This window comes from Musca domestica, unplaced genomic scaffold (genome assembly GCF_030504385.1).
Source record: "Musca domestica strain aabys unplaced genomic scaffold, Musca_domestica.polishedcontigs.V.1.1 3, whole genome shotgun sequence".
Lineage (NCBI taxonomy): Eukaryota > Metazoa > Arthropoda > Insecta > Diptera > Muscidae > Musca > Musca domestica.
This window is the reverse complement of record NW_026712299.1, coordinates 25,734,556-25,855,569: the sequence shown is the minus strand read 5'-3', so window position 1 is coordinate 25,855,569 and position 121,014 is coordinate 25,734,556. Positions and strand designations below refer to the sequence as shown.

Genomic DNA, 121,014 nt, shown 5'->3' with positions numbered 1-121,014 from the left:
TTTCTGTGCAGTAAAATAGCTTTTTGGAAATTTCCGGATGGAGTATACCGATATTGCCCATCTCCGAACTCGATATAATTTTGATAACAATATTACGATGTACCAAGTGTTGACCAAATCGGATACTCCCTTCGAGAGTTATCGTGCGCACCAGCCAGCCAGATAGACGGTCGGACATCGCTAGATAAACACCAAATGTCCTGAAATGGATTTGGTCTAAAGGGACCTAGGGTATAAAACCGTTATTTCGACTAGGCACGTTTTAGCCGTATCGAATGATATATGCCCCCTGTAGCCATATGGTTGAGGGTATAATTAATATTGCTGCTTTTTATACCTTACAACACTTTGTGTTGATTGGGCCAAAATGTATGAATAGCGCTGAGCAGAGTCGATCTGTCAGTCCGTGCATCTGTCAATTTGTAATCACAGTTGCAATTTTGGCCGATCCTCACTAAATTTTGCATGGGGATAGAGCCTGTTTACTTTTTGCAGTTTTCTTGCAAAACTTAGTAATGAAATGTTGCAAGAAAAGTAACCAGATAAACCTAATACAAAGAAGATATTTTTCAGTTTATGTGAGACCATGTTCTTTGTTTTTCACATGGAATTTATTTAAAACTGCAAATAAAATGAGGATGTTGTATTTATTATTTCTTAATAGTATTTTCTTTCGAAGAATACATAAAAGTCTTTTTAATCCTACAAAAGAAATATAAATTTGGGAAAATTTAAGAACATTTTCTGGACGTATACATATATGTGCAATTCCAATCCGTTAATATATGTCTATATATAAATCTGATGCAAACGAGAACAAACCAAGTAACAACAACAATAACACATTAACCGAAATCATTTCAACTAATCTTCCCATGGCGTTATTGCATCAGAACATGATGCAACGCATTGCTAACATTGCAGCATTTTGGCTGGAGTTCAATGTACAACAAACTTGCAACAGAAAAGTCGTTGTTGCACTTGTGACGATCACCGCTGCTGCAGCTGCTACTGCTGTCGTTGAACCAAAAAATTTAAAGCGTAAATAAACAATTCACTGAAATTAATGATGTAATTCTTCTCGGGCCATGCATTGGTCATACTATCAGATGTTTAAAGGAGTGATTTCTTGTAAAGATAATTTGCAGAGTATTTTTATCACTACTCTTTTAGTGATAAAAACAAGTAGAACAAGTAAAAAACATTAAGTTCGCTCGGGCCAAACTTTTAATACCCTCCACCTTAGGGTAAAGGAAACATTAGAAGAAATGTGGTAAAAACCATTAAAATGCCGAATATCGGGAGGTATCGTTATTAGGGGGCTATACCAAAACGTGGACCTATAATTACAATGACTCGCCACACGAATTGGGACCCATTATGATCTACAACTACTAATTTACAGAGAAATTCTTGAAAAAAATGTGTCAAAAATCATCAAAACACCGACTATTGGGAGGTACCGTTATATGGGGACAATATCAAAACCTGGACCTATACATACAATGTTTCGCCACACGAATTGGGACCCATTATGATCTACAACTACTAATTTTTTAGACAAATCAGTGAAAAATGTGGCAAAAACCATCAAAATACCGAATATCAAGAGGTACCGTTATATGGGGGCTATACCAAATCATGGAGCCACACATGCAATGTTTCGCCTCCGGAGCTGGAACCCATTATGACCAACAAATACCAATTTTTAGACAAATCCGTGAAAAAATGTGCCGGGAGGTGCCTTTATATGGGGGCTATACCAAAACTTGGACCTATACATGCAATGTTTTGCCACACGTACAGGGACCCGTTATGACCTACAAATACCAATTTTCAGACAAATCCGTTAAAAAATGTGGCATAAATCAACAAAATACCGAATATCGGGAGGTACCGTTATATGGGGACTACCAGAACGTGGACCGATATATCTCATTTTCAATACCAACCATCCTAGACACAATACAAATTGCTCTGCTAAATTTTGGCGCTCTACTCAACAGACAGACGGACACCGTTAAATCGACTTAGAATTTTATGCTGATTATGAATATATATACTTTATGGGGTCTTCGACGAATATTTAAGGATGTTACAAACGGAATGACAAAGTTAACATACCCTCCTTTCCAAGGTGGAGTGTATAAAAATATCGGTCGGTCTTGCTGACAGATGTATACCCTCAGCCAATGTCCGATTATTTAAAAATATTTTGTCTTCTGTTATGATTTTTCAAACTCTTGACCCTCTATGGAGTGGATTTCAAAAGAATGGGCCAATATTGTCCCATTCGGACCTAAATAAATATGATATAAATTTAGCTGTGCGCCAAGTTTGTACTATATTGGCAACTTCCTTAACTTTACATGACATATGCCAACATACCAAAATAGCTTGAGAATAATATTACAATAAGCCTTAAGCTTGAGAAAACATTGAAAAATGTTTGTATAACAAGTATAGAATAATTGAAATGGAACCCTTATTTATAAGCTTACTAGCTGAACCCGGTGCGCTTCGCTACCCCTTTTGATTTTATATGCATTCAAAATTTTATTTACGAATATATGTTGGTTAAAAAAAAAACAAATTTAAAAAGTAAAAAAAAAAATTATTGCACTACTTTAATGCGTAAATAACCAAAATGACATACATACACGAAGGGTTTGTCCTTCGGATTTATTTATTTCATAGCAAATACCAATCTGCAATCCACACATTCTGAATTTCATTGGTATCGGTCATATATATCATGTTTGGTGCATAATATATATGAAATCGGCCGAAATATATGTGTTAGCTATACCCAAACCTCAACTGATTTCAATATAATTTGGCAATTTTTTTTTTGGTGAAATCCGCTGAGTATATATATTTGAGCTATAATCAAATCTGAACCGATTTTAATATAACTTGACTAATTTATTTTCTAATCAAAATCCCGTTACATATTCCAAATTTCTTTGGAATCGAACATACATATCGTATATGGTGCATAAAATACATGAAATCGGTCGAAAATATATATGAGAGCTATATCCAAATCTGAACCGATTTTAACATAATTTGACAAATATATATTTGTTTTAATTTCCGCTACACATTCCTAATTTCATTGAAATTAGAGATACATAGCGTGTTTGGTACATCAAATACATGAAATCGGTCGAAAATATATATGGGAGCTATATCCAAATCTGAACCGATTTCAATTTAATTTGACAAATTCATTTTGGCTCCCAATTCCGTTACTTATTTTAAATTTCATTACAATTGGAAATACATATCGTGTTTGGTCCACCAAATACATGAAATCGGCCGAAAATGTATGTGGGAGCTATATCCAAATCTGAACCGATTTCAATATAATTTGGGAAATCAATTTTTTAGATAAAATCTATCACACGTTTCAAATTTCATTGAAATTGGGAATACATAGCGTGTTTGGTGCATCAAATGCTTGAAATCGGCCGAAAATATATATGGAAGCTATATCCAAAACTGAACCGATTTCAATATAATTTGACAAATTTATTTTCGGACCAAATCCCGTCACACATTCCAAATTTCATTGGAATCGAACATTCATATTGTGTTTGAGGCATCAAATGAAAGAAATCGGCCGAAAATATATATGGGAGCTATATCCAAATCTGAACCGATTACAATATAATTTGGCAAACTTATTTTTGTTCCAAATTCCGTTACGTATTCCAAATTTGGAGACTGTATCTTCAACCAATCAATAGATATGTGCATATAAAATCTAAATTTTTGGGAGGTACCTCCGATTCTGATGCTATATCTCCAGTTCCAAGTGGAAATTCAAAAATGGATATAGCCTATGTTACTTTCAGGCAATGTTGCAGTATATATGGACATTTTCAGGAAAATCTATTTAGCGATTTTCGAGTCCATAAATTACAAACAAACAAACATACAAACATTTTTCTCTTTTATAGATATGGAAAATTTATGGAAAATCATAAATTCCATATTCATCTCAGATTTCTGGTTGAGTACTGTAAAGAATCGCTGAGTTGTTTCGTAATTTATGGCAAATAAAAGTATTGAAAATTGGGACCCTTTGTGGGTAAGTTACCAGAAGGGGTTCGCACATATATATCATCTTCACAACATATCTTGTGTTAGCAAAAATGTTTGTATGTGTGAAATGCAAAGAGAACCTGATGCTTATTTCGGATTTTATAAACGTTTTGGTTATTCAAAACTTTGACAATTTGCAGGGGAGGTACCAGAAGGAATGGTCCGATTTCTACCATCTTTATAACAGATCCTGTGTTGATAGAAATATTCAGACATGCCAAGTCTAAATGGAATCGGTTATCTATTTCGCGTTTTATGAGCTTAATGGATATTCAAAATTTCGACGTTTTGTGGGGGAGGTAATAGAAGGATATATTCCCTCTTAATACCAGATCTTGGGTTCATAAAAATATTAGGATGTGTGAAATTTGATGACAATCGGACTCTTACATAATATTTTATAAGAGTTGTAATTATTCAAAAATTTTACCCTTTGTGGGGGAGGTACCCGATAGAGTGGACCGATATTGTCCATATTCGCATCTGACCTAGCACTGATGCAAATATTAGGAAAAGTTGGGGAAAAATCGGATTATCGTTTCTCTTTCTGTGCAAAAAATATATATTTTTGAAAATTTCGGCCATTTGTGGGGGAGGTACTAGAAGGAGTGGACCGATATATTTCATCTTAACACCAGACCTTGGGTTAATATAAATATTGGGATGTGTGAAATTTAAAGACAATTTGACTCTCACATTTTATAAGAGTTGTAATAGTTTAAAATTTTGAGACTTTGTGGGGGAGGTACTTGATATAGTGGACCAATATTGTCCATGTTCGCATCTGACCTAGCACTGACGCAAATATTAGAATTTGCAAAGTTGGGGCAAAATCGGATTACTCTTTCTGTGCAAAAAATATATATATTTGAAAACTTCGACCTTTTGTGGGGGAGGACCGATATTGCATTTCTCCGAACTCGATCTCAGTTTGAAATAAAGATTACGATGTACCAAATTTGGACCAAATCGGATACTCCCTTCGAGAGTTATCGTGCGCACCAGCTAGCCAGACAGACAGGTTTTGTCCAAAGAGACCTAGAAACGAATTTTTTCCAAAGATACCTAGGTTCTAAAACCGTTATTTCCACTAGGCACGTTTTGACCGTATTAAATAATATATACCCTCTCTCGCCATATGGCTGAGGGTATAACTAGCCATATGGCAGAGTGTATAACAAGTAGAAGAAAAAAAATATACACTCGCTCTGAGATAACTCCTTTGCCCAGAAAGTATCTGAACGGAAAACTAGTAAAAATGTCAAAAAAAAGCCAAGTAGAAGCTACCCTATAGGGAGACTAGGGTTATGTGTCTCCATCTCACCATTTTGGTCTACTCTACAACTAATGAGACCATTTCTGCATGTTTAATTCCTGTTTAAGACGCACAAATTGTTTTAACAAATCAGCTGGCTGCAACTTGCAAAAGATAATAAAACTGCCTTACTCTCTCCGAAAGAAGTTACTGAACAATTATTGCAGGAAAAGTAACCAGACACACCTACTGGCAATTTTCGGTGACAGTCTGTAAAACCCATTAGGCACTTCAAATACGAAATTGGAAACAGTTCCGGTGAATAATGTAGCTAAAATCCTCCAAATATCGAATGTAGTGAGGTACCATTATATGGGACCTATAGGCAGACGTGGACCTGCAAAAGACAATTTTCAGTGACAGGTACCCATTAGAAACTTCAAATAATAAATTTGAAACAATTCCGGTGGATAACGTCGCCAAAATGATCAAAAAACCGAATATGGAGAGGTACTATTATATTGGGGCTATACGAAGACCTAGACCTACATGGCCAATTTTATGTCACAGGCTGTAGTACCCATTACGAACTTTTGTTACGAAATTTGAAACAATTCCCCTGAACAATGTCGCTAAAATGATCATTATACCTAATATAGAGAGGTACAGTCATATGAGGGCTATACCTAAACGGACCTATATAGCCCATTTTCAATACCAAAAGTCCTGCAGACCAAACACATATTTGAGTAAAATTTTATCAACCTATTTCAATTCGTAGAGTGATTTCCACAAACGGGCAGACAGGCGAACTAAATCGACATAGAATTTTATTATCTCCGCTCCGCAGTATGTTCTGGCATCTTATAACGGCCTGAGGTTTCGTCAAATCTGCCAAAACAATTGTAAACATTTGCGAAAAATGCACTCTTTTAACTAACTCCCATTTGCTTTTGCCAAGAAACTTGTTAAATCAACGCATAACTGGCTTTTAAAATTGTTCACAAGTCCACAAAAACAACTAACGCACACAAACATCGAATCACTTACTAACATTGTAAGTATCTAATAACGAAATTTCATTCATGTTTTCCATCACCGCTCAGATAGATGCTGCTAGGCTGGCTGACAATAAATAAATCTTCGTTGATGCAAATCGAAGGTAAACTGCATTGAAGACGAAGATGAAAAGAAAAAAAAGACATTGTGGTTATTCCACCGGATCTTCTTTGCGTGTTTCCCATGTCTGCAACTTGTAATCGCTGATTGGCACACATTAATATTTTATAATAAGCTTCTTATGCAAATTATTATCGTTAAATAAGAAGATGCAACAAATGAAAATAATTGGGATAGTTAATAAATTATTTTTGATTAACTAATAGGGATTTAGAATTGCAATAGTGGATCAAGAGGGTCCATGTACATGGAGCTCATTATAACAATAGATAAGAATATTTATATCAGTGTTGTCACCAAAGAAAACCGCAAATTGCACGCGAAGGATAGACATATTACACAATTGGAGAAAAACAAGTTAAAAAGTATCAGTCGGTATTGCCGCCAGATATATACCCTCAGCCTATGTTCGGTTATCTAAATATATTTTGAATAGTGTTAAAATTACTAAAACGTTTGACCCTCTATGGAGCAGATCCCGAGGGATGGACCAATATTGCCCATTTCCTATCGGACCCAAAAATATGATATAAATATTTCGACAGATGTGCCAAGTCTAATTGGAATCGGATGTTACTTTGGCGTTTTATGAGCTTCATGGGTACTCAACATTTCAATATTTTATGGGGGAGGTACCAGAAGGAGTAGACCGATGTATTCCCGCTTCACACCAGACCATGGGTTAATACAAATATTAGGATGTGTGAAATGTGAAATGAAGACAATCGGCCTTTTACATCACATTTAATGAGATTGTAAATATTCAAAATTTTTACCATTTGTGGGCGAGGTACTTGATGGAGTGGACCGATATTGTCCATTTCCACACCTGATGTAGTACTGACGCACATTTTAGGATATGCAAAGTTGGAGCAGAATCGGATTATCCTTTCTCCTTCTGTGCAAAAAATATATTTTTTGAACATTTCGACCTTTTGTGGGCGAGGTACCAGAAGGAGTGGACCGATATTGTTCATCTTAACACCAGACCTTGGGTTAATATAAATATTGGGATGTGTGAAATTTGAAGACAATCGGACTCTTACATCACATTTTATGAGAATTGTAATTTTTCAAAATTTTGACGATTTGTGGGGGAGGTACTTGATGGAGTGGACCGATATTGTCCATTTCCACACCTGATCTAGTACTGACGCAAATATTAGGATTTGCAAAGTTGGAGCAAATTCGGATTATCCTTTCCAGAAGGAGTGGATCGATATTGCCCATCTCCGAACTCGATCTAAGTTTGACAAAAATATTACGATGTACCAAGTTTGGGTCAAATCAGATACTCCCTTCGAGAGTTATCGTGCGCACCAGCCAGACAGACGGACGGACGGACGGACATCGGTAGATCGATTCCAAATGTTCTGAAACGGATTTGGTCCAAGGAGACCTTGGGTCTAAAACCGTTATTTCGACTAGGCACGTTTTGACCGTATCAAATGATATATACCCTCTGTAGCCATATGGCTGAGGGTATAATTACACATACACCATTTTATTTATACCCTCCACCATACATATTATGGAGGATATATTAAGTTCGTCATTCCGTTTGTAACTCATCGAAATAATCATTTTAGACCCAACAAAGTATATATATTCTTGATCAGCGTAAAATTCTAAAACGATTTAGCCCTGTCCTTCCGTCCGTCTGTCCGACTGTTGTAATCACGCTACAGGCTAAACAAATTAAGATAGAAAGCTAACATTTTGCCCAGATCTCTCTTTTGTCTGCAGGCAGGTCAAGTTCGAAGATGGGTCCACGATATCGTATAGCCCCCATAAAACGGTACCCCCGATATCCGATATTTTGATGATTGTATCCACATTTTTCAATGGAATTGTATGAAAATCCACACAAACAGTTCTCTAAGAGCATTTTATCTCTTGTCAGACAATTATCTATATAGGTCCACGATATCGTATAGCCCCCATATAACGGTACCCCCCATATAACGGTACCCCCCCCCCCCAATATTATGTATTTTGATGATTTTAGTCGCATTTTCTAATGGAATTGTATAAAAATCTACACAAGGAATTCTTTGTGAGTACTTTATCCCTTGCCTGAGAATTATCTATCTAGGTCCAAAATATCATATAGCCCCCATATAACGGTACCACCCCCCCCCATATTCTGTATTTTGATGATTTTATCCACATTTTCTAATAGAATAGTCTGAAAACCACACGTTGAGTTCTTTCTGGGCACTTTACCCCCTGAAAGAGAATTGTCTATATAGGTCCACAATATCGTATATCCCCCATATAACGGTACCCCCCGATAATCGGTATTTTGATGATTTTAGCCTCATTTTTCGACGGAATTGTCTGAAATTCTACACAGGGAATTGTCTATATAGGTCCAAAATATCGTATAAACCCCATATAACGGTATCCGCCGATATTAAAAAATATTAAACGGAATTGTCTTAAATTCTATACAAGGAGTTATTTGTGAGTATTTTATCCCTAGACATAGATTTGTCTATATAGGTTCACAATATCGTTTATCCCCCCATATATTGGCACCTTCCGAGATTTTAACAGAATTTTTAATGGATTTTATTTATATTTTTTGAACATGTCCTAATTCGTTCCAAATGGTGGAGGGTATTCAAAGTTCGGCCCGCCCGAACTTACTGCTTTTTTGCTTGTTTATACCCTCCACCATACATAGTATGGTAGTATCGACATACTAATTTTAGACCTTACAAAGTATATATATTCTTGACCAGCGTAAAATTCTAAGACCAGTCCATCCGTCCGTCTGTTGTAATAACGCTAGAGTCAATACGAATTAAGATAGGAAGCTAAAATTTTGCACAGATCGGTCTTTTGTGTGCAGGGAGGTCAAGTTCGAAGATGGGCTATATCGGCCCATGATATCGTATGGCTCTCATATGAACCCCCGATATTCGGTATTTTGATGATTTTAGGCACATTTTCAATGGAATTATCTCAAAATCCACACAAGGAGTTCCTTCTGAGAAGTTTACCCCCTGGAAGCGAATTGTCTATATAGGTCCACGATATCGTATAGCCCCCATATTACGGTTCCCCCGATATTCGGTATTTTGATGATTTTAGCGACAGTTTTGACTGGATTTGTTTTATATTTCGTATTTAAAGTTTGAAGACCATAATGAGTACTACAACCTATGCCAGAAAATTGTCTATGCAGGTTCACGTCTTCGTATAGCCCACATATAGCGGTACCTATATATATCCGGTATTTTGAGGAAATTGGCAACATTATTCAACGAAATTGTTTCAAATTTCGTATTTGAAGTTTGGCATCGATACTTCAGCCTATCACAAAAAATTACTTATACAGGTCCACGTCTTCGTACATTCCCCATGTAAAGATTACTTATACATTTAAGTGGTATTTTTTGACGGAACTTTTTGAAATTATTCAAGATCCTTCTGAACGGTGGAGGGTATTAAAAGTTCGGCCTTGTTTTAATTGTTTTTAATAAAAAAGAATATTTGAAATAATAGTAGCTATATAGCACAAAAATAAACTTAAGCCATTAAAGAACGTCTTAAAGTCCGACGGGGCCGACTGATACCATACACTACTTTGCAAATTTACCAACTACAATTATATTTATAATTTAAAGTTCACAGCAACTACTCGTAATATATGAGAGGAATATCCTTCTCGGAAAAAATTTCTACCAAATTTGTCTAGTAATTTGTGCCTTTTTTATTCGGGCTTGTATTACCCATTTAGTGCACAATTAACTTGATATCGGATAAAGATATATATATAGGAGCTATATTCAAATTTGAACCGATCTCGATAAAATTTAGCAAAGGTATTTATTTCTGAGCTGCATTTGATATATTTCCCCCAAATATCGTTGTTACAGAATGTATATTACGGCTGCGGAGGACAAAAAATTAAATCGGATGAATAATATATATGGGAGCTATACCTATATCTGAACCGATCAAATTTGGCATACTTTATTTCAGACCTAATCTAGTCGTATGTTCAAAATTCCATACTATTTGGGCTGATATTACACGTTTGGGGCACAATAAAAGGCAAATTGGACGAAAATAAATGGTGAGATAAAAAAACTGCAACAAAGTCAAACGCCCTAATTTTTAATTTTTTTTTTTAATTTTATTGAATGAAAAAAATTCGGAGGTATCATCAAATTTTAGAATAAGTTTAGATTTATTCGAATTGGTCACCTTTGGCACGAATTATGACCTTTAAACGGCCAATGAAAACGTAACACGCTGCCCGAATGTTTCTCTGCTGTATTTTGGCCCATTTCCGGCGAAGCGCTTGTTTAAGGTGCTCGATACATTGGTATTTTTATACCCTCCACCTTGGAAAGGAGGGTATATTAACTTTGTCATACCGTTTGTAACATCCTTAAATATTCGTCTTAGACCCCATAAAGTATATATATTCATAATCAGCATAAAATTCTAAGTCGATTTAACGATGTCCGTCTGTCTGTCTGTCCGTTGAAATCACGATACAGCCCACATTATTTGACGTAGAGCGCCAAAATTTAGCAGAGCTATTTGCATTGTGTCTAGGATGGTTGGTATTGAAAATGAGATATATCGGTCCACGTTCTGGTACAGTCCCCATATAACGGTACCTCCCGATATTCGGTATTTTGATGATTTATGCCACATTTTTTCACGAATTTGTCTGGAAATTGGTATAAGTAGGTCATAACGGGTCCCTGAGCGTGTGGCAAAACATTTCATGTATAGGTCCACGTTGTGGTATAGCCCCCATATAAAGGTACCTCCCGATATTCGGTATTTTAGTTTTTTTTTTTTTTTGCCACATTTTTTCAAGGATTTGTCTAAAAATTGGTATTTGTAGGTCATAATAGTTTCCAGCTCCAGTGGCAAAACACTGCATGTATAGGTCCATGTTTTGGTATAGCCCCCATTTAAAGGTACCTCCCGATATTCGGTAATTTGATGATTATTGCTACATTTTTTCACGGATTTGTCTAAAAATTGATATTTGTTGGTCATAATGGGTTCCAGCTCCGGTGGCGAAACATTACATGTATGGGTCCATGATTTGGTATAGCCCCCATATAACAGTACTTCCCGATATTCGATATTTTGATGGTTTTTACACTATATGGGGAAGCTATATCTAAATTTTGACAGCTTATGTCCTTTGTATCAAGATGTAATCGTCTTTATATCCGTATAGGAAGGGTCAATGAATTTTTCCTCTTACTTTTTGACGTTGGGGAGTTGAATCCATCTCTAAAACCTAAATATAGTAGCATAATTTTAACTAATTAATGAATGTTTATAAAGGTATACTAAGTATGTAATTGCAATTCATTTGCGGACAAGTGAAGAAATTTCACGCTCCACCCTACTACTTAACATCATGCTACTTAAACCCAATTGTTTTTTTTGTAGAACATTACTTTAAATCACGCTTTCAAGTTGATAGCTACAATAAGTTTGTCGTACTTATTATTTATAGTGTATGTTTCTGCTAATCAAGATTAAAACATTTCCAGAGAATCAATTTTGTACCCCAACACAAAATTCCCAGAATTCAAGCAATAAAATTATATTCATGAGAATCTGTCGCACTTATCAATTAAACTCACACAAAAACATTTGAAACCAAAATATTTATTTGGACGAAAGGTCATATTTTGCTAAAAAAAAAGTGATTATATTTAGGCTATATGATTAAGAATCCCAAATGAGAATGACTGGCGACTAATATCAATGTCAAATGTTTTAGACCACTATGAGGAGGGGGAGTTCTAAACTTGTTCTGACCGTGAAGTTTATAACTTCTCCCGGGTTCAATTTTTGAACCGGCTTTCATGAAATTTTGTATGGAATTCGTAGTCTAACCGCAATACTCTCCTATAATGGTGATCGAAAAATATTTATGAAACGAACTGTATACCCTGATTTTGAATCTCTCTGCAAGTCACCATTTTGGACCGATAGGTATTAGGACAAAATACAATTACAAGGTATTTGGATAATATTTACCGGATAAATTGAACCATAACCTATGTGCGAAAAAGAGACTAAAATTGTACATGCGTAAATTATTACGATTATAATTGAATTGTTGATATCTAAAATTTAAAATTTTACTTTCTTGACAGGATTTACACAATACAATGTTATATTTACCCAATTATCTGAATTAAAAAGCATACTAGCACCCGAGAACACCTTTAGAAAAGAAGTCGCGCAATTCTCCTAATTGACCATGACTTTGTCATAATCTAAACATATCAATTACAAAGATGTACACTGAGCAAAATTCGAACAGTAGAAAGAGAAAGTAGAGCTAAACAAGTAAAAAAACATCTAAGTTCGGTCGGGCCGAACTTTTAATAACCTCCACCCTTTGGAAGAAACTTGACAAATTTCAACAAATTCCGAAAAATGCAGCATAAATGAAAACTTTTTTATAGGGGAGCTATACGAAGACCTGCGTAAACAATCTTCTGTAATTTGTTGTAGAACCTATTACGAACTTAGAATACGACATTTCAAACAATTCTGGTCTATGATGTCTCTAAAATCATAAAAATTCCGAATGTTGGGAGGTATGGGGGATATACGAAGAAGTAGACCGACAGGGTCCATTTACGAACTTAACCTGCCTACTGGCAAAATATACAGATGTGTAAAATTTTAGCGTGATTACAACAGACAGACAGACATCGCCAAATCGACTTAGAATTTTACACTGATCCGGAATATATATACTTTGTGGGGTCTATCATAAGCATTTCGGGGAGTTACCGACGGAATAACAAAGTTAACATACCCTCTATAGAATGGTGGAGGGCGTTTTGGAAGTTTAGTAACTAAATAGAGGGTACAAGTTCCCGCATCTTCCACACTTTTGGAAATTTCAGATTTAGTACGTGCATTTTTATACCCTCAACCATACATAGTATGGAGGGTATATTAAGTTCGTCATTCCGTTTGTAACTCATCGAAATAATCATTTTAGACCCAACAAAGTATATATATTCTTGATCAGCGTAAAATTCTAAGACGATCCGTCTGTCCGCCTCTTGTAATCACGCTACAGTCAAAACGAATTAAGATAGGAAGCTAAAATTTTGTACAGATGTCTCTTTTGTCTGCAGGCAGGTCAAGTTCGAAGTGATTCAAGTCTTTTATACCTCTTTAAAAAAATTTAGATAACAACTTTCTCTTAACGGAATTCTAGTAAGTCAAAATATTCTACGAAATTATTAGTCATAAAATTAGAGGTCCAAGAAGACGGCAATAGTCTAAATCTTACTTAAACACCAAAATAAATTACTATTTGTGATTTTGGAAAATCTCCAACAAAGCATCATTTTAGGAGGATGACGTTAAAGACAGAAGTATTCTTCATCAAATGTTACTATAAGTCACTAAAGCAAAAAATGTTCTCTTTAGTGACTTATAGTAAAACAACATTTCCAAAAAATCCGAAAATTATTCCAATTTTTTTTTTCATCTATATTTCCACGGATTTTTATACCCTCCACCATACTGTGGAGGGTCAATTAACTTTGTTATTCCGTTTGTAACTCCTCGAAATACTTATATCAGACCCAACAAAATATATATTCTTGATCAGTCGATTTAGCGACGTCCGTCTGTCTGTCTGTCCGTCTGTCTGTTGAATTGAGATAGAAGGCTAAAATTTTGCACACATGTCTATTTTTCCAGTATTTTTCCAGTAGGTTAAGTTTGTATATGGGCCATGAAGGTCCACGTTTTCATTTAGCCCCCATATAACGGTACCTCCGCATATGCGGTATTTTGATGATTTTAGCGACATTATTCACCGGAATTGTTTCAAATTTGGTATTTGAAGTTCGAAATGGATACTACAGCCTAAGACAGAAAATTATCTGTGCAGATTCTCGTCTTCGTATAGCCTCCATATAACGGTACCTCCCTATATTCGGTATTTTGATGATTTTAGCGACTTTATTCACCGGAATTATTTCAAATTTGGTATTTGAAGTTCGTAATGGGAACTACAGTCTGTGACAGAAAATTGTCTATGCCGGTCGAGGTCTTCGTTTAGGCCCCATATATCAGTACCTCCCTATATTCGGTATTTTGACGATTTTAGGTACAAAACACACCGAAATTGTTTGAGATGTCGTATTTGAAGTTCGTAATGGATGCTACATCCTGTGACAGAAAGTTGTTTATGCAGGCCCAGGTCTTCGCACAGCTCCGATATAACGGTACCTCCCTATATACGATATTTTGATGATTTTAGCTACATTATTCACTGTTTATTTCAAGTTTCTAATTTGAATGTGGTAATGGCTTATGACAAACAATGCCTATGTAGGTCCACATCGTATAGACCCCAATATAACGGCTATATTCGGTATTTTTAAAATGTTTACAGAATTTCTTAAGGATTTTATTTTTTGAAAATTTTCAAATTCGTTCCAAATAGTGGAGGGTTCAAAGTTCGGCCAGGCCGAACCTACTGGTGTTTAACTTGTTTTTTTGACGCCTGAAATTTCATTAATTTGTATTTTAGGTGAAAGGTTATTGTTTTAGGTTTTTTACTGTCAATTTAACGCGTATCCAATCTGAATGTAAATCTCCCTTTATACTTCATTTTTTTGGGAAGTGTCAAAGAAAGGTCTTCGCATGGCACAATTACACAAGGAAGAACAAAGCGACCCCCTAAATACCTTTTTTTTTAAACTTTATTATAGCTCTTAAGGATGGGATATATCGGTCCATTCCTTCTGGTACCACAAAGGGTAAAAATGTGGAATGTTCATGAAGCTCATAAAACGCTGAATTAACATCCGATTCCATTCAGATTTGGTACATCTCAATATTTACATCAACACAAGATCTGTTGTAAAGATGGTAGGGATCGGACCATTCCTTCTGGTACCTACCACACAAAGGGTCAAAGTTTTGAATAACCAAAACTATCATGAAATCTGAAATAAGCATTTGCTTCTCTTCATATTTCATACATCTCAAAATTTTCGACAACACAAGATTATTTTTACTACCACAAGATCTGCTGAGAAAAATGGATATATAGGTCCACTCCTTCGTGTTCCTACAAAGCTGAAACGCCGCAATATGTATATCATATTTATTTAGGTCCGATACGAAATATTGGGCCATTCCTTCGGAACCTATTCCATAGGGGGTCGACAATTCGAATAATCGTAACAGAAGTCAAAATATATCCAAACAATCGAATATTGGCTGAGGGTATACATCTGTCAGCAATACCGACTGATACCTTATAAATTGTTTTTTTTTTATACCCTCCACCATAGTATGGAGGGTAGATTAAGCTTATCATTCCGTTTGTAACATATTTTATATATTTTAGACCCCACAAAGTATATATATTCTTCATCAGCATAAAATTCTATGTCGATTTAGCGAAGTCCGGGCGTCTATCCGTCTTTGGAAATCACTTTAGCTTCCGAACGAAATGAAGTAGGTTGAGAAAATTTTACTCAAATGTACATTATGTCTGCAGGACTTTTGGTATTGAAAATGGGCCATGTAGGTTCACGGTTTGGTATAGCCCCCATATAACGGTACCCCCCGATAATCGGTATTTTGATGATTTTAGCGACATTATTCACCATAATTGTTTCAAATTTGGTATTTGAAGTACGCCATGAATACTACAGCCTAAGACAGGAGATTGTCTGTGCAGGTCCACGTCTTCGTATAGCCCCCATATAACGGTACCTCCCGATATTCGGTATTTTGATGATTTTAGCGACATTATTCACCGGAATTCTTTAAAATTTGGTATTTGAAGTTCGTAATGGATACTACAGCCTAAGACAGAAAATTATCCGCGCAGGCCAACGTCTTCGCATAGTTCCCATATAACGACACCTCCCAATTTTGTTTATTTGATTTCTATGAAATTTGGAATGTGTGACGGGATTTGATCCGAAAATAAATTTGTCCAATTATATTGAAATCGGTTCAGATTTGGATGTAGCTCCCATATATATTTTCGGCCGATTTCAAGCATTTGATGCACCAAACACGCTATGTATCCCCAATTTCAATGAAATTTGAAACGTTTGATAGATTTTATTATGTCCAAATGTAATGAAATTTGAAATAAGTAATGGAATTGGGAACAAAAATGAATTTGTCAAATTATATTGAAATCAGTTCAGATTTGGATATAGTTACCATATATTTTCGCCCGATCTCATATATTTGATGCACCAACACCATACATATGTCCGATTCAAATGAAATTCGGACAGACGAAATTTGAGACCAAAACAAAAAAAATTCCCAAATTATATTTAAATTGGTTGAGGTTTGGGTGTAGCTCCCATACATATATTTCGGCCGATTTCATATATTTGATGCATCAAACATGCTGTGTAATCGAATAACATTGAAATTCAGAATGTGTGATTTAATTTGGTCTAACGATTTATGCATCAAATTATATCTAAATCGGTTCAGATTTAGATATAGCCTTTGAAATGGTATAAGGCTAACAGTAAAAAACGAGACAACAATTTTATTAAGGAACGAATTATTACGGGGAAGAATATTGCTTCCTCGAAATCCCTGATTGCAACAGAAATGCCACTTAACTTCAAAAGATTGGAGTTTCCAGCACGCTTGGCATTTGCTATAAAATTAATCAATCCCAAGGACAAACCCTTCGTGTATGCGGACTAAATTTGGCATGTTCCTTCTTTTCTCATGGTCCTGTTGTTCCTGGCATATTCACGCGTTGGTAGACTGAGGTATTTGTTTGTGTACACATAAATATATTACAATAATTACGTTTTTTTATATTTTTGAATTTATCTTTTATAACCAAAAAATATTCGAATATAAAATTTTCAATGCCTATAAAATCACCGGGTTCAGCTAGTAAATTATAAAATTGAACAACCACAGTAGTTTATAATCATGGTGGTTTTATATTTTTTTATTTTATTTTACTTTATCAAGTTATCAACTATAAATAAATTTACACACCAATATATTGTTTTCAATTCAAACATACTCTTAATTTCGAAGTCACCATTACATTTCTCACTGTGTGCTTGGATTTGGTTATCAATGTCTTTCCAGCTTCACATCTTCATCAAATACCTTGATCCGAGCATTGTCACCCTGGTAATTGAAACTGACAAGATTTTAAAGTACATTATCGTTCAATACGTTGTAAAAAGGGATAAGTGAGTTTGAAAATAATACAAACTTCCGTAGAATATAATAAAAGCACTTCTGGATGTCTTTCTTATATAGAAGGCTTTTAATGGGTCTTTCTATATTATAGAAATATTTTCAGAGAAGACCTTGAAAGCGTCTTTCAGAAAAAAACTCTTCAAAATAAATGCGTTCTTTGGGCAAAAATATTCTGGAGAGTTATTTGAATAAAAAACCAGTAAGGAAAGCTCAAAAGTCGGGCGGGGCCGACTATATGATACCCTACACCACTATGCATATTTAGTAGAGCTCTCGTAAAAAGGTTTATACAGGGCATTTCAGAGCTCTATGAGATATTTGGTACAAAATCAAAATCTATCTAATTCTATCGTGCATTTTACGAACTATAGCTATCTCTGAACCGGGTTTCACCAAATTTGACGTATTAGCTTCTAGACTGAATTCGGTCTTATGTACGAAAATTCAGGTGATTTGGGCTGATATTGGCCATTTGATGCACAATTAACACGAAATCGGATGAAGATATATATGGGAGGCATATCCAAATCGGAACAGATTTTAATAAAATTAAAATCAACTATTTTTGGGCTTTATCTGATATCTGGTACCAAATATCATTCCTGTGGAGTGCATATTACGAATGTGGGGGACTTAAAGACCAAATCGGATGAAAGATATATATGGGAGCTATAGCTATATCTGAACCGATTTTTACTAAAATTGGTGTACTTGCTTCTAAGCTGGTTTCGGTCGGATTTACCAAAATTGATGCTATTACGGCCATTTGGTGGGAGCTATATCCAAATCTGAACCGATTTCGATAAAATTACAAACAGCTATTTCTGTGCTCCATCTAATACCTGGTACCAAATATCACGGTTGTGGAGTGCATAGTAGGAATGTGAGGGACTTAAAGGTCAAATCGGATAAAACATATATATGGGAGCTATAGCTGTTTCTGAACCGATTTTCTCCAAATTTGTTGTATTTGCTCGGTTACATGTGCCAAAATTCCGGCCATTTGGGCTGATATTGGCCATTTGGTGGTCAATTAACCCGAAATCGGATGAAGATATATATGGGAGCTATATCCAAATCTGAACCGATTTCGATAAAATTGAAAACAGCTATTTCTGTGCTCCATCTAATACCTGGTACCAAATATCACGGTTGTGGAGTGCATAGTAGGAATGTGAGGGACTTAAAGATCAAATCGGATGAAAGATATATATGGGAGCTATAGCTATATCTGAACCGATTTTCTCCAAATTTGATATACTTGCTTCTAGGCCGTGTGCCAAAATTCAGGTAATTTGGACTGATAGTGGATATTTGGTGAACATTTAACCCGAAATCGGATGAAGATATATATGGGAGCTATATCTAAATTTGATCCGATTCTCACCAACTTCAATAGGGTTCGTCCTTGAGCCAAAAAAATATTGTTTGGAAAATTTCATCTCAATCGGATTAACGGACGGACAGACGGACTGACATGCATGAATCGACTCAGAAAGTGATTCTATGAAGGTTCTCAAAAGTAACTATGGGTCTATCTCGTTTCCTTCTCCATGTTACAAACAAATGCACAAAGACATAATACCCTTACCACTATGTGGTGTAGGGTATAATGAGAATTTTCAAATTCTAATTTCCTACTTTTAAAGGTAAATTTTTGAAAGGACTAATCGTGGGTTTTTTTCAAACAAAATATTTAAAGAACTAACGTAGATTTTTTAAAGGACTAATTGTTGTTCCTCCTTTTGAAGATAGTCAATAAAATTGAAGACTTAAATAGATCATCTTCCATAGAGAAGGAGGACGTCAGAGACTTTCTATAAAGTGTAAGGATTTAGAGGTCAAAACAGACAATCAACAGACCCTTATGTAGACTTCTAAAGAACTGTGAGTGCTTTCAGATGACTTCTACGGAAAAAAGTCTTTCAAAACGCGACATACAAAATCCGGCCTTTGATTTATTTTATTATAAAAATAGCTTTTATGTTTCTTCTGTTGAAGGAATTCCTTTGACAGATCTCCCATAAATTGGAAATTGCAAGTTGGACTAATTTTTATCAAAGTTACTTAGTCATTTTTGTAAATCATCAGCTACCACACACACGGACGAACACTCACTGATAATTACTTGAACAGACTGCTGATGCCTCCCAGCGTTGAAGATGTCTGTGGTCTTGTTTCATCTTCTATGTTTTTTTTCTTTAAAAGTGATCTCTCACAGATGACAATGTAGAATTATCATCCAGATCTAAAAATTCTTTGAGCTTAGCTTTTTGTCTGAGTGTCACATTGATGGTCAGTTCGAAATAGTTCCTTCAACAAAGCAGACGTTTTGCGAAATCGAAAGCACAATGAACCGTATCCAATGGTTTTTAAGTGTACTTTTGGTTACGGCCTTGTTTATGGGTGCGCGTGCCGATAGTGACAGCGACAGTGACAGTGGTAGCGGCAGTGATAGCAATGAAAGTCGTGGCAAGCACCACAAAAACAAGGGAAAATCTCCGGCACCATTGCCCTACTATCCCCATCCGGGATATCATTACAATAATCCTGTTTATGTTCCACAACCTGCCCCGGCACCCTATCCCTACTATCAACAACCACCACCAATGCCCTACTATTATGGTTACCAACAACCGCCACCACCACAACCCATTCCCTATGGTAATCCTTATCCTTATGGCGGTTATTACAATCAACCTCCACCACAGGGTGCCGCAGCACCACCACCACCCAGCGGACCTGCTCCCGGCCAATTACCCCCCGCCACCCAAGGACCTCAAGGATATCCTGGCATTCCCGGTGGCACCAGCACAATTAATCATTCGTTGAAGGTTAACAAGGAATACAAGGAAGATGGTCATCACTACAGTCCCGATGCTCCCAGACCTCAATAAATAATGTTTTTAGAAGACCGGACATTTTTAAAATAATTTAATAAAGTGATTTTTTGAACAGCAGATGCAAAGCCCAAAAAAATTAGTTCAAAATCTGTCACTCTGAGGGTCAATAGAGATTATTAGAGATGCAGTCCTGAATTTTTTTCAAAGAATATTTTTAAGAATATGTTGAAGAACATTTTAAAGGACTAATTGAGGATTTTTTAAGTTTTAGAGTATATTTTTACAGGTGGTCGTGGATTTTAAGAGCATAAATTAAAACGACTAACTGCGGATTTTTTTGAAAATATGATTAAAGAACTAATCGTGGATTTTTAAATATTTTAAAAACTTATTGTTGGAGTTTTGGAGAATATTTTTACTGGATAATAGCGGATTTTCAGAAAATATTTTTAAGGGACTATTCGTGGATTATTTAGGAACATTTTAAAAAGACTAATTTTTAAAGAAATAATCGTGATTTTTTTAAAAATATTCTTTTTAAAAAAATATTTTCAAATATTTTTTACATACAATTCATTTATATTTAAATATATTTTAAAAAAATTTCAAATCTGTAAACATGGATTTTTAAGAAAATATTTTCAAATCTATAGACATGGATTTTTAAGAAAATATTTTCAAATCTATAAACTTGTATTAAAAAAATATTTTCAAATCTATAAACGTAGATGTTTTAAAAATATATTTACAAATCTATAAAAAACATTTTCAAATCCATAAACGTGGATTTTTTTAAAACATATTTTCAAATCTATAACTAATATTCTCAAATCTAAAAACGTAAATTTTTTTTAAAAACATTTTGAAATCTATGAAAAATATATAAACGTTGATTTTTTAAAAACATATTTTCAAATCTATAAAAAATATTTTCAAATCTATAAAAAATATTTTCAAAGCTATAAAAAATATTTTCAATATAAGTCGAATTTTTACAAAAATATTTTCTATAAATATGGATTTTTTTTTAAATATTTTCTATTAACGTGAAATTTTCTATATTAACAAAGAACATTTTCAAAAAATCAAATTAAAACCAGTAAAGAAAGTCTTAAAGTCACTTTGCTAATTTAGTAGAGCTCCACATAACAATTAAAAGTTTTTATGGGAGAATTCAATCATACAAGCTATGATTATAATTATAATTTGAAGTTCAACGGACTAAATATGCCGAAGCATTTGTATCTTTTAAATTCGGACTTGTGTTGCCCATTTGGTGCACAGATAATTTAAAATCGGATAAAAATATATATGGGAGCTATATCCAAATCTGAACCGATCTTTATAAAATTTTGCAAAGATATTTCTGAGTTGTATTTGATATATTTCCCTGAATATCGTTGTTACGGAAATATAACAAATATAACAAATCGGATGAACAATATGTATGGAAACTATAGCTATATCTGAACCGATCTTCACCAAATTTGACATACTACCTTCTAGACTCAATTCGGTCGTATGTGCCAAATTCCATCCCATTAAGACAAATATTAGACGTTTGGTGCACACTAAAAGGTAAATCGGACGAATTTATATATGGGAGCTATATCCAAAACAGAACCGATCTCGATAAAATTTGGCAAATGTTTTTCTGGGCTGTATTTGATATATTTCCCCAAATATTGTTGTTGCAGAGCGCATATTACGGCTGCGGAGGACAATAATAACAAATCGGATGAACAATATATATGGGAGCTATAGCTATATCTGAACCGATTTTGATCAAATTTGGCATACTTATTTTCAGGCCTAATTTGGGTGTATATGCAAAATTCCATACAATTCGGGCTGATATTACACGTTTGGCGCACAATAAAAGCAAATCGAAGATATATATGGGAGCTATATCTAAATTTTGACCGATTATCTCGAATTTCAATAGGGTTCATCCTTGGGCCAAACAAATGATCTGTGCAAAATTTCATCTGGATCGGGCAATAAATGCGACCTGCACTTTATATGGACAGACGGACGGGCGGACATGCATAAATCGACTCAGAATGTGATTCTATGCAGATCATCAAAAGGAACTATGGGTCTATCTCGTTTCTCGTGTAGGGTATAAATACGACTAAAATCACAAAAATACCAAATATTCGGAGGTACCGCTATGTGGCAATTATGGGCCTATTCCAGCCCAATTATGGGTCTATTACAGCCGTCTTCTGCTACATAAACGATTCCCCTGAAAATTGTGGCTAAAATAATCAAAATGTATAATATAGGTCTTTAGAAAAACAATGATCTGCCACAGGATGTAGAAGCCAAATTTAATAATCTGCCACAGGATGCAGAAGCCAAATTTGATGTACTTGCTTCTAGACTGAATTCTGTCGGATGTTTGGCCTGATATTTGTCATTTTGTGCACAATTAACACGAAATCGGTTGAGGATATATATGGGAACTTTATCTTTAAAAAGATTCTCACCACTTTCATAGGGTTTCGTCCTTGGGACAAACAAATATTGTTTGGAAAATTTCATCTCAATCGTATAATAAATGCGACCTGCATTTTGTTCACTAAAATATACGGACGGACGGATAGACATGCATAGATCGACTCAGAAAGTGATTCTATGAAGATCCTCAAAAGCAACAATGAGTGTATCTTGCATCCTTCTCCATGTGGTGGAGGGTATAATGAGACCTATATCTTCAAAATAACGAATATTTGAAAATTTACGCTCATCAAAAATATATACACTTTGTTGGAACTACGACGAGTATTTCGAGGAGTTACAAACGGAATACCAAAGTTCATATACCCTCCATAGTATGGTGAAGGGTATAAAAATTGTGGTGTCCCCTTAACACAAAAAATGGTGTTATTTAAATTCCAAATAAGTTTTATAGATCATCCTTTTTAAAATAACCAGAAATCCTTATTAGGTAAATGCCTCTCTTTAAAGAAATCCAGAAATCCCATTCTTTTTAACAAAAAAAAAATACATATCCATTTTTTATTTATATATCAATATGATTCATTTATTAAATTTGATTTGTTGTTGTTTTTTTTGTATTAATATTGTAAACTTCTTAAATTAAATTGATGTCTTTTTTTAATCTTTTCATTATTTTGTTGCCTCTTTGCATTCATCATTTATTCATTGTGGTTGATTTCTTTAGATTTAATAGTGTAAACAAATTGTGTGTTGTTGTTTTTTTTTTTATTTTTCTTATATTCATATATAATAAATATTGTTTTTATTTTTTAAATATATGTTATTATTTTGTTTCGCTTTGCTATTTAGCAATTAGCATAAATAAGGAACAAATGAAGACAAACGAAACACAAGCCTTCAGGTTTTTATCTTTGTTATCTTTGTTTACTTGTAAAAAATAGGACACACTAAATAAAAAGACTTGGAAATTCAATTCGATGAATAGGTTTTTTTATTTATTTATTTAAAAATAATAAATAATAGTTTTATACACAGACACAAAACAAATTCTTATAATAATAAAAAAACAAACAAATAAACATAGGACATACACAAAAAAAGTTTATATATATATATAGGTATTAACTTATTTTCATACAAAAAGAATATATCAATATATTTGATTGATAGAGTTTATATTGTTTTTGTTTTTTCTTCTATGAGGATTTTGTGTAACCTACACCACTACATTCGGGGCTGGGGGGGAGAACATATGGGGTTTTATTCGAAATGCATTTAGCCATAATTTTAGATTTTTCTGCCTTCTTTCAAAATATAACATAATTGTAATAGTTTTAGTGGAGCCTTGAGTGTTTTTTTAAGTTATTTTGAGCCCTTTGTGGTTTAGCAACTTTCTATGATAACCGTCATTTGTAGTAACACCCTACATCGTGAAAAGAATGTCCAATTGATTTTATCAATTTGTTTGCAAAGTCTTATAATTACCAAGTAGAAAATTTTATGAAATATTAACAACTAAGTTCGGCCGCGCTGAACTCTTAATACCCTCCACTACTTGGAAAGAACTTCAACAATTTTTAAAAAATCCGAAAAATACAGTTTTAATTATGACCTTTATACGGGGGCTCTACGAGGACGGGAACCTGCATAAGTAATTTTTGGCTTTTAAAATCTTCAAATGCGAAATTTGAATCAATTCCGGCGAATAATGTTGCTAAAATCATCAAGATACCGAATAAAGTAAGGTTCCGTCATGTGGGGGCTATACGAAGAAGTGTAACTGCATACTATATTTTTTGTCATAGGCTGTACTACGCGTTACGAACTTTGAATACGAAATTTGAAAAAACTACGGTGAATAAAGTCCCTAAAATAATCAGTATATCGAATATCGGGACGTATAAAGACAATTCTCTTTTAGGGGGTAAAGTACTCACAGAAAACTCCTGGTGTAGAATTTCAGACAATTCCATTGAAAATGTGGTTAAAATCATCAAAATACCGAATATCGGGGGGTACCGTTATATGGGGGCTATACGATATCGTGGACCAACATACCATCGTCGAACTTGGCCTGCCTACAGACAAAAGACAGATAAGTGCAAAATTTTAGCTTCCACTACCAACACTATAATGCATTGGTAAATCCCCTTAGGTTAATACACATTTTAGTAAATATTTTGAAAAAATACCGTACAGTCCTTTGAAAATATTACCTATGGTTTCTGACCAATGGCATTTGTGCTATATTTTCGCCCCATGTCATGCTGATAGGTATCCAAAACAAATTCACACACAATGTGTAGGTCATTTAACCCGCTAATTGTTATCCGATGACCATCCAAAGTGGTAGGCTTCTGCCCTGTGCTTAACTCTAACCTCATACGAAATCCGGATGGATTAATCTTTATTTGTAACCTTTAGAGCGAATAGGAACATTTCGGTCCCTTTAAACACGTTAATATTTGTTGCCTTAACAATTTGCCTTCAAACCCAATTTGAATCTTAGACTTCCGACACTAACCCAAACCTCGTGAGGTTCGGCCGATAATTGATATAACGTATAGTTATCGCGATGTTCCAAAATAAGAAGGGAAAGAGAATAAAGTCAAGGATCTGAGTAAGCTTACCGATGTAGAATTTGACTGTAATATTAATTGTAACTGTCCGATTTCTACTACGTCATGGCCTTAGTCAGTCATTGTGTTGCAAATAGCTACAGAAAACTATATCCTAAATTCGCTCAGGAAGACAGTGTGAACTTTTCCTTTTACAACCTGTCCTGACAAACGGGCTGTTTCTTATACGAACAAACAATATTCATGATACAACAACTGAATAAGTTATTTAAATTGAATTTTTACCAGAATCATATAACTAATCTAATCTTGCAAAGCAGATACGGAGATGGGAGCATTGAATTGCAACACCATAATTCACTCATTGGAAGACACATATGAAGAAGATCTTAAAACCAAATCCATAATACGGTTAGGCTTAATTGAATTGAAGAATGATTTCCGCTTAAGGCCTTTCATCATAGCATATTTTTAAGCTCTCCCATAAGATTTTAAAATAAAGGCTTTAGTACAAATATATTATTTTAACTGTAAAGCGTTTCTTTAGCGTTTAGACAAATGTTAAAATATGATTTAACATGAGGTATAAACTAGCATTTATATATCTAGGACTACGATTGGCGAATATACCTACATCGACGGCCAACGAAGATTCAGCTAAGAAATGCTGTTGAAATTATATGGAAGTTGCCTATTACTACCTACCTTTTCCACTACAAAGAAATGAGTAAGTTTCTAAGTTTCTTCTATGCACTTTCTTCTTTCGTTTCGTTTTTTTTTTGCGTTCACAATTTATCATTATTGTCTGATATTCTTGTTTTACTTTCGTTCTCCACTTCTTAATTAGCAAAATGTTGTGATGTATGTTCATTGTTTCAGCAGATTTACTATACTCGCTCAATTTATTTGTCATTTATTTTCATTTTAGCAAAGAAAGGGAGGCAAGGGAAAGAAGTTTTCTAAGCATCATTAGTGGTTTCTTGCGTATCGTTTCCCAAGCATTGTAAAACGTTTTAAAGTTATAAATGAGTTATTTTATCTTTCTTTTTATTCCATTCCTTTTCTTTATATATTTTAGAAAGTGCCAAAATGTTCTCAAAAGAAGTTTAAAATAACTTTTTTGCGTTTAATTTTTACTGATTTAATATTGCTTGAACAGAATTGACAGTTTGATAGAAACAATTGTTGAAAATCATTCATATATGTAAGTCTGTTTGTTGATGATTAACCCATAATGGAAAATAAGAGACATCAAAGCTAGCGTGCACACCTGTCCATCAATGCATTAATGGTGAGTATTTTTATTCACAAATTCTACGTTTTAATTTCAATTTTTCACCCCACTGAGGAGCTCAGGACATGTCTGTGCATATTACATTTCTATCCAATTATCAGGAATATGCATCTGAATTTCCTTCTATTTTTCATTGGTCGCTCAAAGCACAAAAGTTCTGGGGCACATTTGTCGCATTCGATATCGAATACCTTTCAATGCAAATGAATTTGTGTAGGCGCATTTTGATAGAAATAACTGGGGTTTGACTTTCACATTCGATATCCAATAGTTTCTTTCGAAATTTTCTACATAGTTAATCAAAATGCGAGAAATTGCCCCCTGCTCTAAAATATTTAAAATATATATATATTGGGTAATCTTCAGATGAGATCAGACAGAGCCTATTTATGAGTCGTAAATATTTGCAGGATCTGTGAGTGTGATACCCAGAAAATATGGTATGGTCTAATTCTCACCAGCCTTTCTTCATTGCATTCTGCGATTCGGAGATTCTGTTCTCAGCGGTCGAAAACATCACTGCAAGGAACTGTTTACATTGTGATATAGACCGCATATAATGGCACCTTCCGATAAACGGTATTTGAACGGATTTTTTTCTGAGTTGGTATTTGGAGTTCGAAATATGTACCTCTTCCTCGCAAATTGTCTCTACAGATCCACGCTCTCGTACCTACATATATTTAACATTTTGATTATGTTAGCCATATTTCCAATATAATTAATTGAAATTTGTAATGGGCCTATAAAGGACCATGTGTTTGAAAAGCCCTCATAGAACGATACTTTCGCTATTATTTAACATTAAGAACAGATTTCTATTGGAATTTGGTGTCGCAAGTTCCTATTAAAAGGGTGGATGGTTTTAATACCCCTCTTCGGCTTAACTACTTTTTACATCTTTGATAAGAACTGGAGTGGATTGTTAGGAAGTGTGGTAAAAATAAATGTTTTACTTTTCTTTACATTCAGGGAGAAGATTCTGCTTGGATCAAAACAAATAACGGTCAGAAGGGATAAGGCCTGGGTTACGAAGTGGACGAGCAAGTTCTCTCAAAATCCTGATCATGGTGGAAGATGGGAAACAACCACTCCCCTCGGAGACCTGCCGGACCATTGTTTTCATCCTAAAGTTAAAATAAAAGAGAAAGAGGAATTCTGGAACGTTTTCGTTAGTTTATCACCCTTAATAGTTGTTCTCATGACTTTCTGAGCCCATTTCAATAATACCGTGTTCCTCTACACAATACAGATGGCCCCATGAATATTCGGTTTCGATCTTAGCTCAACTATTTGATCGTCCTATACATACGTTGTTCAGAGCTTGAGGTTGTTGTTATGTTTCCAGATAACAATTCAATGCAGCAATGACTCATCAAAATACCTTGGAGATTGCAACTTTACATTGCTATAGCGATTTTAAAAAATATATTATGACCGAAAGAAAGATGAAAGACTTTACCACAAAATAACCTTGGTACTGAATTCGACATTATTGTAGCGATTGAAAATTGCGTTGGCATTTGTTTCATTATGTAATACGATTCCAAATTCACATCATACACAACCCATCCTCTATATAACAAAATGCCCATCGGTAAATGCATAATTTCTTTCAAACTTATATCATATTTATGGGTATTATTTAAAGAAATGATGAAATAACCAGTCATAAAAATAGCAATGTAACTTTTCGCCTGGTACGTAAATTCCGGACATCGAGAAAACCCACGACAATCATTATTTATATGTTATCCGAAATAGATTTTTTTTTACTTCAACATATATCTATGAGACCCTCCAATAACTTTATTAACGAACAAGGATGCAAAAGCTTTATAAAAAGATCGAAGTTAATCGAAATCAAAACCAAATAATCGCGAGTGTTATAAAATTTCGTTCTTTAGGAAGACATCTATATTTTCACAGGGTTAGGGACAATATCCAAATTCCTAATTGGCTCAAAAACGTTTCAACTCATTTCACTCCTTGATAACAGTACTGTATGTAGTTCCATATCCCTCAATTAAAAACTCCTGGCTAAATGTTACTACGAAAATACACATTCCGAACAAAATCATCTCTATCTATTTGGAGCTAGATGAAATGTCTGAAAAAGGGGTTGATCTAGAGCAACTCATAACGCATGTAACCTAACCTAATTTTATATTATGAGTTTAATTTTTCATATGTTGATTTGATGTAGATGATGTTCTCCCATTTGCACGCACATGCAATTTGTGTTTTGATGTCAAGTAATTTTTTGTTGTTATATTTCATTTAGAATATAATAAGTTATTTATTGTTTATTATTATTGTTGTGGTTGTTGTTGATTTATATATATTTTTAATAAAAAAAATTAACCATTTTTTACTTAAATTGTTCTTGTTGTGTTTTTAATATATATATATATGTACAGAGAGTTATATTAATTATAATAATTATCATATTCTTTTTTATCGTTAATTGTTTTATTATCATTATTTTAATATTGTTGGTAATGGAAATCAATAGTGGATCGTTTATAAGGATCAAGTACATACGTTATATTTTTTGTGCAAAACCACAGCATAGGGCAGTTTTGCATCCCAATAACATATTCGTTTATCAAAAATCCTTATAAAAGAGCACTACCATTTTTTTTTCATTTTTAGCTTAACATTTGTTTCCTCTTAACTTTTGTGTTTCTTAAAGAATGCAATTATTTTGTTTTTTGAGCGAAAACATAAAATATCAAAATTGTTTTTTTTGTTTATAAAGTGGTGTGGCAATTTTTGCACATTTAGTTTTTTTTAATTGTTTATTATATCGTTTTATCTTTATTGTATAGAAAATGACTTGACCTTTAATATTTGTGTTTTCTTTTTTTTCATAATAATAATGTATATATAAAGAGCGGGGTATAATGCATATAGGAAGGAATAGATAGAGAGAAAGTGTGTATGTAGTGAGTGCACTGACTGAAATCTTTTTCGTTTCGCTTTCGATTATTTTCTCTTTGTTTCTTTTTGCTACTTTATAAAGCCCATCATTATTTTAACATCAAAACTATTATTTTTAATTATTTCGTTTACTTTTTCTTTTTGATTTTTTCAGGTATTAAAGAAGACATAAGGGATCAAGCAGAAGTCTCGTTTGGTTCCATCCAACCTTCACTGTCATCATCCGATTCCGATTCTTCCGATTCGGATAGTTCAATTGCAACACGTCGGGCCAATATGGAGGCAACATCATGTAGACCGGTGCTACGTTCAATTTCTTTTTGTTCCGATTTCTCAACTTTACGCAGTGTAATGCCTGTAAAGAAAATTATAAATTATTTTAATGGAACAAAAATAATTTAAAATTTATCTGTTGAAACTCACCATCACGTATAGATTTCATTAGATCCGATCGCGTATCATGGAATGGTGGTAATATTTTCTTGGGTATATGTTTAAGACCATTCGATTGTATATCACCATTAGGCAAAGGTTTTGGCATAATTTGATGTGGTGCTTGGGTCTGTATGGGTGATGTACCATTTTCATCTAGTGGAGGTGGTGGAGGCGGCGGTGGTGGCGCAGAATTAGGTGGTGATAACTTTGGTTCATGCTAGGGGGTAAACAAGACAAGTGTTATTAATATATATGGTTTGAAACACTATGAGAGCACAAAAAGATCGAAATAAAAAGATAACTAAGGAACTTAAATAAATTATGAAAATACTAAGTACTAACACAAAAATGTTGAACGTCTAATGTTTAAACTTCATATATACTTAAAAAGTCCATATAAAATTTTTACTGAGAAAAATTCTTTACGTTGAAGATAGTATGCAGAATTAGACAAGGGATAATGTGAAAAAGAGGGATAAAGTTTGAAATTAAAATCGTCGGCATACTTGGAAGTGCTCTGAGGAATTTTCCACGAATATTTCAAACGAAAGTATAATAAGTATAATTGTTGAAAGTATAATTGTACGAAAAGTATTAAATAGTATTAAATTTGGTATTGGGTGAAGAGATAAAATTCTGTGTTTGAGATTTGGCGGTGGTTTGGAAATGCGTATTATATTTGTACGAAAAGTACTAAATGGTCGCCTTAAAACCCGTAATATGGGGGCTATACGAAAACGTAAACCTGCAGACGCGATTTTTTTTTTTGTCATAGGCTGTAGTACTCACTACGAACTTTAAATACGACATTTGAAATAATAATAAATATGTCGCAAAAAATATCAAAATATCTAATATTGGGAGGCGCCGTTATATGGGGGCTATACGAAAGCGTAGACCGACATGTCTTATTTACAAACATAACCTACAAAATAAGCATGTGTGCAAAATTTTAACCTTTTATCTCAAATTGTTCCAAAGACAGTGTGAATTACAACAGGCAGACAGACAGACTGACATCTATGTTGGGTCTAACATGAGTATTTCGAGGACTTACAAACGGAATGAAAAAGTTATGGAGTGTTATTCTGTGAAGGGAATAAAAAGACTTAACACAAATTGGTGAAACGAATATGAAATTTTAAGGCGGACTTTTCACTGACGAAGTAGAGGGCACTTGGTAGTTACCCATATACTCTCCAGAAATTTTAAGACATTTTTTTTTTTCAAATATGTAACGAATAAAAATTGAAAATTTTATTACTGTGAAAAAAAAAACTGTATTTGATCTATGAGAACAGAAAAAATACTACTCAAAACTACTACCAATAAAATAAAGACCAACAAATGAATTTTAAGCTATACAAAAACAAATCGTTTCTACTAAAAATAAAAAATCCAGAAATACCTTTGATACACCATAGTAGCCCTGGAGACATAAAGAAACAGCCATGAAAGAAATTGCAATATTAATAAAATATATTTATAAATTTAAAAAAGAAGAGTATGAAAATAGTCTGAATTTGAATCATCTATTTATGGTCTTAATATATAGAGAAGACCTCAAAGGTATTCAACCTTTAGAAGGGCAGAGGGCTTCTATCTAGGAGGGGACAAAATATTTTTATATTTATAGAAGATTCTTAAGGCCCATTATCTATTTGACTAAAACTCAAAATTCTGATGTTTATAGAAGACTTCGAATGACATAACAGGTATTCTATTTGTAATGGATCTCAAAGATCTTATACGTATATACGACTTCAAAACGTATTTATTTGTAGAAGGTCTAAAAAGTTTTTACAGGGTGAGATGAAAAAACTGCAACCAAATTCAGACTGCTGTCATTTCAAAGCCACTTGTCCGACAGCTGTTAAAATTATTCCAGTGACAATTCATTATATTGTTTACAAAAGCTTTTTGGTGAGAATTTTTCAGAAAAAAAGTTATTCGCGATGGAATTCAAGCGTGATAGTGCGATTTCTTTATATTTGGCTGGAAAACCACAAGTGGCTATCGTTAGAGTACTCCAGCATTTAAATGTGAATAAATATTTTTTGGCTCGTACCATCGCTCGTTACCCTGATACTGGTAGCGTAGCCGGACGTCAAGGTAAGGGAAGAAAACAGCTAGAACAGCAGAAATGGTTCGAAAAGTAAGGAAGCGACTTGATCGAAACCCACGTCGCAGTGGCCGAAAAATGGCTCGTGAGCTGAACATATCGCAATATTCCATTCGGCAAATATTGAAAAATGAGCTTCGGGTAAAGGCATTGATATTCCAAAAAGTTCAAGAACTTACACCGCAACAGAAAGAAAATACACTCAAAAGAGCTAGAGTTGCTTCCCTTGCCCGAAAGAGGTGAACTGTCGAATTTGGTATTTTGCCATGAGAAAACATTCGTTGTCCAGCAGTTTGTAAACAAACAAAATGATCGTGTTTACTTGCCAAAGAGGTCAGCTGAAAATGTGCACCTTCGGATGGCCACCAGAACTCAAGCGCCGGTCATGGTGATGGTGTGGGCCGCCATAACAGCCAAGGTTCGCTCTCCGCTCGTATTAATCGACCGTGGCATAATAATATATGCCGAATATTATCGCAAAAATATTCTGGAGGGTTTATTAAAGCCTAGGGCACGCAAACTAACTGGACTCATTGGCCGTTTAAAGGCCATAATTCGTGCTAAAGGTGGTCAATTCGAACAAATCTAAACTTATTCTAAAATTTGATGAATTTCCGAAATTTTTTTGCTTTCATTCAATAAAATTTAAAAAAGGTAAAAATTATGGCGTTTGACTTTGTTGCAGTTTTTTGTATATTAAAGACCTCAAAGGAATGTCAACCGATGAAGACCTAATGACTTCTATGTATGTGGGGCCAAAATATTTTTCTATTTATAAGACTTCTTAAAGTCAGATTTCGATAGGAAAACTCAAACTGGTCATATACCTACAGAAGACCTAAAAGGTATTCTATTCATGAAATATTCGATTTATAGATCTCCTGATTTTAAAGGGTATTCTACCTATAAAAGACGTCAAAATTAGTCTATTTATAGAAGACCTCAAACGTAACCTGTTTATAGAAGACTTCAAAGCTATCTATCTATTAGACCCCTCGACATTGTAATTTTTATAGATCTCAAGTTTTTTCTGTTTTTACCAATGGTCTTCTATCTAAAGGAGATTCCAGACATATTTTATGTATGCTTCGAATTGTTCTATCTATTAAAATTTTTCTCTTTAAGAGTTTAGTTAAATTTAATATTGCTATAGAAGACATTGAAGGTTTGTATATGAAAGACCTTAACGATCTATTTTGAGAATATTTTTCAATGAATATCTGATCACATTAGTTGTGCCCTGTCTTATAAATCTCTTGCCTTGAGTCAATTATCATTAATTATGTATACTTAAGTGCAAACACACTCTTACCTGATCTGGCACCGGCGGTGGTGGAGGCAAATCGTTCAGTGAATTCATTTGACCACCACCACCCAAACTCATTGTATTGAAACTGTTAATTGTGTTATTTAATTGAGCCATGACCATGGCATTAGCATCTTGCACACTATTGTTTGGTGCCAATTGAGGAGAGCCAGCTCTCGAAGTGCTATTGGTACGTGCCAATATTTTCGCTGCAATATGACCACTGGCACCGGGAACAGCGCCGTTCATGGCCGCCAACATTTGTGACGGTGAGTTCGTGTTGACCATACCGTCGGGTATGGGTGGTGGCGGCGGTAGAGCATCACGGCTTGTTGACATACTGCGACCCCTTGTTGGTGTATTGGCATTCGATGCTGTTGGTGTGCCACCATTACTGCCAGGTGGTGCTGGCGGTGGTACCGATGGTCGTGGTTTAGTGCGTGATGGTGTACCGGGCGCGTAGATTGGTTCGGGTGACATCGGTCCGCCGCCCTGTCCTGTCTGGCCATATAAACCTTGTGACTGATGGTATAAGGCATCTTCATACATTTGCTGGGCATGGGCATGCTGTTGCTGCATACCAGCCTGTTGTTGGTGTAGCATTTGTTGTGACGGATGCATACCGTTGGCGGCATATCCTGTGGTGGCATACTGACTACCACCACCCTGGGCATTTGCCATCATCTGGCCAGCCGTCTGTGGTGACAGGGGACCGTAAACACCATCAATTTGCTCCGATTGATAACTGCGTCGTAATTCGATAGAGTTTGGCCTTGGAGGTCGTGTATCGTAAATGCCCATACCTGCTTGAAGAAGAAAAAAAAAAACGAGGATGGAAAGAGAAGAGAAATGGCAATTAATGTTTGAGTAAATGAACGTCACAGGAAGGTATCTACAACATTAAATATGATGGAACACACATACAGAAATAGTAAGTTTTTTTAACTGCTGCAATCGAAGATAGGAACAATGGAGTATGATTTTATGCAAACATAAAAACGCATCCAGGAAAGGGGACATTTTACCATCTCAAGATATAAGTCCCCGGTCCTGGGCATTTATGATATTCTCAAATCTTCGACTGCTGTAGTTTTTAATTCTTTCAAGGCGGCATGTAAATTTCAATAAAATAACAAAAACAATAAAAAAATTCGAACGTGAACAAAGTTTGGAAAATAATGAATAGAGAAACAACAAACAAGAGACGACTCTGACTATTCACAAGAAATATGAAAGAGATTTAAAGACAATAAACAAAATTCGAAAGTACAAAAATAAAAACAAAACAAAACAAACGAAGGAACAAATATTTTGTAACATTAAACAAGGACTGTAGCGGAAAGAAACTGCAGAGTAATCATTCTAACATAATGATGCTTTTAAAAATTGTCCCTACAAAGCTGAGACTTTTCCAAGGGCAGCGATATTGACACGAAATATTCAATTTGAGCATTAATTGCAAAATTTAATAAAATATTTCTAGCTCCAGAATCTAAAACCGGAGTAAAACTCTATACCATTTTCCTCCCTTTGAAATAATTTACCAGCCTTGCAGTTTCTTTCACGCTACCGACCTTAACAACATCAAATACTTTATGGTTTTCAGTATTACAGCATTGCATTGAAGATCGATTTGAAAAATAAAAAACAGGTGGCATTTAGCATGGACTGTACGACAGTTTTCGAATGCTTGTATGTATTTTCATATGTGTGATCACAGATAGGTTTAAGCCAATATTAGTAGGTAGATGGATTTTAAGCCAATTGATTGATAGTTTTTGTTAAAACTTGAAAAGCCAGCAATAATAGCAACAACACACAATATATGATATGAATTTATTTTTGGAATAGATTTCTGTTTTTTGGTGATTTACATTAACGACGTACAGAACATTTATTTCATTTTATATGAAAGAAGATTAGAGACACGCACAAAAAATGGATTTAAATGATTCAGAAGATTTTTAAAATGGGGCTGTGTTTAAAGGGGCTTTTAAGGGTTCGAGAGATAGAAAGATAGATGGAAAAAAGTAGCATAGAGTATTTTCTATATGTGTAAGAAGATGTTACATACAAAAGTGTATTTTTTATGAAAAAAAGATGTATGCTATAAAATATATTAAAAAAAATATATATATATATATATTAAGGAATACAAAAACCAAAACAATGAAACTATTTTCCGTTCCGTCGATCATTGTCGACTCTATATGATTATGATATAAATCCACAAAGATAAGTAAGTCAGGATTTTGGAGCAGATTTTTTATGTTTCCTCAAATACAGAAAAAATGAACTCAGAATATTTACAAGTCCAAGGGACCTTACAGAAACTAGCATATTGACATGTTAAAATAGATACATGTTTACATTTAAAATGCACTATATGTTGCTGGATAGTTATGACATTCAATAACGAGGAAAACTGAAATTCAAACCAAAGCCGTTGAAAGACCTTAAGACTGGGAGTACTGAGAAACCTAAATATTCAATTAAATCTCGTTGGATAAAAACTGTGGCAGAAATATTTACAATAAAGAAAATCAGAGGTACCGAGATGGTTAATTCGACAAATTTTACGGTGATGGGATTCGGCGACGATTATTTTGAATGAAAAAATAGTTGGTAAAATATACAAATTAGAATATATGCTCTTAACGAGAAAAGTATGGATTAATCAAGCCTGTTAGTGAATATTGTGAGGGGATGAGCGACAGACTTCATATTTTGAAGGAAACATGTATTTTCAAATTTCCAGTATATATTAAAATTAAATCATACTTTTAGGCGGCAAATCATTGAAAATGTGATTTCTTCCGAAGAAGATTCAAATCTATTTTTTTTATTTATAAGTAAAAAGGCAGCTAAATTGGACCACGCCGACCTCTTATACCCTCCAATATCATATTTTTAATATTTTCTGTGCAAAATGTGGCTAGAATTCCAAATATCGTGAGATACCGTTGCATGAGACCTATACGAAACCGTGGACCTATATTGACAACTTGCTATCAGTCGAAGAGGTACCCATTACAAAATAAATTTCTGACAAATATATTGAAAAATGTGTCGAAAATCATTCAAATACCAGGAGTTTCTGTCATATGGAGACTGTACGAAAACGTGGACCTGCATAGATAATTGTCTGTCATAGAAAGTGGCCCCAATATGAATTCTAAATGTCAAATTTGAAACACTTCTGCTCAACAAAAAGACTTTAATCATCAAAATGCCGATTGTATGGGACTACACTCAAATACGTAGAAAATTTTCTGCTCCACAACGAGGTACCTCTTGGAAACTCCAAACGCCAACTTAGAAAAAAGGTCCTTTAAAATGTTGGGTCGAATATCGAAAGGTACCATTATGTGCAGTAGACAGTCATTTGCAGGGAATTTTACGGATAGCTGGGAACACAAACTGCCGATTTAAAGTAAATTTTGTACAAAAAAATATGAGTTAAACTTAAAAAAAAAAACAAGTATCGAGCGGTATAGTTTTATGGGGTCTATACCAAATGGTGGACCTATTTAGCCCATTTTCATAAAGATATAATAAAAACTTTGCAAACCTCCTCCTTTCCGTTTGGAAGCTAGCGTGATTTCGACGGACGGACTAATTACAAATTTATACTGATCAAAATATGTAAAGGACGACTTTTTATCTTTTTGGCAACACTAATTTAAACAGCTCACGTAAGCGTTGTGTTTTGATTCACTGTCAAAATATCTTCAGTTTGGTCTATAATTGTCATATACTAATTAAATGGTTGCAAATCATTAAATGTTATTATCAAAATGTATGATCTCTTAAGAAAGATCATCGCGCGGTCATTGTGTTTAGTGGCGAAGCTCATTTTTGACTCAATGGGTACGCAAATAAAAAGAATTGTATATTTTTTAGTGAAAATCAGCCAGAATCAATACAAAAGTTACCAATGCATTCAGAAAAAGTCAAAGTTTTCTGTGATTAATGGGCTTTAGTGAATATCAGCCAGAATCAATACAAAAGCTACCAATGCATTCAGAAAAAGTCAAAGTTTTCTGTGGTTAATGGGCTTGTGGCATCATTGGACCGTACTTCTTCAAAGATGCTGTGAACCATAACGTAACTATGAATAGCGAGTGCTACCGTGAGATGATATCCAATTGTTTGCATGGCACATGCCACACAGCACGCGTTAGAATGTAACGCGAGTTCGGTAAATGGATCACAATTATAGATCAATCGAAGCGAAATTTTGCAGAGGGTTAGGGTCGGCACTATGAGTCGGCTATATATTAAGCTGTAAACTTAGTCTTAGTTTTAACTTTTCCTATTACCTGCGTATAAGCCAAAAGATTTTTATTTATAACAGTATTTGAAATATTAGACGATTCTAAGGAGCATGGTTAACAAATAACAACAAATCTGAAGGCAAATTCGATTCAAGATGATGGTTAATGTAGTATCAAACTAGTTTCTTATAACAAAATCATCCAAATAAGTTATTATATTCATATATTCTGCTATAATGTAATTTACTTGACTGGAATTTTTATCCTTTTTGAAAGAATGCTCAAAATGTCTTATAATACAGTTAGGCTGTATAGCTGGAATACTGTTGCACAGGCAATATGTAATGACATAGTTATGTACAAAACTGAAGTCATATGCTGGTATATCTCCATTACTCTGGATTGAAAATAATCAATAAGAACCCACAATATAGAGTTGTATCTACTCAAACGTGTTGTTGTTTTTTTTTTTTTTTTTTTTGATTAGTAAGAATTATTGTAATATTTGCATAGTGAATGAAGTTCCATCAAATAAAAACGTCTTAATATAACAATTGAAAAATAAAATTAAAACATCATAATAAATATAAATAAATAAAAACAAAGTTATTCCAAATAAAAAGAAAAACAAACTATTCGTAATAAAATTATATTAGAGAGTGGGTGAAAAGTTAAGTGTGAATTGAAATGTGATGAAGTGCTCTGTTGACTATCGCTATTCAATAGAAATATTGATCTAATTTTTGTTGATTGTTTATTAATTAGCAAAACAAATAAACAAATTGGAAAATAGTCTATTTAAAAACTAGATATGTACAATGAACATAACTTATTTTCGCACTTGTATATGAATTTTGAAATATTATTTTATTTTCTTTTACTGTAAAAGCCAATTGAGAGTCAAGAAATTTACAACACCAAAAGGACTTATACGAAGTTAGCACGGGAGAAAATTGACATATCCCCCAAAAGAATGATATGTTTGTTTCTACTAATCTCAGGTACCTAACAGAAAATGGGCTCTATAACTTTTATGTCGCCGAAATCTGTTCACAAAATGTGTAAATTATTTCATGCATATAGTTTGGATAGCCCTACAAAAATATTCCTATATCAATGTTTATAGCTCCAATGACCCTTAAAATTCCAATATAATAAATATTTTAGGTCTTGTAGCTGCTATAGTCCTTGAGAAAATGTATAATTAAAAAAACAAGTAAAATAGTATCAGTCGGTTTTGCCGAGAGATGTATACCCCCAACCTTGAGTTATGTTTATTTAAACTGTTAACCCTTTATGGGGGAGGTTCCGAAGCATATGCGTGAGGCAACAGATATAGCGGACCGAAGTATTCCATTTCGCAAGTTATGACTGATAAAAGTATTGAAAATTGTGACCCTTTGTGGGTGAGATACCAGAAGGGGTTCACAGAATCGGATGCTAATTTCGCGTTTCAGGAGCTTCATGGATACTCAAAATGTTGACGCTTTATGGGGGAGGTACCAGAACGATTGGACCGATATATCCCATCTTCACACCAGATCTTGGGTTATGATGTATTTAATTTGAAAAGAACCGGATGCTTATTTCGGATTTTATGAGAATTTTTGTTACTCAAAACTTTGACACTTTGTGGGGGAGGTACCAGAATGAATGATCCGATCTCTACCATCTTTATAACAGATCTTGTGTTGATAGAATTATTGAGCTGTGCCAAGTCTGAATGGCCTCGGATGTTAATTTCGCGACATATAAGCTTCATAGATATTCAAAATTTTGACCCTTTGTGGGGGTAGGTACTTGATGAAGTAGACCGTAGGTACTTGATGAAGTAGACCGATATATTCCATCTTCAGATCAGACCTTTGGTTAATAAAAAATATTATGATGTGTGAAATTTGAGGACAATTGGACAATTATACTACATTTTATAGGAGTTATAATTATTCAAAATTTTGACCCTTTGTGGGGGAGGTACTTGATGGAGTGGATCGATATTGTTCAATTTCGCACCTAAACTATGAGGCACGTTTTATAAAATGATATATACCCTCTCTGTGCCCATATGGCTGAGGGTATAAAAATAAAAGATTGTAATAAAATGTATGTTTGGACCTTAAATAGTTCCTGAAAAGTCTTTATGTTTACAGCACTCGTAGTACCAAATAATATTTTTAAAATCCGAATTTTTAACTCCAACAGTTCTTAAAATTTTCCTAAAAATTCCTAATTTAGTTATGAGTCACTGAAAAAAATATTAAAAAACAGTTTAGAAATTTTTTTTGAAAAATATTTTGAATAAAATTAAGTTTTTGGTCTGATCTGATCGGCAATAGCTCTGATAGTCCAAAGAGATATTCTTTAAAATCCACGTTTACATCACTAATAACCTATACCAAACATAAAAATTTTGTCTCAAATATTTGGCAATTTTTTAAGAATTTAGAATAGCATACGAATATAAGTTATGTTGTTCATGTATAAAAGAGGAGTCATACATTCGGACGGAAGTTATATTTTGTTGTTGTTGTTGGTTTTATGTGATAATTTATTGTTATTATTATTAGTACACAAAAATATATGATATAATTATTAGTTCTCTTTTTTTGTAAATTTAATAATTTATATAAAAACACTGATGCTCTTTTGTAGGTAGGTAATAAATTCTGACCTGCAATGGCAACAGCAGTTTGCTTCGTTAGATTACTGTTATTTTCCAGATGTGAAAGCATATTATATGGTTTAACATTGCCTGGAAGATACATATATAATGATACAAACGTTTGGTGATTGATTTGACAGATGGTTACGATGACATTAATGCAAAATGAAATTATAAGTAACTACAAATTAATGCGTTTTGAATTATAAAAATGGAAATTATAGGAAAAATTATTTGATTATTAACAGAAATATACAAATTATATATGTATTTATAATTCTTGTTGTACATAAAGACAGAGAGGGAATCTCATGAAATTGCAAGAAAATATGTTGGAATTTTTTGTAAGACCAAATATATATTTGTTAGCTCCTACAGTCCTGGAAACAATATTCTTATAAAATCCTCGTTTATAGTCGAAACCATTCTTGAATGAAAAATTTTGTTAAAAAATCAAGATTCTTTGTCTGTTAGTCATTCAAAAATATTCTTAAAAATCCAAGGTTCTTGTTCTGTTGGTTCTTAAAAAATGCATTCATAGTTTCTCGGGCCGCTTAAATGTGCTTATAACGATTACGATTACTTCTGCTTACTGGTTAAAATTTTGTTGTATCTATTAGAGTCAGTAAAAGAACACTCATAGAAACCATGAGAGATTGTCCTTCAAAGAACAGCCTTATTAAACCATGCTTTTAACTACGGTAGTTCTTTAAAAAATATTTAAAACAGAGTTAACATGTATCGGTCGGTATCAGTCGGTTTTGCCGACAGATGTATACCCTCAGCCTATGCCAGTTTATGAAAATATATTTCAACATCCGTTAGGATTATTCAAAATGTTGACACTTTACAGCGGATTACCGAAGGAGTGGTCCAATATTCTCAATTTCACAATACTAAGTCTATCTAGGTATTCCATTTTCACACCAGATCTTGTGGTGATAAAAATCTTGAGATGTACCGAGTATAAAAAGAATCGGATTTTGTTCGCCATTTATGAGCGTCATGGTTATTCAAAATTTTGACCCGTTGTGGGGAAGGTGCCACAAAAAGTGTTCTGGTTGTTGATAAAAAATATTGAGATTCGTGACATTTGAAGACAATTTTATAAGAGGAATGATTATTCGAAATTTCGACCCATTATGCGGGAGGTACCAGAAGGATTGGTCCGATATTGTCTATTTTTCCTCCTGACATAGCATAGACACAAGGAGTAGTCCGATATTGTCTATTTTTCCTCCTGACATAGCATAGACACAAGAATTTGCAGACTTTAAACAAAATCGGATGATCCTTTTTTCCTTTATATACAATTTCTACTTAGGAAATATTAGGATGTGCGGAGTTTGAAAAGAATTTGACACCTACTTCGCCTTTTGTGACAGTTATAATTTTTCAAAATTTTGACCCGTTGTGGGGGAGGTACTAGAAGGAGTGACTTAGCACTGATACAAATATTAGAATTTGCAAAGCTTGCACCATATCGCATGTTCCTTTTTTATATGAGGTAAATTATTTTCTGTGAAAATGGCGACCTTTTTGGGAGAGGTGCCAGAAGGAGTCTACCGACATTGCCCACCTCCGAACTCCATCTAAGATTGAAAATAATATTACAATGTATCAAGTTTGCACCAAATCGGATACTCTCTTTAAGAGTTATCGTACACACCAGACAGACAGTCGGACGGAGGCATGTTTTGGACGTATCAAATGATTAATACCCCCTGCAGCCATATGGCTGAGAAGATAAAAATCCACGTCTGCAGTAATTAACTGCTAATCGTAAAGCCTTGGCGACTGAAGAACTCAGCGAATCGTCTATTTTCCCAGTGGCGATGCCGCTCTGTTCTCCTTCTACCTGAAGCGTCTTCTGCCTAGAGAGGGGCTTATCGGTACTGGCCGATGATATGTAGAGGTGGACCATCAGAACTTTTCAGGTCGTCAGAAAACCGAGCTACATCCCGCGGGGTCAACCCATGATTGGAGGTGGAGACATGAATTGCCGTAGTATCTATATCCGCTTTCTCCTCCGCCAAGGGGTTTCCCAGTAATCAATAAGGATTTTTAAAAAGGTAACATCCTTATTGCAATAATTGGTCGGATTGCCTGCTGCTGCTGCTTTGAAACACTCTCTGTTATAAAGTCTAAGATCAGGACATTGTCACTTCCTAATCTAATATTTGTTAAAGCGTCCAGGTATCAGCCAAGCTCCGTTAAAATACAGTCGGTACACTAACTGCAAACCTGAAATACCGATGGGCACGATGTCGCATAACACCCCAGCATTAGGGGGCCCTGTTTATATGGGGACCAGAACAAGGTTTGGATAATTTAGGGACGCCAAAACATCCTCCAAAAAATATTCTTAAAAAATCCACGTGTATAGAACTGATAGTCCTTCAAAAAGTATTCTTTAAAAATTCACGTTTGTAAATCTGCACGTCCTTCAAAAAATATTCTTTAAAAATTCACGTTTGTAAATCTGCTAGTCCTTCAAAAAAAGTTTCTTTGAAAATCCACGTTTGCGGATCTGAAAATATATTCTTCAAGAAGTAAATTATTGTTAATTAAAAAAATTTAATAAATTAATAGCTCTGAAATTCTTTGAAAATTCTGATTATAGTTCTAAATGTCCTTAATAACATATTGGTAAAAACAACCCCTTTTATGATCTTTATAGTTCCTCTCAAGAACCCAATATCTGTCCTTGATATCAATTTTCCAATATCATTCCTTCAATTTCATGAGATTTCCCTCTGGAAACATTGTTGTTTGCTTCTTTCCATTATCTTTCTTATCTAATTGTTTTTTTCTGATTTTCTTGTTTTGGCAGCGATGTAATCTTTGATGAATGTCGTCTGGCAAACAGCCTACAAGGCGGAATGACAAACAGACAAACAACGTTAGGTGTGAATATTCATGAGCTGTTTTGCAAAAAAAAAATGTTTGCCAAAGTTGCGGCTCGAAATTTGATTTGATTTTTGGCTAATGGCTTTGCTTAGCACTAACGGACGGTGAATGGATGGTGGTGATGGCTTAAAATGCTGTTGAGTTTTCCTATTTTCGAAAATGAGCGGAAACAAAAGAAAAAAAAATAATGTTAATGGGAATATATCAGTCATTTAGAGCAACTTGGAACGTGAGCGATTCTTTTTTGTATAAACATACATATTAGAAAAAAACATAAATGAGTGGATTGGGGGTGGTCATGGGAAAAACTAGAACTAGAACAAACAGAAGTAGCTGTAGTAGAGGAGAAGAATACAAGCTAGTTTCGATTTCTTTTAAAATGCATTGATTTCATGGCTTTGCGTAGCATTTGCTTTTAATTTTTCCTTTTTTGCGCTTTTTTTTTGGCTTTAATTTTTTGCCTCTTTTGCTGTGGCAGCATGAAATGTTTGCTTGATGGATTTTTAACTTGAATGGATAGAGGAAGAAAATAATGGATGGATGGTTGGCTGGTGGGCTAGTTGGTTGGTTGAGTGACTGGCTGGCTGGCTGGTTGAGTGACTGACTGAGTAGCTGGCTAGCTTGACATGACTCTGAGAAGAGGAGAAGGAGGAAAACGAAAAACGCTGTCGTTGCGTTGTCGTACCTACATGTAAATTCATCAAAGTTGCTGCCGTTGTTGTCACTCGTGTTGCTGACCACAAAATATTGACGATTTTTGTGACGACGACGATTGCGTTTCAAGAAAAATATATCACCATCACCACCACCATCACCTTCTGTTTGATCGTGTTCTTCTTCTTGTTGTTGCAGTAACAGTAGAAGCTGTTGTAGTTGTTTGTCTTCTTGGTGTTGCTGTTGTTGTTGTTGTAGTGTTGTACTCTCACTATCTGCTGTCATTGGGACAGTAGTTTGGATTTCAACAAGTTGTGCTAATATAAAACATATATATGTAATATCGTATTGGAAAAATCAACAAATTTGTTTTGTTGTTGTCGTTTCGATGTTGTTGTGGAACGAGAGTGTTGTTATTACGTTGGTTGGCAGTTTGGTTGGTTAGTTGAGTTGTAAAAAAATTTCGAAAAAAAAATGGTTTGAAGTAAAAAACAAAACAAAGAAACACAAAATCATTAGTACTTTGCATTAAAACAATTAAATCAAAAAATATATTTAAGTCTTTTCTTTTCTTTTCCTTTCCTTTCAAGTTGTGGAGAAAGTTGCTCTACAAGCCGAGTGTTGTAATTCGCTACGCATCACTTCGCATATCATTTCAAATTGAAAATTGTAACACAGCAAAACTCATTCATCCGGAAACAACAAAGTAATCACGTTTTGAAAAAAAAATCTCTTTCACAAACGACATTTTTTGTGTAGTTGTTGTTATAATTGATATGCTGTTGAAAACAGCAACAGTTTCGATCTCGCGAACATATAAAACCTAAGCCGGTATTAGATATCAATCAAGGGGATTGAGAAATTGAAACAACATTGTCTGCATATGTGGAAATAAATTTAGCAGCCGTAAGATGTAAAGGGGGTGAGGATTTAAGGAATAAATTTTAAAATACTCTTGCATTTCAGAAAAAATAAACCAGTGAGAAAAAAAAGTGGCCAATGTGGACTATATGATGTCCTTCGTCACTCTGCATATTTATTAGCTGCAAAAATAATTTTATATTGGGTCTTTGTAAATCGAGGTGTAGTTTGACTAGAACATATATCTGAATTTGAAACGATTTCAAAAAAAAAAATTGACAGATATTTATTTATAAGCTCCCAACATACCAAATTGACTTGAGAATAATATTTTAATAAGCTTTCACACATAAGCCTTAAGCTTGAGAAAATCTTGAGAATGTATTGAGAAATGCTTGTTTAACAATTATAGAAAAATCGAAAGGGAACCCTTATTCATAAGCTTATTCTTGTAATTGCAGAATAAGCTCACGAAAGTAATATTATATCAAGCTTATTTTTTCAATGGTATAAAATATTTATTTTTTTTTTAATTATTTTACACATTTCATTCATTGATCGCCATCCTAGCTGTCGCTGCCTCCTGTTGCATTGATACCTAGATGCTTTCTTTCCCCTTATTTGAGCTTCCGCATCTCCTCCACTAATTCTTTACTTCTCTTGAATTCTTGCAACTTTTTGACGCCTCTATTCTGAAATGAGATTGAAATAATATACACTATAGATTCCCAGATTTATTATTCATCATTACCTTAGAATTTCGTCCAGAAATGGGTCTTAAATTCGCGTGATTTTGATTTTAACCAAAGAAAATATTTTTTTGTCGACAATTTTCAGAAAAAAAATTAAAACAAATTTGTCAACAAAGGACAGATTTGAGAAAAGTTTGTGCAAAAAAGTTTTTCTCTAGCATTGTTGAGGAATTCTTACGATAAACTATTTTCATAATATTATTCTCAAGCTGTATTGTATTTTTGGTATGTTGGGGTATGTCTTTACATAAATATAATAGATATTGGAAACATACTACGACAATGATATCAAGGTAGGGCTATGATACCATATGATTTTAATTTTTTTATTTTCTTGGCTTCCCAACATACCAAATTGACTTGAGAATAATATTTTAATAAGCTTTCAAACATAAGCCTTAAGCTTGAGAAAATCTTGAGAATGTATTGAGAAATGCTTATTTAACAATTATAGAATAATCGAAAGGGAACCCTTATTCATAAGCTTATTCTTGTAATTGCAGAATAAGCTTACGAAAGTAATATTATATCAAGCTTATTTTTTCAATGGTATAAAATATTTATTTTATTTATAATTCTTTAATTATTTTACACATTTCATTCATTGATCGCCATCCCAGCTGTCGCTGTCTCCTGTTGCATTGATACCTAGATGCGTTCTTTCCCTTTATTTGGCCACAAACCTTGGACATTCCAACAGGACTCAGCACCATCGCACTCAGCACGCGCCACCCAAGAATGGTTACAGAATGCGGTTTCTTGCTTCATTTCCATCCCACAATGGCCACCAAAAACTCCGGATACCAATCCGTTGGACTGATGTGTCTGGAGTATTTTGGAAAGCAAGGAGGTTGGCACTAAAAAATACCAAAGTGTCGATCACCTCAAGCAAGCGCTTCGCCGGGAATGTGACAAAATGTATAGTATATCCCAATTTCATCCAATAAAAACACTAACATAAGAAAAACGTTATGGTCCTCTGTAATATTCTCTACGATCTGTATTACCATATCTCATTACTATAATTTTTCTATCTGCTGATATGATAACTCTTTTGCTAATACTTCTACCAAGTAACACCCTTATATTTAGGCTCTCAAAAGAATACAACATCTGCGTAGATATGTTTGTGTGTAACAACAAATCATGGATTCACATCATAACGCCAACATATTTTTTGCTTAAATTGGAATTTCAATAATTTTTGAAAATTCCGAAAATATTTTTAACAACGACGCCCAACCGGCATATTATCACTTTGTAGTTGTTATTGCCTTTCAACGGACGCTATCTTACGATTTACTACCCCTCCGGCCTGCTTCCATCTATGGGTGAGTGTGTGCTCGCGGAGTGGGTGCAAAAGATAACAATATTTTTTTTTTTCATTTTCTTCATATTGGTTTTGTTGTAAGAAAGTTGTTGGCAATTTTTGTTTTCATCCGGTCTTCAACTTCATTCATTTGCTCGTTCGTTCGAATTCTATTATTTATTAGGCCGGTCGGTCTGGTAGTGATGGTGGTGAGTCAAATTGTTTGTTGTTTTATTTTTTTTCTTTCTATAAATGGGTGTGATTTTTTTATTGTTATACAATAACATTGTGGTGGTAGAATGGTGGCTATCGACGTTAGTCATTCAGGTTTGTAGCTCCTTAAAGTAAACGTTTGAGCAACTATCGATTATGATTATGACGAAAAGTTATTCCGTCGACAGACACTGCACAAATCTACAATGCATAGAAGATTTTCTCCTGTAATCTATGGATGGGACGTTTCCGTAAGGTTTCCTAAAGTAGAAGTCATTTTATAGAAAGAGCTTTTACAGCAATTCTTTTGTATATGGAAAATCCGCTACAGTTTCCCTATATATTGAAGACCTTCTACAGGTGTTGTTTCATAAACAAAATAAACAGTGCGCCATTTTTTTAAATCGAGTGCAATTTTCGCACACCTTCTGCAACATTTACATGATCTGATGTAATGAGCTAAGTTTCACTTTTCACGAAATAAGCGCTAGTTGAAAAAAAGTTCGATTGCGGCCCCTTTAGATCTCTCAGGTTTTTTTCTAGACAAAGATCTTTCTGTTTGCCTTCAAAAGAACTGAGTAAACTATTCTATTTTGGACGAGATCCAACATTTGATTTGGACAAGGAACATTGAAGAAGGGCAGCATCCTTACGGACTTCCAGAGGTCTTGGGAGCAAATCTTAGACTGCCCTAAATTCGCTCTCGTAAGCGGGAAAACTCGAAGAGTACGAGTTTTACAAGAAGTTTACTTTCCATTCGCTGGCGGTTTCACCTGTTTAAACAGTAGACTACGCTGCCCTGAAATCGACTTTTATTTCCCAATCTCCGGAATTTTTTGCGGAATTCTTAAGCAGCGAGGATTGAGCATAACGCTTATTTACTACTCACCATGTAAAGAAGAGCTCCGATTTGTTCGAGTGAGAAATGCTCGCGAGCGGGAATACTCGAAGAGTACAAGTTTTACAAGAAGTTTACTCTTCACTCGGTGGCTGGTTCCCCAGTTTAAACAATAGAGTAAGCTGCCCTGAAATCTATTCTAAATTCCCAATCTCTAATATAATTGCAGAATTTTTAAGCAGCTAGGATTGAGCTAAAGGCTTTCTGGCATACAGGGTGATATGAAAAAAGTTGCAACCAACTTCAGAATGCTGTTATTTCTAAGCCACTCGTCCGACAGCTGTTTAAATTATTCCAGTGACAGCTAATATATTGTCTTCAAGCGTATAAAAACATTTTCGTAAGAATTTTCCAGAAAAAGTTATTAGTAATGGAATTCAAGCGCGATAGTGTGATTTCTTTATATTTGGCGGGAAAACCACAAGTGGCTATCGTTAGAGCACTCCAGCATTTAAATGTGAATAAATCTATTTTTGTCTCGTACCCTTGCTCGTTAACGTGATACTGGTAGCGTAGTCCGGTGTCAAGGAAGCGGACGGAATATAAGAGCAACATCAGCAGAAATTGTTTGAAAAGTAAAGAAGCGACTTGATCGCAACCCGCGTCGCAGTGACCGAGTGAACATATCGCAATATTACATTCGGAAAATATTGAAAAATGAGCTCGGAGTAAAGCCATTGAAATTGAAAAAGTGCAAGAACTTACACCGCAACAGAAAGAAAATAAACTCGAAAGAGCTCAAGAGTTGCTTCGCTTGACCGAAAGTGATGAACTGCCGAATTTGGCTTTCTCCGATGAGAAAACATTCGTTGTCCAGCAGTTTGTAAACAAACAAAATGGTCGTGTCTACTTGCCAAATAGATCAGCTGAAAATGTGCGCCGGTCATGGTGATGGTGTGGGCCGTCTTGAGCGCGCAAACATTTTGGCCGCAGACCTTGGACATTCCAACAGGACTCAGCACCATCGCACTCAACACGCGCCACCCAAGAATGGTTACAAAATGAGGTTCCTCGCTTCATTTCTAGCGCACAAAAGCCCCCAAAATCTTCGGATATCAATTCGTTGGACTATTGTTTCTGGAATATATTGGAAAGCAAGGTTGGCACTAAATAGTACTAAAGTGGCGATCACCTCAAGCAAGCGCTTCGCCTGGAATGGGCCAAAATGCCGCAGAGCAACATTCGAGCAGCGTGTGACGGTTTCATTGACCGTCTGTCTGTTGAAATCACGATACAGCCCACATTATTTGAAGTAGAGCGTTGAAATTGAGTAAATCAATTTGTATTGTGCCTAGGATGGTTGGTATTGAAAATGAGACGTATCGGTCCACGCTAGTCCCCATAAAACGGTACCTTTCGATATTCGGTATTTTGTTCATTTTTCCACATTTCTTCACGGATTTGTATAAAAATTGGTATTTGTAGGTCATAATGGGATCTTGCTCATGTAGCGAAACTTTGTATGTATAGGTCCACGTTTTGCTATGTCCCCCATATAACGGTACCTCCCGATATTCGGTATTTTGATGATCTTTGCCAAATTTTTTCACGGATTTGTCTAAAAATCGGCATTTGTAGGTTATAATAGGTTCTAGTTTGTGTGGTAAAACATTGTATGTATAGGTCCACGTTTTGGTATGGCCCCCATATAACGGTACCTCTCGATATTCGGTATTTTGATGATCTTTGCCACATTTTTTCACGGATTTGTCTAAAAATTGGTATTTGTGGGTCATAACGTGTTCTAGCTCCAGTGGCGAAGCATTGAATATTTAGGTACACGTTTTTCTTTTTTAGCGCACATAAATCTATACCCACCGATATTCGGTATTTTGATCATCCACATTTAAATATGATTTTTTTTCAAATTTGGTATTTTAGAAGATTTGATAGATGACAATTCTTGAAGTATAAAATTGTCTGTAGAGGTTTCCGTTTTGGTATGGCACCATATGACGGCTTCACTCACGTTATGGTTTTTTGATAAGTTTAACTGCATTAGGCAAAAGGTCTTACTGGTATTTCCAGTTTAAAATGGTGCACGCTTTGATTCAGATACTTTTATATAAAAATGTTTCCTTTACCCTAAGATGGGGGGTATTTAAAGTTCGGCCCGGCTGAACTTAATATTTTTTGAGTTGAATGAAAGCAAATTCAATAAAATTAAAAAAAAATTAAAATTATGGCGTTTGACTTTGTTGCAGTTTTTTATCTCACCCTGTACTTTTAAGCGATTCCAACGATTTCTGAACTAAGAAGGCGCGGTTATTTTTTCAAATTTTGGAGATATATTTTCCATAATTTTCCAGGCTAAACGGCTTAGGTCATGATCTAGAAAATTAATATGAAGACCAATTTTTTTAACCTAAGACTTTTAGACTGGGAGTGAATAATCTTGGAAGATAAATCTGCAAAATCCTAAATATATATGCAAAATATGTAAACATTTTCTTTATATTCTTCGCTATTTTTTAAAACATTCGAAAATCCTAAATTAAAATTTCAAAATGTTACCACCCAAGGGTATAAAAACATCCGCAATGAATGAATTTTTCATTATAAAAATTACTTGATATAAAACCTGTACACAAACAAAATTTGAATAAAACTCAACTGTTTTGAATTTATTTCTTCCAGTTACGTTTTGCGTTTACAACATTAGGCGTTAATAGAGCAACATCACACCTTTTGGAAACAACGTACATAATACTCGTATGCATTAAGAATACATTCATATGTACGTTATGTAGGTTTGCCAACAACAACACCCTTGCTGATAGTCCGTAGTCTCTAAGGCTTTTCCGGACAACACCCTGTAGAACACATTTTCAAATGTATTGTGTGTGTACTCTGTGTGTAAAAATACATTACCCGAAAAAAAATGAACAAAAAAACAACACAAAACACAAACTTATAATTAATTAAAACCATAAAAACAACGGAAAATTAATCTACCCACAACCTGAAACAGAAACGGTTTGCTGTTGTTGTTGTTGTCCACAATGGTGTATGGCAGGACAATGATGAGACCGTCACCGACTGACCGACAGACTGGTTGCCTGCCACATACAACTGGGACTGGATTACATAAAACATTATACTTACTGCCATAACCAGCCTCCTCGTTGACCACCGAATTCGGGGTACGATAAATAACATTATTTGGCATTAAAGTCTCCCCATGACCAATAGCAATTTGTCGTTGTTTCTCTCGTGTATTGTGCGGCGTCCGCACCCTCTTCTTGTGACCACGTCCACTGGCACCACCATCCTGCCGCGGCTTGTGCATTTTCTTGCCCTTATCGTGCATAACACGTTCCGTATCCTTTAGCATTTCCTGACGCCACAGCTCAAAGAAGTAATTCGGATCTGTGTAGAATTTAAGACCATCCTTGCCATCATCCCGATAGATGTTGAGTTTATCCAGCGGTGGTGGTTTATCACATTGTGCATAGGTTTCGAGCATGGGTGCCGGCATTGTGGCTCGTGAGAATATTTGTTGATCGAAATTTTTGGCAGATTTAAAAGCTTTCTTCCGTGTTATATCGGTTAGGGGAACCTCTTCGACGGTACTATCCAGCTGGGTAACCTTAATGGCCAGTCGATCGATACGAGCCTGCAGTGAATTTGCACGATCACCAATGTTGCCGACATCGCGGGCCAGCTCACCGAACACATCTTCGGCATGTTTCGAAAGTGACGATAGCTGACGTATAATATTGGTCAGCGTTGTGTTTGTCACCGTTTCCAATTCCACCGATTGCAATTCATCCTGCTGATAGACAGAACGGGCCACATGCACCGGCTCAATTGAACGTTTGGGCAGTGGCATTTTGTTGTTTGAATCTCAATGCGATGATTGAGCGTACGGATTCAAAGAGGAAGATGTTGGGCGTCGGGTTTTCGATTTTTCAATTTCGGTCAAACATTAATTGATCTGGAAGGAGAAAGAACAAAAGGAAACATATTATTAATATGTATTGAAAGGGAGGTGGACTTTAATAATAACACTGGCACAATTTTAAAATAATATAATAAGAAAATATTGAAATTATTGTTATATTCCTGAACCTGCAAAAATCTACATGTTTTACATTTTTTTTTTTTTTTTGTAAAAAAATCAGTTCTAAAACAGGCTGTATATCTAATTATTTCTAATAGTCAAAAAGTGCGAATATAATTACAAATTAAACTTCACCTAACATTGATACCAGTTAAGGATAGTTAAGCATTTTCATAGCATACTTTTAGGCGGTCCTTACATTTTTTAATACCATCCACCATCAAATAGAGAGTGAACGATAGAACTTATCTCTATATTTATTTTTGTTTATTTCTTATTTTCGCTGTGTGTCACAATTTTTTATCAGTTTTTATTTTTATTGAATTGAGTTAATAAAGATAGAATGGCCACTCACTTAAAATTTTGAATGACCTTCACCAAGCACACATGTTTTTATCTATATATAATTCATTTTCAAATTATTTATGTTCAACTTATTAAACATTCGGTCAATGGACCATAGCCAATTGTGTGTTGAGAGTTCATCTTTTGACACTCTTCAAATGTTGGTGGGTGGTGGCTCTCCCTCAGTTTTATTTGATCTCTCTCTCTCTCTCTCTTTAAGATGCTGTAACAATAACAATGATCGTGGTTAGTCATTCGTCATTGTTGCTTTGTGTTTGGTCAGATAATGATAAAAAAAACTATGCGTTTCCGAAAAAATAACCATAAAGAAAAACCAAAAACAACAACCTATACCCCTACGCGGCAGCAGTGACTAATGCGGGTCAGCCGGCCAATAATGATAGCCAGTAATATTAACAACTTTTTAGGGTGGGGTTAATATAAAAATTTAGATTCTGATTGAATTGATAAGGAAACCAAAATTATTTGATGAAATATTGCAAAATCTTTCTTGTGAAAATCACGGCCTCTAACAATTTTTCACATACCTGTGGGGACACCTGCAGAACATGACTTTCAACTGCTTCGTAATAATTATAATTCTTTGTGGATACTATTGTATAAAAAACCATAGACTGCCGACTCAATAAGAGCGTTGAGCGCAAACCATCCATATGGATGTAAGTGATAAGAGCGAGTTTAGAGTCATAAATAAAATGATTTTTCACAAATATATTTATCATTTGTATTTATCATCTCACGAACCATTTTTTGGCCAGTGCGACGCGAGTTTCGATCAAGTCGCTTCTTTATTTTTCAAACCATTTCTGCTGATGTTTCTGTTTTCTTCCGTCCACTTCCTTGACACCGGACTACGCTACCAGTATCGCGTTAACGAGCAATGGTACGAGACAAAAATAGATTTATTCACATTTAAATGCTGGAGTGCTCTAACGATAGCCACTTGTGGTTTTCCCGCCAAATATAAAGAAATCACACTATCGCGCTTAAATTCCATTACTAATAACTTTTTGTGGAAAATTCTTACGAAAATGTTTTTGTACGCTTGAAAACATTATATTAGCTGTCACTGAGTGGCTTAGAAATGACTGCAGTCTGAAGTTGGTTGAAGCTTTTTTCAAATCACCCTGCATGCCAGAAAGCCTTTAGCTCAATCCTAGCTGATTAAAAATTCTGCAATTATATTAGAGATTGGGAATTTAGAATAGATTTCAGGGCAGCTTACTCTATTGTTTAAACTGGGGAACCAGCCACCGAGTGGAGAGTAAACTTCTTGTAAAACTTGTACGCTTCGAGTATTACCGCTCGCGAGCATTTCTCACTCGAACAAATCGGAGCTCTACTTTACATGGTGAGTAAATAAGCGTTATGCTCAATCCTGGCTGATTAAAAATTCCGCCAAAGATTCTGGAGATTGAGAAATAAAAGTCGATTTCAGGGCAGCTTAGTCTATTGTTTAAACAGGTGAAACCGCCAGCGAATGGAAAGTAAACTTCTTGTAATACTCGTACTCTTCGAGTTTTCCCGCTTGCGAGGGCGAATTTAGTAAACCCTAGCTGTTTAAAAATTCTATTTTAGGGCAGTCTAAGAATTGCCCCCAAGACCTACAGAAGCCCGTAAGGCCTCCTTGTCCAAATCAAATGTTGGATCTCGTCCAAAATAGAATAGTTTACTCAGTTCTTTTGAAGACAAACAGAAAGACCTCTGTCTATAAAAGACCTGAGAGATCTGAAGGGGCCGCAACCGAACTTTTTTTCAACTAACGCTTATTTCGTGAATGGTAAAATTTAGCTCATTACTTCAGATCATGTAAATGTTGCAGAATGTGTGCGAAAATTGCTTAGGAATTTTGAAAGAGGACAAGAGAAATTGTCGCATTTGAGGCAAAGAAAACCCGCATCCTATGCACCCGAAACGAGGCACACGTTGGTTCGATTTTCGGACCAGGGGCATAATTGTGCGATTTTTCTTTGAAAGTGAGCAAAGAGTGACCGATCTATGTTGAACGAATTTTTGTTCACAATAATTGCATAGGAGGATATTGGCAACATCTGCCACAAATCGAAGATACGCTCGATTTAAAAAAAAAAGCGCACTGTTTTTTTTTTTTTTTTTTGTTTATAAAACAACACCTGTAGAGGGTCTTCAATATATAGGGAAACTGTAGCGGATTTTCTATATACAAAAGAATTGCTGTAAAAGCTCTTTTATCTATAAAATGACTTCTACTTTAGGAAACCTTACGGAAACGTCCCATCCATAGATTACAGGAGAAAATCTTCTATGCATTGTAGATTTGTGCAGTGTCTGTCGACGGAATAACTTTTCGTCATAATCATAATCGATAGTTGCTCAAACGTTTACTTTAAGGAGCTACAAACCTGAATGACTAACGTCGATAGCCACCATTCTACCACCACAATGTTATTGTATAACAATAAAAAAATCACACCCATTTATAGAAAGAAAAAAAATAAAACACCAAACAATTTGACTCACCACCATCACTACCAGACCGACCGGCCTAATAAATAATAGAATTCGAACGAGCGAGCAAATGAATGAAGTTGAAGACCGGATGAAAAAAAAAAAAAAAACAAAAATTGCCAACAACTTTCTTACAACAAAACCAATATGAAGAAAACGGAAAAAAATAAATATTGTTATCTTTAGCACCCACTCCGCGAGCACACACTCACCCACAGATGGAAGCAGGCCGGTGGGGTAGTAAATCGTAAGATAGCGTCCGTTGAAAGACAATAACAACTACAAAGTGATAATATGCCGGTTGGGCGTTGTTGTTAAAAATATTTACGGAATTTTCAAAAATTATTGAAATACCAATTTAAGCAAAAAAAAATATGTTGGCGTTATGATGTGAATCTATGATTTGTTGTTACACACAAACATATCTACGCAGATGTTGTATTCTTTTAAGAGTCTAAATATAAGGGCGTTGTTTGGTAGAAGTATTAGCAAAAGAGTTATCATATCAGCAGATAGAAAAATTATAGTAATGAGATATGGTAATTCAGATCGTAAAGAATACTAAAGAGGACCATAAAGGTATTCTTGGTATTTTTTTTGAATGGAAATGGGAGAGATAAAAAAACTACAACCAACTTCAGACTGTTGTCATTTTCCAAGCCACTTGCCCGACGGCTGTTAAAATTATTCCAGTGACAGCTCATTATATTGTTTACAAGCGTACAAAAGCATTTTGGTGAGAATTTACCAGAAAAAAATTATTCGTGATGGAATTCAAGCGTGATAGTGTGATTTCTTTATATTTGGATGGAAAACCACAAGTGGCTATCGTTAGAGCTCCAGCATTTAAATGTAAATAAATCATTTGCGTCTCGTACCATCGCTCGTTACCGTGATACTGGTAGCGTAGCCCGACCTCAAGGAAGTGGACGGAAGAAAACAGCAACATCTGCAGAAATGGTTCGAAAAGTAAAGAAGCGACTTGATCGAAACCCTCGTCGCAGTGGCCAAAAAAAAGGCTCGTGAGCTGAACATATCGCAATATTTCATTCGGCAAATATTGAAAAATGAGCTCGGGGTAAAGTCATTAAAATTTCAAAAAAGTACAAGAACTTACACCGCAACTGAAAGAAAATAGACTCAAAGAGCTAAAGAGTTGTTTCGCTTGGCCGAAAATAGTGAACTGCCGAATTTGGTTTTCTCCGATGAGAAAACATTCGTTGTCCGGCAGGTCGTAAACAAACCAAATGATCGTGTTTAATGGCCAAAAAGGTCAGCTGAAAATGTCCACCTTCGGTTGGCCACCAGAACTCAAGCGCCGGCCATGGTGATGGTGTGGACCGCCAACACAGCCGATTGTCGCTTTTCGCTCTTAATCTTTCTTAATCTACCGTGGCATCAGAATAAATACCGAATATTATCGCGAAAATATTCCGGAGGGTGTATAGAAGCCTTGGCCTAAGACCTGGACATTCCAACAGGACTCAGCACGCGCCACCCAAGAATGGTTACAAAATGAGTTTCTCGCTTCATTTCCAGCGCACAATGGCCACCAAAATCTCCGGATACCAATCCGTTGGACTATTGTGTCTGGAGTATTTTGGAAAGCAAGGTTGGCACTAAAAAATACCGAAGGGTCGATCACCTCAAGCAAGCGCTTCGACCGAAAAAGGGGCCAAAATACCGCAGAGCAACATTCGGGCAGCGTGTGACGGTTTCATTGGCCGTTTGAAGGCCATAATTCGTGCCAAAGGTGACCAATTCGAACAAATCTAAACTTATTTTAAAATTTGATGATATTTCCGACATTTTTTTGCTTTCATTCAATAAAATTTAAAAAAAAAATGTAAAAATTATTGCGTTTGAATTTTTTGCAGTTTTTTTTTATCTCACCCTGTATTGCTCTGACATGATGTGTAAATGGAAATTTAGACTCCTCAGTTTAAAAAATCGTATCTCTATTTAAATAAGGTTTTGAATTCAAAGATTGTACATATTTTATAGAGAAAGAGTTTTACACGAAGTTTACTCTCCACTCTTTTTTGTATGTAGAAGTGCTCGCGTAACTCCTGTTTAAAAAGTAAGAGTGGAATCTTACTTTTTAAACAATGGAATCTTACTTTTTAAACTTCTTTAAACAATGTACAAATCAACGAATTCAAATATTGGCGACAAATGCTTTCATTTGATTCGAAAGTAGAGTACACTTGATTTCTTTTTTCCACTCCCAGAAGTACTCATGCCCAATTTAGTGCGAGTTTGAATCTCTCGAGTTCCGAGACCGAACTTTTTTGAATCCTGGTGATTTACATATCACTCTAACATAATGTTTTATCTGTCCTTTATATGATTTAACCTTGGAATACTCTATTACCAGCAAAAATCATCTTTAGACCTTTTTTACTTTTGTATTTAAAAACAGAAGATGATGTTCTCCAAATCAACTAACAATTGATTTTTCGATCGATTTTTTTCTGTGTAGTTTTTTATGACGTGCCAAAGCAATATTTTCAGATTTTCCGATAAGATTGTCTGACAAATTTATCATATCCAATTAACTTATTAGAATACCCATACAACGACCACCACTTTCTCGGACTGCTGAAAAGATTTGTTTCATCAAAACAACAAACATTGCGTGTAAAATAATCATGAATATTTGCACACACACAAAACACACATTTTCAGCACAAATAGAATTCAAAATGAATTTTTGATTTAGGCTATTTGCTTTGGCAATAATCGTAAAACGTAAAAAGCGAACGATGAAACGAATACCTTTTTTGATTGGGAACGAATGAATGAATTGTGTGATTCAACGACTATTGGCTGCTACCTGTTGTTGGTAGCTGATTAAGCAGCAAAGACGAATGGAATACAAAAATCAATGAAAAGAAAAACAAGCAAACAAACAGTAGGAGCGATAGTAGCGAGAGAGGAAGGGAGGTGGGTGTTATTGTGGGTTTTGGGTTAAAATTAAAAAATAGGTTAAAATCCAAAACGAAACTTATCAAAAACAAAAGTGGCGATAAGTTTTCCCCTCATATCAATATAGAACAAATTACTTGCTTATCAATATTTTTCATTTCTTTTAAATGAAAAGAAAATAAGATTTGAAATCATACCTCGAAAACCCCCCCCCTTGTTCTTTACCTGAATAATAATAATATTAATAATAAAAAGATAAGTTTTCTGCCCCATTACCAATTAAAACCAATAAAAAAGGCGTCAAGCTAGACATGGCCGACATTTTCATATTCTTCAACATTGGGGAATGAAAATATTGGAAAATATGTAACAAGCAGAACTCAGATTTACTCCGTTTTACTCTCGCGGGAAACTTTCCGCGAGCATATGAGCCCGCAGAATACGAATTTTACTCTCCACACTTTTCTTTGAAGTTGCTTCTTTTTAAAAAAAACTTTAAGTTCCTTCTGTTTAAAAAATACGAGTGGAATCGAAATGTTCGAAATAGAGTAAAAGTTTGTTCTAAGAGTAAAATCGAGTGGAAAATTGTATGATTTGTATTTGTTTGTATCATACTGTCATATGCTTTGTTGGTAGAGATTGTAAGTAATGCTCTTCAACGTATATGGTTTATTTCGTTTGCATGTGTGGGTGGAGGAAATATACAGGGTGAGATGAAAAAATTGCAATCAACTTCAGACTGCTGTCATTTCTAAGCCACTCGTCCGACAACTGTTTAAAATTTTCTAGTGACAGCTCATTATATTGTTTACAGGCGAATAAAAGCATTTTGGTGAGAATTTTCCAGAAAAAAATTATTCGTGATGGAATTAAAGCGTGATAGTGTGATTTCATTATATTTGGCTGGAAAGCCACAAGTGACTATCGCTAGAGCACTCCAGCATTTAAATATGAAAAAATCGTTTGTGTCTCGTACCATCGCTCGTTACCGTGATACTGGTAGCGTAGCCCGACGTCAAGGAAGTGGACGGAAGAAAACAGCAACATCAGCAGAAATGGTTCGAAAAGTAAAGAAGCGACTTGATCGTCACAGTGGCCGAAAAATTGCTGGTGAGCTGAACATATCGATATATTACTTTCGGCAAATATTGAAAAATGAGCTCGGGGTACAGCCATAGATGTTCCAAAAAGTGCAAACAAACAAAATGTTCGTGTTTACTTGCCAAAGAGGTCAGCTGAAAATGTGCACCTTCGGTTAACCACGAGAACTCAAGCGCCGCCATAACAGCCGATGGTCGATCTCCGCTCGTATTAATCGACCGTGGCATCAGAATAAATGCTGAATATTATCGAGAAAATATTCTGGAAGGTGAATTAAAGCCTTGGGCACGCAAACATTTTGGCCGCAGACCTTGGACATTCCAACAGGAATCAGCACCATCGCACTCAGCACGCGCCACCCTAGAATAGTTACAAAATGAGCTTTCTCGCTTCATTTCCAACGCACAATGGTCACCAAAATCTACGGATACCAATCCATAGGACTATTGTGTCTGGAGTATTTTGGAAAGCAAGGAGGTTGGCACTAAAAAATACCAAAGTGTCGATCACCTCAAGCAATCGCTTCGCCGGGAATGGGCCAAAATACCGCAGAGCAACATTCGGGCAGCGTATGACGGTTTCGTTGGCTGTTTGAAGGCCATAATTCGTGACAAAGGTGACCAATCGACCGTGGCATCAGAATAAATGTCAAATATTATGGCGAAAATATTCTGGAAGGTGTATTAAAGCCTTGGGCACGCAAACATTTTGGCTGCAAGCCTTGGACATTCCAACAGGACTCAGCACCATCGCACTTAGCACGCGCCACCCTAGAATGGTTACAAAATGAGGTTCCTCGCTTCATTTCCAGCACACAATGGCCACCAAAATCTCCAGGTACCAATCCGTTTGACTGATGTGTCTGGAGTATTTTGGAAAGCAAGGCTGGCACTAAAAAATACCAAAATGTTGATCACCTCATGCAAGCGCTTCGCCAGGAATGGGCCAAAATTCCGCAGAGCAACATTCGGGAAGCGTTTGACGGTTTCATTGGCCGTTTGAAAGCCATAATTCGTGCCAAAGGTGACCAATTCAAACAAATCTAAACTTATTCTACAATTTGATGCTATTTCTGACATTTTTACTTTCATTCAAAAAAATTTAAAAAAAATGTAAAAATTATGGCGTTTGACTTTGTTGCAGTTTTTTTGTCTCACACTGTATACACATTTCTCTTCCAGGGGGTAAGGTGCTCAAAAAGAACTTCTAATTTGGATTTTTAGACAATTTCATTGAAAAATGTAGCTAAAATCATCAAAATACCGAACATAGGGAGATACCGTTATATGGGAGTTATACGATATCGTGGAGCTATATAGACAACACTGAGGTAAAGTACTCAAAAGGAAGTTCTTTTGTGGATTTTCAGACAATTTCATTGAAAAATTTGCCAAAAATCATCAAAATACGGAATATAGGGGAGTACCGTTATATGGGGGATATATGATATTGTGGACCTATATAGACAATTCCGTTTCAGGGGTAAAATGTCCACAAGGAACTCCTTTTGTGGAATTTAAGACAATTCCATTGAAAAATTTGGCTAAAATCATCAAAATACCGAATATCGGGGGTACCGTTATATGGGGGCTATACGATATTGTGGTCCGATATAGCCCATCTTTGAACTTGACCTATCTGCAGACAAAAGTCTGATCTGTGCAAAATTTTAGTTTTATATCTTTATTCGTTTTGACTCTAGCGTGATTACAACAGACGGACGGACGGACAAGGCTAGAACGTCTTAGAACTTTACGCTGATCAAGAATATATATACTTTGTTAGGTTCAAAATTATTATTTCGATGAGTTGTATATGGAATGACTTGATATACCCTCCATACCATGTATAGTGGAGGTTATAAAAATAAAGACCGCAAACCAAGATAAAAAAACCCTGAGCTAGAAATACCCAAAACGCTGGCATATTGCTGCACACAATAAATATTGACTAAAAAGCAAGTCAAGAAGAAACAAAAAGTTGAAATAAATATTATTGTTTTATTGGATTTTGTTTTTTTTACTTGCTTACCCACATTCGTTTATGTTTATATATTTATAAATTGGTTGGTTTACTGTCATCCACACCTCCACTACCCCTCCTTTCCTTCTCGCCATCGGTCTGTTTATCGCAAACACAAACCCCAACCAACAGTAAATTAAATAAATTGTGCAAATTTTGCAAAATTCGTATCATATTTCGCCTCAAATTTGTGGGTTACCACTACTACTACTACTGGCTGTTTCGAACAAACCACCCAACTGACAGAAGCATATTCGGTGATATTCCGACATTTCCGATGGGTGGCGGTGGTGGTGAAAAAGTTCATGACATTGTATGATATACAACAGCGGTTCAAGAGCAGACCCTTTGATTAGTTTAAAAATTCTCAATTTTGAAGAAGTTCGATGCAGAAGGACCCTTAAATTCCTATGGGCCATTGAACCCAACAATGCAGTATTCGGAAATATATTTCGAAAATTTCTGAAAACAACCAATTACAGTCAAAAAGTTTGGAATTTCAATGAGGTGCCATACATTTCTTACTTTTTTCTTCCTAAATTATTCTTTAACAATCAATTCAAAACATTTTCAATCAGCAGACTTTGGAACACTGTGCGCAAATTAATTGCTTCTAAATTGCCTTCAAATACCTATCTTGCATTGAAAACTGACTCAATACCTGTTGATGATGATGTCGACGGCTTGACTTGACTTGGCCACCCTGTTCAGTTCATTGTTCATTGCAGAAATATGTTGATGAAATGGCAAAGGTTGAACATCACTGATTTAATTAAAAAGAAATGTTCTATTGATAGTCAACTGCAAATTTAACTGACAATGAAAATTAACAAAATAAATGTTATAGTCATATTAATGGAGGAGGGAGCACGATTCTTTCTGTTGTATTCGTGATTTTGATGTACGATGTTGACGTAAGCGTCTCACAATTTACTTGTTTATGTCATCGTTCGAACGAGAGTTGCATACACAAGATGAGCTTATAATGTAAACACGTAGTGGAACGCTGTTGTTTTTGTAAAATTGAAACATTTTAAAATTGTAATTGGTAACAAATGAGGCAGAATGTGTGTTTAGTGGGGTATTTTCCAAATGTTTGGAACTCATGAGCAATTTTACCGATCTTTCGAATATTCCCTAAAGTTGGTCATACATAACAAATGTGCGTTTCTATTGAGAATTTGTGGTAAATCATGGATCATATTCAATATCGCTTTTTTACTCGTAGGAGTACTTCCGCTCGAATTCGGCTAAACTATAAAACTCGCTCATGTGAGAAGAAAAGAGAAATCGAGTTTAATCTATTTTTCTATGTCACTCGAATAAGAGCAATATGATTTTCTCGTTTTGGAGTGGGAGTGAAATACGCTCCATTCTTATCGATAACCGAATATATCGTTTCATATCATATCGTTTCTTTATTTCTAAGTATGAACGTTCCTTCAACCCACATTTTCAAACAAACAAGAACAAATACATTGAAGAGCTTTGTAGTCAATCGGTGTTTATATTGGGAATTTATGTGAAGTAGATCATACCAACTATGAACCAAATAACATTGCTGTACTTCAATAAGGATTATATTAAACAAGTAAAAAAGCTGTAAGTTCGGCCGGGCCGAACTTTGAATACTCTCCACCATTTGGTACAAATTTAACAATTTTCTAAAAAATAAAATCCGTTAAAAACTCTGTTAAAATCTTGAAAATACCTAATGTAGCCGTATATTAGAGTCTATACGACGACGTGGACCTACATAGGCAACTTTTGTCACAAGATATTACAATATTCAAATGCGAAACTTGAAAAAAAAACTGTTTATAATGTAGTTTAAATCATCCAAATACCGAATATCGGGGGTACCGTTATATGGGGGCTAAACGAAGGCGTGGACCTGCACAGAAAATTTTCTGTTATAGGCTATAGTATTCATTACGAACTTTAAATACCAAATTTGAAATAGTTCCGGTAAATAATCTCGCTAAAATCATGAAAATACCGAATATCGGGAGGTACCGTTATATGGGGACTATACGAAGACGTGGACCTGCACAGACAATTTTCTGTCGTAGGCTATAGTATTCATTACGAACTTAAAATGTCAAATTTGAAATTGTTCCGGTAAATAATGTCGCTAAAATCATCAAAATACCGAACACATGGGGGCTATACGAAGACGTGAATCTACATGGCCCATTTTCTGTCTTAAGCCGTAGCATTTATTACGAACTTTAAATATTCAATACCAAAAGTCCTGCAGACATAGTACACATTTGAGTAAAATTTTATCAACCTACCTCATTCCGTTTGGAAGATAGAGTGATTTCCACAGACGGACGGACATTGATAAATCGACATAGAATTATATGCTGATCAAGAATATATATACTTTGTGGGGTCTAAAATGTATATTTCGAGGTGTTACAAACGGAATGACAAACTTAATATACCCTCCATACTATGGTGGACTGTATAAAAATATTTATTGAAGCAATAGATATACTACACCGATGGCTTCACCGAATGGTAAAATTCTGTTGAATATGAAAAAATCTTTTCAATTTGGCCTGATATTGCATATATGGTGAGCACTAAACGTAAAATCGGATGAAGATGTATATCGAAGCTATACAAAAACCTGAACCGATCCCGATAAAATTTGGCAGATGTATTTTCGAGCTGTATCTGATGCCCGGTACAAATTGGATATACCATCTGAACCGATTTTCATCAAAAGTGAAGTTACTCTTTCTAGGATGAGTTCAGTCGGAATTGCCAAAATGCAGTCCATTTGGGCTGATATTAGCTATTTGATATCGGATAAATATATATATGGGAGCTATATCCAAATCTGATTCGATCTCCATAAAATTTGACAGAGGTATTACTGGGCTGTGTCTGTTATCTGGTACTACAGATCATTGTTGTGAAGTACATATTAAGCATTTGAGGGACTTAAAAGTCCAAATCGGATGAAATATATATATTTGAGCTATAGCTATATCGAAACCAATTTTCACCAAATTTGATGTTGGTCATTTAGTGCACAATTAACTCGAAATCGGTTGAAGATTTACATGGGAGCTATATCCAAATCTAAACCGATCTTGACAAAACTTTGATACACTTAATTCGGAGCTGTATCTGATATAAAATATGTATATAGGAGCTAAAGCTTTATCTGACCCGATTTACACCAAATTTAAAGCACTGAATTCAGCCGGAATTGCCAAAATTCAGCCCAGTTAAGCTGATATTGGCAATTTAGTGCACAATTAACACGAAATCGGCTGAGTATGGATCTACCTCCCTTCTTTCTCCATATTACAAACAAATGCACAAAGACACAATACCGCGATGCAATCATCATTCGATCATTTTGACTTTAAAGAGAGAAATTTCATGTGAACCCCTTACTCTTTGAGCTCTCCCTCACGAGAATGCTTCACTCGTAAGTAAAAACGACCACATCTGAGTTCGGCTTGCAATATAAAAATCTGTTGAAAATTCAGCTATGGCATAAAAACGCCGAATATATGAAAATCTGTCGAATGGCAGCTATAGCAAAACATGTAAGTTATATGAATTTCTCTGACAGAGAAAATAGTGTTCATTACGAACTCCAAGTACAAAATGTAAACAATTCCGTTGAAAAAGATATCGTTACTGTTATATGAAGCTTCCTACAGCTTCGCGTGGACCAAAAAAGAGATTTCAAACAATTTCGTTGGAGAAAATGGCTATAATCATCACAACATCGAATATCGGTATGAACCGCTATAAGGAGGCTTATAAATACGTTGACATATATAAATTTTTAGATATAACATGCTTATACCCAAAATTAGTGTCCTCTAAGTCGATCTCTTTAAAAAAATAGTAGTCGGGACAACTATTATCCCATTTCGAGGTCAGATATTTGATACGACAGTGACTAGTCAATGTGTCTACAGCGATTCTTGGAACAGACCTGCAGTGGGAGCAGGTTTTTTTCAGATTACCGACCAGATGGCCCTAGATAACTTGCAACCCGCTATCAAGTGTCATCAGTAGTTTGACTGTTTCATCAAAGCTTAATGAATTCACGTATTTTTAAGGGGGATTTCTTTCAAAGAAGAATGATTCTTCAATTTGAAGACACTTGACTAGAAATATGTATATAGTAACTCGTCCTATTATGCTATTGCAAAGTACTCTTACCGCTTCGGCTGACTTCTTGAAAAACGCTACAATTGTCCTTAAGTTTATAAGAGCATCTAATATGTGGATTAGGGCAGAATAGTCAGCACCGGTGCCTTTATCTATTGTTATGTTAACATAATTGAAATCGCCTTAGATATTCCGACTAGTTGGATTCGTTAACGGCCAAAACACGCAAAAGTTCCATCCTCCCGCTTCCCGTATTCTCAGCGCTCTCCTTGCTGCTTGAAACTGGGCAAAGTTGCTGCTTGAAAGATCCATTGACTGGATGTTTAGCATCATATTCAATGCTGATTGAGGTGTGCTCTGGAGATCTCCGCAGCTCTTTGGTGCTTAATTTCAATAAAAGCAACTTGGATTAAAAAGGTGGAACTGGTAAAAAAAATGTATCAACATCAAATTTACGACTTGTTGTCTGAGCCCCTACCCCTAGCTATTACCAATGTCATTCCTGCTCGAATAGAGCTTTGGTCATTTTTTTGGTTCTAGTTCGATCGTTGAACTAGGTGGAACTGGTAAAAAAATGTATCAACATCAGATGTACGACTTATGACCTGAGCCCCCACCTATTCCCCATTACATTCCTCCATGAATAGAGCTTTGGCCATTTCTTTGGTTCTCGATGTACCCGCTCTAGTTTGATCGTTGATCCAGGATCGTACCGAAATTTTTGGCCATATTTGGATTCAGAGTCACTCCACTCAGTGCTGGCAGCAAGAACTTACCCTCTTTGCACATAGACATCACCAGGGGTCCAGATAGCTGCACTAATGAACTTTGCATTAGGTCTGAAATTTTTGGCGTACCACATATCAGCACTACAAAGCCATCGGCATTTGATTACCTGATGGCAAAACAGATGAGAGCCCTCCTCCATGCGGTGTGGGTCTGTGGGTCTTTCTCAAACTTGAATTGATTGTTTTGATTTTTAGCATTTTGTCATTCCATTTAATAAGAGTAGAGGATATACCCGAGGCATAGAGGATCGACTCTTAAAAGATCCATCTACCAATGTAAATTTGGAGTTTTCCATATTATTCTCAAGGTAACCGGAACTCCGTTCCCCTGACGAAATTTGACATACGCGTACAATGGTATGTATATTGTATTTAAAAATAAATTTGACCAAATCTCCTAACCTCTTAAAAGTTTCCATCAGACTTTAGAGTGCCGTTTTTAAATCGCCTTTAAACTATTGTATGAATTCTTTGTTGGGTCTTAATGATTTTTCGATGAGTTGCAAATGGAATGACAAAGAAAACAGTGAATATTTATTTTGTTATTCCATTTTTAACTCATCGAAATTATAATTTAAGACCCAACTTACTTCAATTCAAAACTTGAATCTGTGATCCGAGCTTAATGACTATTTTAAGTGTTCCATTTATATGCCCTTTTGTTTTTAAAATAAAAACCCCTTTTTTCTTTCAGAAGAGCCAACATAGAAAGAGTGATGAATACAAATTGACACATTTTCAAGGTCACCTGTTAGAAATAAAAAGAACGGTAAACCTTCACACCTTGTGTCAGATACAATACAACAAAACATTCAGTTTATTTGAATAATGCTATAATTTACAGAATTGCTGCATGAAATGCTTTTTGACAGCTGTCTACCTTTTACTCTCACATAAATCATAACAACGACGACGACGACAACAACAGCGATGATGGCGCTGGTGATGATGACGGTAATGGTAATGGCGATGATAAGTCTGATGCTTACACATCAAATAGTCTACTGCTATTCATCCACCATTCACAGCGGCCCAATTTTCTTTCCTATTTAGATAACTCAATTGGATCTTTCCGGTATCAAGAGAAACGAAAAAAAAACGCACAAACACACACACACACACGAATGGATAACATAGTGACGTTGTAGCCAGCGACTTCGTTGTCGTTGGCACTATATTAAAATGTATGACAACTAGAACATCAATTGTATAGAAGAGGAAAACTGCAAAGCTCCTAGGCTCTATGCTGCGAAGGCAAAAAAAAAACGAAAGAAATTAGATGGAATTGCAATGGCAAAACTACAAAGGTATAGCAAGCACAAAAACAGCAAACAGTAGTTAGTGTATATGGCGACATAAATGTGGAACAGAAGCAAATCTGTTGGATGACAATATACACACTCGTAGAGTCAAAGGGTAGACGACATTTACGACCGTTTGCAATGTAGGCCAAGCCGGTTGTGTATTTTGTAAATAACTATCTTATTATGGAGAAAAGTCATGTCAAATTAACATTTAGTCTGATTTAATGGGGAAATCATTGCAGTGTTTTGCTACGGGACTCTGGATGTTAAGCCAACTTTGTGTAAGTGCATTATTTTAATTTTGTTGATTTTCTTTTACAAATCTCAAAATATTTTTGAAAAAAAAAAATTTTTTTCTCAGATAGTCCCTAAAAACTTTTTTTAATCAAGCGGTTTATAGCTCTTCGAAAATTGTAGCAAAACGATCACGTTCATGATTATAGTATGAAAAATATTCTTAACCAGAAATAGCAAAAGTTTTGGGAGTATATCCTTTACTGAACTAGCACTATTCACAAGAAACGGCAAAAAAGTTTTCGCTGTCAATACTGAATGAGGTGACAATGGATCTATCTTTGAGTGTTTAATATCTCGCCAAGATCCTGCACAAGAGTTCAAACTGAATTAGAAACATCGGGGAGCGTACGAAAAAAAAAATATTGTGGCGGGCTCAGACAACTAGTCAGGCATTGAATTTATGTCACAGTGGTCTTACCTGGCCAGGCGGCATGCGATTATGTTCAGGTCGTTTATATAGAACCGTGTCCTTACTGACAACCGGAGCTTTCAACACCGCTCCTCAATTTGTATTAAACATGATTTTAAACATTCAGCCATTGGATCTTTTGACTCAGTTTCAAGCAGCAAGGATTACACTAAGGCTACGGAAAGCGAGAGTATGGCATTCTTTACGATTTATTCATGCACGAATCCTGAACATACTAATAAATCGAAATATCTTAGGTGAAGCTGGTAAAATTAGTGAAAAAATATCCACCTTTTCCGACTTCAATTACATTGACGTGGTAAAACTCTTTTGGACGGTCTAGCTATCTGCACAGCCGGTTATAAGATGGATGTAGGTTAGGTTAGGTTAAAGGACGCGCGGTTACCATATGGCAACCGCTCCACTCGGAGACCTATAGGTCCATTGTGTTCATCCTAGAAAAGAGTGTTAAGAGATAGAAGAAAAAGTGATTGGTAGAGAAGATGAAGATAAAGGGTAGTGTAGTAGAGTGTAATCTACGGCTGAGGAGTTTGCCGTGTCGTCTTTAGCCACTTGAATCTTCTGGCTAGTTGAAGTATTACTACAGGGTCAGTGTTAGAAAAAGACGACAAGTCATGTGACACTAATTCTCCCACTAGCCTGTGTCTCACATTAATGAGTGCTGGGCAGTGGCAGAGCAAGTGTTCGATTGTCTCGATTTCTTCTTTATCTTGACAGATCCTACAGTAGTCAATGCCGTCGCTGTCCCATTTCGATGTCATAGCCCTCACCTTACAGTGACCTGTGATGATACCCACCACAAGTTTTAGATCAGGTTTTGACAATGACATTAGCGACCGTGTTCTCCTCTCCTAGAGTTTGGGCCATATTCGTTTGGGGATGTACATACAATTTCATTCAGCCATTTTTGTTGGATTTTCTCAGAGTAGTGTTTGTGAATAACCTGTAGGAAATGGCACAGTGGTGGTTTAACCGAGTTGTCTACTTCAATTGTAGTTGATTCGGATCCTAGTCTGGCCAATTCGTCTGCAGTTTCGTTACCTGGGATGTTAAAATGTCCAGGAACCCAACAGAACTTGATGGATAACCCAGTGTTTTCCAAGGCTTCTCTGCAGTTCAAAACAGCCCTAGACTTGATTGTAAAGGAGCTCAAGGCTTTCAGTGCCGCTTGACTATCGACATATATAGTCACCGGACTACTGACTTCAATGCTCCTCGTGACCAGCAGGTCAATGGCCTGAAATACGGTACAGTTGTTTCCAAGCTTGTAGGATTCACGAACATTAAGAGTATCACAGAAGACACCAGCTCCCGTACCCGGAGTGTCATCTTTGAACCGTCGGTATAAACAGCTATGCCGCGGAAAAGTGGGTTGTTTTGAGCCCAGGCGTCTCTATCAGGTATGTGTATGTCAGGTGGGTAGAAGATTACAGTACGTTTACCCACTGGATTTGGATTTAAATTGTCATATCCATTACTTTTACTTCAAATAAATCCTATCAAAGTAGGTTAACCCTACAAAAAGTTCTAACGTAAACATGGCATTAGTCGTGGTGAAATATAGTCACTTGCAAAGTCTATCTCTCCCACATTCCTTACACGCCTTATGGATGTAAGCACGGGTGCTGGGGTATTTTGCCCTAATGCAATTGTTAGACCCTCAAATAATCTTAATGGCAATTACAAGATCATATAAACTTACCGAAATGGTAAGAGAACTTTGTAATAGCAATTGCTGGGCCAGTGGCCATATACCCAGATCATTATTTTTCGATGGCCCTGATTTTAGTTTTTTTTCCTCAGATTTCTTATTTTTTAGAATTTTGACGATTTCTCTAAATTTCTTATGGAAATTGGAACGATTTAAGAAAAAGAAAACTTTTTTATGGAAAACGGAAACAATTCGGAATCAGAATCGCAAATTTCTGCAAAGATTTGAGTCGAATTCGCAATAAAATGTTAGCTTGTTATGTCAATATTCAGGGGGGGCATTAAATCTATCAAATCGAGAACCATTCATCAGTGCTAGAAAGCCCTGTTAGAAATTCATGAATTTGATAAGCTTTGTTGGGCCCTGGGACCTACCAACTTAACGGAGAATGAAATGACTTATGAAATAGCTCGAAATGGTTCCCAGTCGATAGGTCTGACGGTTGATGAGACTATCCGATAAGTTATTATGTCAGTTGCTTTAAAAAGAATTTCATAGAAGCTGGCAGCAGATGTCTCTTGGCCATATGAGGCCACCTTGCAGGTAATCTCGAGAAGAACCTACTCCTTTTTATCAATTAGTAGCACTGTTATGACTCATTGCTATATAAACCACCCTACTAAACTTATACCCCACTACAAACCCTTTCAACTCTTTCTCGTTTCTAAATTTTAAGTGTACCTAGAAAGAATGAACCAAACGTCTCCGAGTGAAGCAGCTTGCATTTTTCCACCAATTATTGTAATGCGGTCCCGATTCAAGACGACCCAAAAATGTTTTTGTTTTGCGAAACGTGACTGTGAATATTTTTTTTTAAACTTGGCGTATTGCTTTCGTTGGGTAGCTTCTTGTTGGAAACCCCTTCCATCACAACGAGACACAACATGATAAGAAACCCCTCAAACTGTTCGAGTTGACCACTAAGACTGAGATAGGAGAGCGTCCCCAGTAAGTATTCAACAGTCATATTAAGAAGTGGAATTTAAACACTTTGGTTATCACAACCTTTCCTCCATACATGGGAAGGATTCGAAGACTATAAGAGGCGCTAGTTTAAATACGCAGGCAAATACCGATTCAGCGTTGTCAATAGCAGACTTCGGTTTCTCTGCCAGATTTGATTTTTCACACCGAAATCGAAAGTTTTGTTAATAGTGTAGCTTTTCAATCAAAGCAGTTATTTTCAGACAGAGAACCCAGACTTCCTTTCAAGTCATCCAAGACAGTTTTGATTCAACTTAATTAAGTGGTTTTAGGAACCGCAGGATATTTTACGTGCAAATTTTATGTTTTTTTTTTTTTGCTACAATATTTTTTTTTTTGTGATTTCCGAGTTGCATAGCAATTAGAGCTGTAGTAGAGGAATTTTTCGGTTGTTCTGTGATGAGAATTGAAATTGTGGACACATATTCTTCATAATCCTACTTTATGACTTCTGAAAAAAAGTAAACATTTAGCAGTGCTTGATTTTTTAATTTTAAATTTTATTTTTCAAAAATCTACTCACTCAAAAAATGTATCTATCCAAAACTTTGTTTGATCTTGTTTCCAATGTTCCAGTATGACTAATGCACTACATTCTGCATCCTGTGCGATAGTGGATGTAAAAAGTTCCTACTCCAAGGCACTTCAACTTTACTTCCCTACTACCATTGAAAGTTCTTCAATTTCGCCAACCACTCACTTCTCATAAGAAAGCATAACATGGGAAACCAGACAAATTAGAACAACTATGTTTTCTTTTTGTTGTTCTTGTTTTTGTTAAGGCAAATTATGTCTACAAAAGACGAAGAAGAAGCAAGTCAAATGACAGTTATGAAACCGCAAGCCGTAACTTTAGCAGCATCAACAGAAACCAGACGATAGACGCTAGAGTTGGTAATACCCACAATCAAACAATAGAAAAAGAAGAACCCATGAATGAATGAATTTTACGCTTTACTCTCCAAAAAACAGCGTATCCACAAACATTGATAGAACAAAGCAGCAGAAGAAGAAGAATCTTTCAAAATTTTAAGGTATTGTTGATACACACAATAATAATAATAATAGACGTCGAAGAAGACAAAGAATAAAATGGGGGCTAACATGAAAAATATAACATAATCGGGACAAATGGTAAGAGGATACAATTGAGCTTCTCTTGGCTAGGTTGAGCGCAATACCCACAACTACTTGGATCTTTGCTAGGTTTTGAATGGCATTAGAGGAGGAAAACGCATATTTTTTCTCCAAATGAAACGGCCATGCCATGGCAAAGAAGCCAACAAACAAAAATGCTAGATGGAGGAAAAGCGTTTGTTGGGAAAAGTGTGCGGCGTGTGTGTGTGTTGGGTTTGGTTTCTTCTGCAACTAGACCGATCGACCCCCATCATCATATAGCAAACAAGTGCAATACAATCTAAACAACAGCGCCAACCAGCCAGCCAACCCATCCATCTATCAAGCCACCAACAGTTTGAAACTTGCGCAATGTTTACTTTTTTCTATAGGCAACAATTATTTCGCACTGCTGCCGCCGCTGCTGCTGTAAGAAAGAAAACTTCCATGCCATGCTGTGCCACTGCCACAAGCAAAACGGGGAGTATTTGGGAGCTGAATGTATATATAGATAAAGAAAGTTGTAGTGGCTGTTTGTAAGAAGTGGTGGATGTAGTACAACAAGAAGTTATTGCTACGTCGTCGTACACACGCAAGTCTCTCCTTCTCCTCTTCTCCGCCAATAGCCAGCCATACAAGGCGGCACACAAGTGACTATACACCAACTCACTCATTCATGCTTTGCGTGACGAATACGGATTTTGGCGATTTTTTTGCTCAGTTGTATATATTGCTGACTTATTCACTATGCGGCTGCCTTAGAAATAAAAGTTAATAATTAGTAAATTTTGCACATTGAATAGGTATATATAGAAAGAGAAATAAACAATAACAAAAGAAAACAAGAAGGGGAGGGGAGAATAACAACATAAACCGGAAAAATTTTATTGTTCTGCCATAAACAAATTAAAAAAGTGCGTTCTTTTCATACATAGGTTGGTATATAGATATTTTGCCAAGAAGATAATGAATCGAAATATTTCAACATTTTTATTTGTTGTCGTTTTAAATAATTTGTGGGGAAAGGGGAAACATTTGTTTATTGGGTGAGCTTTCTATATTTTGAAAGGTTTCCAAAAAAATTGAATCGAGAAAATTTCACAGAAAAATTGTGAAAAACTAGAAATGTAAAATTGTGAAATATGAAAAAGTAGTCAAAAACATCAAATCGCAGGATCTAGGCGGTGTGGCAACCGTCTGGTTGAAATCATAAAAGCAATCCCTTGCATTTTAGACTCACGGTAACGATTATCATTTATAGCTACGTTATTATTCGCAACATTTTTGCTGTGGTACGGTCAATTTTGACTTTTGTTGCAATGATAGCCTTTAGAATGTTTCCAGCTGATCTTCACCCCAAAATCGAAGAAGCGTGCGATGATATTCCTTTGTGCTTGGTTTGATAATGAAATTCAGTGATTTACAAGATTCCTTCGTTTGTAGGACGATTCATGTGTAAATTATAGACTAAACTGAAGATACTTGATAGTGAAACAAAGCACGGAACGTGTGTGAAGATCAGTGTTTCCAATTAGATAATAGCAAAAAATTACCCTTTTTTCCGCAAACGAAAAATTTACAACATTGCTTAGTTCTGGGTTGGTTTAAGGCATCACAGCTACAGGGGAGTCGGCAGCTGCTTCACTCGAAGATCTTTGCCTATTGTGTCCATCCTATATAGAAAAAATAGTGGTGACAGGAAAAGAAAAGGTTTGGGGGACTTAAAAGTGTTTTAGTGTGTTTGCCTAGCCAAAATATGCTTTAAGTAAACCTATATATGATGATGGGATCTACTTCGGAGAAAAATGTAGAATTTATATTTCCCACCTGACAATTAGTCTAGAAGGTGAGATGAAAAACTGCAACCTGTAATTTCTAAGCGACTCGTCCAACAGCTGTTAAAATTATTCCAGTGACAGCTCATTACGTTGTTTACAAACGAACAAAAGCATTTTGGTGAGAATTTTCCAGAAAAAAAGTTATTCGCGATGGAATTCAAGCGAGATGGTGTGATTTCTTTATATTTCGATGGAAAACTTCAAGTGGCTATCGTTAGAGCATTCTAGCATTTAAATGTGAATAAATCTTTTGTGTCTCGTACCATCGCTCCTTACCGTGATACTGGTAGCGTAGCCCGACGTCAAGGAAGTGGACGGAGGAAAACAGCAACATCAGCAGAAATGGTTCGAAAAGTAAAAAAGGGACTTGATCGAAACCCCCGTGGCAGTGGCCGAAAAATGGCTCGTGAGCTAAACATTTTAGATATTGAAAAATCAGCTCGGGTTAAAACCATTAAAAATCTAAAAATTGTAAGAACTAACACCGCAACAGAAAAAAATAGACTCAAAAGAGCTAAATAGTTGCAGAACAACATTGGGGCAACGTGTGACGGTTTCATTGGCCATTTGAAGGCCATAATTCGTGCCAAAGGTGACCAATTCGAACAAATCTTATTCTAAAATTTCATATTATCTCCAACATTTTTTGCTTTCATTCAAAAAAATTTAAAAAAAAAAGTAAAAATTATGGCGTTTGACTTTGTTGCAGTCTTTTTTATCTTACCCTGTATGTCTTCAGTTTAATAACATAGGACTTGTCCACAATTAGAATTCATTGGTATCTACCTCTTCTTCATTCCCACATAGTCTGCATTAGACAGGACCACCATTATCCCAATTTGAAGCCTACATCTGATACTACATTGGCCAGTCTATCTGCCAAATTGATAGAACACGAACATGTTGTTGATGGGTTTTTATACATAAATATAAGATAGCCTATCAGGCCTATCAAGCATAACTAAATAGTATTAACTCTGATGCGATAACAGACGTTATAGCAGAACACAGAGTGAATACCATTTCGGAGATCATCCGAGGGTTGTCTCGACAAATCAGAGTAGCATTGGTGTATTGGTCAAATTAGGGTATATATTAGAATGAGCACATAGCTTCAACTAATTGATAAAAAATAGGTTATATTTCTCGAGATTATCGACCAAATGGATTTAGATACCTTTCACTCGGTTACTCTGCTAGTTTTTTGGAAAGAGTGGCTGTCATTACATCTTAATCGTGTTTTTACATTCTTATTCATTGGTAGATCCATCGAGTGACTACCACCTCGAGCTAATTCATCTGCCAATTCATTGTTATGTCCTGGGACCCTACAAAGCTTAATGATCCCGCGTATATCTTTTTTTGGATTTAAAAATGGCTCTCACTATTTTATCACCTTCACTTAAGATATTCCGATATATTGGAATGTCCAGAATTTTTCCATGACCAAAACCCGAAAAGTTGTGAAAGGCCATGCACAAAAAAGAAGTCTCTGTTTGGTGCGGATTTGAACATTTTTTCTTCTAGAATGAGCATAGATATTTTTTTCTGAAATTAACTTGTCAATATATGTTCGTCTCAAATGATCCGATAACCACAAGAAATTTTTATTTTTTTAGCGAGGCTCTGTTCCTTGATGAATGTCTTAAATTCCCTGCCAAAGGTCAAATTAAATCATTTAAAATTTAAGTTGGCCCTATCGCATGATAAGTGTAGTCGCTCTCCATTAATAATAGTCGTAAAGTCTCAGACGAAGTCCGGCCAAACAAAATGTGATTATGAATGTCCCTATTTCAAAGAGTATAAAATTGTGCATGACAGATATCCATATTGTCTTCGTCAGCAGTAAGGACTACGACAAAATCATGGACACTTGGGAAAGACTACAGCTCGGAAAGAAGGGACTTCTGTATTAATAAAACAAGACGGGAGTCATCATCAGAGGAATTTAAAGAAAAAGAAAGAAGTTCAAAAATAAAAACAGTATGGTATATCGACACAGTGATTTTTGTATAGCTTGTCTTTCTCGAGATTTTAAACCTGTTTATTTTTTTTTTTTTTTGCAAATTTCAGTTAATTTTTCCACCCGAAAAGGGCTGCACTAAAACCTCGATAGCCTCTTTTATCAGTGAGGTCTTGAATCGATGCTGGGCGTTCGTCTGGTATTCAGAGATAACTCGATATTGAACGGGCAATGGTTCCATTGCTTGTGTGGCGCGTTGACGCTTAAACGTTGTTCAGATCATTACTTCCACCATAAAAATCCGTAATATATCCATCTACGAGGTTCCATACTCCGTACCAAACAGTCACGTGTGGAAAACGGAGAGGATGCCATTTTGCTTGTTGTCAAAACTATATTTCATTCTTTCTTTATTTAATTCATACTTAATACTAAAGCCTCATATGTCATAATTATTTTTCTATGGCATTCCAGATAATTTTCATGCATTTTAAGGACCCACTCAGCAAAGATATGACGTTGTTGATGATGGGCCGGCTTGAATTGTGAAATGCCCCAATTCAAAAAGACGATTAGGAATGCACACACCTAGAGTCTTCAACACAGGTTACAGCAAAGACTCATATCGCTGGATATAGAAGATATTTTGATACATATAGAAACGTTAAAGTCGCCTTTGACTTGACATAGCTATAATTTTTGTCCCACACAATGGCAGATTTTCCCTTAGGTTTTATTAAAAAAATCCGACTCCAGAGTCTATTTCTATCAAATTTGGGTATTATTATGGATTTGCAAGTTTCACGTAATTCGTCTCCTATAATAAAGCAATTAACATTTTCGCAACATCTTTAAAGAAAACCAAACGGTCACGTTACCTTAACAAATTTTGTCAACATCCCCCCTTTATTTGGGTATACAAAAATGCTGTTCATGTTTGTTTGTGTATGTGCGTTTCAAAGTTAAATAAATTTAAATAGTTGAACAACGTCTTGGGTTTTTTCTTCGTGTTTTTTATTTTAAATAAGCTTTACGTAAAGCCAATTTACTTAAAACTTTAAAAATCCATCATAAACAATTTATTTGCACATTCGCAAACGACAACGACGGCCAACAATGACAGCACCATATGAAAAAGTCAACAACAAGGTTGACAACAATACCACCAAAAACAAGCAAACTCAACGGAGAGCAGAGGAGGAGAGCACATCAGCCAACTAACAAAGAGCAAATGACAGCAGCGGCAGCAATGCGAATGAGAAAGAGTAAGTACCAAGCAACAACAAAAACAGCAATAACAACAATCGACAACGACGATAAAAACTTGATGACGTTTAGCAGCAATGGAGAACTTTTTTCGCAAACCCCCCAAAAGCAACAACAAACAAAATAGTTTATCGTTCATTCGAAAAAAGGCTGGCAGGCAGGCAGACAAACCAAAAACAAATATTTGTCAATTTTATTTCGATGAGAAATATATGGCAATTGTGTTGTCTGAATATTTGGGCGAAAAAAAACACTTTTTAGGAAGTTCACTAGGGCGTGGCGAGTTTACAAACATTTCTTCCAGGGACAATTGTAAAGGGACCAAAAAATAAGATAACAAGGACATCAGCAACGAATGCAATGAAGCTATGTAGTTATGCAGTGCTGCTTAAGGATGGTGACGACCAACGCCTTAAATACAATTAAAACCAGCAGTTATTATGCACTGAAGCAGCAGCAGCATAGTGGTGTGTGGGGGGCCTTCTCTTACCTTCTTTTTCTTGGGTGTTTTTAAAAAACACTGGTGAATGATTAAAACGATTACTCCTGGTAGTTTTTATGTTGTCGGCGGCACCCTCTTTCAATTGATGTGTACTTTAACGATGGAAGCCAATTGGAAAATTTTTTATCTTTCACATTCAAATCTTTAAAACACCACTACTTTTAGGTCAAAACAACATTCATTCACACAGGACTTTGTCTTGAATTTTTATCTATTCTTTTTCTTCTTCTTTCGTCATTTAGTTTTAATACCACATTAACAAACAAATTCACATATTTTTTCTTGATTTAATAATATTATTCACACTTTATTCAGATGGGGAGTAGATAGAAGTCGTAAGACAAAAAAAACTTTGCACGTATTTTATTTTGCTGTGTCGTTGTTGCTGTGTATGTTGTGTTCACATTTTATTACTTTTTTCTCCATCTTCTCTTCATTCGTCGTGTAGTACTTCATCATCGATTATTTGATCTCCTCATCTTATTATTGCCCCCGCCTTCACTTCTGTTGATTTTTTTCTTTATTCATTTATTTCGAACCGAACCTTGTATATCTTTGTTTTCCCGGATAGCCAGCACACTAACTTCAATTTTCGCTTAAAACTATTTTTATCTTATTGTTGTTTTCTTTTATATATTTTTCTACACTTTAAATGGAATATTTTATCATTTCCATGGGGGTATTTATCTCAATTTATCCAGAAAACATACTCATGGGAGAAAAATTTATACCAACTTTATGCCGACGACGTTCGTCCAGAGACATTGATTTTCGTTTGCAGAAAAAGGCGTGAGTTGTGTTTCAAGGGATCACACAATCGATTTGTTTGGAAATCGATTTATCGAACTAATTTCATCGATTTGTAATGAGCATATACATAGGCAAGGTATGTCGAATAGTAGTGTAGTCCACAAAAAAGAAGTGGTGTAAATAATAAAATCAAATAAATGGTTTATTTCAGAACTGCGAGAATGTGAACATGGTGGAATCAAGAAGGTAAAGTCATGAAAACATATGTTTACAATTTTTTCAAAATTATTTGTTTGACATCTCATTTTCAAAATATATACATATAAATCCATTGTAAATACACTAATCAGAGATGGAAACCTAGTATACGTTACTGAAAATGCTGAGATGGGTATGCTTATTTTCAATGACTTCACCTTTTTAATTTTATCATGGATTTAGCATAAAATTGGATACGAATGTTCAATTTCCTTCAAAATTTTGCACATACCGATATTAATAACTCTATTAGATAAAGTATGAAAATGGAATACTTCGGTCCGCTATATGTGTTACCTCAGGAATATTTCCAAATTTTCCAAAAAAAATTGCACATATCTCATATAAAGTACAGGAGGTAGTCGATATAGTCCAAATCTGGCACGTTGTAATATTTATATCAGTCTTAGGTCAGATCATGGTAGAACTAAGAGGATAAAGTCATGTAATCAAATGTTTACAATTTTTTCTTCAAATTTATACATTTGACAACATATCATTGTCAAAATTTATATTCATTAATCCATTGTATACACATAAAATCAGAGATTGGAATTGTTTTTATGTATTAAAAATTGACTAGTTAATTACAGAAAATGCAGAGCTGGGAATGCTAATTTGAAATGAGGTTACCTTTATTTCATTGTACCATGGGTCAGATACGAATTGGTCAATATTGGCCAACTACTTAGAACCTCTCCCACAAAAAGTCAACAGTTTGAATAATCATAGCCCAAGGCTAGGGGTATACATCTGTCGGAAAAACCGACTGATACTATCTTACATGTATTTAGGATCAAAACAGTATGGTCTGTTTCAGAACTGCATGAATGTAGAAATTTTTACTACGATAGCCGAATAGTAGATTCCACGTTCCAGCTTCTGGAACAGGGCAATAGAGGAAAAATCTTTTATCGTAGAAAAATTCTTAAAATTTTTGCAGTTCTGGAACAGAGCAATCGAACACTTGTAAGTTTTTTATTGCACTTTCTAACAAAATTACCCATTATTTGGGGTTGTCATTGAATGCGTCATCTATCTACAAAAAAATGTTTGAACGCAAAAAAATTTAAGAGCTGAGTTTACATATAGTCATTTTGCGACCATTTTTCAAGTATTTTGAATGTTTTGACCATGACACTATTTCAATACAGGTCCATGGTACAATAAGGTGGTAGAACAGCTTCGTAAAACTACAGAAATGCAGCCTGACAAATTTGCATGCAGCAAATTTTTTAATTTATTCATTTTTTATCAGTTAAACATCGCGAAAATGAATGAAATGCCCGAATTTTCTCTCAAAAATATGATCTAAATAGTTCGATCATTCAATTTCATGGCGAAACTGGCGAGTAGCTCTAATGCGCTTCAGGCAAGAACAGCTTCGTAAAACTACAGAAATGCAGCCCGACAAATTTGTATGCAGCAAATTTTTTAATTTATTCATTTTTTATCAGTTAAACATCGCAAAACTGAATGAAATGCCCGAATTTTCTCTCAAAAATATGATCTAAATAGTTCGATCATTCAATTTCATGGCGAAACTGGCGAGTAGCTCTAATGCGCTTCAGGCAATGTACGCGTCTGCCAATCATTGATTTTGAAAATATTTTGTTTTTATTTTTCAAAACAATACATAAAGAAAATTGACAGAAGTCCGGAACACTTAGAAAAAATATTTAATGAGGTAGCTCTACATTACCTTTTTATTGTACCATGTACAGGTCTGTGTTACATTACACTTTTGGTTTTCTGCCGTAACTTTAAAAAAAAATAACTGATTGTTTATTTATTTGCCATTTTTCTATTGTGTTTTTAAAACTGGCCATATATCACGTCTAACTTAACCCATGGTAGAAGAATACAGGAAGTCGCATCGGCACAGCTGCTGGAACAATGAACTGTCAAACCGATTTTGGAATTAAAAATGTTAAAAATTATTAAATTTTGTAAAAAATGTTGAAAAATTCATATTATAACAACCTCTGATATGCGTCGTATAAAAAAAAAACATTTAAAAATCCACTTATTTTTCATAAAACATTTTAAAAAAATAGACATATGTTCCCAAGCGTTGATACATCTACCTATATTCTTCTACCATGATTGAACCTTTAAGGACCCTACGAAATAATTTTTCAACTACGTTCAACCCAACAATGGTTAAACTGTGCATAAAATGTCGGTAGAACCGTGCTCAATCGATTATTCGATTTTAGGGAAATTAAATTTGATTCGATATATCCCCACTTAAAATGTCAATGGATTAGTCGACTTACGCATCCCTATTTCCACTGTGTATTTCATTGACGGTATGCGAAAAATATCCATAATTTTCGACGTTCCGTGTTATAATTTAAATTATTTCTATTTTTGCAGATTACTTGTCCACGAATAAACAAAGAAAATGGCTGGTGTTGCTACAAAGGGATCCACATTAGTGAACAGTAAGTAAAAGTGAATTGTAAATAAAAATTATCCACTTTTTTGAGAAAGCCCAAGTCTAACCTTACATTTTCATTATGTAATTTTTTTTTGACTTGCGAACTTCATAATCTTGCTGCTGGATAAATATTAAAATATTGTTTTTTCTCTTCTCATCACATTTAGGATTGCTTGCTCAAGCTCGTCCCCAATTGGACACATTCTTGAGATACGCCAAGGTGGAATTGACTCCACCAACACCAGCTGACATTCCCGCTATCCGTCAAGGTATTGGCCGCTTGGTCACTGGCGCTCGTACCGGTGCTTACAAGAACTTGACCGTTCGCGAAGCCTGGTTGAACACCTTGGTCACCATGGAGGTCGTCTTCTGGTTCTACATCGGTGAATGCATTGGCAAACGCCACATTGTTGGCTATGATGTCTAAATTTGTTTAGCGACAATTGCATATATCGATGAAATACATGTATTTTTTAGATTACTTTAAATAACAACAACAACAAAAATAATTCATAAATCTTGTGCACCATGGTGTCCAGCGAACAGTGTGTATGTGTGTTGAATTTCATTTGCCATTGGCGATTGAATTTAATTCTGCAACAATAAAATGAAATTCGAAATACTTCTAATGTGATTATGGAATATATTGTGTGTTTATTTGAAAGGAAGTAGATTGGTAAAATCTATCTCAAGTAACGTCGTCCCTAAAAAAGATCTTTTAAAATTATAACTACATAATATCGCAATTTCTGAATACAAGCATCATATTTTCCACTTTGTTAAACTTTGTCGGTATTATGTGTGTACATGCATGTGTATAGGTACAAGTTGATAGGATTATTCAAGAGCCAGGGAGAGCTAAATAAATCTATTGCTATTAGATCATTGGTGATTTATAAAATTAAAACTTTATTTTAATTATAACGGAATAACGAATTTAATTTATATTTGCTCTAATATGTTTTCATTTTGGAGCTCATTTTTTGTAACATGGCGAGGAATGTAAGGGAAGCCAATGATCATCATAGAACATCGACGTAGCAAGTTGGTGACACGGCCTCTTACGAAATTAACCATTTTTTTTACCTTGTCTATTAGGAACTTCCGAAAGGTCCTATTAGGACCTTAGTATGAAACGTATACACCCAGAAATGGTTTTGACCGTGGTACAATAAAAAGGCAAGGTAAAGCTGCCAGGCATTAATGATATTAACCAGATTTTCCATGGAATTGAAAGATTGAACACTTTGGATCATATTTTTGAGAGAACATCCAGGCATTTCATTCATCTTTCGCCATTTTGACTCAAGAACAATAAGAATGTACAACTTTTTACTTAAAATTGAATTAAAATTAAAAAAAAAAATAATTAAATTAAAACTAGCAGATCCTGGTATAGCTGATTTACTGGTATAACTGATTTTCCATTTATGTTATCAAAAAAAAATGCAAAAAAGTAGAATCTTGCAGGTTCTGGAACAGAGCAAAGGTTAATAAATTCCTACTTAAATAATTTTTTTCCAAATAAGTCTTATCCATACTCCGACGACATATCGTATGTTTACATTGAAGCTTTTTACCAGGCTAACCTCCTTTATGAGGATTTATTTAACGTATATGCAATGGAATTGGCAATTTAATTCCACTGAGTATTCCTAATCCGGTATCTTCTTCAGTAACTCTAAAAATCCTTTCTTCTCGCTTCTATATACCTCTCCTATCCACAAAATTTTTGATTTTTTCTGGGTTGAATTAGATGGACCATAGGTCTCCGAGAGAAGCAGTTTCTGAATCTCGTGTGGCTGTGAATCCTTAAACCAAACCAATACCAAATCCGGTAAACATACTAGTAGTTGGTATGTTGTTGACAGGGTACACCATGCTGGATCTATTTATCAAAAAAAAAAACTTTATAACACGTGAATAAAGATAATAAACATAAAATTATACAAAAATTAAAAAAAAAACATTCTCTAACTATTAAATGCTGTTTTTTTTAAAGATAAAGCAATATATCGTAAAGAACTGCATTATTGAATGACTTTTTAGCCGGCATTGGGAATATCACTCTTAAGTTTGAAAATGTGAGCCCCCCTACTAATGGAATTTGTCAACAGCTGACTGCTTTATGAGTGCAACTAGCCAAAGATTAACGTCAGGTGGCAAATTTTTAATAACAGATATTTAACTAATTAAAATTGTGTACAATTACACACAGTCGATTCAGAAAATCCTTTCTTCCCTTATTTTTACAAACTTTTGTTGAAGGGAATTGATATTATTGAAATATAAATCCTAAATCGTTAAGTTAACATAGCGTACGTTCTTCTTAAAGTTGCACCCTGATGACGGAATCTTTGCAAAGACATTTCTAGTTGTGATTCATCGTTTGGTTTGTTTTGCTCGTTCAGAGGGGTAAACAATTTAGTAACTAATTAATATTTGAAGAAAAACATTTAACAAAAAAGAATGGAGTTTCCTCCTTGCCCGGCTTCGTTGAAGCAGATACAACACTTTTTGAAAATTGCCCAGGAACATGATGCTCGAGACATCGTTGTGGCTTACTGGTCTAGACTTTAGTGAGTATAGCAAATCTTATTTAGCATTCCATGTACAAATATAAGTTTTCCAAATTCTTTAGCGCTTTACAGGTTGCCCTCAAGCTTACAACCCAACAGCCAGAGGAAACCAAACTGCTATTAGGTAAGGAAAAAGGAAGGAAATTTTGCAATATATTCTTGGATTACCTTAAATATATGATATACCTGTGTAATTAGATAGGAGTATAAGTACGGGTATGTAGGACGATTGTCGTCATATTTGAATATTTAATATGCACAATATGTGTGAGTCTGTTGTTAAACGTCAAGAAAAATATGAGCTAATTATGGTATGGAATTCGGATAACCACAACGTTTGTAATTACATAGGTAGGTTCACACCAAGTTACATATAAAAAGAATTGCAAGATTAGTTTTAAACCCGGTCCTCTATAAAAAGCCTGTTAAAAATGTCCGTAAGCAAAAGTATTATATAAACACAAAATATGTGTGATATATTAAATGTGTTATAAAAAAATAAAACGGAATTCGGACATCTATCTTTGTAAATGTTTATAAGCAAAAGCTCTAACTTCTTCAGAATTTCTCAAGTACTTACCTATTCAATTTGTGTTATATAAAAGGATCCTAAAGATCCAAGTCTGTTTTTAAGTAGGAAACAAATAGTTGCATGTCTGAAGTCATCTATCCTCAAATAACACTTGGAAATTAACATATCTTTTGTATTACAGCTATTATGGACTGGTTGGAAACTGTAAAAAAGGAACACTCGGAAAATGAAGCTATTACCAATGAAGTTGCCGCTCAGGCTCATATGGAAAATTATGCCCTAAAACTATTTCTGTATGCCGACAAACAGGATCGTGAAGGCAATTTTGGAAAGTAAGTATACAGAGGATTTAAAAGCACATCACACACATTATTCATATTCATTTGTTTAGAAATGTTGTTAAAGCCTTCTATTCTGCCGGTGTGATATATGATGTACTGCAAACCTATGGCGAACTTACCGAGGAAGCCATACACAATCGTAAATATGCCAAATGGAAGGCAGCATATATACACAACTGTTTGAAGAACGGTGAAGTACCAATATCGGGACCTATGAAAGAGGAGGACGACGAAAACGATGAAAATAATATGGAGAACAATGAAAATAATATGGGTCCAAATCAAATAACACCGGAAGATGATGCTCCCTCAAATGAATTTAATGAAGCTGCTGGTGGCGGCGGCGCCGATGACAATACAAATGATGCCTCTGAAGAGGCCGAAAATCCACCAGCACCACCAACTGCCGAGGAAATTCTAAATAATCCCAGCAAGCTACCATCGCCACCAGTGGAAGAAGAAAAGCCTGGCGGTTTTGAGCCATTTGTACCACCCGCAACTCCACATCCAGTCTATACGCCTGTGGCACCAATTGCAAATATACAAATAACTCCAGAACAAATGATAACAGCCCAAAAGTATTGCAAATATGCCGGTAGTGCCCTCAATTATGACGATGTTAAAACGGCAATTGTGAATTTGCAAAAAGCCTTAAAACTTCTTACCACCGGTCAGGATGATTAGGTGTGGAAGAGTAAAATCTTTGTATATCTACGAAACTCTTTTTTGTTTTTATTTAATGCTATATATTAATACTATTCCAATTTTAAGTTAGCATAACTGAAAAATGCTTGTTAGTTGCATCTTAACGTAATCAAATAAACTTAGTGAAAAGAAACAACGTTTTGTGATTCTCTCCATTAAGAAGACATCCACCGGAAAGTTATGTCAAAAACTTAAGGCGAAGCTTACAACAACAGTTATTATTGTAATGTCTCGACTTTCATGAACTGCCCATTTCCTTCGACAGGTCCTGGACATCTCTGTGTGGTGGGTGCGGGTCTTCGTATATTTGGCATATATGATATCAGCGGTTGTTTACCACTACATCCAGCCTTACAATCGGAATGTCTCATTTACTGAAATTCGTTTTTGATGCTGCTTCCTTGAGCCAGATTGGCTGGGAGCATGGTAGAAGAATACTGGTAGATGCATAGACGCTTGGGAACATTGATGTATCAACAATTTTTAAATGATATGCATTTTTTTAAATTTTTTTACGAAGTTAAACAACTTTGATTCAAAAATTTAAATTCCAAAATTGGCTTGACAGTTCATTGTCCCAGCAGCTGTATCGATGCGGTAACCTGAATTCTTCTGCCATGGCTGGGAGATAAAAACGCCAACGTTCTTCATATGGAATATCTAGGAAGTTTTTATAATGCCAGTTTCAAAATTTTACATAGACCCAGGTTGGTCGCCAAGTTAGTTAATTTTCCTATAAATTTCTTACAGCGTGAGATAAAAAACTGCAACCAACTTCAGACTGCTATCATTTCTAAGCCACTCGCCCGACAGCTGTTAAAATTATTCCAGTGGCAGCTCATTATATTGTTTACAAGCGTACAAAAGCATTTTGGTGAGAATTTTCCAGAAAAAAAGTTATTCGTGATGTAATTCAAACGTGAGAGTGTGAATTCTTTATATTTGGCTGGAAAGCCACAAGTGGCTATCGTTAGAGCACTCTAGCATTTAAATTTGAATAAATCTTTTGTGTCTTGTACCATCGCTCGTTTCCGTGATACTGGTAGCGTAGCCCGACGTCAAGGAAGTGGACGGAAGAAAACAGCAACATCGGAAGAAATGGTTCGAAAATTTAAGAAGCGACTTGATCGAAACCCGCATCGTAGTGGCCGAAAAATGGCTCATGAGCTGAACATATCGCAATATTCCATTCGGAAAATTAAAAAAAATTAGAACAGTGTGGCTTGTTTGTTCGGGATACCGTAGTATTTTGTTGTTGCAAAATGGTCAGGCTTTATCCCTTTATTGTTGTTTTTATAAAAACAACGTTTGTTTATTAGTGGAGAACGATGGTAATGTTTACCAGGGGGTAAGGCAGGGAATACCTAGGTTTCGGAAAGAGCCACCAATCCTCATCAGTTCCCTTGTTTTTTGTCTGGGATATTCTCCCCAGAAGTTATTTTAAAAATAACTTCTATGACAAAAACATTTTAAGCTCAATAGAAGAGGAACCAAAGAATTAAATAAAACTAAAATTCTTTTGGAAAGTCTTCTAAATCTTACAACCGCACTTATAAACATTTACATCTTTCTCCACTTGTTATGCTTTCGTTCAACCTGAACGAAGTAGCATAACCATGTAAGTTGGTTTTGTCTGTTACAACAAAAACCCCTTCGTCGACCGTGCCTTGTCTATTAATAGAACAGTGTGGCTTGTTTGTTCGGGATACCGTAGTATTTTGTTGTTGCAAAATGGTCAGGCTTTATCCCTTTATTGTTGTTTTTATAAAAACAAAAAAAAAAAAAATTTTTTTATCTCACCCTATATATGAAGTATTGTTATTGGGAAATGCTGCATGTGGAATGACATTGTGACATCTTGAACGAATATTCCATTTGTAAGCAACTTATTTAGTTTTGGCCACTACCCTCCCTTAGGGCGCCACTTTAACAAAATTTAGTTTAAAATCGATTGAAATCCAAATATGAGGTATTCAAAGTTTGGAATATTCATGAAACCCCTAGAAAGAACTTATAATTTGGGGAAGTTTTGTTTCATACTCATCTCGTCTACACCGTGCCGTCGGCTGCATTTTCTGAATCTATAAAGTGGGTATTTAATGTCCGAATCAATTTACATCTGATCTCCAGGATTAGTACTTCTTCCCATTTACTTAGGATTCTTTGAATGACATTTTCAGGATCTGGAGATATCACTGATACTTTCCTCCTACTTTTTGCAGCATCCCCAGCATTTGCGTTACCCCTTCTTTATCTCATATGAGTGCGATTCTGAGTGTAATACTTCTTTGCAATTTTAAAATTAAAACATCTTTCACGTTTTTTCTGTATTACCATAAAATATGTTTTTTTTTTATTTCCAAAAATTCAGATAAAATTATTATAAAATACGATATTAGAAACATATCAAACGAAAGAAGACTAAATTTAGTTTTCATCTTATTTTTCATTCAGTTCGACAACATAAAAACTTACGAGTTGATAACAAAGATCAACTATCTCCTTTGGGTTTTTCTTCGACAATGAAATAAAAACTTGCGGCAACGAAAAAAAAAATGATTTTTATCAAGACTTTCTACATTCATTGCTTTTTATAAACTTTTTTTCTCAGTTTGCATGTGGGAGAGAAGTAATTCAAACTTGTTACAAATATGTAGACGACATCAAACAATATGCATAGTATTGTTTATACACGTACATATCACCGTATATACTTTAAACAAAGATACAAAATTAATTATTTTTTTTTCTTTTTAATTAAAGAAAACTATGTTTGTATTAGCGGCTAAGTATGGCTAAGAGATGAAAAGAAAGAGGACAACGAAAGAGAAATAGATTATTAAACTGTTTGAACACAGTTAGGATTATGGATTTACTGAATGACTGACTGTGACTGGTTGCCGTTCTGATAAGAAAAAATAAAATTTTAGAAATTCTTAATATCTAAATAAAACAAGTAAGTAGTAAATATTAAATTTGAGATTTTTTAAATGAGTAGATTCAAATGAGTGGTTAATGAAATAAAAAAACGTCCATCCCTGGCAGGGCTGAGGAGTTCTTACAAATAATAAAGTTTCTTTTCCAGAGCATTTTGGGGTGGTTGATATAAACTCGAAGCCACCAATGATGCCAATTTTTTGGCATACTGACAAACAGCCGGCACTCGGGTAGTGCCAGACCAATTATAATATAAATGGGTCATTTTGTAGGTCAACAATTGCATTTGATCCGGGGTAAGACGAATATTGCTGTATACCACATTGTAGCTGGTGGGTGCCACGGTACCTTGGCGCACCGACTGTGATACCAAATAGAAATCATAACGTTCGGGCAGGGTGACGACATCATCGACCACAGTGCCGGGAGGAGGATTTCGGCCACGTGCAAAGACTCGGGTATTAATGGACTTGGTGACAACAACATATGCAAACATGGGTGGTTTTTCCATTTTTGCCCTCTTGTATTCCTGCTCAAGTTTCTCCACAATATCCTTTACTTCATGTTCGTACACCTGTTTGAGAGAACCCTCACCAACACCATCTCGATAGAAGAGTATACGATTGGGTAATTTGTCGTGTTCTTTGCGGTATTGACGCAATGCCTTTGTCATCATGGGCCACAAACTGTTGGCCAAAACATCATGAGAGCTACACTCGGCCACAGTACTGTAAAATGTGGCATTGACTTTCAGGTCCATAGTAGCCACCAGGGCGCCATATGCCTTTGATTTATCACGTGCACTTTTGGCCACATCATAACCGATTGTCATCAGACCCGACAGCGGTACATCGATCATCCATGGTGTATAGCCAAGTTTGCAATTGATTTGTATGGCTACCTTTGTACAAATGCTCATAAGACCACGTTGATTACTGGCGGATTTTTGTGTTATCACTTGGGTGGGTACGGCACGTTCGAGACAACCTTTTTTCTTTATGGAGGCATATCTGCAACAAAAATATTTCATAAACGAAATTGCTATCATTATTTTGGGAATAAATGCTTACCGTTCGGCATTGTTGTTTGGCACCAAACACATAATTAACTGAGGATCTTGTCGGCAACAATCTTCCATGGCTTGAATAAAACTATGGTTACGATCATCATAGATCATGACTCTGAAAAACACAAAAGGAAATTAAATCATAATTTAATATTATAACATTCACCAAAAAGGCACACACTTACTCTCTCGGTCTGTCGATTCTCATGTTCATGCCATTGGCCGCTCTAATTAAAGATTCGACGAAATTACGAAGGTCTCGGGAGTTACGATTCGTTGCAATTACAGCCCAACGTTCTAAACCACGGGAGGGGGTTGTAAACATGCCCATGCTGCGACAATGGCGGGTCCAATCGGCTTGCTCACCAGATGGTTCTCTAGAAGAAAAAGAAATATAAGAAAGGGGTTATTGAATAAAAGAACGAATTTTAGAATAAAAATGTGTTTTAGGCTTCATTAAAAAATAGAACTACCAAGAAAATATACTTATATTAAAAATTAAAATAGCTGTAAAGAAAACAAGTAAGCAAAGGCTATAGCCGTGCGGGGCCGACCATGTGATACCCTACAACACTACAATATGTTATAAGCCCCCTTATGTCCAAATCCATTTTGAAAGATTTCGCTTTTGAAATTATGTCACCAGGGACATTTGCCCAATATTTACGCACACCGTCGTGCTTTTAGTTGTGTGGAACATTTTACAGCTATATATAATCCAATGGTCATCCAAAAGGCTAGAATATTTCTTAACTCTCTTCTCAGACGTGTCGATTGGCTTCAATTGTGTAATCAGGCATTTTTTTCTGCTTTTGGTTCATTTGAACCCCGAAATATTATGCGAAAGTAAGAGGCCCCTCTGTATCTCCAAATTTAGACTAATCTATATGATATGCTTATCTACGATATTTGGCCATATTCGTTAATTTTCCACACAAAAGTAGTGGTCCATTCTACCCGCTGTTCTTAATTCTAACTTCATGCGAGATTATGTATCGTTTGGTTTCTATTTGTATTATAACGGCTGCAAAATCAGGAACATGTTTTGTTGGCCAATTTCAACTCCTAAATATATTGCTGACATCTTTGAAAACAATAGGCCTAGCTCTTCTGAGTCTAACCCTACTCTTATGAACACTTTCGCGAGGATCGGGCGATAATTGCAATCTGAATATAATAACCCCAACCTGTGTTGTAAGTTGAAACAATATTACATAATATACACTTCAATATTATAAGTCAAATTGAAAAAATCGCATGCGATAAAAAATATGAAAAAATAAAAATATTTCACAAAATACTACAAAATCTATATTAACATCATTATAGGCGTGCGTTTTTTATGCTTTTTTTTAGATTTTATTCTTTTATGTTAAGAGGGCATTCTGAATTGACAAAATTTGACGAAATCGGTACAGCCAATCTTGAGATATAAGCATTTTAGCTAACATCCCCTTCCTTTGTATATACACATTGTATATATTCCGCTATATTTACCCGAAATATTTACTATCGGCATCTACGTAACGGTCAGAATTGACCTGTTCGTCTATTTGTGATTTCGCCGGGTTTAAAAATATTCGCGGTTTAATGGAAAATTTGATTCTATTTAACTCAAATGTCATAGCCTTTTTCACACACTAAATATTAGCCGATGACCATCAAAAGTGGAAGGCTTCTGCCCAGCCCTAAGCTCTAGCCCCATGCTAACTTCCGGGTCGATTGGTCTATAATTGCGACCTGTAGAGCAACTGCAAAATCAGGAATTGTTTCAGTTTTTGGTCCATTTCAACCCCTAAATATTATGCGATCATCTCCAAAAGAAATAGGGTTCTATTCTGACATTAACCCCACCTCCATTCTAAATTTCGTGAAGATCGGGCCATAATTGCGACCTATAGAGTGACTACAAATTAACATGGACAGACGGACAGACGGACGCACATACATAGCTAGATCGACTCAGCTTATCAGCATATATACTTTCCTATGTGGGAAACCAATATTTCGAGGTGTTACATAATTTTTGGCCCAATCAAACTTATAATACCCCAACATATAGTGTTGTAGGGTATAATAAAATAGCAGTCTATCATAACTGCTGTCTTAAGAGATGTTGATAAAATTTTGAGGGTCATTCTTGGTTCTAAGGAAACTTTTATATAACAAAGTTTTTTTTTTACCAATAGTCAATCAGAAAGATTCTCTAAAAGACCTATTGCACCAAAAGAGATTGACAAATTTGATTGCTATTATTCGATGTTCCATTTTTTCATCCTGACAAGAGTTATCGAGTGGACAAAAAAATATATAACAAGTTAAAAAATATCAGTGGGTATTGCCGACAGAGGTATACCCTCAGCATGTTCGATTATTTAAATATAGTTTGACTTCTGTTATGATTATACAAATTGTTGACCTATATATTGGTTACCTCCTTCAATTCACATGAGATATGTGACAATTTTTAAAAAATGTTAAAATGTGCGTGAGGTACCAGATATATTCGATATATTCAAAATTACAAAAAAAAAAAAATCGAACATTTATATACAATTTTATGCAAAATCATAAATTCCATATTCATCTCAGGATATTGGTTGAGAGTAAGTTGTAAAGAATCGCTGAAATGTTTCGCAAGTTATGACAGATAAAAGTATTGAAAATTGTTACCCTTTGTGGGCGAGGTACCAGAGCAAAAAAAAAAGCAAATATGTTTGTATGCATTTGAAATTTGAAGAGATTCGGATGCTCATTTCGAATTCGATATTTCCCATATATCCGAACTCGCTCTAAGTTTGATAATAATATTACGATGTACCAAGTTTGGATCAAGTCGAGAGTTATCATGCACCAGTCAGCCAGACAGACAGACGGATGGAAATCCATAGATCGACTCCAAATGTCCTGAAACGGATTTGGTCCAAAGAGATCTAGGATCTAAAAGCGTTATTTCGATGAGACACGTTTTGGCCGTATCAAATGATATGTACCCTCTCTAGCCATATGACTGAGGGTATAAAAAGCTACAGTCCAGAAAATGGAGGCTTTGGTTTGCCTGGTCTACCCCATACCCATTTAGGACTCTTGGAGAAGTTGGCCAGTTTTACAGGTTCCGTGTACGAGTGCTGGTGAGCGGATTGTAACAAAAAGAGACCAGCCCGAGAAGCTGCTAAATTGGCTCTAACACGTTCTTATTCGCACAATATAGAATGCACAGCTACACTGGAGCTGGTAGATTTTTTACTCGGAGACCATCCAACGAAGAATAAGTTGTGATATGAAAGATATATATTGAGAAAGAAGGGATAGAAAAACTCTGTTATATGAGGCTTTGCTTAGCCATTATATGAGTGGAGAAGATCGTTAGAGTTTCTATTTCCCACCTGCCGTAAAGCCTACGTTTTTGCTTGACAGCATAGTAGATGTTCGATTGTCTTTAGCTCTTCTTCATTTTTAGATAACCTACAATAGTCAGGTCCACTAACATCCCATATTGAGGTCAGATATCTGATATTGTAGTAACCAGTTAATATGCCTACCGCGATTCTTAGATCGGACCTACTAATTCATAGAAAAAATTACCGTTCATCTTCTTCATTGAAATCCTTTTTGAATGAAATAATAGTTTATGGGTAATTTGACAGTCTCACCAATCTATTGGGAACCACCTCGAGCTTTTCCCCACTTTGTTGCAATGTTGGACTCAACAAATCTTAATGAATTTATTTCAAAGAGAACTTTCTTGCAAACAAGAATGGCACTTAATTTGATAACTTAAAGATCCGTTTGACTGAACACAACATAACATTCCATGCAGTTTGAGGAGGGCTCCGGTTGCTAGTGTCGACCCGGCATTTTGCACCCTAGCTAATTTGGACATAAGCAACCTGGACTCAATTTCGCGCCATCAGACCACCACTGTGACATAATCCAATGTACGACGTGTGGTTTGAGCCCCCCCGCTATTCCCTTATCATAGATTTAAACACCATTTTTGTGAGCACTTACTTTCTGTGATCTCTGAAGACGATTTTTTGTTGATCCAAAATACGACCTTTGACCTCAACCAAACGTGTATCCAGCTTCATATTCCAATCCGTTAAAATGCGCATACTATCTTCGGTTTGTTGCAGGCGATCATTAAATGTACGCAGTCGTTCAATACGTCTGTCTGGATTCATGCGGGTGTGGTCGGCCATGGCGCGCATAAGTCTGTAAAGGAAAAATACGAAATTTAAAATTTCATTTTAAAATCCCATGATATTTCAACTTACTGGAAATTATTACGCATACTGTCATTGAGACCTGTGGCACGGCAAAGTTCAGGAATTAAAATGACTACTTCCTTTTCGCCGCCGCGCAATGAACGTTCCTTGGCTTTTGATAACAATAGCGGTTGTTGGGGATCACGAATGCGGATGTTGTATTTCTATGATTTTAGGGAAATAGATTTATTTAAAAAAATATTTAAAATTTTCAAAAACATTTTGATAAATACCTTGTAGTAATAATCCATAAAGGTAACCTTTTCACCCTTCATGCTAAACGTTTCCCGTGGTGTTTTGTGAAAATCAATATCATTAATGCGATACGTTTTGTTATTGTAATCTGTTAAGACTGTTAAACCGATGATGTGACGTTTAAAATCTTCACGGAAATCTCGGGTATTTTCTTGGCAGCGTCTAAAGATATCGTACACAGTTTCGGTACGCATAACTTTGTGGGCAATTTCGGCACATAATAAAATATCTTTTTCATGTTGTCGGATCGATGTTTGATAACCCGGCCATAATTGCATACGATATTCACGTAAATCAATCTGAAATAATAATAAACATTAAACAATGTAGGTTTTTGTTTTTGGGGGAAAATCTTCTTACCTTAGCAACCGGATCATAAAAGTTACGACCAACAAGTTGAAGTTTCAAGCCCTCCATTGAACGTCTCAAAATCAAATTGAGAATTTGCAATGACTGCCATTCGGTCATGGAAATGACACCAACATATTTGACGGTAATGACATAGTTCTCGCCCTGCTTGGATTTTGTGTGGAGTATGGTCTTTTCCTCCTTCAATTTGGTGGTGGTAAAAAGTTTCGAACCATCATAGAGGTAACCACCCAATAGCTCACGATGTTCCGAGAGTATGCCACTCTTGAGACGTCTCAATTCAATTTCAGGTGAAAATGAAACATGATATTGATGAATTTTCCATGTCGGCGTTGTTAGCAACCGGAAATAATTTGTTTGTAAAGTAATCTCTTTACCCAATGAACCAGTTTTACTGATGACATCAGAAGGTTTGGTATAAACCAGCGATACTTCATAGCGATTGACACGATCACGGCCACGATTGGCACCATCACCACCAGCCCTGGATGTGGATGCCCTCTCTTTTTTAATTTCAACTTCAGCACCATCTGGATCTTCTTTTTTAATTGGTATATTTGGTACATTAGTTTCAGAAACTGGACTACGATCAGGAGATTCTGGTTCACGCTTAACGCTGACATTCGATGATGATGCTCTCGAATAACGATCCGGGGAATCAGGTTCAGTTTTAATTACTTTAGGTTTCTGTTGGAGAAGGGACATAAAAACAAATAGATTGAAAATGTTGAAAAATGTAAATATAATTTCTCAAGAATTCCTTCTTATTCTAAACCAGTAAGGAAAGGTCTGACCATATGATACCCTACACCACTATGCATATTTAGTAGAGTTCCCGTAACAAAAAATTTCGTATTGGGAATTTATGTGTAGATCTTACCAACTAACATTGATGTATAGTGCATGATCTGACTCAGATAAGGATTATACTAAAAAATATTCATTGGAGCAATATATATCGGACAGAGTTACACCTAATTGTAAAATTTGATTGATTATGGACAAATCTACTTAATTTGGGCTGATATTACATATATGGTGAGCAATAACTGTAAAATCAGATGAAGATGTATATCGAAGGTATATACAAATCTGAACCGATCTCAATAAAATTTGACGGTGGCATTTTCGAGCTGAATCTTATGTCCGCTATCAAATATCCTTGTTGTGGAGTGCATATTACTTATGTGAGAGAATTCAAACCCCAAATCGGATGAAACATACAGGGTGAGATAAAAAACTGCAACCAACTTCAGACTGCTGTCATTTCTAAGCCACTCGTCCGACAGGTGTTAAAATTATTCCAGTGACAGCTCATTATATTGTTTAAAAGCGTACAAAAACATTTTGGTGAGAATAGTATGATTTCTTCATATTTGAGTGGAAAACCACAAGTGGCTATCGTTAGAGCACTCCAGCATTTAAATGTGAATAAATCTTTTGTGTCTCGTACCATCGCTCGTTACCGTGATACTGGTAGCGTAGCCCGACGTCAAGGAAGTGGACGGAAGAAAACAGCAACATCAGCAGAAATGTTTCGAAAAGAAAAGAAGCGACTTGATCGAAACCCGCGTCGCAGTGGCCGAAAAATGGCTCGTGAGCTGAACATATCGCAGTATTCCATTCGGCAAATATTGAAAAATGAGCTCGGGGAACGCCATTGAAATTCCAAAAAGTGCAAGAACTTACACCGCAACAGAAAGAAAATAGATTCAAAAGAGGTAAAGAGTGGTGAGAAGTGGTGAACTGCCGAATTTGTTTTTCTCTGATGAGAAAACATTCGTTCTCCAGCGGTTTGTAAACAAATAAAATGAAAGTGTTTACTTGCTAAAGAGGTTAGCTGAATATGTGCACCTTCGGTTGGCCACCAGAACTCAAGCGCCGACCATGGTGATGGTGTGGCCCGCCATAACAGCCGATGGTCGCTCTCCGCTCGTATTAATCGACCGTAGCATCAAAATAAATGACGAATATTATCGCGAAAATATTCTGGAGGTTGTATTAAAGGCTTGGGCACGCCAACATTTTGACCGCAGACCTTGGACATCCCAAAAGAACTCAGCACCAAAGCACTCAGCACGCGCCACCCAAGAATGGTTACAAAATGAGTTTCCTCGCTTCATTTTCAGCGCATAATAGCGACCAAAATCTCCGGATACCAATCCGTTGGACTATTGTGTCTGGAGTATTTTGGAAAGCAAGGTTGGCAAAAAAAAGTGTCGATCACCTTTAGCAAGCGCTTCGCCGGGAATGTTCCAAAATGCCGCAGAGCAACATTCGGGCAGCGTGTGATGTCCGTCAAGATAAATTTAAATTTAATTAGCAAAGACACAAACCAAGGTGATTTTTTCTCCGGTTCGCAAAGGGTTAATAAAGAGAGAGAGAGAGAGAAAGAGAGAGATAGAGGGAGGGAGTAGTAAACCAGAGAAAAATTTCAAATTTCATAATTTTCCGTACAATTTTCAAATTTAAAATGAAATCGCTAAATAAAAACCTAATTAAAATTTACTTTGAAACCCTTAACTCTACATTTAAACCGAGAATAAAATATTTAAAAATGAAGCGGTGTCGTGGCTGGGCACAAATGAAAGGTCTCGAGGAGTACTTTCCGAATCTGTGGAAATTATAGTCAAAAAGAATTTCAGACTTAGGAATTTTTTGCATTTTCTGAAGAATTATCGCTCATGTTTAGGGAAATTGCAGATAAAGGCGTCCACAGAACAGAAACAATCCCACGGCAGCGGGTTCTACGATACCGGATTGACCCGAAACAACAAGATCCCAGTTTCGGCCAGCGGCTGCCAACCCAGTATGTACATGTTTGTGTTTGTTCATTTTTCTGCATTGGGAGCAGCATATCCCGGAATGCTTGCTCCGGATTTTATTGGTCCGTGCGATGTAATGGATGCAGAGAGTGGGTGCACTTCAAGAACTGTTCCGGATTAAGGCGTTTGCGAGACTACAGCGAAAGGGACTATGTTGCGACTTGCTGCAGTAACGTAGTCCCCAGCGAGTCCTCTTCTTCGTCGTCCTCGTCAGAGACGTCGTCGGAGTATGGCACTCCACCGCAGTCTCCAGAACAGCAACCAACACCGCAGCACCTAACGCCACATGTTGCTGTTCCAACTCCGGATTGTGCATCATTCTTGCAATTCAATTGCAACGGACTTCGAGGCAAAATAGATGAGATAGTGGAATTTATGAGTCGGAGGAATATTAAGATCGCAGTGGTGCAGGAAACCAAGCTGAATGAAAATTGCAGCCTACAACGTTGTTATGGTTACAACGTACTAAGGAAGGATCGCACCATAAGTGGAGGTGGGGGATTAGCGTTCCTGTTACACCATTCTGTTCAGTACAGACCTATCTCGCTTGAGCTAGTCTCTAGTGACCCATACATGGAATGTATGGGGGTAGCAGTCAAGTGTGGAACTGCCGAGGTAGAGGTGCTTAATGTGTATATCCCGCCGATTAATAGCTGTGAACCACGTTATTTGCCTGATATTAGCCCATTATTGGTAGGCAATAACCGCCTGGTACTAGGGGATTTTAATGCCCACCATGAGTTGTGGCATTCCGTCCTAGGTAATGACCAGAGGGGATCAGCGCTGGCAGAGCAGATTGACTGCTCCACATTCTGCACGGTTAACGAGGATGCCCCCACCCGAATAAGAGGAGAGTGTCACAGTTCGCCAGATTTAACCATAGTGTCACCCGGTCTGATAAATGACGTGACTTGGCAACCCGTCATTTCTCTTGGCTCAGACCATCTCCCGATAATCGTCTCCATAAGCAAGTCGCCCGATTTCATAACCTCTGAACGCCGCACTTTCCTTAACCATGGGAAAGCTCACTGGCCAGAGATCAGAGAATTCACCAACCGCCGCTTCAGAGAACTGCCCAACCCTTCTGATGTTAGGGTAGCAGAAAGGATTTTCCGAAACATCATCAGAGCTGCACCCGCTCGCTATATACCTGCTGGTCGAATACCCGAGATAAGACCAAACTTCCCAGCAGAGGCAGCGGGATTAGCAAATGAGCGTGATGATCTCCGTCGTACCTACCCTACTGATCCTAGAATCAGTGATTTGACAGAGGAAGTCAACCGGTTGGTACAGGAGCATAAGAGGAAAAAGTGGCAAGACCATCTGAAGTGCTGCAACATTGGAACCGATATGAGTAAGCTGTGGGTAACGGTTAAATCGCTCTCGAACCCTGGGAAAAAGGATGATAGGACCTCAGTCACTTTTAACGACGTAACGGTGACTGATCCGAAGAGGTGCGCGGAATATTTTAACCGACAATTTGTCGAACACCCCGAGAGCGATAGGGCGAAGCGAAGAGTACTACGTCGTATCAGATCTCTTCCCGCCGAGGAGGAACCACCACAGTTTACGATGGGTGATGTTGCAAATGTCATCCGTAACGCTAAGTCATCCAAAGCGTTGGGCCCGGACGGAATCTCAATGGTAATGTTGAAGCAGCTGGATACGCCGGGAGTCGAGTACTTAACGAAAGTTCTCAATTTGTCGCTAGCCACCCACATAGTGCCCGAAACCTGGAAAATGGGCCGGGTGGTCCCGCTACTGAAGCCAGGCAAGGATGCCAGTAAAGGCGAATCGTACAGGCCGATTTCGCTTTTGTCGCCAGTAGCAAAGACTCTTGAGGCTTTACTCCTCCCCAGCATTAGAGGAAGCTATACAGTTGCCAACCACCAGCATGGATTCCGTCCACAACATAGTACCACAACAGCATTACACGCCATTTCCACACATATTAGTAGAGGACTGAACCAGAACAGGCCGTGTGACAGAACAGTGTTGGTAGCCCTTGACATTTGATACGGTCAATCATGCCACATTGTTTGAGTACGTACAGAGAACTACCCTCCGGCCAAGTTTGAAACGTTGGATAATCAACTATATGTGTGGACGCCAGTCGTACGTGGAATTCCGGAACAAGAAGTCCAAAGCCCGTAGAGTGAAACAGGGAGTTCCCCAAGGCGGGGTGATATCTCCGGAACTGTTTAACCTCTACCTTTCCGGAATTCCTCGCCCTCCAGACGGCATTGAGATCGTAACGTATGCGGATGATTGTACGATCATGGCGTCGGGTCCAGTGGTCGATGACATATGCGAAAGGTTGAACCCCTATCTCGCGGAGCTTGCCGCATACTTCCACGCGAGGAATATGAAAATATCCGCCACGAAATCAATAGCCACACTCTTTACCACATGGTCTGCGGAGATGAGAACACAGCTGAATGTTCAGGTCGAGGGGAATCTAATACCGACCACGAACTACCCCAAGATTCTTGGGGTAACGTTCGACAGCATGTTCAAGTCGTCCGCGCAAGCCACAGCTATCTGCGACAAGATGAAAAGTAGGAACAAGGTCCTCAAGGCGCTAGCCGGCAGCTCTTGGGGTGCGGACAAAGAAACCTTGTTGACCTCTTATAACGCGATAGGTCGGTCTGTGGTCAACTATGCGGCTCCAGTGTGGTCTGCGAATACTAGTGCTACGCAGTGGAAGAATATCCAGACCTGCCAGAACGCTGCCCTGAGAACTGCGACAGGGTGCCTCCTCATGACACCAGTGGACCATCTACATGAGGAGGCGAAAGTCCTTCCCTTACGTCAGCATAATCATATGCTTTCGTTGCAGTACCTGCTTGGGTGTTACCGTGAGAGTCATCCCAACCATCATATGGTGGATAACTCTCCCCCACCCAGGCGTGTCAGGAAGGACATACATGATCTAGAGAGGGAGGTCCAGCGCTACAAGAGAGAGCCTCTAGATCAAGAAGCCTATCAGGCAGGTCTGAGTGGCATTCACACCGATGCAGTCGCGGATGCTATTAGCAGTTACAAAGTGAATGCCGTCCTCGGAGTCCACCCCCCATCCATTGCAGCCGAAGAACGTCAGCTGCCTAGACAAACCAGGGTAGTTTTGGCGCAATTACGTTCAGGATGGTGTAGTCGCCTCAATTCGTATTGGGCACGAATTGATGAAGATGTGCGTGACGCCTGCCCGGCGTGCGATACAGGCCCGCACAATACGCTACACCTTTTTAATTGCTCAGCCAAACCTACCCAACTCACTCCAGAGGATCTCTGGCTACAGCCCGTTAAAGTAGCCGAATTTCTAAACCTGGAGCTGGAACCAGATTAGCAGAACAGAAACACACACATGTACTACTGCTACAACAACAACAGAACAGAAACTAAAAATGAAAAGTACTCCTCGAGACCTTTCATTTGTGCCCAGCCACGGCACCGCTTCATTTTTAAATATTTTATTCTCGGTTTAAATGTAGAGTTAAGGGTTTCAAAGTTTTTCAACGTAAATTTTAATTAGGTTTTTATTTAGCGATTTCATTTTAAATTTGAAATTTGCACGGAAAATTATGAAATTGGATGAAAACTAATATAATTTAATTTACCTTTAATTTTTCTCTGGTTTACTACTCCCTCTCTCTCTCTCTCTCTCTTTATTAACCCTTTGCGAACCGGAGAAAAATCACATTAGTTTGTGTCTTTGCTAATTAAATTTAAATTTATCTTGACGGACATCAGCGTGTGACGGTTTCATTGGCCGTTTGAAGGCCATAATTCGTGCCAAAGTTGACCAATTCGAATCAATCTGAACTTATGCTAAAATCTGATGCTATTTCAGACATTTTTTGCTCTCATTTAATAATATTAAAAAAAATTAAAAATAATGGCGTTTGACTTTGTTGCCGTTCCCTCCCTTACACTGTATATTGGAGCTTCACCAAATTTGAAGTCCTTATTTCTGGAATGAATTTAGTCGGAACTGCCAAGGTTCATTTGTGTTGATATCAGCCTACACCATGGCTGATATAGGATAAAGATATATATGGGAACTATATCTAAATTTGAACCGATTCTCACCAATTTTAATAGGGTTCGCCCTAGAGCCAAACAAATATTATTTGACTGACGGACTGCATAAATCGACTCAGGTGATTCTATGAAGATGCTCGAAAGTAACTATGGGTCTATCTCGCTCCCTTCTCCATGTTACAAACAAATGCACAAAGACACAATACCCTTTCCACTGTGTGGTGCAGGATATAAAACTCGGTTTGATATCTGGTCTTTTAATTTGAAATCTGACTTATATGACGAACAGCAAATTTTAAATATTTTCCCCTTTCTTTCCTGGAATATTAAGAACAACACTTGAATTGTGTTTATTTTATTACTTTTAACACGGCTCTGTTTTTTAATTTTTCCCGATTTAACTTTGGGGGAGATATTACAATTTGCTGTCACCACCATAAAACCAACATGAATCAGCACAACCAAACTAACTAATGGACTACCATCTCCCTCACTTTTTTAATCATTTAAATGTCCAATTAGAAATAAATGCTATTGTATCCCCATATTAGTTACCGCATTATTTGTAGTCTTTAAGCGGACACTATCATTTTTTATTATACAATAAAGAGGAGATGACATGGTGGTAGATTTTTTACGCACACATTTAAACTTACATATAATCATACCAGGTATGGGTGTTATGTTGCAGTGCTTCTTATATTAAATAAACTTGGCTGTGATTTCAGCCGAATCAGCATAAATCTGGACAAGGGTTTGCATAGCATACATTTTGAAATAAACGCAGAAATCATGGCATACAATTTGTTACAAAGCCATTGGAAACAAAATAATAGGATGAATATAAGACAAAAACAAACAGAGATAATTTTCAAAAATTTTAAAATTTTTTTGCAGAGATTTGACACCTATATTGACATTTGCTCTGTACCAGGCCCTACAAGAATCTAGTAGTAGATTTTCATTTTTCGATATCATAAAGGGAAAATCGATGATCGTAGTAAAAACGTCTAGATTCTTTCGGTTCTGAAAGTGATGAATTATTTCTTGGTATTTTGGTCAAGAGATTTTTTTCGATTCAGAAATTGTATTTCAATTAATACTGCTTTCAACTTCCAATCATCCAACATCCATCCATCCAAATCTTCTAAACTAGACAAGATCTAATGTTAAAGATTAACAAGACTCTGTGGTTTTGCCATGCCGATCTTCCCATTGTCCCCAATATCGTGATAATTCAAAATTGTTTCTTGCTCAAACAAATGTCGTTATTATCATGAATAGAACCTCTTGCTCCATACCACATAAATAAACGAATTGGTTTGACTTGAAATGAATTAGCATATCAACAACTATTCTATGAATTATGCATCCTCTTCAATTTGAAGTTCAATTATTTAAAATAGATACAGATAAGACGAGCAAGCTGGTTTGTATCATTTGATGAATTGTTTGTTGACATGTGTGTGTATAATAGGATCAGTTGATAAGGACAAGAGGAAATTTCAATCAAAAGAACCCAGAAAATTGTTTGTTTTTAAATCTGGTTAAACCTTATACAAGAGCATATACCATGTAAAATACCACAACGTGATCGGTGCATGAATTCGTTTAGTCGCTAGTCATTTTGGATATATCAATTAATAGTTTTAATCAAAACAAAACTTGAGCAGATATTGATTATAGTCCCATATAAGAAGTTTTCTGCAGGGATACTTTTGTAGTCTGCGAAACTGAATAGAGAAAAGAAGGAATTATTATGTATGTTTGTAATATATATGTTTGTAATCCCAATTTAAAATCCGGCTACCTTAGCGAGCTTTAGCAGATCTTTTGGAGTAATTAGGATTTCGCAAGGCATTGAAGAGGAACAACGTATTGTGCGTGCCTGTATCACAAGCTGGAGAGAAGTTTCGCACATCTTCATAATTTCGTGCCCAATACAAATTCAGAAGGCTAATCATTCCTGAACGTAATTGCGCTAAAATTAATCTAGTTTTTCTAGGCAGCCGATTTTCTTCAGCAGCAATGAATGGGGTGGACTCATAATTCTGCATATTTAGTAGGTCCTTCCCGACACACCTGGGGGTGGGAGTTTTATCCACCATATGATGGTTAGGATGACTACCATTGTAACACCCAAGCAGGTACTGCAACGGAAGCATATGGTTGTGCTTACGAGAAGGGTCTTCTCCTCTTGGTGTCATGATGAGGTATACTGTTGCAGTTCTGAGGACAGCATTCTGGTAGATATGGATGTTCTTCCACTGCGTAGCACTTAAACATGCTGTCGAATGAGACCTTAGGATTTTGGGCTTGTTTGCAAGTTATTAAAAGAACCTCGACCTGCAAATTCAGATGTGTTCTCATCCCTGCAAACCATGTGGCCTTAGTCAACAGTGGTGGGTATTTTCATACGCGTGTCATGTGGACCTGCGCCACAAGCTGTGTAGATGTTCTGAACATCGCTGTCAATCCGGACCAAATAGAAATTGAGTCGGCTGTACCATCCGGATCTTAACTGAGCTAAAACTACTAGGGTTTGTCGAGGCAGCTCTCACTCTTCATCTGCGATGGGAGGGGGATTGTCTCCTAGTACAGTTTTTACTCTATATCCTTCCATGACTTCAGAGACCGCGTTAAATTAAATACAATTCAGTCCCACTTGATAAGCCTGTTGATATTGAGGCTCTCTCTCTCTTATAATTCTCTGCCTCTTTCTCTCTAGATCATGAAGGTCTTTACTTACGTGCTTGGGCGGAAATTGCCTATCCGCCAGATGTTGACTCGGATGGCTCTGCTTGTAACACTCAAGCAGATATTGCATTGACAGCATTTTATTATGCTGTTCTCCAGGGGAAGTTTGTGGTGATCTTCCGGAAAGGTAAAGGTTAAACAGTTCGAGAGAGATTGGGTAATTCCCCGTTTATAGGGGGTTGGACTTCTCGTATCGAAATTCTATGTGCGACTGGCGTCCGAACATATAATTCATAATAAAACGTTTTAAACTTGGCCGGAGAATGGTTCTTTCTACATCCTCAAACAGTGTGGCATGGCTGACTGTATCAAACGCCTTTGATGGGAGCTACCAACTCTGTTGTGTGACACGGCTTGTTCTGGTTAAATCCTCGACTGATATTGTGGATGTGGCGTGCAATGATATTGTGGTACTATGCTGTTGACGGAATCCGTGTTGATGGTTGGCAACTGGATAACTTTTTCTAATGATGAGAAAGAGTAAAGCTTCATGTCTTTGATGCAAACAAAAGCGATTCGCCTTTGCTGGCATCCTTCCCTGGTTTCAGTAGCGGGAACCGCGACTGTTTACAGGCTTCGAGAACGATGAGGGTGGCTATCGATAGGATGAGAAGTTTAGTGAGATACTCGACCCCCGGCGTATCCAGCTGTTCCAACTTTATCATTGATATTCCGTTCGGGCCCAATGCTTTCGATGACTCAGCGTTTCGAATGACATTCGCAATACCACCTATCGTAAACTGTGGTGGTATTTCTCTGGCGGTAGTAAATCTGGCATCCTTCCCTGGTTTCAGTAGCGGGACCACCTTGCCCCTGTTTGCAGGCTTCGAGAAGGATGAGGATGGCTATCGAAAGGTGAGAAGTTTGGTGAGATACTCGACTCCCGGCGTATCCAGCTGTTCCAACATTATCATTGATATGCTTTCGATGCCTCTGCGTTTCGAATGACATTCACAACACCACCTATCGTAAACTGTGGTGGTATTTCCCTGGCGGTAGTAAATCTTATACGACATCGTACTCTTCGCTTCGCCCTATCACTGTCGGGTTGCTCGACAAATTGGCGATTAAAGAGGCCACCGTACCTCTTCGCATAAGTCGCTGATACGTCGTAAAACGTTGGTCCTAACATCTTTTTTTTCAGTGTTCGAAAGTGACTTAACCGTTACCCACTATTTACTCATATCGGATTCAATGTTGCAACACTTTAGTTGGTCTAGCCACTTTTTTCATCAGTTTGTTGACTCTGGGTTGAAACGTCGGAGCTTATCAACCTTATGTTATAGGTAATGGGGTATTAATTTTAGTTCCCAACTATCTTGGTTGTTTGGCGAACTGATCGAGGATATAATGCAATTCAATTTCATCCCATGTTTATTTTCCCAAACACATTTTTCTGCCCCCTGTGTGACAATTTATAATTAGCAATTTTGTAATTAGTAGAGTACATAGCAAAAATTAGGTTTTCCATAACCGGAAGACTAACTGGAGAATATCCATTATTGGAATGTATTCATTGTTTACATACTTTAATTGTATGGTTTATTACTACAACTAACAGTGTTGGTGCTCCACCACGAGCAATAATTTCAGAACTGAACATAAACACAAGGGAAGTGTCAAATTATACATAATTTTGTTTGGTTTAAAGCCCTCCCCGTTGTATACCTATTATTTATTTATTTGAAGTATGTGATTTTCATCGATTCATTAATAAGTTCTCAAAACTAACCTCAAATATGAAAGATGATGCTATTAAGGTCAATAGATTTGTCAATATGTAAAACAATCTTTACGTAGAGGTATAATTTAATATCAATACATTATTAACTTCATAATGAAATCATTTCAAACCTGTAACTACTATTTAACTGGTCTGGCAATGCCAAGGTTTGCACATAAACACAAACCTACCCCAGCCCAAAACAAAAGATAACAATACAATTTAACAACCAGTACCCCCACCAATTATCACACAATTGTAAACACAGGCCTACCCCCAGCGAAGTTCACGTCACCACCAACCAACAAAAACGAAGAAGTTAGGGCCCAACACTGCCTTCTTTCTGTCAATAAACACACAATTTTAAACCTACATACAGACAAACAACATTTGTAACGGGATATGTAGTATAAAATTACATACATATTTACAGAAAACTTACCGGTTCTTCCGAAGTAGAACGTTCACGGGGACGACGAGAACTTCCCGATTCAGATGAATGATATTCCCGAGACGGACGGCGTCGTCCACGACTCTGATCGTCAGACATATTTCACCTCTTTTCGTTTGTTCCTGGTTAAGATTCCCGAGAAATTCGTTCACCGCCGGACACTACCAATAAGAAAAAATCAAGACAAAATAAAATGTGTATGTACACAGCTTTTTGTTTTTAGCTGCTGTGTCAAAGGAGAAAAAAAACATGCCGGCGTTTAGAACGAAGCCATATTCTTTCGCTCAACAATTTCACTCAAAATTTGATGTAAACACAATAAATGTTTTGTTTAGTAGTTTTGTTTACGGTCATAACTTCGTTATCACTGTTTTTTCTTTACCTTATTTGTATTATAAATAGAACTTCACGCGACGAAACCAACCGCAATCTACCTGATTTTGGCAAAAGACGCGCTAAATACAATTACTTAAGAACCCGAGGGGTTTTTCAAGTGTTGTTAAATGTCGAGTATTCGATATTCACATGGGAATGATAGCACATGCGTATTAGGGTGAATATAATTGTTAAATAAGAATAAGTTTAGGGTTTTGAATACTAGCGAGAGGAATTATCATATGTTTTCACTGGTCCCGTTCCCGTACTTTTTCGTGGTAAAATCAGCAACAGAGTAAACCTTCATAAATTTTAGTTATATGCTCTCACAGAAAGAACTTATTGTTGATGAAAATACATAACAAAGTTGAAACATACGTGCGTTTGCTTATTTTGCTATGTTCCAGAATTGCAAAAATGTTAAGCTGCCCTCAGACACACCAACAGTTGGTCCAACTTGTCACTTTTAAGTTGTATGAAAAAGTTGGTCGGTCTCCTCGCACGTACCAACTTTTCATACAACTGTTGTACCAACTTTTCATTTACAAAGTATTTTTGAAGCGTCAACATGAACTCGGATGCTCTTGCGCTACTTGGAATTGATATAATTTTAGAGGAAGAATAAGAAAGACAACGCTCAGCGCTCAGCTTATGTATGTGCTGCTTCACCAAAGTCAAGACATAAATGAAGAAAACACTGAAGTTGGTACAACTTGCCCTCGCACGCACCAACAGTTGGCCCAACTTACGAAATTATCAAAAATTTTTGATATTTCCAACCAACTTCAACCAACTTTCGAAAAAGTTGTACAACTAGCCCTCAGACGCACCAATAATTGTACCAAATTGTCACAAGTTGGGCCAACTGTTGGTATGTCTGAGGGCAGCTTTAAAGCTTTTACTACGATAACCGAGTTTTTTTTATAATATCGAAGTAAATTGGAAAACTTCAATAAGGAAATTGCAAACGACCTAAAGTCGATAATACATAAAACACTTCTTTGACTGGCTTAAGCTGCTATTATCGTTATATATGTGCTGTCACTTTTATTCATGCGTATTTCAGTGTGTTTGTCAAAATTGCCCTTTCACATAAGACTCATAATTCTTGCTGTCACACACCTGCATATGTTTTTGTTTCCTTTGGTTCTGTTGGTATTTTATTGTATTTTTGTAAAAAAATTATATTACTTTATGGACCGTTCTTATAACTTTTCTTTATAGTCCACTTTTGTTATCCCTTAAGGTGGGAATACATAAAACGCTTTTTTGACTGACTTAAGTTAGCGGCTGGCTTCTTCATTTTATCTATCGAAAAGGAGGTTAAACCCATAACACAATTTCTGAAGATAGAACAAAGCATGGTACAATGATATCAAGGTAGGACTATGATACCATATGATTTTAATTTTTTATTTTCTTGGCTTAATATGTCATATTTATTTGTTTATGTATGTGTTTTCTTTTCAATAACAAAAAAATTGTTCAGAAAATATTCAAATTCGGGTGTTTTCAAAATGTTTATTTCAACGTATGCATCGACAAAATATAGAGTTTTTGTAGCGAAATAATCCTTTAGAGATATATAGTACATGATTTCGAAAAAAAGTGTTGACCTTTCATTCAGTTATCGGGGTTTTCAATTATTTATTCAAAATAAATGCAACAAGTTGTTTGATTTTTTATTGTTTTGATAATTCTGACATTACAAGCCAAACAGGTAGACCTCTATACTTGCAATTTTTTCAAAGTTGACCTACTTTCTCTTAATTGTACCATGATATGATCTAAACAGTTTGATCTTTCAAATCCAGGGCAAAACTGGCGAATAGCTTTAATGTGCGTCCAGCATCCTAATTATTAACTTTGAAAATATTTTATTTCCCAAACAATAAATGCGTACATAAACTTGGCAGCGGTCGGGCGCACTTAGAAAAAAATTGTTATCAGCTGTATCATGGAAGAAACCCCAAAATTCCAGTAAAGTTTTGTAGGTTTTCACCAATATAACAATTTTTTTAAATGTTAAATAAACCAAACCAATTCTTACATGTTTTAAAAGTTCATTTGACACAATAAGACTCCTGTACAGAGTTGCATTTTCCTTTTTTTCCTGGAAGTTAAGCACCTTTTCTTATTGAGCCATGTTTAAACGGGAAAAAGCTCTAACGTAAACAAGTCCTTATAGTACGTTAAATTGTCATATCCATTACTTTTACTTCAAATAAATCCTCTCAAAGTAGGTTAACCCTACAAAAAGTTCTAACGTAAACATGGCATTACCTCCTTTAACGCATCAACTATATTCTCGACCACACGTTACGTATTTTACTAATTGCACATTACCCTCGAAGATATACAGACATTTCGATTAGATTACTTTTTTTGTCCCGCATCACTAATATAAACAAAAATATCTATTAACAGCTTAGTTTTGCAAATCGCAATTTAAAAATGGATTTGGAAACAATAGAGCGTTTCCAAAATGATTTGGACGATTTGAATGCATTTCAAACATTCCTAAATATGGATCAAATTATACGACGAATTCATTGCAATAAAGAATTGGCGAAATTTTGTGCTCCGATTCGTACAAAACCACGGAGGAGAAAACGTCGCTTTAATCCTTTAATTGATTTGCGTGAAAAAGAATTCCAATACAGTTATCGTTTCAGTAAGGATAGTATGAAACGTTTAATTGATATGTTAAGAGATGATTTGGAAGTTGAGCAGCAGAATAATGCCGTCGAGGTGGATAAGGCGCATCAAAAGTGTCAGGTGCCGGTGGAGAAGCAGATAATGGCAGCTGTTCGTTATTGGGGAAGGACGGAGGTAAAGGAATAGAGAAAAAAGCTGTTTATAATATGACATTAGTTCACAGATGGAGAACTTAAGGTGATCTTTTCAAAGGACCTTCAGTTGGGAGAACGCAAGTAAAAACTTCTATCTGTGAAAGACCATTAAACGATCTACATGATTATATGTTTTCGTACTAGGGATATTACCTCTCACATCTTTTGGACGTCTCTAATAAGACGCTAGCTTATTTTCGATAACATATAAAAGGTGTTGTATCTGTAGGGCTTGTCCAGAAAGGACAAAAATAAAACAAGTAAAAAAGCCGGCCGAACTTTGAATACCCTTGGAACGAATTTGGCAATTTTCAAAATATAAAGTCCGTAAAAAATTCTGTTAAAATCTTAAAAATACCGAATGTGTCCGTTATATTAGGGTCTGTACGACGACGTGGACCTGCATAGGTAACTTTTGTCATAAGCCATTACAATATTCAAATGCGAAACTTGAACAAAATTGGTGAATAATGTAGCTAAAATGATGAAAATATCGAATATCGGGAGGTACCGTTATATGGGGGCTATATGAAGACGTGGACATGCAGAAAATTTTCTGTCGTAGGCTGTAGTATCAATTATGAATTTCAAATGCCAAATTTGAAACATTTCCGTTGAATAATGTCGCTTAAATCGCCAAAATATCGAAAATAGTGAGGTACCATTTTATGAGTGCTATACCAAAACGTGGTCTATTTTCAATACCAAAAGTCCTGCAGACATAATAAACATTTGAGTACAATTTTATCAACCCACTTCATTTCGTTCGGAACGTAGAGTGATTTCCACGGACATAGCTAAATCGACATTGAATTTTATGCTGGTCAAGAATATATATACTTTTGTATATTTCGAGGCGTTACAAACGGAATGACAAACTTAATTTGCCCTCCATACCATGGTGGAGAGTACAAAAAGACTAGTTAAATATTCTCCATTTATAGAATAACTTTTTTAAGGGTCTACTTTTATAGAAAGGAATTTAGCCACCATATTCACTTCAATCTATACATACATACATACTCAACGTTCTTTAATGGATGTTTATACACGATCTACAAAATATCCTTAATATACAAATGAGCTGTAAGCTCGTATCTGTAGGTTAATTATAATATACTTAAAAATTCTCTTGTAAAATATTTCCCATCTACAGTAAATCTGCCTTACTATGGGTGTACTAAATTGATTCGTTTTGTTGTCGACATTATTTGATTTTTTGGCATTACTTTGGTTTCGATATATGCTAAAGTAATTTTTTCTATTTCGGTTTTTACAGCATCCCGAAATAACAGCACAAATGCATGGAGTTTCCCTAAAAACTCTAATGAAAATAAGCAAGCGTGTTGCCGAAGCTTTGTCGTACAATGCCTCGAGATATATACGAATGCCATGTTTGCTGGCCGAAAAGGAAAAAGTCGCAAAAGGATTCTACGATATAGCACATATGCCTCAGGTGATTGGTGCTGTAAATCACACCCAAATGAAATGTAAACGCAACAAAGCTGCTGCAGCGCAAAAACATTCCGAACAGAACACTATGGAACATATTTTACACATACAGATCGTGACAGATGCCAGTTTAAAAATACGAGATTTAGATTGTCATTTGGCCAAAGCATTTGATAGCAGGAGTCCTGCAGATATTTTTGCACAGAGTAGAATTAAAGAACGTTTCGAACAAAATGAATTTCGTGGTCGTCTTCTGTTGGGCGACTCGGGCTTGAAGTGTTCTTCATATTTATATACGCCGGTTCTCTATGGTCTTACATTGGCCGAACAAGCCTTTAATAGTTCGTTGCGTTTAACCTATGAACCGGCAAGGAAATGTTTAAAATTATTGCAACAACGTTTTGGTATTTTAAATGATGAATTCCAGGGTTCACTGGCAACGGCCAGACATATTGTGGTAGCTTTGGTTTTATTGCATAACATGGCATTGGAATGGAAAGATGCAGCGATAGGTTGGTATTTTATTTAATATTATTTGCAATTTTATTTATTTGTTGTTTGACATTTTAGATACAACAAATTTGAAAGAGTTTGATGATCACCACTACGAGACTCAGATAAACACTGAAGAGCGTAGCCGAGCAGAATTTATTAAGAATCATTTTCAGAAATAATAATTTTTAATTAGTATTGAATAAGTTCATTAATTTATATTAAAACGAGAAAGTATTCATAAAAATTTATACATTTAACAAATTTTTTAATGTATATGAAAGAACACAATCATTTTCTTCAGTGTTTTTTTTAACGTTTTTGGTTTATATTCAATTACAAATACATCGGGAGTTGAGCTGGAATATAAGAGACATTTTTAAATTTGGAGAAATACATTGCCGGTGTGGTGATACTAACCGATTTGTAAGCTTTCCCATAAATCTTGGAATAGGGTGGACCTATATTAATAAATTTTGGTAGGTAGCGTTTCTACATAATAAACTTAACATGCCAGGATTTGGCGAAATAAAATAGAAAACATGGTCGAAACCTAGATGGGGCTATACCAAAAAGCGAACCGATAAGACCAATTTTCTGCACCAATGATTGCGGATTTAAAGATTTTTCCGCTTTCGGGGAGGATCCGACGCGTCCTCAGGCTGCGGATAGTTGAAAGTCCAGTAGCTTCGAATTGATTAAGCAGTCGCGGACAGTCTGTGGGGAGAGTCTCGGAATAAATAACAGAGTGCCTATGACCCTTAGACTGACAAGGCGGATCCCCTAGCACTGGGTTGTTATGCGAACACGTGCCCATCAGTGTTACAACAAGTTAAACAGCAGCTAAGTTCGGCCGGGTCGAACTCTATACCCTCTATCACTTGGAAGAAACTTGAAAATGTTGAAGAAACTTGAAAATGTTCAAAAAAATTCCGTCAGAAAATACCGCCCAAATGAAAACCATTATATGGGGGCTATACAATGACCAGGACCACGTCTTTGTAATTTGTGTTATATGCTGTAGTAACTGTTCCGAACTTTATGTACGAAATTTTAAACAATTCCGTTGAATAATATCACAAAAATCATGGAAATACCGAATATCTGGGGGTACCGTTATATGGGCGCTATACTAAAACGTGGAACTATTTAGATAATTCTCTTCTAGGTAATAAAGTACTCACTAGGAACTCCTTGTGAGGATTTTCAGACAATTCCGTTGAACAATTTGGCTAAATATATATGGATATATGGGGGCTATACGATATCGTGGAGGGTATAAAAAAATATGATCTTAAGATCGGATTCGATCAGTGTTTCAGGATCTCTGCTACAAATAGTAGGATGACGCGGACGGGAAGTCTGACAGGCAGCAATGCTCTGACACAGGACCTAATAAACGAGAGTGTGGGCAGGCAGAAAACAATGCGACAAGTTGTTTTGTTTAGTGGTCAAATTTAATCTAAACAAGTAAGCAATGGCTATAGTCGTGCGGAGCCGACCATGCGACACCCTACGACACTACAATATGTTGGAAGGAATAAGGGTTATGTCCAAATTCATTTTGGTTTTGAAATAATATCAAAGGGGCCTGCCCAGATGTTACCTTATTTACGCACTCAGCCGTTTTGCTATGTATTCGAAAAAAAATGCACAAAAGTCGAGGTCCATTTTACAGCTAAATATAATGCAATGGTCATCCAATACGCTCGACTTCTTCCCTGTCCCTAACTCTCTCTGCTTGTAGAGCGATTGAAAAATCTAGAAAATGTATTTTTTCCTTTTGAACCCCTGAATTTAAATCTCCATAACAGTAGGCTTTAATTCTGACCCTAAAGCTACCCCATGCAAAATTTCGTAAGGGTCGGACGATAATAGCGACCTGTACATTATACCTTCATGTGTAGTGTGGCAGGGTGTAGACTTTAAAAAATATACAATTCAAAATTGTAAGTCAAATTGAAAAAATCGCATGCGATAAAAAATATGACGAAAATTGAAAAAAAAAAACTTAACAAAAAATATCCACTTTTTTATTGGCATATTTTTACGCGATTTTCTTAGATTTTATTTTTTCTGGCAAGACACCATTCCGAATTGATGGGAATTGTGAAAACCAGTTCAGCGGTTCTTGACTTATCAGCGGTCAACATCCTCTTCTTTGATATATGAGATTGTATATACTTTGCTATATATTTCTCGCTTGTATTGAGAATCAATGTAACGGCCAGAAATGACATTTTCGTCAGGATAAAAAATATTCGCGGTTTAGTGGAAAATGTCGTATTGTTTTAAAGTTATGATCTATTTTACCCGCTGAATATGGTCCGATGGCCATCTATACTTTTGCCGAGTCCTAAACTCTAACTCCATGCACGCGCCGATTGGTCTAAATTGTGGTCTGTAGAGCAACAGAAGAATCAAGAATTGTTTCTGTTTTTGGTCGAAGTTCCAAATGGATACTACACCCTAAGATAGAAAATTGTCTGTGCAAGTCCATGTCTTCGTATAGCCCCCATATAACGGTATCTCCCGATATTCGGTATTTTGATGATTTTAGCGACATTATTCACTGGAATTGTTTTTTCTTTTTCCCGGAAGCAATTTAAAATTTGGTATTTGAAGTTCAAAATGGATACTACACCCTAAGACAGAAAATTGTCTGTGCAGGTCCACGTCTTCGTATAGCCCCCATATAACGGTACCTCCCGATATTCGGTATTTTGATGATTTTAGCGACATTATTCACTGGAATTGTTTTAAATTTGGTATTTGAAGTTCAAAATAGATACTACAGTCTAAAATAGAAAATTGTCTGTGCAAGTCCATGTCTTCGTATAGCCCCCACATAACGGTACCTCCCGATATTCGGTATTTTGATGATTTTAACGACATTATTCACGTGAATTGTTTCAAATTTGGTACTTGAAGTTCAAAATGGATACTACACCCTAAGACAGAAAATTGTCTGTGCAGGTCCACGTCCTCGTATATCCCCCATATAACGGTACCTCCCTATATTCGGTATTTTGATGATTTTAGCGACATTATTCACCAGATTCGTATTTGAAGTTCGTTATGGGAACTACAGTCTGTGACAGAAAATTGTCTGTGCGGGTCCAGGTCTTCGTATAGGCCCCATATATCAGTACCTCCCTATATTCGGATTTTTTAAGGATTTTATTTTTTTTAAATTTCCAAATTCGTTGCAAATGGTGGAGGGTGTTAAAAGTTCGGCTCGGACGAACTTACTGCTTTTTAACTTGTTGAAATTCCACATGGAACTGGAGATATAGCAACAGAAACGGAGGTACCTCCCGAAAATTTAGATTTTATTTAGATGCTCATATCTATTGATCGATTGCAGATACAGTCTCCAAATTTGGAATGCGTAACGGAAATTGGAACAAAAATAAATTTGCCAAATTATATCGAAATCGGTTCAGATTTGGATATAGCTCCAATATATATCTTCAGCCGATTTCATATATTTGAATCACCAAACACGCTCTCTAATTTCAATATGGATATTGGATTCCAATGAAATTTGGAATGTGTGACGGGATTTTGATCAGAAAATAAAATTTTCAAATTACATTGACATCGGTTCAGATTTGGATATAGCTCCCATATATATTTTCGGCCGATTTCACATTTTTGATGCACGAAACACGATACGTATGTCCGATTCCAATGAAATTAGGCATGAATGACTAAATTTGGTACAAAAATAAATTTGACAAATTATATTCGAATCGGCTGAGATTTGGGTATAGCTCCCATATATATTTTCGGCCAATTTTACATATTTAATGCACCCAACGCGATAAGTGCGTGCGATTCCAATGAAATTCGGACAGAGAGACGAAAAAAATTGCCAAAATTATATTTAAATCGGTTGAGGTTTGGGTATAGCTCCCATATATATTTCGACCGAATTTCATATATGTTATGCACCAAACACGATATATATGAACGATTTGAATGAAATTCAGAATGTGTGGCGGAATTTGGTTACAATAAAAATTTGATAAATTAATTGGAAATCGCTTCTTTTCCAGCGCACGATGGGCAACAAAATCGCCGGATACTAATCCGTTGGACTATTGTGTCTGGAGTATTTTGGAAAGTAAAGTTGGCACTGACAAATACCAAAGTGTCGATCACCTCAAGCAAGCGTTTCGCCGGGAATGGGCAAAAAAGGTGACCAATTCGAACAAATCTAAACTTATTCTAAAATTTGATGCTATTTCCGAAATGTTTTGCTTTCATTCAATGAAATTTAAAAAAATATATATAAAAATTATGGCGTTTGACTTTGTTGCGGTGTAGTAAAATTTGATGAGGAATATTTTTTTCGTTGACGTCTTTCTTCTAAAATGACGCTATGTTAGAGATTTTTCCATAAGTACGGTTTTAAACCTAAAATATGTGTTTAATCAATCACCTCAAATCAACGAATTTCAAAGAATCTTAATCCGAAATTGTCTAAAAGTATGGGAATGTCCCGTCTATTTTATTTTGCGATGTACACTTTCTAAACGCCACCACACATGTCTTCTATATTTATACCTTCCACCATACTATGCAGGGTATATTAATTTTGTCATTCCGTTTGTAACTCCTCGAAATACTCATGTCAGACCCAACAAAGTATATATTCTTGATCAGCGTAAAATTCTAAGACGATTTAGCCATGTCCGTCTGTCTGTCTGTTTGTTGTAATCACGCTATCTTTCGAACAAATTGAGATAGAAGACTAAAATTTTGCACACATGCCAGTAGGCAGGTTAAGTTCGTAAATGGGCCATGTAGGTCCAAGTTATCATATAGCCCCCATATGACGGTACCTCCCGATATTCGGTATTTTGATGATTTTGGCGACATTATTCACCGGAATTGTTTCAAATTTGGCATTTGAAGTTCGTAATGGATACTACAGCCTAAGACAGAAAATAATCTGTGTAGGTCCACGTCTTCGTATAGCCCTCATATACCATACCCCCAGATATTCGGTATTTTGATGATTTTAGCGACATTATTAACCGGAATCGTTTCAAGTTTGGCATTTGAAGTTCGTAATAGATACTGCAGCATAAAACAGAAAATGGACCATGTAGCTCCACGTCTTCGTATAGCCCCCATATACCATACCCCCAGATATTCGGTATTTTGATGATTTTAGCGACATTATTTACCGGGATTGTTTCAAATTTCGCATGTGAAGTTCGTAATGGATACTTCAGCCCATGCCAGAAAATTGTCTGTGCAGGTCCACGTCTTCGAAGAGCCCCCATATAACGGTACATTCCGATATTCGGTATATTGATGATTTTAGCTACATTATAAACAGACTTTTCTTCAAGTTCGCATTTAAATATTGTAATAACTTATGACAAAAGTTGCCTATGCAGGTCCAGGTCGTGAAATAGGCATTCGGTATTTTTAAGATTTTAACAGAATTTTTAACGGATTTTATTTTTTTTTTGGAAATTGTCAAATTTGTACCAAATGGTGGAGGGTATTAAAAATTCGGCTCGGCCGAACTTTTTTACTTGTTAGCTCTACTTTCATAATCTACTGGATTTTTCCTGTAATTATTTTTTGTGTTATTCACTGTGTAATTGGAGAAATAATAAACCTTTTCACTACCTGGACTTCATTCAATTCCTTTTTAAAGATCCATAAAAATTGAATTATTTTCTCATTTTTCCTTTCTCCTGCTTTCTATTGTGTTTATTTATAACACCATTTCGAAATTGTAAATTTATCTTGAGTTACATTATGAAAAATTTAATGGGAATATGATAAATCTTTCACGTCATTTGAAGGCAAACAATCGTGGAAAGCCGTTGAAATCCGTGCATAATGTGTGAGGTTTCACTCTTTGTGACCAGTTAATATTTAATCTCTTGATTCTGTATTGCTGCTGTTATTGTTGTTCCCATAGTTTTGTAAACTTTTTGCCTTTTGTTATCCTTCGTTCTGCTGATGTTGTTGTTGTGTTTGAAAAATACTCCTTTCACTTGTTTTCAGCCTTGCTGTTGGGGATTTTTTTTTTTATTTTCAAATGGTCGTCCACAATACCAAGCTGATATTATCCCTCTCCCCTTCGTCCCAATGTTATTTTAACGTTGTATTCTCGTTATGGTTGCCGTTGTCTTCCTGTGGTATTTGTGGTACCATGTACATGTGTACATATATGTATGGTTAAACATACATTCATATATTGTTAAAGTTGTGTGTGAATTATTTGTAATCCCTTTTTCTCATTCAAAGTGGCTTTATTTAAATATATTATTGTTCATCTTTCATGAAAGGGAGAAAATTTGTATTTTCTCCGGGTTTTCCTCGGTGTTGGAAATAAGGAAGAAGATTTCATGAGCTTGCAGAGATTTCTATAGGGTATTCCTAGTCGAGCTGTTGAAAATTGACAATATTTAGTCATATCTTTAAATTTTTTTGTATTCGTGCTTGTGAGAGCTAACTTTACTTCAAGGTTTTTTTTTTTCCAAATAAGGGGAGTATGCCAATGTTCGTCGGAACAGCAGGTTACACGATGAAAACCTGGTATTATTTCTCCAATTGAGAGGGTTTACCAATAGCTCCTTAAGAGAATCGACCTCTGATGTTTAGATAGCAAAAATGTCTTTCTGCTACATTCTCTCGCTATATATCACTCTATAGCGAGTATTCGTAATGGACTTTTTTCCTCCAAGCCTATAGGCACTGTTCCTAGAATAAGAAATTTGCATTGAGGGTCAAAGTCTGGATAAGCGGCTCAATCTTCTAAAGCGTTGTAACATTAGAACCGAAATGAGTCAACTGTGGTGTCTTCAAAATGGGCGAAAACGGACGGTATTGACTTATGTACAGAGTTGAGGAGCTCAAAACAAAATTATAGGTAATGCCTTATTTTGGCCAGGACCTTAACATAAGGGCTGTACTAAATCCTGGCCCAATATATCCTATTTTGAGTACGATGATCTAGATCTGGTTTACAATTATTATTTCTGCGAGTTAAAACGGGTTGCTTAACTTAAGACTAGTATACCAATAATGTCAGAGTCATATGTAAGCTTTTTTATGACATACTCTAAGGCGCTTCACAAAATTTTAGTATCTGAAAGGAAAAGCTTTATTGTATAAGGTGTTAGGCCGTTAGTGCACAAAATGCACAATTTGTTCAGGTTGGCAACATTTTTTAATCAAAAATTGATATATCGTAGTAAATTTTCAGACTTTCAAGGATTTATATATCATTCTAGTTTTTCCTTTTTCGAAAATAATAAAAGGTAACTGTTTACCTTTTGCACCAAAAATTCTTCAAAAATTTTTATTTTGAAGTTTACCGAGTAGGATATTGGTAAGTCCTCCTCATCCAATTTTCTTGTCCAAAACTATTTCAAGGTTTCCATATGTGAACCCTCGACACCAATAGGAACCACTATATCATATTTCAGGATTTCAGCTCTGTAATTTCCCTCATTACAAAATTTATTAACATTTAGTACGCATATCCAAACCAATCTACATCTCTACATCCTAGACACCAACAGTGATCCAAAATTGGTACTATTTTGTACTTTTTGAACAATTATAGTACACATTTCCAAAACCACCGCCAGAGACCTCAATATCAAATTTCGAGATTCCGTCCCTACACATTTACTCAATACCAAATTTAGTAACATTTAGTACATTTCGTATAATTTTACTTCTCATTTTTAAAACAATCTCCATATCTCAACCTCAGATACCAGCGACGTGAATATCAAATTTCATGATTTCAGCTTTTAGTTAGTACCAAAGTTAGTACCATTTAGTACTTTTCGTACAAATATAGTACACATTTCAAAAACCACCTCCATATCTCAATTCCCTATACAAACAGAAATTTGAGGATTCCTGTCCTATCCGTTCACCTAATAGCAAAGTTAGTACTATTTAGTACTTTTCGTACAATTTTAGTAAGTCTTCCCGAAACCACCTTTATATGTTCAGACTACACGTGAACAGTGACCCTAATTTCAAATATCAAATTTCAAGCACTATCTGTATACATTTCTAAATCACCTCCATATCTCATTTCCAGATACCAACAGAGACCTTTATATCAAATTAGAGGATTCTATTCCTATCACTTAACCCAATACCAAATTTAGAACCATGTTGTACTCTTCGTACAAATATAGTATACATTTCCAAAACTACCTTCATATGTCCAGGCTACACATGAACAGTGACCCTAATACCAAAATATCGAACAATATTTGTTTACCCAGTACCAAATTTTACCAAATATAGTACAATTTAGTACTTTTCGTCCACGTGTAGTACACATTTCCAAAACCACCTCCATATCTTTATTTCAGATACTTAAAGAGATCTCAACATCAAATTTGAGGATACCAGTCCTATCCCTACACCAAATACCAAAGTTAGTTCCATTTTGTACTTTTCGTACAAATATTGGACGCATTTCCAAACCACCGCCAAATATCAAACCCAGATACCATCAGTAATCGAACTATAATATTTCAGAATTTTATCTCTATTCCTTGACTTAATCAATCTTTATTTCAGATACTTAATGAGATCTCAACATCAAATTTGAGGATACCAGTCCTATTCCTTCATCAAATACCAAAGTTAGTACCATTTTGTACTTTTGGTACAAATATTGGACGCATTTCCAAACCACCGCCAAATATCAAACCCAGATACCATCAGTAATCGAACTATAATATTTCAGAATTTTATCTCTATTCCTTGACTTAATCAATCTTTATTTCAGATACTTAATGAGATCTCAACATCAAATTTGAGGATACCAGTCCTATTCCTTCATCAAATACCAAAGTTAGTACCATTTTGTACTTTTGGTACAAATATTGGACGCATTTCCAAACCACCGCCAAATATCAAACCCAGATACCATCAGTAATCGAACTATAATATTTCAGAATTTTATCTCTATTCCTTGACTTAATCAATCTTTATTTCAGATACTTAATGAGATCTCAACATCAAATTTGAGGATACCAGTCCTATTCCTTCATCAAATACCAAAGTTAGTACCATTTTGTACTTTTGGTACAAATATTGGACGCATTTCCAAACCACCGCCAAATATCAAACCCAGATACCATCAGTAATCGAACTATAATATTTCAGAATTTTATCTCTATTCCTTGACTTAATCAATCTTTATTTCAGATACTTAATGAGATCTCAACATCAAATTTGAGGATACCAGTCCTATTCCTTCATCAAATACCAAAGTTAGTACCATTTTGTACTTTTGGTACAAATATTGGACGCATTTCCAAACCACCGCCAAATATCAAACCCAGATACCATCAGTAATCGAACTATAATAATTCAGAATTTTATCTCTATTCCTTGACTTAATGCCCAATTCAGTACGTTACAGTACTTTTCGTACAATTATAGTACATATTTTCGAAACCACCTTCATATGTCCAGGCTATACATAAATTTCGACCGTAATACCAAAATTTTAAATTGTACCAAATGTAGTACTATTTGGTACTTTTCGTACAAATACAGGACGCATTCCCATAGCTACATCCATATCTAAATTCCATCACAAACCAACCACCAACAGGGACTCTAATACAAAATTTCAAAATTTCAGGTACATCGGTTTACCCTAAGCAAAATTTAGTACAATTTAGTACAGTTGGTTCATTTAGTACACATTTCTAAAACCACCTTCATATAACAAACTTGCTTCCCAACCTTGATGTCATACCATATTTCAAGTTTTTAGCTCCATCCGTTCCCATAATACCAAATGGTATCATTTTTAAAGTTAAGTACCATTTTAGAACTTATCGTAACCTTAAAGTTAGAATTTCCAAAAAAACCTTTGTTAAATGGTACC

General features: G+C 35.9%; 6 protein-coding genes across 11 annotated transcripts; 4 read left to right on the top strand and 2 right to left on the bottom strand.

Annotated features, from left to right (window-relative positions):
- Positions 1-20,078: 20,078 nt before the first annotated feature.
- On the top strand, positions 20,079-20,754 carry LOC101901252 (nematocyst expressed protein 4). The gene has a single exon (XM_005182854.4). The coding sequence runs from the start codon at positions 20,146-20,148 to the stop codon at positions 20,689-20,691; it is 546 nt and encodes a 181-aa protein (XP_005182911.1). The 5' UTR covers positions 20,079-20,145; the 3' UTR covers positions 20,692-20,754.
- A 9,274-nt stretch (positions 20,755-30,028) lies between these two features.
- On the bottom strand, positions 30,029-78,427 carry LOC101900962 (actin-binding protein WASF2). 6 transcript variants are annotated; one of them, XM_011293959.3, is made up of 7 exons: positions 77,622-78,427; positions 51,424-52,255; positions 44,321-44,602; positions 33,789-34,585; positions 31,763-31,783; positions 30,343-30,571; positions 30,029-30,274 (listed from the first exon to the last, which is right to left on the bottom strand). In XM_011293959.3, the coding sequence occupies exons 2-7, from the start codon at positions 52,148-52,150 to the stop codon at positions 30,096-30,098; spliced, it is 2,235 nt and encodes a 744-aa protein (XP_011292261.1). In that variant the 5' UTR covers positions 52,151-52,255; positions 77,622-78,427; the 3' UTR covers positions 30,029-30,095. The 6 variants fall into 6 exon arrangements, with proteins under 6 accessions (XP_011292261.1, XP_005182909.1, XP_005182910.1 ...); XM_005182852.4 differs by lacking the exon at positions 31,763-31,783; XM_005182853.4 differs by lacking the exon at positions 44,321-44,602 and having other exon boundaries at positions 33,789-34,588; positions 77,622-78,425.
- A 2,438-nt stretch (positions 78,428-80,865) lies between these two features.
- Positions 80,866-81,726, top strand: LOC101900668 (ATP synthase subunit g, mitochondrial). Its single transcript, XM_005182851.4, has 3 exons — positions 80,866-80,953; positions 81,021-81,088; positions 81,252-81,726. Exons 2-3 carry the CDS (start codon positions 81,049-81,051, stop codon positions 81,509-81,511), a joined length of 300 nt encoding a protein of 99 aa, XP_005182908.1. The 5' UTR covers positions 80,866-80,953; positions 81,021-81,048; the 3' UTR covers positions 81,512-81,726.
- A 1,697-nt stretch (positions 81,727-83,423) lies between these two features.
- LOC101900377 (vacuolar protein sorting-associated protein VTA1 homolog) lies at positions 83,424-85,377 on the top strand. The gene is made up of 4 exons (XM_005182848.4): positions 83,424-83,663; positions 83,726-83,787; positions 84,377-84,527; positions 84,587-85,377. The coding sequence occupies exons 1-4, from the start codon at positions 83,554-83,556 to the stop codon at positions 85,218-85,220; spliced, it is 957 nt and encodes a 318-aa protein (XP_005182905.1). The 5' UTR covers positions 83,424-83,553; the 3' UTR covers positions 85,221-85,377.
- Positions 85,378-87,653: 2,276 nt separating this feature from the next.
- Positions 87,654-106,440, bottom strand: LOC101900202 (protein piwi). Its single transcript, XM_005182847.4, has 9 exons — positions 106,316-106,440; positions 105,925-106,094; positions 94,128-94,823; positions 93,746-94,066; positions 93,522-93,676; positions 93,256-93,459; positions 89,430-89,621; positions 89,249-89,359; positions 87,654-89,188 (listed from the first exon to the last, which is right to left on the bottom strand). The coding sequence occupies exons 2-9, from the start codon at positions 106,030-106,032 to the stop codon at positions 88,300-88,302; spliced, it is 2,676 nt and encodes an 891-aa protein (XP_005182904.1). The 5' UTR covers positions 106,033-106,094; positions 106,316-106,440; the 3' UTR covers positions 87,654-88,299.
- A 2,265-nt stretch (positions 106,441-108,705) lies between these two features.
- LOC101887738 (uncharacterized) lies at positions 108,706-111,351 on the top strand. The gene is made up of 3 exons (XM_005182862.4): positions 108,706-109,140; positions 110,440-111,124; positions 111,183-111,351. The coding sequence occupies exons 1-3, from the start codon at positions 108,763-108,765 to the stop codon at positions 111,284-111,286; spliced, it is 1,167 nt and encodes a 388-aa protein (XP_005182919.1). The 5' UTR covers positions 108,706-108,762; the 3' UTR covers positions 111,287-111,351.
- The last annotated feature ends 9,663 nt before the right edge of the window (positions 111,352-121,014 follow it).

Coding starts and splice junctions, on each gene's coding strand:
- LOC101900962 (XM_011293959.3), bottom strand. CDS start 52,150: ATGCCACTGCCCAAACGTTCAATTGAGCCGGTGCATGTGGCCCGTTCT. Junction 44,603..51,423: donor CGAGGAGGCTGGTTATGGCA/GTAAGTATAATG, acceptor GTTTTATATTAG/CACAACTTGTTGAAATCCAA. Junction 31,784..33,788: donor CACCGCCGGTGCCAGATCAG/GTAAGAGTGTGT, acceptor TTATGTCTCCAG/GGCTACTATGGTGTATCAAA.
- LOC101900377 (XM_005182848.4), top strand. CDS start 83,554: ATGGAGTTTCCTCCTTGCCCGGCTTCGTTGAAGCAGATACAACACTTT. Junction 83,664..83,725: donor GCTTACTGGTCTAGACTTTA/GTGAGTATAGCA, acceptor CAAATTCTTTAG/CGCTTTACAGGTTGCCCTCA. Junction 84,528..84,586: donor CGTGAAGGCAATTTTGGAAA/GTAAGTATACAG, acceptor TCATTTGTTTAG/AAATGTTGTTAAAGCCTTCT.
- LOC101887738 (XM_005182862.4), top strand. CDS start 108,763: ATGGATTTGGAAACAATAGAGCGTTTCCAAAATGATTTGGACGATTTG. Junction 109,141..110,439: donor GTTATTGGGGAAGGACGGAG/GTAAAGGAATAG, acceptor CGGTTTTTACAG/CATCCCGAAATAACAGCACA. Junction 111,125..111,182: donor ATGGAAAGATGCAGCGATAG/GTTGGTATTTTA, acceptor TTGACATTTTAG/ATACAACAAATTTGAAAGAG.
- LOC101900668 (XM_005182851.4), top strand. CDS start 81,049: ATGGCTGGTGTTGCTACAAAGGGATCCACATTAGTGAACA. Junction 81,089..81,251: donor GGGATCCACATTAGTGAACA/GTAAGTAAAAGT, acceptor CATCACATTTAG/GATTGCTTGCTCAAGCTCGT.
- LOC101900202 (XM_005182847.4), bottom strand. CDS start 106,032: ATGTCTGACGATCAGAGTCGTGGACGACGCCGTCCGTCTCGGGAATAT. Junction 94,067..94,127: donor TTTATGATCCGGTTGCTAAG/GTAAGAAGATTT, acceptor TTATTATTTCAG/ATTGATTTACGTGAATATCG. Junction 93,677..93,745: donor TTATGGATTATTACTACAAG/GTATTTATCAAA, acceptor CTAAAATCATAG/AAATACAACATCCGCATTCG.
- LOC101901252 (XM_005182854.4), top strand. CDS start 20,146: ATGAACCGTATCCAATGGTTTTTAAGTGTACTTTTGGTTACGGCCTTG.